At 39.3% G+C, this 121,896-nt stretch overlaps 7 protein-coding genes across 7 annotated transcripts; 3 read left to right on the forward strand and 4 right to left on the reverse strand.

The window, feature by feature from the left end:
- Positions 1-5,858: 5,858 nt before the first annotated feature.
- Positions 5,859-9,278, forward strand: LOC135467056 (uncharacterized). Its single transcript, XM_064744817.1, has one exon. It carries the CDS (start codon positions 5,859-5,861, stop codon positions 9,276-9,278), a length of 3,420 nt encoding a protein of 1,139 aa, XP_064600887.1.
- Positions 9,279-24,366: 15,088 nt separating this feature from the next.
- On the reverse strand, positions 24,367-34,710 carry LOC135468164 (DDB1- and CUL4-associated factor 10-like). Its single transcript, XM_064746253.1, is given in 9 exon segments — positions 24,367-26,373; positions 28,601-28,660; positions 29,619-29,656; positions 29,659-29,905; positions 29,907-29,946; positions 30,888-31,088; positions 31,625-31,662; positions 31,664-31,739; positions 34,346-34,710. Coding segments are annotated over 9 exon segments (1,908 nt in total). The 5' UTR covers positions 34,540-34,710; the 3' UTR covers positions 24,367-25,359.
- A 4,759-nt stretch (positions 34,711-39,469) lies between these two features.
- LOC135468363 (collagen alpha-3(VI) chain-like) lies at positions 39,470-62,544 on the reverse strand. Its single transcript, XM_064746572.1, has 16 exons — positions 62,283-62,544; positions 55,896-55,988; positions 54,419-54,982; positions 53,850-53,879; positions 52,894-53,472; positions 51,034-51,606; positions 50,660-50,674; positions 47,838-47,852; positions 46,148-46,726; positions 45,599-45,634; positions 44,857-45,257; positions 44,054-44,213; positions 42,993-43,565; positions 42,443-42,466; positions 41,223-41,786; positions 39,470-39,749 (listed from the first exon to the last, which is right to left on the reverse strand). The coding sequence occupies exons 2-16, from the start codon at positions 55,972-55,974 to the stop codon at positions 39,730-39,732; spliced, it is 4,212 nt and encodes a 1,403-aa protein (XP_064602642.1). The 5' UTR covers positions 55,975-55,988; positions 62,283-62,544; the 3' UTR covers positions 39,470-39,729.
- Positions 62,545-72,689: 10,145 nt separating this feature from the next.
- LOC135469010 (anti-sigma-I factor RsgI6-like) lies at positions 72,690-83,069 on the reverse strand. The gene is made up of 12 exons (XM_064747526.1): positions 82,868-83,069; positions 82,095-82,237; positions 81,276-81,368; positions 80,207-80,366; positions 78,481-78,526; positions 77,919-78,086; positions 77,427-77,482; positions 76,927-77,064; positions 76,521-76,692; positions 75,281-75,385; positions 74,445-74,663; positions 72,690-72,988 (listed from the first exon to the last, which is right to left on the reverse strand). Exons 1-12 carry the CDS (start codon positions 83,035-83,037, stop codon positions 72,767-72,769), a joined length of 1,692 nt encoding a protein of 563 aa, XP_064603596.1. The 5' UTR covers positions 83,038-83,069; the 3' UTR covers positions 72,690-72,766.
- An 8,936-nt stretch (positions 83,070-92,005) lies between these two features.
- On the reverse strand, positions 92,006-94,278 carry LOC135467057 (ADP-ribosylation factor 1-like). Its single transcript, XM_064744818.1, is given in 5 exon segments — positions 92,006-92,193; positions 92,721-92,855; positions 93,078-93,237; positions 93,239-93,258; positions 94,188-94,278. Coding segments are annotated over 5 exon segments (594 nt in total).
- Positions 94,279-97,557: 3,279 nt separating this feature from the next.
- LOC135467058 (uncharacterized) lies at positions 97,558-102,329 on the forward strand. Its single transcript, XM_064744819.1, has 4 exons — positions 97,558-97,648; positions 99,472-99,651; positions 100,410-100,544; positions 102,142-102,329. The coding sequence occupies exons 1-4, from the start codon at positions 97,558-97,560 to the stop codon at positions 102,327-102,329; spliced, it is 594 nt and encodes a 197-aa protein (XP_064600889.1).
- A 3,344-nt stretch (positions 102,330-105,673) lies between these two features.
- LOC135469039 (uncharacterized) lies at positions 105,674-120,140 on the forward strand. Its single transcript, XM_064747557.1, has 13 exons — positions 105,674-106,244; positions 111,010-111,077; positions 111,887-112,019; positions 112,362-112,528; positions 112,823-112,896; positions 113,200-113,288; positions 113,495-113,724; positions 114,600-114,745; positions 115,034-115,177; positions 115,799-115,866; positions 116,475-116,765; positions 117,894-118,037; positions 119,794-120,140. Exons 1-13 carry the CDS (start codon positions 105,936-105,938, stop codon positions 119,932-119,934), a joined length of 2,004 nt encoding a protein of 667 aa, XP_064603627.1. The 5' UTR covers positions 105,674-105,935; the 3' UTR covers positions 119,935-120,140.
- Positions 120,141-121,896: the final 1,756 nt, after the last annotated feature.

The following is a 121,896-nucleotide window of genomic DNA, read 5'->3' on the forward strand; positions in this document are numbered from 1 at the left end:
CCCTGGCCGGTACATTGTTCTGAAAAGTATCTGTCTTACGAGAGCGATCACCGAGAATGCAGCACTGTTGTAACGGCCCCTCTTTTGGCTATTATATACTATTTAGTCCTAACCTATACTGCCTGTACGTTGACTCTGTGGGTGAGTACAACCACACAGGCACACACTTGCATACGTGTGCCGCTGGTTTTTACCGTACCCGTCTCTGTTAAATAAGCTTTGACATGAGCTCATTCAGAAAAAACTTGGCAAGAGGCGTTTAACTTCAAATCGCGACAACCCAGTCTCAATTAATGTAAGATCAGGTTTGTCACAATGGCAATAGAAGAGAGGTGTAAATACCGGCTGAACCAATGGGGTGCCCGCCTTGTTCCTTGAACCAGGAAAACATCTACGTACGAACAAACGTAATAATTTTTTGTTTTGCTTATTCGCTAATGGCATCGTCGGATCCAGAATGATGTGAGGCGTATTTGGCATCTCACACTCGCTTACTGTCGTCACTGCAGACACACCTTTCCGACGATGAGGGATGCTTACCGATAACCTTTAGGACATATAAAAAAATCTGCAGACAGATAGCTCTTTATCTTAAGGCTCTGTTAAATATTGACCAAAGCATGCAACATGCGAACAATTTACAGATTTCGCCCATGCAGGATAAAAACGTTTTGTTCAAAAGATAGTAAATCTCTCATCACTAAAGTGGGGTATTAATATATTATTAAAGCCTTAAGTGTTGAAGCACACTTGATAAAGAACCCGTATCACTCAAATAATGCGGAACGCACTTTGAATAATTAATGAAAAGAACTAAAGGGTGCTTATTTATATCTTTAAAATCACATAAACTATATATTTAACCTTTGCATAAATAAATAAATAATGTTCAGAGGGCATTTCATTTAACGGCTAGTAATTCTTTAAACTGCACATCTTGTGTGTGTTTTTCTTTTCTTTTTCTTTTGCGTTCACTAGCATTTGTTTTATATCTACAACCGTAAAATCTGCCATTTGTATACCAGTGGGTCAATTTCCGCCAGTCGTTAAAGGTGGAGGATCGGACTTTTTTCGCTTAAAGTTTGGCTTAAATGTTTTTCAGTTTAAAAAAAGCTCCTCAACGGCTAAATATAATAAGGAATAAGAGTACCTCACATTTCATGGTACAGAACACCATGTATACGCTTATGAGGATAGCGCTTATGTACGAAATTGGTAAATAACAATTATACGTGTCAAGATTTCTCTTCTTACAACAACAGGTATTAACTATATTCCAACTGTTTAATCAAGGAATAAAATCCCCTGTGGGATATTGATTTCCACCATTAGGGTATTTGACCTTTGTCTCCGAAGTGAAAATATCTTTACCATCTCTACACCTTCAATTACACTGGAAATCCTGAACTATTTGAAGCTGGAGGTAAATTATCCATGTTTTAATAAGCGCACTATGCACACAATGCACTAATCCACACGAGGCAGCGTCACAGAAACCTTGAGGTCACATACAATGTCAAGAGAAATAATAACATATCCAACATCACACTTATCATGGTTTCCGCTGACGTCACTTAAAACGTTAGGTAGGGGTGTAAGGGAAGTTTAAAGTCAACAGAGACAGTGGCTGCATAACTGCAACAAAGAGAAAACGGCAGAACAATTGCGATAGCAAATCGGGTGTTTATAATTGTTACATTCGGTGAATAATGATCAAAAGTTCAAAAATACATACTAGTATTTTAAATAAAGTCATTTTCTTTTGGCAGATGAAATGTACATGTACTTTGAGCGATAGTGACTTCTTTTGCAATCTTCATTTGTTCTTCATTAGTTTCGTAGAATGCTTTGACTCATACTTGGTCGATCTTTCAGATTTCCAATGGGCTTCTGAGGCGGCTAATAGATTACAGTGTTTCCAACTATACAGCCTATTCCATTCCATTAGACGCCTATCCTGCTGTAAACGATATAATGGCGACAAGGTTTTATAATTTATAATATGAGAGTAAATCCTTAAAATGATGTCTGATATAAAAACAAGTCTTCAACAAAACTTAGCATTTTAAGACGAATTCACAAAAACTTTATCGCTATTTTAAACATAGTGTTAAAATCTATCTTCTCCTTGTTAATTGTACAAGGCTGATTGCATAAGGGTGACACATGTTACACGCCAGGCCACTCGAGGAATCTTTTATATTTATTCATTCATTCATCAATCAATTCCCCACCTTCCAACACCACATTTTCCTGCCACTATTGCCCTGGTTTGATTAATTCATTTATTTTTACCATATTTTGCAGACTAATGATGTTTTTATTGGGTTTAGTTACATTGAAGTTGATTAACCTGGACAAAATACATACATCCTCTTTCTATGATGATAACTGTCAAGCATCCAACTTCTTATGTAACTGTTGTATAAGACATCTCTGACTATCTAAATCACACTTCTGGCCGTCGACGAGTAAAACAATATCCGGCATGTCTAATATTCGATGAGTAAAATCGAGTACATTTTCCACAACACTTTTTGTTTAAACTTTGAAAGGCCCTAGTATAAAGCAAGAAAAGGTATAAAAATATCTGAGTTACGCTTTTATTGCAATAAAGTTCATATCTCAGCTTTACCATAATTCTGTATTCGTGTAAAGGATAACAACTGCAGAATTGAAGTTGTCTTATTTACTCTATAAAAACTTAATAAAAATGTGCACCTTCCAATACCTGTACACGTTTCTCTGTCAGTGAGTGTCTAATATAAAATGTGCAGTTGAAATGTTTTGGATTGGTTTATCTTTACGTTGTATAATGTTCGTAGGCTTGCTCTCCATCATTTTTACAACATGAATACACTGTAATGAAGAGGTAAACAACTTACAAAAGTGCAAGCCATAAAATTAAGAATATTAAATTTTAGTTGAGTCCACTTATTAAAATAAGCTTTTGAAACTGTATTACAAGTCATACTTGATAACACATACAAATCTCACAGTCATACCTGATAATGCATTTAAATACATGGTTTGTTTAACTCATAGTCAAATGTGATAACGCATGAAAAGACATGGCTGTTTACCTCATAGTTATATATTTCATTATACATGAGCGCAAATACATGAGGACTGGCCCCGCTAGCACAGTTGGTAGCGCGTCCGCTTAGGGAGCAATAGATCCAGGGTCAATCCTGGGTCGAGTCACACCTAAGACTTTAAAAGAGGAAGTTGTAACTTGGCGTTCAGAATGAAGGGGATACTCGGGTAGGCGGCTTACTTGCCTCCGATAAGCAGACTAGTTACAAGAGCGATGGAAGGAAATCCGTCCTGCACCAAGGGAGCACATTACATGCACTCTAAGGATTCTTTCGTCGTCATATGACTGGCAAATTGTTGAGTACGACGTTAAACTCCGAGCACTCACTCACTCAAATACATGATGTGCTATGCTCACAATCTTCAAAGAAACTAGTCTTTTGGAACAGCGCTTCGAATTCAAGTTGTTCCATGTGCAACAGCTTAGTCTTATGTTGTAGAAGGCGGCTGTTTGTTGGAATCTATGCGTTGAAACAGACATTCGTATGCCAGCCGTCAACCAATAAGGACGTTCCATTTCAATAATCGCAAGGCCAATTCCCAAAACGGCGTATAACACAAACCAACAAAGAAAGTACGCAAAATACCAAAATAGGACATAATCATACAAAGATAAGCAGTCAACAATTTTCACTGATGTTGAAAAGATGCAAGGTATGCTCTACGCGACTACGTGAAATCAGTATTCAATGTACCATGCTAGAATCTTATTTGAATTAGGTTACAATCGGATTGGGGCCTCCGTGGCTCAGTCGGTTAGCGCTCTAGCGCAGCGTAATGACCCAGGAGTTTCTCACCAATGCGGTCGCTGTGAGTTGAAGTCCAGCACATGCTGGCTTCCTCTCCGGCCGGACGTGGGAAGGTCTGCAGCAACCTGCGGATGGTCGTGGGTTTCCCCCGGGCTCTCCACCATAATGCTGGTCGCCGTCGTATAAGTGAAATATTCTTGAGTACGGCGTAAAACACCAATCAAATAAATAAATAAATAAATTACCATCGGATTGTCTGAAATGTATTTCTATCCAAAAGGATCTACCACGCCAACCGATGTTCAGTTAGCAGGGCATGTTGACCTGGAGGTGGAAACTGCAGCTGTACACGAACTGTACACGAACTATACAATGAGCTAAAGTTGACCATCAACTGTCTCTAAAAAGATCGTACGCCGGTCATTGATCATCAAAGTGCATGGAATCAGATGTACCTTGTCTGAGGTGTTAGTCTGAAACAGGAAGGACGTCTATTTACCTTCTCGATTCAAACTATTTAAAAGTTCTATTCTCGTTAGAACCGATGGTTTTACCGGTAGTTTTTGACGTCTTTAAAACTTCGAAGACTTAAGGATTCAGTGTATACCAAACTTGTTGGTGTTATGAAGGAAAGTGAAATTTTCTGTTAGACGACATAAACAGGTGCGCTACGCTCAACGTACTAAGTATATAGTTCGGCTAAATGGGTAAAGATTGCAATGGTTGTTATACATTTAGCTGTGTAAATTGTCACTGTAAAACTATTTTAACAATTTAACAAAAGAGTGCAATACAAAGAGCAGAGTGTAAAGTCAATCGAACATTTGAACACTTTTACGTCAGATAATGGGAGATAACTCGATCAGCCACATAGTATGTATTCAATGCTGATTGAGCTAAACGCAGTGTACCTTTATGTCCATTAATAGAACAGTAACACATACTTTTATTATTCTATAGCCATTGCAATAAGAATCTAGATTGGTAACAATGCATATAATGAGAAGTTACCAATGAATAATTACTGATGTACGAACTATGAACGAATTTTTTTGTTTTGCATTTCCTTGATGCGCATACAGCAAATTCAAACTCAGGTACAACATAATGATATGAAGTAGGATAACAAACACTGATAGTGACTGTAGTAAAGAGGATAATTGCGTTACAGATTCAGACACAGATATTTGGATTTATTCATTTATTTATTTCGTTGATACAACTGTGACAGATATGAGACTGATCGTCAGAAGTCCTGAAAGCTCTAAAATATTCTCCATGTGGCAGAAAAAGTTTCCTAAAACCTGCGTCAATTTCAAACCTTTAAACATTAATCTGATGCCATTTAATCAGTAAGTCACGTCTTTACTTCAAGGTGGTTTACTCATGCAAGAAATTTTTAGTCAAGCAGTGAAAATGTGACCATAACCATCTTTCAAACCTTGTTGGTGTACCTTTATATCATTCCCAGTTTGCCAGGATGATAGGGACCGATTTCAGTCACCCGAAGTCCGTATGAACCGGTATTATGCATGGTGAACAATATTGTCAAATACATTGACTGTAAAACTGGTCTTCTCCCTATCATACCCCCCCCCCAACTCCACCGCCACTCACACACAATCTTTCTCAAAACGACTCAATGACCTCCCCCTAGGATGTCGCAATAGCAAGTCATATGAGTTGACCTGTACGCTGAATGGTTAGTTTATCAAATTACAGTATCTCTGGGTAGGGTAGCCTAGATTCTTTTCAGACTGATAGCCACAGGTACATACATACACAGACACTTCCTGAATGGAGAGCCTGTGTATATACCAGAGCTAATAAGTAAAAGAAGCGCATTTAGCCCGGAAAGGGTGATGTTAAATCCCTGAAAGAATGGATGACCATCAAAGTTTAACGTTGACTGGCTTTGTTTTGCTGCTATGCTTATGTAAACATATATACTGCCACCACCCATGTGCTGTAAATGATCAGTGCTCGTGTGTGACAAAAGGAGACGCCACCGACATGTACTGCGAACTAACAGTGTCATTTCTTGAAATCCACGGCAACTTTACCGCCATTCAGACGCTGACTTTAACTTCAGGACCTGGCGTATTCCAAGCTGGGTCGAACTTCACATTCTTACAAGTTCGCCATCTCGTCATCACCGGTGTGTCCATTGCTGATTTGGACTGTAATATGCTAAAAGGCCTAACGGGTCTAGAATCAGTGACTATACAATATACAAAACTGTCGGCGATACCGAAATGTGCTCTGTTACAGGCCGACAACATCACTTCGCTCAGTCTAAATCATAACTCCGTCCAAAAGCTGCATAGGCGGGCTTTCTCGGATGTTCCAACTGTTAGGCACTTAAACCTGACAGGAAACTGTCTTGTCGGACTTCAGAATGACACTTTGGAAGGAATTCAAAGGCTGGAAGTCTTGGACCTCTCAGATAACTGTATTCCCGGGAAATTTAATTCCGCTGCATTTTCCACTCAACAGAACCTTAAATGGCTAAGCCTTGCAAAAAACAAGATTTCAGCGATACCTGAAGACCTATGGAGATACCTACCACAGCTAGAATTTGTAGATCTGAGCGAAAATGAACTATTTCATTTCGACAGCATGTTGTTTTATCCCCAAAGCACTTTTGTTATCAACTTGTCCAAAAATATGTTACAAAGTCTTCGTAATCTTCGAGTGGAATTCCAACGTCAACACAATGGATTTGCCAATTTGGCTTTATACGTGGATGCTTCTGGAAACAGTCTGACGCAGTTTGACGGAGTGGCTGTTGATGGACCTCAACAATGTGAACTCCATGTGGACATCAAAGCTGACGATAATGAAATTCCTGTGTTTGACTGGGACCCAGTGATTGGAACAGCCTGTGGGGACAACATACAGCTTCATCTTTCCATGGCCCGTAACAAGCTTGCTCAGTTTCCTCCTTGTCATTTGTCCCTTCTACACAGATTCCACTTCCAGCTGCTAAATATGTCCGGTAACTCCATAGAGGGAAAGGTGAACCAATTATGTGGGGCTTCTGAGGTAAAAACGCTTGACTTGTCCAACAACAAGCTTTCTGAAATTGGCAAAATTGTTTCACTAGGTGGAAAATTGGAAAATCTAATGCTGGCAGGAAATAAAATCGCACACATTGGTGAAAATGACTTTGAGGATATCAAATCAAACCTACAGGTAATCAATTTGACAAACAATTCGATCACCTCGATAACAGAGGCTATGAATCACTGTCCAAAGGCAGCCAGTATATATTTGGCACGTAATCCTTTAGACTGTGTGGTAAATAAAACTCATATTGGTGACTACAGTAATCTTTGCGATTTCATGGACACTCTTGACGATGCCAGATGCTTATATCCTCCAAATCTACGAGCTATCCAGGTTCGGTGTGCACTGGGAGAAAATTGCTCATCTGCGGATTTGGGTCGGTGTAGAAACGATTCATATGTAGAAGTTGATTTAAAAGCCCATCCAAACGATCGCGGCTTGAATCTTCATTGGAATTTAATTGGTCCTGGGCAGGAAAATGTAAGTCAATTCTTAATATCGGTGATTCGTCTCAGGGACAATGTCATTGTAACAAATGTATTTGTTCACAGACTTGAGCGGGACCATACTGTCTCAACTTTACATTCCGGTGAACAGTATAAGGTGTGTATCACAGTTTTCGTCAACATCGTGACATCAAAAAGATGTGTGGAAACGATTGGGATTACATCCCCGCCACCTCCGGAGAACATTCAGCTGTGGATAATTGTGGCTATTGTTGTGTTGGGGACAATTATCGTAATCCTTGTGGTTGTATTAAGTGTTTATGCGATGCGTCGATATCGAAATTCTCGACGGAACAGGCATCGGACTTTTCCAAAAGAACTAGACCAGTTTCCGCCAGGAAATGGAACCATGGGCAGCACAAAAAGCAACGACTCACACCACACCGAAGTTGTTTATGCCGGATACACTCAAGGACCCAGCTGCTTGGACCATACACTTCAAACCAAAAGGAAACAAACGATTGGACATAAAAACAATAGCGAGGAAAACTCAACACACCAATACCCAGCTCTTCCCGAGTCGGGCAAGGTAGATAATGAAACTTCGGTTTATGAGGTTCAGACACACGAAGACAAGTCTGCATTATGTGTCCAGCCTGCTGGTATTTGTACTGCCACAGAAGTCGGTGATGCTGCATCTGATGTGGTAAGTCCTTGCTCTGTGTCAAACGATGATATTGTGATGAATACAGTACTTTGTATGGGAAACAGACATGGCTACATTACCCCATCGTTCATACTGGCGCCCTGTACCGATCCACAACATGAACCTAAATTACCGCAACATTTATCAGAAAAGGATTGTGAAATTGACGCCGAAAATCCAAATAGCCCAACGAGTAGCCTCTTTGGGTCGTCCGATGAGACCATGTCGACATTAAAACGATCAAATGATCAACCATTTTGTGCAGACATATCTGACCCACTCCGATCACAGAATCAGGTAGAAAGCCTTCATGACAGAAAGACCCTTCTGAGTGAACAAGAAGCTGTCGCATTTTACTGTCCAGAAAATGATGTGTACGGCATATCAGGTGTTCAAAACAGGAATTCATCACAAACAGCTGGCGATACCTTCCGTTCTCTAGGAGACAATGACAATGCGATATATCTTTGCTCAATGACATTTGCGTATGAGGACATGGCTCTGCATAGTCCTCGTCTCAACAACAAGTCGGTCTACCACAACATGCCTAACTGTAATAGTACAGGCGTTCCTAGCATCCAGGAAGTAATGCCGAAAGGGAACAGAGATTTAGAATGTGTTACAGAAACACATGTGGAGGAGTCGAAAAAAATCTGTCAGGATATATCTGAGATCGGCTCTACTATAGAGCTGTCGGAAATTGACTCTAGTACGAGCTGCCATGTGGATGTGCCGAAGCACAGATGTCATGTTGCTCCTGCTTCTAACCCTAGGGTAGAGGAAACAGGAAACAACTCTGAAGACACCCCTGTTGCTTGCACAGGTTTAAAAGTGCAGAGGAGCAATCGTAGTGTTGAATCTGTTTCCAACCCTTACGTAGAGGAACCAGAAACTATTGGTAACTTTGTGGTTGTTGCCTGCCCTCGAGCAGAACCAGAGAACACTTCTATTGTTCCACCTGTTATTCTAACGAAACAAAAGACTACACTTCAGGAAGAGAAACTGGGAGCCAGCTGTAAGCGTCAGTTTGACACTGGTTGTCGAATAGAAGACCTCAATTGTGATGAATTGTCCGTTGAAAGCACCCATCAAAGCGTGTTACATACTCTTACACATGGATTAAGTTTTCAGAATGATTCATCTGGAGAGTCTTCCGGTTTCGTCAGTGACACTGGATTCATTAATCATGGGCATATACAAAGTGACGCTTAGATTGCTGTCCGGATAGGAAAACTGGTCGTACATTTAAAATTAAAACCGACATTAGAAAAGACTTTGTCGATCGCATTAGCGAGGACCTACGAGATAACAATCATTTACAGTTGGTGTGTGAGGCAGATTCATCTCAGCATTTTGCATCCTTACATATTCATACTCTTGCTCAATTCAACATTTTCATACACTCGCGCAAATCTACATATCCATACACTCGCGTACACTCACATACCCATACATTCGCACACGCCTACATATACATACACTCGCGTACACCCACATATCCATACACTCGCGCACACCCACAAATCCATACACTCGCGTACACCTACATATCCATATACTGGTGGACATCTAAAATATTAATCGCGCACACCTACATACCCATACATTCGCGCACACCCACATATTCATACACTTGCGCACACCCACATATTCATACACTCGCGCACACCCCATATCCATACACTCGCGCACACCTACACATCCATACACTCGCGCACATCTACATATTCATACACTCACGCAAATCTAGATATCCCTACACTCGTGGACGCCCACATATTCATACACTTGCTCACACCTACATACCCATACACTCGCGCACACCTACATATTCATACACTCGCGGAGATCTAAAATATCCATACACTAGCGCACACCTACATATTCATACAGCGGTACACACCTTCATACCAATACACTCGTGCACACCCACATATTCATACACACGGACATACCTACATACCCATACACTTGCGCACAACCACATTTTCATACACTCGCGCACACCTACATATAGATACACTCGCGCACACCCACATATTCATACACTCGCGCACACCCACATACCCATACACTCGCGCACACCCACATATTCATACCTACGGGACAATGGTGTACATCTTTTAAGGACATTTATTTACGAACATTCGCCTTGTAAGGGGATATAAGTGCTTAACAGAATCCTTTGTATCGCGTACACTGTTGATAAACCTATTTCTAACGTCTGAATGCTACACAACTCTGAGTTTTATTATTCATTACCTACGTAAACCGTATATGAACACGTCTTCACTCTTAACTGACTCACTCTTAACTCTTAATGCAAACTGCATTGCATTAAACACACTGGTGTATCTGTCCTTGACAATCGACCTCATTTCACCAAGACGTCTGTGACAGAGGGCAAGCCTGACTGGTCTGATATGTTGTCATAATGAGTTGTTTCATCTTCACTTTAGAGGTGTACGGGTGTGCGGCTTCCAATCGGTCTGTACACTCGATTTTAGCATTCTCTTCAGAACAAATGTTTAACAACATGACAATGGTACAGTCGTGGTTGGAGTGTTGTTTGTATGTCAAGACAAAAAAATGTATAACGGTAACCTGCTTCATGGCATTTGGTAGAGTTGGTGAAAATATATTTCTTCCTGCCAGTATTATATAGAAAGAGTTACAACATTGTCACTATATTCATTGCAATCTTAGAGTTTTATATATTAAGTGAGCAGTGAGCAGCAAAGTAGAAAACTGAATTAATTATGCTCACCTCAGAACGATCTTTTGTGTATTAAACACTACAAAATTCATCAGGAATCAGACTTGATTGATTTTGAAATGTTATATGTTTTGAACATATTACAAGGTGTACACTATTTGTGGCTGAAATTAACAGTCTTTACTGTCACTGTTTCATAAATTGCACTTTTTGACTGCATAAATGACACAAAAATTCTATGAATAATAATTAAATGTGAAGTTCCTTACAGTGATATAGGAGGCCAAGGTTAAAATCGCAATAACAGCGATAGCCGTTAATCGCTCCACAGAACATATAACTGTTAAGCTAACTTCACTTCACTCTCAAAGAACGATAAATTATTTCAAATCAGCGCGTTAAACTATTTACACATAAGTGATGTGTACGTAAGCATAGCGACATTTACCCAACGAAAAGGCTTTTGTTCATATTTATTTATTTGTTTACTTATTTGGTGTTTTACGCCGTACTCAAGAATATATCACTTCTGCGACGGCGGCCAGGAGGAAACGGGCAGAGCCCGGGGTAAACCCACGACCATCCGCAGGTTGCTGGAAGACCTTCCCATTTGCGGCCTCAGAAGAAGCGAGCATGAGCTGGACTTGAACTCACAGCGACTGCATTGACTTCTGGGTCATTGCGTCGCGCTGGAACACATAACCGCCGTAAAAATGTACAAGCGAGGTTTTAACTGAACGCACTCGTTGTATATTATTGCCAGTTGTATTATCTGTCTTTTTTGTTCACATATATGTGTTGAACTTATTCAAGCGTCTTCGTGTTTCTTTATTTGATCTTTTGTAAGGCCTATCGCTGATCCCTGAGAGTTGAGCAAGCTAGTCGTTTCGCATCTTTACTCTCCGATAGTGGTACCCTTACACACCTTATAAACTCCAACATGAATTCGGCCGAGTGTATTCACGCTACCAAGAGTATTCTATAATAAAACCAATACCTTTGTGCCAAATTTGATTTACTGTTGCATCCATCCTCGAAAATTGACTTTTTTTTACCAAAAAGTCAGTTAAATGGATGGCATGACATCGGTTGCAAGTTGTAATGGTCCTTGCTTAGTTATCATAGTACCATGTATAGTTACTCATGGGGACTTTTTAAGGGGAATTACCTGCAAATTTTACATGCTCTGAAACTGAAAATACACCGGTTCAATAATTATATATTTTCTACACACTAAAGACTTGGAAGAGAACCCATGTACCCTAGTGATACATTGTCTCTCTTCAGACCATTAGCTCTTGACAAATGATGTAATAATTTACATCATTTTTAAGGGGAATTACCTGCAAATTTTACATGCTCTGAAACTGAAAATACACCGGTTCAATAATTATATATTTTCTACACACTAAAGACTTGGAAGAGAACCCATGTACCCTAGTGATACATTGTCTCTCTTCAGACCATTAGCTCTTGACAAATGATGTAATAATTTACATCATTTTTAAGGGGAATTACCTGCAAATTTTTCATGCTCTGAAACTGAAAATACACCGGCTCAATAATTATATATTTTCTACACACTAAAGACTTGGAAGAGAACCCATGTACCCTAGTGATACATTGTCTCTCTTCAGACCATTAGCTCTTGACAAATGATGTAATAATTTACAGCACAGAGAATAAAACCAGACTAGAGACGACGGTGCGATATTTAGCAAATGGTCTCATATCTTGTCAATTTACTTCAGTTCTGCTCATGTAAATGGTTTTGAAAAAAGTGTAGTAATGATATTTGCAGTTTATTAGACGTCAGTGAGCTATAAATACTCAAAACGCTATCTTGCCATCTCATTTACCATAGAGTAACGTTAGCACAATGTCCGTGTTCGAAAACACCTTCTGCTGAATCCGTTGCGGCCTAACGTCAGGAAGTTGGTCTAGTACATGGCGAGGTGGTGTGGTTTCCTCTGATATTTGTCCGCTTTCACAGAATAATAACAACACATTGCACAGAAGTCCTATGGTCGTGGGTTTCTCCCTGGCCCGGTTTCCTCCCACCATCATGCTGGCCGCCGTCGTATAAGTTGAATATTCTGGAGTACGGCGTAAAACACCAACCGAATAAAATAAATCGTGTAACCAAGTCATTATTCACCAATCGATGCTGTTGAAGACCTAGCTATAACAGAATGACCATCCACCAGAATTAAGAGAGCATGGTTTTGGAGATCAGTGTGTTTAATATAAATCATTCATTGGCATGTTAGTACCACACAGAATGACAGGGATCATAATTAAGCATTGTTCAGCTATCCTAGTACCACACAGAATGACAGGGATCATAATTAAGCATTGTTCAGCTATCCTAGTACCACACAGAATGACAGGGATCATAATTAAGCATTGTTCAGCCATCCTAGTACCACACAGAATGACAGGGATCATAATTAAGCATTGTTCAGCCATCCTAGTACCACACTGAATGACAGGGATCATAATTAAGCATTGTTCAACTATCCTAGTACCACACTGAAGGACAGGGATCATAATTAAGCATTGTTCAGCTAGTACCACACTGAATGACAGGGATCATAATTAAGCATTGTTCAACTATCCTAGTACCACACTGAATGACAGGGATCATAATTAAGCATTGTTCAGCTATCCTAGTACCACACAGAATGACAGGGATCATAATTAAGCATTGTTCAGCCATCCTAGTACCACACTGAATGACAGGGATCATAATTAAGCATTGTTCAACTATCCTAGTACCACACTGAATGACAGGGATCATAATTAAGCATTGTTCAGCTAGTACCACACTGAATGACAGGGATCATAATTAAGCATTGTTCAACTATCCTAGTACCACACTGAATGACAGGGATCATAATTAAGCATTGTTCAGCTATCCTAGTACCACACAGAATGACAGGGATCATAATTAAGCATTGTTCAACTATCCTAGTACCACACTGAATGACAGGGATAATAATGAAGCATTGTTCATGTATTCACAATATTTTCACTCCTTCATAGTCTAACCAGCACTGACTGAAGCTGTTTCAAGACCCACTTCTCTGATTTGTTGTTGGAACGAATGGTAACAGGGAATCGCCGGAATGGCCTTTTTGGGTTAGTTACAAAATACAGCCGCTTAATAATCAGGCCCCAGGTTTACATCTGGAGGAAATGGCAATCACTTTCTCAGATTGGCTGTTAACAAATTACAATATCTTGTCCCAAAAGCAATGGCGCTATTCAGACAACACAACTGTATTGACTCTTGTTAGGAAGACTTACAAGTAGATATGTGGCGAATAGGTTATCATGAAGTCAGGTGACAAATTAGAATGGACTGTGTAAGAGGCGGTACATCCAAGTAGATACACGCATGTGGTTATTGTGAAGACAAATGACGAGGTGTACATATATATACGTACATATATATATATAGTCTCGGCCTATAATCATATACTTTACATATATCTCACAAAAGGCGTTCCGTAAACGATTGCATAAGTACCTTGGTTCTAAAAGAGGTAAACATTGACATATTCACTGCTATTTACAATATTCCCGAACAAATACATTACGACAAAAGCCTTACCCCCAGCTCTAAGAATATCAGCTTTCATGTACACATCAGTCTTTATTCATCTGTGAAGAATACCCTAGATTCTTGTGACAAATAAGCCACGGCGACTTCTCTAATAACATATAGCAGTCAGGTGGTGAAATCGCTCACACTGTTTATCAGAGCTTTGTAAGAAAGACACGCACTGACAGAATGGATAATCGGCAATGTTTAAGAGTTGCTAGCCTTGGCTTGGTTCTGTTTTTATTCAAGGACATATACTCGAAACGCCCGTGTTCTGTAAGTGATCAATGCTCGTGTGTGACAAACGGAGACGCCACAGACATGTACTGCGAACTAACAACGTCTTTTTTTGAAATCCACGGCAACTTTACCGCCATTCAGACGCTGACTTTAACTTCAGGACCTGGCGTATTCCAAGCTGGGTCGAAGTTCGCATTCTTACAAGTTCGCCATCTCGTCATCACCGGTGTGTCCATTGCTGATTTGGACTGTAATATGCTAAAAGGCCTAACGGGTCTAGAATCAGTGACTATACAATATACAAAACTGTCGGCGATACCGAAATGTACTCTGTTACAGGCCGACAACATCACTTCGCTCAGTCTAAATCATAACTCCATCCAAAAACTGCATAGCCGGGCTTTCTCGGATGTTCCAACTGTTAGGCACTTAAACCTGACAGGAAACTGTCTTGTCAGACTTCAGAATGACACTTTGAAAGGAATTCAAAAGCTGGAAGTCTTGGACCTCTCAGATAACTGTATTCCCGGGAAATTTAATTCCACTGTATTTTCCACTCAACAGAACCTTAAATGGCTAAGCCTTGCAAAAAACAAGATTTCAGCGATACCTGAAGACCTATGGAGATACCTACCACAGCTAGAATTTGTAGATCTGAGCGAAAATGAACTATTTCATTTCGACAGCATGTTATTTTATCCCCAAAGCACTTTTGTTATCAACTTATCCAAAAATATGTTACAAAGTCTTCGTAATCTTCGAGTGGAATTCCAACGTCAACACAATGGATTTGCCAATTTGGCTTTATACGTGGATGCTTCTGGAAACAGTCTGACGCAGTTTGACGGTGTGGGTGTTGATGGACCTCAACAATGTGAACTCCATGTGGACATTAAAGCTGACGATAATGAAATTCCTGTGTTTGACTGGGACCCAGTGATTGGAACAGCCTGTGGGGACAACATACAGCTTCATCTTTCCATGGCCCGTAACAAGTTTGCTCAGTTTCCTCCTTGTCATTTGTCCCTTCTACACAGATTCCATTTCCAGCTGTTAAATATGTCGGGTAACTCCATAGGGGGAAAGGTGAACCAATTATGTGGGGCTTCTGAGGTAAAAACGCTTGACTTGTCCAACAACAAGCTTTCTGAAATTGGCAAAATTGTTTCACTAGGTGGAAAATTGGAAAATCTAATGCTGGCAGGAAATAAAATCGCACACATTGGTGAAAATGACTTCACCAGTGAGGATATCAAATCAAATTTAAAGTTGATCGATTTGAGAAGAAATTTAATAACTTCCATCACCGAGACTCTGAATCACTGTCCGAAGGTAGTGACTATATACTTATCTCATAATCCTTTAGACTGTGAATTAAATGAAACTTACATTGGTGACTACAGTAATCTTTGCGATTTCATGGACACTCTTGACGATGCCAGATGCTTATATCCTCCAAATCTACGAGCTATCCAGGTTCGGTGTGCACTGGGAGAAAATTGCTCATCTGCGGATATGGGTCGGTGTTGGAATGATTCGTATGTAGAAGCTGATTTAAAAGCCCATCCAAACGATCGCGGCTTGAATCTTCATTGGAATTTAATTGGTCCTGGGCAGGAAAATGTAAGTCAATTCCTAATATCGGTGATTCGTCTCAGGGACAATGTCATTGTAACAAATGTATTTGTTCACAGACTTGAGCGGAACCATACTGTCTCAACTTTACATTCCGGTGAACAGTATAAGGTGTGTATCACAGTTTTCGTCAACATCGTGACATCAAAAAGATGTGTGGAAACGATTGGGATTACATCCCCGCCACCTCCGGAGAACATTCAGCAGTGGATAATTGTGACTATTGTTGTGTTGGGGACAATTATCGTAATCCTTGTGGTTGTACTAAGTTTTTATGCGATACACCGCTGTTTAAAATCTCGACAAATGAGTAGGAATCAAACGAATCCAAAAGAACTGGCACTGGTTGCGCCCCGAAATCAAATCACGGACAAAGACTCTGTCTATGAAGACGAACCTCAAGCCCATGTAGCATCTCGAGGATACACTGAAGGACCTAGCTGGCAGACAGTACCACCTCAGCGCTCGTCCCTGGATATTCATGAAAGAGAACAAAACAAAACGGAACAAAATGACACCCTGAAAACAGGAACGAAAACAAATTCGCCGATACCGCGCGCTGCCCACGTTAAACTTGGTGAGGATGATGATGATATTTGTAGAGACCAGTCCTCATTATGTGATCAACCTGCCAGCATTTTTAACGAAGCTGAAACACTCAGTAAAGACTATTCCAAGCGTAGCGGTGATACAGTACCTTGCACGGGAAACAGGCAAGGCTACCTTACTCCAGCTCCCCACCAGAGAACCGCTACAAAGAGCGAGAGTGGCTTAAGAACATGTGAGACCAAGTTACCACAAGGTTTACCAGAGAAGGACTGTGAAGTTAAGGCTGATAATCCAAGTAGTCCAACGAGTGGCTCTTCTGAGCCATCCAGTGAGACCAAATCAACATTAAAAGAATCGTCTAATCAGGGTTTGTATTGTGACATATCTGTCCCATATGCATGCCCAAGTCGTCCTAGGCTTTGTGGCAACAACAAACTGGTCTACCACAATGTGCCAGACTCTAATAGTACATTCGTTGCGAACATTAACGGAGATGTGAAATTTGTTAGGGACACTCCTCTGGAGGAACCGCAGAAAAGCTGTGATGGAATATCTGACAACTGCTCGCAAGAAGAGCTATCCCGAAATAATCACTGATGATATGCACTTTGGTGTTACTTCTGCTGCTGACCCTTCGGTTGATAAACTGGACAACATTTGTAATAATGATGACCAAACTTCTGTTATTGACCTTCGGGAGGAGGAATTGGATATCGGGTGTGACCTTACGACTGGTAGTGACTCTCAGATAAAAGAATCGAAGGGCATTTGTGACAGTGTGTCCGTAAAGGCCACTGATAAAATCGTGCCATGCACATTTCCTAGTAATAATGTAGATAAGCCAGATGCATCGGAAAATACGAAATTATATGCAGGTTGCTCTCAGGAGCTGGAAACAAACGATTACCAACATGCAACCACTTTCAAGCGCGATGATTTTGATCAAAACTGGAAGTTTAACATTGAGAATCCTTCATCTGACGAATCCTCCGGTTTCATCAGTGATTCAGTGGACAAATGTTGCTGTGATCAAACATATGCCTCAAGTGAAGCTTAGGTTGCCATTCGTATGGCGAGGCTGGTTGTAGAGGCAAAAGAAACATTTAAAAACATTTAATAAATAGCTACATTGTGTTAATGCCATTATATTAGAAAATGTATTTCACGAAATTTTCCCCAGTGTTTAACACTAATACGCGCAGTTAAATATTTGAGTTCAAGGGTAGACATTATACGTTTGCATCAGCGCATGACGTCCTTATATGACGTCATTTGGGCTTTATTTTCCCAGTATTGTGGCAGTGCATGCTAACAATTTAAGAAAAGTGTAGGTTTCAGGCCATTGAACTTTATGTTAATAAAATGGTTTATAGAACACGCCTTAAAACTTGAGATATTTCAGTGCAGGCATTTCCACTATAACAAATCAACAAAGAAAATTATGTTCACATCAGATTTTGTAATGTTTTATCATGATTGCATACATTTTAAATTTAAAGCTATCATGTAAAATTTGTAATTTTATTCTGCATGTAAAAATACAAACGAAAGACGCAAAAAATAGAATTCGGTTGTGTACATTGGCAGGTTCACACATCACAACATATCAGAGTACGGTAGCCCTAATATTGGACAAGAGAAACGTTCCACATCTGTCCTTGCAGAAGCTCCCATATTTTCATAACGTACAAACTTTTATTTTTAATATTTTATAACGCACTAACTCTTTACAACAAGTATACAGTGAGTCTGTATAGAATCTTGAAATCGTGAATGTGTAAAGTATGCAAAACCTGAGCACAGTAAATGCAGTACTTTTGAAATACCACCGCTAACATACAGGCCAGCTAAAAAGGCAGGCAAAAGTGCCATTCCCGACGGAAATGTTTACCAATTTTCTGACGTATAGGCCATGTATATATATTATCGTCACAGCTTTTCTTAACATATTAGAGTAGAATTTCTAATCTTCGCGGAGATCTTTGTGACTTGTTCTTCATATATATAGAAAGAGAAGTTGGGGAAAATACAACACTATTAACGATTTCATTTCTCTTGCAACAGATAGAAAATGCGATTTTCTCCAATGTCCGAGCTGCTAAATATGTTCTCCATTTTTAAGACTGAAATTTTGTCAAAATTGTTTTCGAATCAAATTCTAATAACTGTTTGTTCCGCTTGTTTGGTCATGCCGCATTCCCCAGAGGAGATGTGAAATAGATTATGCATCTTTCCCACAAAACGACCATAAGGGAGAAACGGAAGAGTCAAGCTTGTTCGCAAATGTATGTTTAGTTTATATTCAGTTTCTTATATTTAACGCACTGACACAATTTCACTTTTATATTTGTAATTCCTTTTATACACTGCATGTTATACTTTTATGCACTAATACAGCATGCAGTGTATAATCTTCCCATGCATTCCAAATGGGCTTTCTGATTGGAAAGTTTTGAATTCAATAGTATGCAATTTACACAGTCCTGTGGGTATAATATATAAATACAAATTATAGACCGTCTATAACTCCATTTGAATGAGGAAATCTGTGGAATGACGACAGGTTTCCTTCAATAATATATATGTATATTTATGTATGTGTGATAAATGTACGGGACTGAATCAGATAATTTCATACCTTATAATCCCATGATGATGTGTCTTACTTTGTAACTTTACCATGCTAAACATGCATCCCTCTAGAAGGTGAAATTGAAGTATACATCATGATCTTTTAACTAGACTGCATGCTGGCAACAATTTTTAAGACAGTGCCTCTCGCGTCAGTTTCATACTGCAATATTGCGTTCCATTTTGTACAACCTAGCTTTTTACCCACGATACATTTAATACCTGGGATATACATTGCACAGTCTTGTTTTTACCCCTTTTAATATTGTTTTCAAAATCAAATTTGGCAAAACAGCAACCCCAGTCTTCATGTGATTGCATGCATGCATGTGACTTCCCCTATTGAAGCTTTGATTGTTCCCGACTGTGCAGCAAAATAAACATATGGTGCTTGTGTTGGCCAGTTCGAATATCATGTATATATTGTGTAGTTTGGATATTTAAATAAAACATTTTCATACCTGAAATAGATTATCTCCTACGTTACTTTATCTTACTCATTATGTAAAGGAATTACTTAAAAATGCAATAAATTAATAACATTTTAGTGAAATTCGGGTGTCTTAGTAATAGAAATAAAGATTTGAGTTTTGCATTAAAATGCAGAAGATATATGCCGGAAAACGAACATACGCTCTGTTTAATGACTTGGCCAAATAAATTCATAAAATATTTAATTGAATCACTCTGTCTCTTTTGGGGACTGTATATACGAAAGTGTCTTAACTTCTTTAAGACGCACTGAGTTGCGTATTGTGCGAACCTACGCTTGAATAAATTTTAAAGTCCCTTGTATTCATGTCAATTTATCCCGCAGGCGGCGAACAGAACCCCTTTCTTTGTGCGGACTAAATACACAAATATAACAAATAATAAATATATACAAGTGTACCCAATGCCCGAAAGCCTGTACATCTTATAAAACATGGTGCATTTTAATGTAAATAACACCCTTGGTTCGCACCGAATTTGACACAGTATGCATTCAACGCAGACAGCCGACCTCCATTAACATACAGGATCTTAACTAGAACACAACTCAGTGACAGGGGTAACATGCACGGGGTGTCGGGGGGGTTTGGTGTTCTTTCCACGGTGAATTCCCTACAAAATTTTAAGGTGTTTTGAAACCCAAAGTAAACACTTTCTTTCATGGGGAATTTTGACGAACTGAAAAAAATGCGCTAAGAGACCCCCCTTTGTTACGACCAACAATGTAGTAAATACCAACAGGGGATCTTACTGTAGAAACCAACCTATATTGTCTCAATTTGAGACGGATAATATTAAAACGACAATTTTGTAACGGCCAAGTTATTCTAACCGGTTCTGCAGTAAGTTTGGACAGATAATGTCGTAACCCCGTTATTCTAACAAACGATGAGGTAAGTTTGGACCGAGTATGTAATAACGCTGCTATTCTCATCGATACTGAAGTACGTTGGACCGATTGTGTAGTAACCCTGCTAACCTAATAAATTAATCGAGTTATAAACGGGTTCCGGCAATTATATGGTTATCAGTACAAACATGGGTGCCAACAAAGACCGATTGGACCTGAGCAATGTACTATGGAATGCAAAAAGTGGCAGAAAGGACTAGTTGGTATCAAACGTGTCAAAGCCATATTTTATAGTTCCAACACGTCGACGTTGGATCCGAAGAAAAAAATTATTCCCATCTTGAGAAATAATATTACGAATTTTTTTCTAGACGATGTTAAATGATTTTTTATCCAATATATTTATGTTTCATTTTACTTTTTTCCTTAATCTATACACCATGTGACGATCAGCTGCCACGATGTTTTACTGCTACATGTCATGATGGTTGTGGGTTGTAAATATACAGGTTTAAACTCAAAGGACAATATAGCACTTGGCTGAAACATATTTCACTTCAAAGCAGGATACTCAAGCTTTCTAAAAATCATCATACTTTATTATTTCAATAAGATTTCACCGAATATCATGTACAACAAACTGACAGTACTACACAAATGGCTGGTGTGGATCGAGGCAGCTATTTTAAGAATTTTATCTCGTTAAATACTTTGCTGTCAGATTGCGCGGTCTAAGCTGTAACGTAGCCTTTACCCATTCACTACATGAAGTGACATATGATAACACAGAACTACTGCATAAGACATCATTTTGAGATCGTTTACAACGATTTATTTTCTTGTAGCTGAAGGGCCATTTCAAAAAGTGTTTTGGGGCAGAACGATATCACTTACAAACTACCACAGACATAAAATCAGATTTACACTATTACAAATTATGTCGGACCGTAGCATACCGTCTCGGCCCAAACCGAATTCAACTTTCCAAATTCATTTTTATCGTTCATTTTCGCATTAAGTCATCAGTTTCTGAATAACAAATATCACAGTCAGTGCAAAATTAGGGATGCCGAAGGGTTATGGGACTGTTGACAAGATGAAATCTCTCCAGACAATTCTTAAAATTACTTAAATGTTGAGTGCGATATAATTTTTTTCTCTGAATTTATAACTGAAGAATTTAAATTTTGCTCTTTCCTCTTTCTCGCATACAGGGGATTTTTTTCTTTCTTTTATAAAAGACAGTAAAACTATTGATACGCCGTGTTCAAGCCGAGGTGCTTTCTCTAACGTTCGCGAATACTAGGTCAGCACCGCTTTCATCTTAGAAGCCACCGCTACAAAATCGAAGCATATAATCCAGCGAAAGTGGACTGCCAAGATCAGCCTCAGTGGTGCCTAGATTTGTTTCAGAACTGAGCATGAATCTAGTTTTGTACAACAATCCTATTGCAATTTTGTACGCATTTGGGCTAATTGGGGTCAAAATCACCAACACAACCCTTCCGGAGGCTACGACCTGAACCAGGAATACCCCTGCCGTGCATGTAAGGCTATAGGCTATTGAAACGGGTCGCTGGAGTTCCTTGTTAATTGTATAGTAGGCCTACTGTATTAACAGTTCAAGCAGTGGAAGAAATATTCTCCTAGTATGTCAAATTTCAGAGAAAACTATATTTATCACTTGGGCCTTCATCGCCGAAGTCCACAACTTTTATCTGCCACAGGTTTTTCCTTAGACTGAAGGTGTGTAAAGACGAAGTTTCTCTAAACTTTTACTGGGTTGAAAAAAATCTAAAAAAAAAAATAATAATTAATGTCGGTTTAAGATACTTTGAACGGTAGTCTTTCAGTGGTCATAAACATTAGCCACTTGCTGTTTTTCATTTTAGTATTGTATATATGCCTATACTGTTGCGAGCAAGCAAACCAATTAAAGCCGGTTACCAAAGATTAACTTGTGAGTTTCCAGCTGAAATATTTTGTTTTCCTAATATTAGTCCGACTCACACTGCCCCTGACCAACCAAGAACAATACTTGACAAGACAATTTATGGAACAGTTCGACTAATTATTTGATTGATTTTTTTATTGATTGACTGACTGATTATTCGATTCCGGTGACTAAAAAAAAACCAAGATGCTGAGTCTAATTTGCTTTGATTTATTTCATACTCGCCGTACTCAAGAATATTTCACTTACACGACTGTGGCCAACATTTTAGTAGGAGACAACCGTGCAGAAACCCACAACCATGCGCTGGTTGCTGATATATCTTGAAAGTGAACGATATGGAATAATAAGGATATGATCTTTTTTTCTTCGTAACATCGATCTCATGCTATTAAGTTTCAGTTTTTCTTAATCTACACGGCAACTGAACTATAGCAACTGAATAAAGGCAATCGTGAAATGTTTAATGGCTCAACATTTCCCGCCTACACAAGCCGGTTCAAGCTGTTTATTTTTTTTTTTTTTTTTTTTTCATTGGCGCTTTACGTCGTTCTCAACGATATTTCACCAACGCCACGGCGGCCAGCATTATGGTTGGAGGAGACCGGGAAAAGGCCCATGAGGTCGAGATTTGCTTTAGGCCTATGTTCTGTTCTTACACAATGATGTAAGAACCGAACTTTGCAGGTTGCATTTCCATTTTCCCCTGACGTCTAACAGTCTTATGTCTACTCGTGCGCCTAAGCAATCTATTCCAACTTTAAGTACGGTGTTTGGAAAGAAAACATTTGTGAAATTAAGCACACCCGAAGTGGTCCAAAAAGCCCACCATGATATTCAAACATTTGATTGCATATTATTCAGTTACAGAACAAAAATTTAAAAAATAAAAAGGTCGTTTGAGTACGGCGTTCTGCAGTGGTCTATTCATTGACACGCATGCAGCTGTTTATTTTTCTTGTCCTTTCTTTCAATTTAAGGACCATAGCTCGTTTACTAGAGAAATAGTATGGCATGTCGGACAGCCATGACCTACAAACTCATTTGAACACATTCTATGTTTTCAGGATGAAGAATACAGCGGAAATTCAGTGTTATACCGATAAATAGCATTGACAAATAGAACCAATTTCTGCATTTTGAGAAACTGGAAGAATTCACAGTAGGCAAGCAACTGTGTATGAAATCTCCTCTTAATGAACGATGGAGGTGATGAAGCCATGGAAGTCTGCTACTTTTTTAACGAGCATGATCAATTTCTCTATACTGATACAGTTACCCATGACAGTATATAACACAGGGGACATTCTTCAAAAACCACCCCTTAAACAAAATTTTTATTGTTTTCAACCCTTTTCCATAATAACGAGAACAAATGCAACGTGGACTAGATAAAAAAACTGTTTGAGCATTTTACAAATAGGTATTTGTGTACATTAATCACAATTAAAAGAATCAAAATGAATAAGGCATGTATACAGTACATCAGCCCAAATCTCAACGCATGTCTTCCTTACACGTATACCCATGCTTTTTTCTCAAGCGAAATATCATTGTTATATCGAGCGCAAACGCTAGGCTGATAATGATCTGACATAATATACAATACTTAATCCGTTTTCCGGTGATTTTCAGTAACTTCGTGAAACATCACTATTGACGAATCAATATAGATCTTTTGGCCATTCGCCGCGATAATGCGATATGACTGAAATAATGCTGACGTGGTTTTAAGCCATACAATCATTCATTCTTTGGGCCAATTCTGATAGATGACAGATGTGACGTCACACATGCGCGTCACCGTAACATCACCAGGCCTCTGACTGGTTTGAGAACCATATCTCCTGTATTGATACAGATAATAACTGTTGTCAGCCGTTTACATATTCATTTACTTCATTGTTTTACGCCTCACTCTGGTATCTTTCACTTAAATACGAGGGTAGCCAGTTTCATGTGCGGAGGAAACCGAAGTGCCTTCGGAAGTGCTCAGGGGTCACGTTTGCATATGATCCGATTTCAATCGGACTAAGGTCTTATTTTCTCTTCTAGACATATTCTCTCCTGGAAATAATGCTCCTGTGAATTTCCTTTATTTTGTCAACTTTTTATTCGCCATTTTCCTTGCTATTTATATCAAAAGCTATTCACTGTTTGATTCACTGGTATTTAACGCTGTATTCAAGACTATTTCACTATACAATGGTTCACAGTTTCATGCGTGGATGGAACCGGAATGCCTACAAAATAAACCATCAGCCTTTGGCAAGTAACTGATGAGCTTTCCTAAATACGGTGTACACGTTTCTACAAACCTTGCAGGAAATGTCACACATATTAATTCTAATGATCATATATGCAACCTAATCTAAATTCTTAAGACATATGTACATTTTACGTAATGAAGAAATTCAAAATGTGTATGAAAGGAACAATCAGATAAGGGTGACTGGGGAATATGTCCAGAAGAGAAAACATTCATGCCCTGAACTACATGTACGTGCATTACAAGAGGAGTGTCCTCAACTCTGGCAAGAATTCATTATATTGTATACAGCAAAAAGAATCTTGAGCTCACAAAACTGAATCGCCACAAAACATGACCTTGCTACAAAATTAAAGGACAGGTTGGCAAAAAGATGCCTTACCATTAAGGCACCCAGATACTAAAAGACTATGGACAGGTGAGAATTTAGACGTCACCACAACATGACTGTGACACATATTTGAGGCAACCTCATACATTTTCACAGGAGCTTCAGGCACGCAGTCACACAGTTCAGCGCAGGAAGGGTTGAAGGCCAGCAATCTCACCCCCCAGCCGAAGGGGGAGCAGACCAGTCGTCCGTCAGTGCTGAAACACTGTTCCTTAATGAAACCTCTCCCGACGTTTGGTTCTTCCGCGTAGCAGATCAAACGAGGCTGATTCTCTTGTATGCGGCTTTTGTTCTTCGTTGGTGGTCCATGGTCTAGCTTCCGTTTCCGAGTGGCCTCCCTTGTCCCTCCTGTTAGCCTGAATGTCAGATACTCCAAAGCCTGGGCTGCCTCTCTCTCCAATGCTCTTGCAGCATCAGTTCTTTGACCAGAAGGGTCCGGATTGGAGGTACTCGGTCCTGACGATGTGCCGGAAGCTGGTTCACTAGAATTGCTGTCTGGCTGGACACTCCTGTTAAGAACGAGACGTTCAGGATTCTCCTCTGAAGCGGGTATCCTGATTGTGGCTAGGTCACGTTGACCATGGTCAGGGTGATCTGGGTGTCTTTGAGAGGGGCTTGCCCTGAAAAGCTCTTCAAATATCGCCATGTCAATCTGAACCCTACCAGAGTTTCCCTCTGGACTGTCCTCTACATCTTCCTCACCATCATCTTCTTCAGTTTCCTGCGTATCTGATACAGCTTCCTCACCACTAACGTTGGAAGAAGGCTCATCTGAATAGTCTGCATCCTGAACGTCCCCGCCACAAGGGGAAGAGCTAGCATTGAAGCCAACCGGTCTCAGACAGGGACTTATTGCCCATCTCTGGCCCTCGGAAGATTGTGATGATGTGCGTAACCTCTTTTTTTGAAGTCCATTATCACCAACCTCCCTCGAGGTTGGATCTAGTTTCTGAATGTCGTGGACACATGTGAACTGCAAATGAACAGGAAAATATTCAAAAGGTTGACTACTTAATACAAATATTTCACTTACACCATTACAGTTTTGACAGTGGAGGAAACCCGAGTGCCCCGTGTAAAACGTGTGGCCCTGTGACAAGATACTGATGAAAATTTACATTTGTGACCCACAGACTTGTACGAACATAAGATTGTGAAAACAGCCCTTATTCTCACCAAGACTTTTATGAACAATTAAGGACAGGGAATCTACAAAATTCCTCTCCAAAGTTTGGGGTAATATTCAAAACAGGAAAGTAATTGCATCTGATGAAGATCTTATAAAAGACATGTAATGAATACAAACCTTTAAATTGATTGATTAATTAGTGTTCAAAGCTGCCCTCAATACTTTCTAACGTATACAAATGAGGGTCAGGTGTTTGGTGGAAGATACCGGATTACACACAAGAAACCATCAACATTCGTTTTTTTAGAGGAAACCGGATTACCCAGAGTAAACCATCGACATTCGCCAGGTAAATAATAAACCTTCTGGCTTTATGCCGCCGCTGAAACAGTGACAGATAGATTTGAACATGCGACCTCATTGATCAAAGGCCTGATATTTGCAGCAAACTAGAGCTTTAAATGTTGGAGCTAGTAATAGCTTGCATGATATAAGAGCTTGTCGATAACTACACGCAACTGTCTTAAATCCAACCATTATCTGATGATCTAAAACCCACCTCTGCCAAGGGTTGTATTGACAATGAGGTGAGTATTTTGTTTTGTCAAAATTCAAATTACTTACAATTCTTTATTTCAGTGTTGTTTAACGTCATATTTTATACTTGGAAGATAGCAGAGAGTTTCATGGCTGGAGGAAATCGGAGTGCCAGGGTAAAGCACCGAGCTTTGGTATGTGTAAGTCACTGAGACGAACTTTCCCCATGTGTGACATACAGACAATATATCTTCAACGAATGTTAGACTGCGCAAGCATCATCGATCGTGCACAGTGTCACCAAGGTCTCACATGCAAGCCGTCAGAATGCCGAAACGTGCCAAGTCCTGTTACATGTTGGTTGAGAGTGACAAACTCTCAAAAAAAAAAAGTGGTTAATACTCATCCAGTTTGTTTGTTTCTTTGTTTGCTAATAAGAATAGGGTTTAAATTCGCTTTCAGTAATAATTTCGTCGTATCACGACAATGTCTCCTTGTAGCATACAGGTCCTCAATGTATGCATGTATGTATACATTCTTAGGACTTAACATTTTACTTTAACAATTTATGATGACAAGGAGTTATTGCTGAGGTATGTGTACATATACTGTGTGGCAGGGCAAGTTCACGCCCCCTAAGTGCTGCCGCCACTGAAGTGTTCATGCCAAAGTCACTAGACACAGGGCCCAATGCTGACATTTGTTTACCTAACCCTGAGCACAAAGTGAGGCCAAAGTGGGAGGAAACCAAGCACAAACTGGGGGAAACCTATAACCCTCCGCAGGTTGCTGCAGACCTTCTCACATATGGTTGGAGAGGAAGCCAGTACAAACTGGACTTGAACTCACAGTGACTACATTGGTCAGTCATTGCGCTGCGCTAGTGTGCTAACCACCTTGGCCATGGAGGCCCCCACAGAATTGTTTGTCACAGAACTGAAGAGTAAATGATCCGAACATTAGATCAACTCATCAAGTGACATCTTTCATTCATACAGTTCAAATCCAGTGATGTGTAAAAAAAATATATAGTCTCATAAAACTTCAGATATATGGTCAGAACGCACAGAAGGTTTAAACAGTTACCTCCCCTGTTTTAACAGATTACATAAAGTCTGCCCAGCAGAGAAACCTGTCTGGTATTGAATTTATTCCTGTTCATAAATATCCAATAACCTTTCTATATATTTATTAAACTGTTGTTTAACAACATATTGCAGAACTTTTCCACTTATAGTTATACAACTGCAGTCAGTTTTTGTCCTCAGTTCTTTCCCAGATGTGGGGTACAGATATGTATATAATTTTGATGGGAGACGAGTAGTCTTCAACGAACATTTAACTGCACAAACGTCACATGGGCGTTGCTGACCGCTTATTGTTGCCACCCCTTACAAAAATTGAGAGCGGGGTAATCCACAATTCCAAGTCCAAGTTCAGTTTCAACCTACAACTGATGTATCCTAGTGACTGAAAGGCAAATGCCTCTAACATAATAGAGTATATGTTAAAATGTAGGACTGCTTTATCTCACCTCAGTCTGCTCATTGCTGCTTGTACTTCTGGTTAGAATGCACCAGCCCTGCGGATGAATCTGTATGAAATGTGATTAAAAGTCAAAAGGACACTACTAAGGTTTTCGACTTTCATCAGAAATTTGGTCAAGTGAACACCAGATGATTACCGTGTCAAGATTTTTCTGTTACTCTTACAATCATTAAATCCTTAGCTTATTTGTGACATAAAGTGAAATGTGCAAGTTTTGACAATTTATAATTTCTTCAAAACCACCAATGCTTGCACAAACTATAGGGAAGATATGTGCTATTAAGAGGCTTTTGATTCTGAAATTACCAAAAGTTGAAATTTTGACACATTTGTCATAAGATAACATTTGTGAAAATCTCCATAATTTAATTTTGAGAGCCTGAAAATAGAGCACTAGTAATCTTTTTAATCGTATTTCAACTTTTGACACAGGACAGAGATGCCTTAGTGGAATCCGCCTCAAGTCTCCCATCTAGGAGAGTTTCACTTTTTAGCCTCCGTTGGTACATTCAAATTTCTTCATGAGAAACTATGGCAGGGAAAGATACAGCTTTTTAATTTCACACCAATTTAACAGCTTAATTTGGGCTAAAATAGTGTATTTCACCTAAAGTTTGGTATGTAAAATGTACCTTCTAAAGCACATAAAAGCATTACAATGACACTTTTGATGCCAAACATCTGTCTAACTGTTTCTGATGAGAAATTAATTGAACTTGGCAAAAAAGTTTTAGCTAGCCCTATAAGATGGATGAATCAATCAGAATGAAAACAAAATGTGTCAAATGAAAAGTGCCTAAATTTTAGGTGAATTACAGTAGTTTCAAAAGTTAATGAACCTGAACTCAATGCCATATATACCAAATTATACTGTCAAAATTTAATGCTTACAAATTTTCGAACAGTCAGTGTACATTAATACAATTACTTTACAATACATTTAACTTAAATTTATCAGGCTGCAGTCCTGTAAATTGGGCCTTTTTATTTAACATGGTACTTGCCTGCAGAGAAGATATCACTTCTGCGTCAACATCCTTAGAAAGTCTGAGATAAACTCTACCCTGTTACGAGATCTGTGGAAATGATGATTGTAGTGCTCTAGGTGTTCATGCGTATAGGCATCTCTGTGCTCAGCTGGATTAGTCTGTACATGTTGGGGCTTGAAGCCATGGAGATCCGTGCTCAGCGAGAACAGATCTAAGTCATGGATGATGATAATATACCCTCGTGACAATGAAATGATGAGGCGAGAATTGTCAGGTGTCAGTTTAGACCGCATCAGGCCCGCCCGTATGAAAGACATGTTTAAACGATGGTTTCCGTTTCTGAGTAACTGTAAAGAGAAACAAATTCCAAATTGGAATCAAAGGATCTTCCACAATAACTTTGGAAATCGAACTTAATAAGAACACGTTTGAGTTCCAGAATATTCATACAGCATCTAAGACCACTTTCATCTCATGCTCCACAAAGCATGGTAATTCTTCATTAACAAATGGTGGCTGAATGTGGGTCATTTGTCTAAACTGTTGTTGTCGCCTAAACAAATGAGGTTGCAGGCCCCACTCTCACTGGCTCGTCTGCAAACTTTCCGGTTGTTTGTGAGGACCTTTCAAAGTATGGTGGTTTATTTGCACAAAAACCTTAAATAGGTCATGTAAGCGAAAAAATTTTAAGTATGGTGTTAAAATCAGTGAATAAAAGGATAAATACAGCTTGGCAGCTGGTTTCCTATGCTTCACCACTTGGATACAGACTAAACACATATCAAGAGTTCAAGACACAACCGCGACTCAACTCAACTGGCTGAATGGAGCTGGTCACAGTCAATCATGCGCTCCAGGTGAGTTGTGTCGTTATTTCACAAAGATAAGTGCTTAGAACACTGTGCAACGTTCAGAGTTGAGTCAAGTTCAGTCTCAAGCTCTTGTGTATCCCAAGCTTAAAGTCACAACAGTGAATGAAATTGTTGTAATAACTTAACACCTCCAGAGTTGTCCCCCTTAGAACATCTTTCACACACTGACACATCACCCATTGATTATTGCAACGTGGTCCCACTGAAGGATCCAAAGGGCAAACCCAGACTGTACATATGTATGCATTTATCAAAGAAAAACCTAAATTGATTGTCAGTTAAAAAGAGAAAAACTTCAATTGGCATCAAAATAATTTTCATTCTCATTGAAAACTTTGAAAAGAATAGAAAACATCGTAGACCGATTTCTGTATGTTTTTTTTCTTTTCGAATCAGCTAGCTATCTGTGACTTACTTATTAATGTTCCATGTATACACACAGCCATCAAAACCAGAGGTAACAAGAAGTCCAATGTTACTGGCATATTCAATGTTCTTCACCCAGCTCAAATGTCCCGTCAGTGTTCGCACCTTATTCTTCAGGTAGCGAGCATCCCACAAGGCCACAGTGGTGTCGTCTGAACATGTTGCAAATAGTCGGCTGTCTAAAAACCTGGGAAAAACACATTTTTGTTTATTCAACAAAGAAAATCATAAATAAAATAAAACATGGCAAATGTTTACAAAACTTTTCATAACTGTGCACGAAAACCATTTTGCATGTTCACCATTTTGATCTTGGCAAAAGCATTTGCTTAAAAGGCTTGAAAAAATTTACATTTTACATTTACACAGGTTTTTGAATCTTGTTATCATTGCTGTATAGACGATAGAATTATCACAAGTCATTGCAATAATAAGGTACATCATAAAAAGTATAGAACAGAACTTAACAACTTAACATGAACTAGTACAAGGCTGTGTTATTTGATTTTACATCATGTGTTTAGCAAAAGGGTTTAAATACACCAATTCTGTTTCGTTGATATATTTTCACACCATTTACACCAACTAAAAGGTCACAATTTGTAGCATGTATACTGATGTATGCTCATCAGTTTTAACTGGCTTCACAAGTACAATGTATCACAAGCCATATGCCTATAGTTGACATTTGCATACACATATAAGCCCTCCAAATGTTCTTACCTCACACAATTAACACAGTCAGAGTGTGCTTTGTTCTTAGTGATTGATAAGACTGGCATTGAGAGGGTCAAAGAATAACACACTTCCTCCTTCACAGGCTGCGACCAGCAGTTTTCTAAGAAAAAAGAAAAGAAAATGCAATTTACAAAAAGACTTACAGATCAATTAATGTAATATTCGAGAAAACGGAATCTAAAAATCATTCATTGGAACCTCAGATTAGTGTGATTTTCCCCTCACAACCTAACCTATACAATAAGCCCAGCACACTAAGGAAAGGTCTGTTCCAAGCACATGCACTTGTTGTATACAGTATAAAGGGGAATAACTAAAACTTGCTCAGGTAGACGGCCTTTACAAAAGCTGTGCAGTACACTAAAAGATACACACATACATGTATACTGTGCTTGTTCATGTATTTCTCCACAAATTGTCAACAAGAAATAAATTTCCTGTCACCTAGGAGGTTGAAAAGAAACTTCTGACAGCTCAATCATGGCAGTTCCTCCTTTACACTTTAAAGTGGGAAAGTGCCAGCAGTGATGAATGGCCAGCATGTATATTCCTTATATTAACAAACATCTGCTGATTTCACTTCTCAGATTTTATACTAATGAGCCAGACATCATTAAACTTCTACTGGGATATATCCTTGATTAGAAGTTAAGATTTTTACATAGCTGGATCAACAGACTACATGACATTGGCCAATGGATTGTACTTGTAGCCTCAAGTACTGATTTATACATCTGAGCCAACAATAGCACTTCATGATATTTTTCACGTGCAATAAACAGGATTTTGTCAATCCTAAAGTTTTCATGACACACAAAAGAATTTAATTTCTTAAAACATCAACTATGGTAAGAGATAATTAAGCTCTTTTAACACAGGACAAATCTGGGTCTTGAAGATCCATTAATAGATATAACTCAACCAGTGGTAATATGCATAACTTGTTGAGACTAAGTGGTGTAAATCCAAATGAGCTTAGGGTAAAATGTTGTCCAAAATTATTTCAAAACTGTAGTTAATACCTTGTCTACAATACACAACATCTATCCCGTAGATCTATACTGAAGTTGATAAACAAATACACAAGATTGTTGTATGACCCAGAGCTATAAACAATCAACAAAAAATAGACAACTTCATTTGGACACACATGAATGCACATTGACAGGTATTTGCTGAATACAATATATGTACAGTGCATGTATGCACAAAGGGGAGGAACTTGTACACAACAATAATTTTTTTTCATGTGAAATGCCAAACTAGTGTCTTTCCTTGATCATATGTCTAATGTTAGCATGGATAACTGTCATGCATGACTGACCCAGTGGACACTTTATCTGCTGGATCCAAATGCATGTACACATACATCTAGCCACTAAGGACACTTATTAGATAGCAGGTTCTATGGAGAATCTGCCTTTGTAGAAAAAAAGACACTTAATTTATTTTTCATATCTTTCTTGTTTAGCAGAAAGCCAACAAAAAAAGATTTATTATAAGTGGTTTATTTATAAATCCACTGAAAAAGAAACAGCTCACATTCAATGTACCATACATGTATGTACAGGGAAACATATACTCATGATTATTTACATGTATGTACATGTATCAATGAAGTAGATGTATGACACATACACTGTGTACAGGAACACATCACAGGATATACATGTACATGACAGTACACTACGTATACACAAATCATGCATCTCAGGAGGCTTATGAACCTCACATGGAAAATACAGCAAAAACTGTATCAACAAAACTTTTTCTAGGCCTATGGTACAGTCATATCATATATTTTTTCTCCATTTACTTAGCTTTTTAAGACACATATGCGCAGGTACAGTGTACGCGCCCTATATACTGTGTTGAACATTATGAACATTTTAAAGATGTTCATGTAAATTTCTTAACACAATAAGCACGTGCAAAAGTGCTTTTGCTCCAGCTTTTAGCTTGATGCCTGCATCTCTTGTCATGTTACTCTTTTTCTTACAAGCGTTAAATTAGCAAACATTCTACACGATTACAGTAGCCTATCCTGTGAAGCTAACAGTGCTTGGTGCATAGTCCTGCAAAGGCTCCCTGTGACTAATGCCTTTGCCACATGAAACACACACCAGACCAACATACACACACAAGACGGCTATACAATACCATACCTACGCCCATTTATTTAGTTATCACAATCACAATTATCACAATCCTAGCACATATCCAGAAGTTGAACATTAACAAATCCAGTTCAAAAAGCATAAAATGTCATGATTGGAATGACTGCTAATTCAGTTTATTGCTAACATAGTTTTTATTATCAGCTGATTATCACTTACTGGTATGTGCTCTGTCATACTAACTCCACTGACCTGACTCCGTAACTAACCTACATCATTACATGTATCTGTCAAATGCCGGCAGCAGGATCCTGACATCATTTTATTGACGTCAAATGTTCCTTTCCCAGTTCATCATAATGAAATCCCATTTATGTCAGACTAGTGCCACCCTTCGGGTTTAAAAAATATGCTGCCTCCCCATTAAACAATGTTAAATGTACTACTTCCATATTTTATATTTCTGACATTCATTTCCGTCAGTTGACAAGGTAAATATCAGAATGTTAAAAAAGGAGCGAGGTCATATAGCTTGCTTCAATTACATTACAAGTACATGTATTAACTTGTTGGAAGGGATCATACTTACCCATCTGGAGAAAAGTCAAAGTTAAATATGGCTTTATGGTGGGTGTGGTCGGAGGTTTTCAGAGGGTCCCATGAGTTCACACATTTCATGTTCGAATACAAGGATGGTACCACGCCAGACGGCAAGCCATAATGAGACGAAGTGTTCACAAAACGTCGAGATTGCCACAGTTCTTCTGGCGATGAAAAAGCCATTGCCACGGTCTGAAATCATGCGCTGTATCACCCGCCAGGTTGTTGTGTGTTCCGCTCATGGTGATTCAGAGAAGTTTTCAACGCAAACACAACTTTCATATCCTAAAACAAACAAAGAGCTAGACTACATAACAGAAGTACAGTCACATCTGAACACATACAGTGGTGTTTACATCGCCTATCAATCATACCTCTTTGTTGATTACTGGAGAGGGGTACGTACAGGGGAGACAACCAGTCACCATACGACAGCTCTTTAAAATTACAAATACATTTGATTTATATATTTGATTGGTGTTTTAACGCCATACTCAAGAATATTTCCCTTATATGACGACGGCAAGTATTATGGTTGGAGGGAAACCGGGCACAGAGCAGGGAAACCCACGACAATCTGCAGTTTGCTGCAGACCTTCCCCACGAGCGGCCGTCGAGGAAGCCAGCATGAGTTGGATTTGTACTCACAGATACCGCATGCGGAGAGGCTCCTTGCCCATTGCGCCACGCTGTCACGCTAACCACCTCAGCCACGGAGGCCCGCCAAATTACAGTTACAAATACAAACCTCCCATATACTGTACAAGGAGTTAACAGCACAACATTGTCGGTGTGTTCTTAATACAAAACGTGTATGCATACTAAAACTTTAGAAAATCAAGTAGCGAAAATTAAATGAAAACTTAATGTATGCGTATTTAGAAAATTGACATCTTATTCTCGTGCACTTTCAAGCAAGGTGAAGGAATATATAACGGTTGTCGGAATATACAGCATATGTTTTACCAACCTCCAAGGGTACCTAGTTTTGAAAATCTGTACAACTTTTCCAGTTCATTTGGAAACTACAGACAAGAAGTAATTGCGCTAGTTATTTTATGCAAAGGCAAACTTTTACGTGGTATTAATGCTGAAAAACTTTAACTTTTTATTCTGAAGCAATACGCCTCACCTGGCTCAGATGTATTCTGACGACACGCATGCTTTTTGAAAATCAAGAGTGCAAACTTGTAAAGCACTTATCATTTTTTATATATATAAAAAACGTGCTGAGGCATCAGACGATTCGATATTAATAAAATAATAAGAGTCTCAAACTGGAAAAATTGTATGAAGGAAAAGCTAAAAGGTCGACAAAGAACATGCAAGGTATTAAAAATAACATGCAGTAAAAGCCAAATATTGGAAAAGGTACCGTATACTTTTGTATATATTTTCAAATCTTATTCCTCGAAACACGATGAGTATAGCTTTGAAAACCGATTTTTTTCAACAATCGAGTCCTTAGATATGCATATGTATTCCTTTTCAAGATCAAAAATTTGACAGTCTGAAAATAGGACTACCTATAACCGACTGGAAAGTCCCCAGATGGCGTTACCAGCATGCTTGGTGTCGTCGTATGAGTGAAATATTCTTGAGTACGACGTAAGACACCAATAAAATAAATAAATAAATTCTTAAATAAATAAATCCAAAAATATTCTTGATACACCAATGATATGTTATTTTTAGCTCATGGTGAATGGTTGTCAGTTCAGTGGAGTGATATTGCTATAATTAGTGTTTCTTTTCACCGGTCAGGTTGAACTTCAAATCATATAGTGCATATATATGTGTAGAATATATATATATATATATATATATATATATATAATATATATATATATATATATATATATATATATATATATATATATATATACATATATATATATATATATATATATATATATATATATATATATATATATATATATATATATATATATATATATACAATCAACTTACTTGTGTGCACCGGCTCAAAGTTGGGAGACCCCGGGATACCCTGGGTTGGGTCACACCAAAGACTTTAAAAATGGTACTTGCCGCTGCCTCGCTTGTCGCTCAACACTGAGAGATTAGAGCAAGGGAACATGACTGGTTGACCCACCCATAATGACAAATGGACATATAATGGAAGGGGGTGGGGTGGGTGTTGGGACGGGCGCTCCAGTGCGTCCTCCCCATAATGTCGAATGCCACTTATTGTGCCCTTCAATAGCCGTCCACTTTTGTTGTATGTACTGTTTTTTCTTCTCCTTTCTTTGTTGTGTACGAGGAAATGTGTCCACCGCTAGACGCCCAAGTATATCTCGGTCGGAGTTCAGTTAAAGCCGCCCACATAAACAAAGGTGTGTAGTAGTGGGCAGTAGGTTTAAGTGCCATTTCTAAGCCTATTCTCCTAACGCCTCATACTCCGCAGTCAATTCACCATTAGTTGACTAGTGAGATCCAGGGTTAGAACCCAGTTCCTGTTGGATCGGCTGAGGATTTGTGTCAGGAAGTTTTTCTTAATTCTGCAACGCTTTGACCGCTTTCCTTCACCTCACATTGTTATTCCATTGCTTATACGTAACCCTATCATATAAGAGACTAGGTTATATATACATACGCAGCCAGCTCATAAAACCAGAATTTTTGTGTCTTTTTTAAAACTCTCATCAAAATTGATTAACATTAATGATCTTGCTATTAACGCATATTTAACAGCGTGCTATTACAACATATTAAGTGCTGATGTGTGTTTATATCGTGTTACATACATGTATGTAGCCGTAATCTGTGATTTGTCCTGATACATAGAGAGTAGTTTATTATCATTACCTACACGTAGACTGACATTTGCATGTAGAGTTCGTGTATCTTACTGGTTATGGCAGATTGCCTTATGGGATGGTGGTCACCACAAAAGCCCGCGTGGGAATATATCTTGTGTCACAAATTTTGTACTTCGGGCTTTATGTGTGTCTCAGTTTACCAGATATATCTATTCCAGGCCACTACATCTATGACACCACCATCCATGCCAACGTTAGCGAAAGACGAATTGTACTTCACAAGGATATCACATGCAAGTCAATTGCATAAACTCGTTCTGCACTGAGAGCTTAGATCAAGGAAGCGGGACTGGTTGGTCCGGTGTCAGGTGCCATGTCTGGTGTCTGGTGTCTTCTGCAACACTTTGGCGGCGTGGACAATGTATATGTACACGCACCCATAATGACTCCTCGTCGTCTTATGACTGAAATATTGGTTAAGTGCGATTTAAACCACAAGCATCCATCCATCCGTCCGTCCGTCCGTCCGTCCATCCGTCCGTCCGTCCATCCATCCGTCCGTCCGTCCGTCCGTCCGTACATCCATCCATCCGATGTTATACTATTTTATATAAGCATTTGATCAATACTTCAAACTTTGGTGGTGATCCGGCCTTATCCAGGATTTTTTAAAACGATTTTTCACCATGGGGGGGGAGGGGACACAACACAAATGCTGTAGAGTATTGTCCCTATATCTGTGGAACGGTGATTTAAACATTTAACTGGGGTGGAGCTTTGCATTATCATATTGAATCCTGGTTTACTATTATTTATTATTTATTTATTTCATTGGTGTTTCACGCCGTACTCAAGAATATTTCAGCTATACGACGGCGGCCAGCATTATGGTGGAAGGAAAATGGGCACAGCCCGGGGGAAACCCACGACCATCCGCAGGTAGCTGAAAGACCTTCCCACTTAGGGCCGGAGAGGAAGCCAGCATGAGCTGGACTTGAACTCACAGCGAATGGTGAGAGGTTCCTGGGTCATTACGCTGCGCTATCGCGCTAACCGACTGAGCCGCGGAGGACCCCTGAATCCTGGTTTACACGCAAAATGAAAACTCTGCACATATTTATTGATTTATTTATTGATTTATTTATTGATTTATTTATTGATTTTGGTTTTGTTTAACGTCACAGTCAAGAATCACATAATTACACACCGTTACTTTCTTTTTGGAACTGTATTGGCAGTCTTGATCGACTTTAAGATTTCACGAAACATTTTATCAGTCTACACACGAGTATATGACCTTCAAAGTTCTAGAATATAAATTCACTAAACGTGTATATGAATATTGTGTACAACATGGAATCAGCTCGAAAGTGGGGACAATATCAGCTGTAATTGTCCACAGATCTTGCGTGTTGGTAAATATACTAACACGCTGACACATGAGGTTGTGAGTTCAAATCCGTGTCGCGCGACTTTGACCTCGAGCTTTTCCAGGCACCTGGCGAAGGGTGGTGATTTTCTCTAGGTTATAGCCCCGCTTCCCCCACCCTTAAACCGATGACTTTCATTTTAAATATATGTTTATTTATCTGTTTGATCTTCAACGCCAAACTCAAGAATTTTTCACTTATATGTTTGAGGAAGCCAGAGTGACCGGCGAAAAACACCGCCCTTTGGCAAGTTACTAGTTACACCATTTTTGCGGAAGGCAAGTCTTCTTCCACAAGCAGTGATAGCTGAGCAACATACAAATTTTCTGTCCAGTGCCGGTTCTGAACCCGCATCTCCTGCGTCTCAGCGATTGAATGGCAGGCACCTTTATAACCAGAAGGCTGTTCACTCCTCTTGTTCAATATAACATACAGGAAACCGTAATAAAGCTTTACGGAAGACCATGTAGAAATGCCAATCAAAATTGCCTTCGTAAGATCACCAAAACGAATTGAATTAAATCACAAATTTTTTTCTAGCCAATGATGTCATTACTCGTATATATGTGTTGAATGTATCACCAGTTAAGAAGTCATGGGAATGTATGCCTGCTACGGGTACATCGAAACAATGCTCAGAACCGTGGGTGGGTATCAGGTCTACCCACACTGTGTAATACGCACAACTTACGGGGCGTCATATGGTTCGAATATCACTCATAGTGCAATCATTATTTACGGGTATATATATATACACTGTTCTTACAGGTTTCTGATGAAAGTTGCTTTGATGTGCCCAAAGTTGGACATATTCGCGTAAATAGCGACGCTATCCCGTCAATCTACCATACGGGAGTTTCCAGGGAACCACTGAATGAGCAACAAAACAATTCAAGGAACTACATTTTCTGACATAAAATTTATTCATAAAGAACGGTCAAATAAAGCTTTCCAAGAATAAAAAAAATATTTTTCAATTATATGACAAATGAATACATGGTTGCCATTTGGCAAAAATGTGTGTGTTAAGGAGAAACTGTATGTAAATGGTAAAAAATATATATCTCGAACTGTGTATTAGAAAATTAGCTCATGTATTTTGATCTTCCCGTCCACTTCACAGTGTTGGTCATGGCCACGTCGCATCAGTTGTCATCAAATTAGTAACAAATATTTAGAACTGAAACAGAAGAGGACAAACATGATAATATAACTATTAATTCTTATTACGTTCAGGAACAGGCTGGGGTTATTTGTTACCACATAAAACACCGCTCCGACTGGACGATATGAGTTTCCTGGGGAGTTGTTGTTAACTACACCTTATCTTCCTTATAAACCACCGACATTTGGAAAGTTACTAGCGAACTTCGCCACGTGTGATATATGTCGGGTTGGTTGAAGGAAAGTGGTTTCCAGCGAACTTCATGTTTGATGACTCAAGAGAACATTATGACCAGCAAGGCCCAGAGAACAATAAAAGCAGGCAAATCTAGAAATTCCCAGTCCAAGACCGGGATTGAACCCATACCTATCAATTAAATAGAGCCCCCTTCCCAATGACACCATGGTCCGATGAAGCCAAAGAAAAAGTATTACGGTTTCTGCATGTTTATGGAGAGACGTAATATGCACCATGCATTAATTTATTTATATAGCTTATTCGAGTTTTATATTCGAGAATATTTCCCATATAAGACGGAATCCCGGCAACTTTGTGTTGGGACGAAACCGGACATAGCCCTGAGGAAACGCATGACAATTTGCAGGTTGGCGACAGGCCTTCACACGTACCACAGGCGAGAAAGCCAGCATGAGTTGGACTTAAACTCAGAGGGATGGCACTGGTGAGAGCCTCCTCCTATCATAGAGGCCAAAAACCATACAGATATATACAACGTCTAGTTAACAGCCTAATTGCATGTTGTAAGCCTCATTTATCATCATCCAGAAATATAGTATGTTACTTGTTTGATGATTGATACCTCCTACTGAGAGGAAGTTCTATTCAAAATGTGGAACGGTCGCCTCCCTTTCGACCAGTTTTGACACCGATTCTACACCGGTCTTGTAACATTTGTCAGATCCTACGTGTTACGAGACGATTTCAACCAACGCCACAAGTTATTACTCTAAAAACTAGTGTGCCAAGTATATTCCACTAAACGCCTTCACTTCATTGGAAGTAATTCTGTTGTAAGTAAATATGGATAAATAAAGTTTAAATAAGTTTGAATAACATGAATCAGAATGACAAGCTATGGTATTACGTAACATTTGGCAACTATAGTGAAATCACACGTGAATCCTGGTTGAGTGCTCCACTAGTTATCATTAACATTAACATGTTATGCTTAGAGGAAGTTTAAGGCTGAAAGTTACATTTGTTATATATTTTTTTAATTGACTGCTGCATAACTGCGTGCTCAAGAATTTTTCAGAAAGTTACCGGCTATGATTTTTCAATTTTGTGACCTATACTTCACTTCAGTGCATGTTTGGAGCTTTATAAGCCGCATGCTTGCCATATAACAGTAAATAACATTAAATCAACATGTCGATTGTTGAATATCTGAAACAACCTTATCTGAATGTTGCCTCGATAATGCCGATGTGGCGTTAAACCATGTATAAAGCATTCATTCGTTCTTACCTGAATCAAGCTCGTGTAACAGCTGAGCGCGTATGTTGTGAAGCTCTTCCCTGGATTCCCCGACAAACACCGAATTGCTGTATGGGCTGCTGGTGAGCATTTCCAACTGGAATTTGTCCACCTGGCGTCCTATTCCAACGGAGAATATCTTCATACCCGTGTTTATGGCTAACATGGCTTCGTATTTGGCGGCATCGATGTGCGTGAAGGCACCGGAAGTGAAGACGATGGCGATGTGTGGTACGTTCGGTCTGCCTCCCAAACAGTCCTTGAACGCCAGAGTTCTGAGGAGGCGCAAAGACTTCTCAACCCTGGACTCCCATCCTGACCTCTCGACCTGATCAATGGCCGTTAAAATATCGGCACGAGTTGAATAGCTGTCCAATGTCATTTCTAGGACAGCATCTGTGCTGTATTTGATGGCTCCGAATCTTGCCCATTTGTTTCCAACCCTGACAGATTTGACGATCTGGGAGGCAAATTCTAACCCCCAAGCAAAGTTCAGCTCCAGGACCTGATCCGAACAATCAAAGACGAACATAATATCCGCTTGTAGCTTCATTCCTGAGAGGAAAAAAGAGGAAAAAAATTTGAAACGGTTAAATGAGAGAGAGAGAGAGAGAGAGAGAGAGAGAGAGAGAGTGGGTGTGTGTGTGTGTGTGTGTGTGTGTGTGTGTGTGTGTGTGTGTTATCATGCTTTTATTCTTTTTAGACAATCAACATACTGGAAAGGTGCATTCAGCCACAAAGGGTAGAGCATAAAAAAATAAATTAACAAATAAACGATAATCTCGATGAAAATGTGTCATAGTTAACTTTACGACATCTAACCAATGACATATACTCATCAGGTACAAAACCGGCCAAAAGTAGTTTAACACCTGCTATATGATATCGGTTCGAGCGTAAATTCGATTTCTAGCTCTATATATACTGAAGGTTTATAATTATGTGATTAATAAACTTTAACGCGTCACCACCACCCCCCCTCCTCCCCTACAAGCCAAAGAACAATATCGTTAGATGACAGAGTGATAAGTTTAGATTACATGTGTAAAGTTTTGGTACAGATTTTTAATCGATCCCTAGTTAAATGGAAATTAAAGAATTTCGAATGGAAACTAACCAATATGTTTATAAAATATAATAAAATCTATATAAGCTACCAGGGTCAATTTTCTCCCCCAAAGCTTACTATAAAGTTAATCTATAATACTTACCATCGGGATGGACGGATGACGGCACTGTAATGAAATATATGCAATGAAATATATGTATTACCATTATGCCGAGTAAATATCATGTACTCTACATGTAATGTTGAACACGTCTACAGGGCCCATTTGTTCAAAAGTGTATTAGGACTAAAGCCCGGTATTAACTTTAGTTATAAAGTAAACCTTCAAACCTCAAGGGCAAAATCACTCAACGTCTAGATCACTGCATCTTTCGGTACTAATTACAACTGTGATTCTAAAAACTCCGGAGTAACTTTATGCATTCACACTCCATGTCATTAGTGTTTGACCGCAGCAGATTAATGTTTGAATCATTTAAACATTCACTAGATGGGCTGCGGCTTTTCATCAGGAGATTTCTCAGATACAACAAAAATTTTGGCAGCGGAGATTTCCTCCGTATGGTGATGGTTCCGTATACGTGGGACATTCTTAAGTAAAACACGGACTAGTTTACGCTAGTCTACAGACAATAAATTGTCGGAACATGTATGCAGCAGACAGTCTATGATTGGATATACAATGTACGTACCACCGCACGTCTTCCTCTGGAGTGTGGTCTCGATGGCAGAAAGACCCTGGAAATCTTTAACCTCAAACACGAACTGGTCAGGGGGTGAGCTTGCTATGGCGTAGAGCTCTGTCTCCGAAATTCGACTCCCGACTCCAATTGCGAACACTGTGATTCCATCCTTGTGCATTTTAATGGCTTCTTCAATTGTTTCCTCTCGATCACGTGATCTGCCATCCGTGACGATAATGGCGATGTCCGGAACGTTCGGTCTGTTTCCGTTGTCTTCCGTAAACATGACTTCCCGAACAAGTTTCAGAGCTTTATCCGTCCGAGTGTCGGCCCCTTGTCCTGATACAGCATCAACCGCTTGGAGAACCTGGTTTTTGGTGGAGAAAGAGTTCAGATGGAATTCCATGACAGCGTCGTAGTTGTAGGTTGCCATTCCGACGCGCACGTGATCAGGGCCGATTTCGAATCCAGAGAGCAAATGCTTGACGAAGTCCTTCATTTCCCTGAACTCTTCCTTGGATATACTGGTGGAAGCATCCATGATGACGACTATGTCAGCCTCTACTCCACACTGAACCGAGCCTAAACGAGACAAACACCTTATACAGTGCACTGAAACGTGTACCCGCTAATTGTGGCACGTTTGGAAACGTAAATGGAAAAATTACCCGATAAATCTATTAATCACCAGAGCGTATAAAAATAAAAAAGAGCCCAAATTTTAAAAAGTCGATGTCTTTTTAAAAACAAGATGTCAAAGGTTTCATCCCACAGACAGACAGAGTGACATATACATGTATATCTTGCTGTCGCGGGTAATATGCCTGAAAAAGTAAAATAACCTTGTCCACAAAAAAGTTCAACTTTCCGTTAAATAAAACCAACATTTTTGTTGTTGGTGGTGTTTTTTGTTTGTTTGTTTTTTTGAGGGGGGAGAGTTGTTGCTGTTTCTGCTGGGGGGAGGGGGTGGGTGAGGGTGGAAGAGAGGGGTCCTCTGTTTTGGAAGTCTTTTTCAAGTCTACACATATACAGAGTCCTCCGCCAAATGGTGTGATAAAATGCATGCTTACTATCACAGCTCTTGTCCTCTAGAAGATCTTTAATGCGATCGATGCCGTCGAAGTTCTCCACCGTGAAAGAGAAATCGTCTGAGGGAGCAGAGGAGACGGCTCGGAGGGCGTTCTTGTTGTACCCTTCAGTCCCCACGGTGATCACCTTAGCGCCGTTTTCCTGCATAAACAGTTACATACTTTGATTTTATCAAGATAAGCGTTAACCTACCTGGTTCTACCTTCAGCGCTAACGTAAGTACACGCAGTAACTCTATGTGGTCCATACGAGTATAGCAATAGTCCTACTATTGAACATCGCTCTCTCAATTTCAGAAAAATGGGGTGCGTTTTTTCGGAGTAATGTCTACTCGGGTCCAAGATGACCTAACCAACATTCTCTTGTAATTCGCGTGTACTATATGGTATCAATTTGCCTATCACGAACTATTACCACATAGGTTAAAATAAAGAATAGCTTAAACAGGTTTTGGCTGAATTACTTTAGACGGCTCGAATTACAAGGCCCCCACTGTAACTCGGCGTGAAAACACGCCGACCTATCGCATTATGTATTCATTCTATACTGCATTGTTTTTCAACCGTAAATTCCCTATTTATGTGTATGATAAGCAGGTATGAACATTGTCATTTCTACCAAAAGTAAATAAACAGCCTTAATTCCCGGTTAAGTTAAATTTAAAACGTCCAATTTGAACAGCAAAATTGTGTTTTTCACAAAAAAGACACAGCATTTCCCAACAACCAATTCCAAATTTTTTAAAAAAAGTAAGATGTAAGGTCTATAATGTTATTTCTTTCACCTTTAACTTTTCCGCCTCCAAAATGGTCAGCTCCGCATTACGTGACACGCCGTCGCTGAACAACAAGATAACGTCCTTGGCATTCGGGCGTTCCCCGGCTCTCTGTTGCAAGATCTCCGTTCGAACGGTGTGGAACGCTCGATCTGCCCAGGATCCGTACCCTGGCTGTGAGATGGCGTCAATGGCGTCCAAGACGTCATCTTTGCTGTCTCCGTCCTCAAGCGACAACAATACTTTTGGCAGGAGGTCAAAGGTCAGCAGGGCTACTCGTATTTTGTCCTCGTCTATTTCAAGTTCGTCGATTATTTCTTTAATGGCCTCCTTGACTTTGCCAATTCTGGTGGTACCGATACTTGTAGAGATGTCGACCATTATAACTAAATCTCCGAATGGACCGCATGCTGAAATTTAACACATAATAAATCAATACCCCATGGGTAGCTTAACTGTGTTTTGGTCAGACATGTTAAAATAATGACGAGCAGGTTTACATGTTTATTTTCACACTGATTAATAAAATATGTTTGACAATGACAAAATCTTTGAAATTCCCCAAAAAACTCAAGTCTCACATAAGGACTTTTGAAATAAACAAATCATAATGAACATCAACATTTCGATTCCATATTTCACATTCTAGACTGTAATGAACATGTCAATTTGCCGGGGGACCAGACTTATCATGTAAGCACAATTTAAACATCGATACCATGTAATATGAATGCTGGTGACACATACTTACCTTTAGCAAGAGGGGGGTCTATTGTTGTCTCCACAGCTACAAATAAATGACATGACACAAATAAACCAAATATATATTCTTCTATAAGAAAGCCTTCGCGAAGAAAAATAATGCTCTTTGATATAACACATAAAACTGAAGAAAAAAGGTGTGCATATATTGATCTGATTGATGTTTAAAGCTACACACGTACATTTTTCTCTTATAAGACGGTGGTCAACATTAGAGTGGGCGGAAACTTGGCAGAGCCCGGGGAAACCCACGCCTATCCACCGGTTGCTACCAGACCCTCCCACGTACACCCGCAGAGGAACTGGCGTTGAACTCAGAGGCTCCTGGGTCGGTGTGCTGCGCTAGTATGTTAGGCCCCAAAGAATGTATAAATTCCTTGTCCATGGCCAGGTTCAAACCTGTACCTTGTGATGTACATTGAGAATTCCTTCTCATCTGTAACTGATATACGTACATTTAAATTCTTTAATTTTCGTCTGCGATTTACAAATGGAATGATCCGTTTCTTTTGAAGCTAGGCTATTATACAATACATACCCTTACAGGTTACCTCTACAAGCTGAGCTAAAACTGTGGACAGAGCGTCAAAGTCTGCTGCGCGTTGCACAAATGTTTCGTCAGGATCGCTAGCAATGGCTTTCAACTCGGCCTCATCAGCGCCATTTCCAATTCCCAGAGCTAACACTGTTACGCCCATGTCTCGTAACTTTTTGGCCTCTGCGTCTGTCTTAGAAAACTGGGTGGACTTTCCGTCCGTGAGAACGATAACAATGTCTTGTACATCAGGTCGATTTCCTCGTGACTGTTGCAAAACTCCTTCTCGTGAGGCATTTAAAGCGAGATGGGTGTATGTTCCTCGAGACACTGCATGTACATTGTCCACGGCCGCCACTAACTGCTCCTTCACTTGTGGTGTGTCCAGATAGATCTCGATGTAAGCGTGACTGTTGAACACGACCAGACCTAATCTAATGTCATCAGGACCAATCTCAAAACTTCCAATCAACTGTTTGACGAATGATTTCATTTTGATGTACTCCGAGGGCCCTATGCTACTTGAAGCGTCCATGACGATGACCACGTCGGCAGGCGTGACGCACATAGAGGTCATGTTAGCTGAGAATGAAAGACATTGGTTTAAAGTTAACCAATCTACGCCTATTTGCAAGTATGCTTGTATTTACCAACATAAGTGCTACACGTGTAAATTATGAAAAGAACTTCTCATAAAAAGAACAACACTCTCTACTCCGAATTTAAGCAGACAAACTTCTCGAATGAATGATTTTGTTAATCATCTATGCATACAGACTAATGAAGCATATGCGTAGTTTTCGATATACATCTAGTACACTAAGCCTTTAATGCCTAAGCAGCTAAACAAATTGTTACGAAATATACATATTAATTAGCAGAACAACGAACATAGTTATCAATTCTACGTAATTACATTCCATATAACAGCTTGTTTGTATCCATTATTTATCACCATCTAGATGACAGCCAGTGAAGAACCCACCTACATTCACATCCGCACATGTGTTTCCTCACATCATAATGCCATCTTATAAGTAAAATATCATTGAGTATGGCGTAAAACACTAATCAAATAAAATAAATAAATAAAATGAACTAACCATCAGGTTAAACTGTTAAAAATTATATCTGAATATACCTTCACTTTTTAATGTTTTTTTTCACTTAATCACATATTCACACTTAATCAGATATTTGGTTTGTAAGGTGGCTTTTATGGACCATACTGATACACTGAATCACCCATGACGTCACACGACGTCACATGACGTCACATCGAGTTTGCTCTAGTCATAAAGCAGATATTTAATGTCATATTCACTTTCTCGTGCGCTGTCACTCATTCCATGGGTAAGAACAAGAATTTTATTCAGATATTAGATGGATAATATACTGGGTGTTTGCGTTAGAACAGGAACACAAGACTAAGGTGAACAAAGGTTAACAGTTAATGGCGCTTTTGGGAGGCACTGAGGATGATTTTACATGCTATGGCATTGCTTTGTATACGTACTGGATCGTTATCAGCTAAAAGTTTGAAATGTTGGCAGTATTTGTACTTGCGTTGGTTTTGAACACACTTGGGCATCATGTATTGCATAGTGAAATGTATTGGTTTGTCCGACTACTTTTTGTGTGTGTTTGAGGTTTATGCCTGTGACAATTTGTCGTTTCTATCGTATGTCCTTACCTTCTGGTGGAATAACTGGAAAAACAAAGAAAATACATAGCAATTAATGCACAAAGTGGCACTAGAAGAATTGACAACGTAAACTTAAAAGAAGCATGCAAACTGCACAAGATGACTATAGACAATTCTTTTATATTTGGAAGTTAATGTTGGTCACGGAAACAGGACGAAAATATAGGCTGTATGAAATCAACCTTCACAATGTCTTTTACTGTCAACCACAATATTACAATTCTATATAGCATTAAATGCTTACATTTCGGAATAAAATTAAACAATTAAACAAAAAGAAACAATTAGAAATAACCTGTATATTTTAGCCAATACACAATTAAAACGTATCCATTTATTTTTTTATTGCTTCACAAAATAAAATATTTTCCAAATATTTAAATTTTTAGGCGCTGAATCATTTTCAGTAATTGTTCAATTTCTGTTGTGATGATATATTCTCCACAATATTAGTGCAATAATGATTACCTCCTGCAGTGCGTGAGTAAAACACGGCAACAAGAAAGAAATATTTTAGTACTGAGAAGTAAAATTGATTAGATATACTCCATCTTAGATCTGGTGTGCTGCGTTTCATTGGCAAACTGAAACTCTTCCAGGAAATTGCACTTAGGTCTTAATTTCTGCATGAGACTTTGAGTCAGAAAATGCCGAAACAGAAATAAAACTTCCCTGCAAGAACTCAAGGACCGATTCCACAAAGCCATTTTTGTATTAGACTCGAATTTCAAACCTCGAATTGATTAGTTGTTTTTTTGTGCTGGTAGTGGAAATTTTAACACATTTAACCAAAAATAATACTGACGAGGTGCTAAAACATTAAATGTCTCGCTACCAGCATAATGCTCTATAATCCTTATTGTACGTTACACGGCTTTGTGGAATTGGTCCTTATTAACACGCGTCATTAGACGTTGTTCTCCATTGATGCCATTTGTAACATAAAAGTAAAACTTTATACTGGACAACTGATGAGGTTTTCAATAATCTGCAAGAAACATTTGTTATTTGGGCTTCAGCACATAGACAGACACAGGCAATATAGCAAGAATGGCATCTTGCTGTATTGGCATCTTGCTGTATTGACCTGGTGCAAGGCCTGATGCCTTCTCCACTGCCGTCATCGTCTCTTCCTTGGTTTTGTTGGAGTTTCAAGTGAAACACAATCTAGGCCTTTTTGGTAAACGCCCTGAGGCTAACTTGCACCTTGTCCGGGGCAATTTCAAAGAAACTAATGATTTCATTCTTATATAGTTCGATGCACCGATGCTTTTTGACGGGTCCATTACAATAATTATGTCGTGGGAGCTGTTGTGTTAACTGACGATGGAATATTAGAGTACAGAATACCATAACTGACTATTAGCTAATGGATTGCAACACAATGATTGAACGAAAGCATGTTTTTACATAACAGCAATTGCATGGATTAAATGCTTATCATATATTCATATTCTGTTTCAGGAGTGTGAATCGTATGAAGACAGATTCTATATGCAGTAATAAAAAAACTAATCGCAAAGTGGAGCTTTCTAGTATTGTATATGGCCAGTTACCTTTGCATATTCTGTTCAGGATGGACTACATGTGAGATCAAAGGGGATCTTTCAAGTATTGCATTACATATAGCGAGTTAAGAAAGGAATCTACTTGACAATACACCTTCTTTGACTGGTTTCTTGATAAACCCATTATATCAGCCAGAGCCGGAAATGAACACAAGACCACAGTACAAAGGGATAGTTGTAGTGCAAAATGAATAAGTTTTTGTCATTACAAAAAATACTTACAAATGTCTAACTACACACCATATCGATGCATGTTAAACTGTGCCCCAATACCCATATGGTAAATATAATCTAACGCAGCATAAATCAAAACCACATTTTGTATTACAAAGGTTTTGGATTTTCCAAATTATAACAAGTTATTTTCCAGTCTATCACTAAGGAAAACACCACCCCACTAGCTGAAGATGCCTGGGAGGTCCTGCAGTAAATTCACACTTACCTGGGGCCTTGACTGAAATGCAGAACAAAGACATATATAGCACAAATAATAAGAATTTTGACACAAATAATTTGTCTTGCAAGGTCATCCTTTATATAAGTAATATTGTAAATGAAACTTTTTGCAGCGCACGCTGCAAAAGACTAAAGGTTTCTTATCAAAAATTGGCAAGTTATACACTCAATTTAAACTCATGACTAATTTAGAAATTGAATGGTTCCATGTTATGAAGAACATGGTATGTAAAAAAAATCTTAAAGTGAAAGAAAATATAAAAATTAATTGAGCGTCAGAAGAGAGGTTAGTGAAATACCTTTCACACACTAAATTTTTATAACTGACTTAACTGCAGTAAAATATTTGCAGCTTTCTATGTGAGCTTTATGAAAACGCTGATAGAGTTTTCTGTTTTTATTTTCACCGTTGTAAAAAAAACCTTGAATCGTTCACTGTTGTAATGTGTACCCATGCATGTGAACGTGCATTTCCAGCATTTAAACCAGTGTTTGGGGCAATAAAGTTTGTGACGTCAGTGAGACCTTAATTGTTCCATGTAAGCCCACCTTACAATTTCAAACATTTCTGCACATTTATTCAGCCAAAGACAAAACCAAAGAATGCAGATACTTTTACACGGAAGTCTACGGTCAAAAATTGCCTTCGTCAATCGATAAGGTCATTATCCGATTCAAAATGTTACCAGTGAAATTAGTTTGCAGTATAGTATGTAAAAACATTTATGACGAAAGATTTTCAAAAATAACTATACAAGAAAGGCAAAAGAATGTCATTGTACTTACACTCAGGATCGGAAGCTGAAATGGAGAAATATATGTATTAAACCTTGCGAGTATATAAACTACATCAAAATATACTGAATGTATAATTCAAAATTATAGGCATTAGAGTCATCCTTTACTGCAAAAGTAACCTTCATTTCTTTCTCGTACAGTACCATTGTAACTGTACCGCCACAATATTCGGAGGTATATCTCGTCATTACGAGTAAAGTATGAGATAGATATATATACCCGCTGATATCATGAATGTACAGAGTAACTTTCCTTCGACAATCAACAAGACAAAAATCTCATTCAAAATTTCTCCAGTTATAAAGTAATTTACATTACAATGCATATCTTCATATATGTGTGTAATAAGAAACCGGTAGTACCGTTACAAGCTTTCTCGCCAAAAACACTCTCAATATCAGTCAATGCATCGAAATCGTCCACCAGAGATGTGAAAAATTCGTCCGGATCGCTGGAGATCGAGTTCAATTCGTCCACGTCGACATTTTCTCCGATGCCTATGGCGAACACAGTGTAGTTGGTCTTCCTCAGTTCCATAACCTCCCGGGCGGTGGCGCTGCGTTCGGTAGATCTACCATCGGACAAGAAAATGACGACGTCCTTGACATCTTCTCTGTTGCCATGGCCCTGAAGCATTTCTTGCCTGAGCCTCTTCAACGCCTTGTCAGTGTACGTTTTGCCTTTTGTATATCGAACATTCATAATGGCGGTGAGGATCTCCGCTTTAGATGTGTAGGTATCCAAGTAAAACTCCACGTTTGTATTCGTGGCGAAACTGAGTAATCCGACCCTTATTTCATCCGGCGATACTTTGAACTGCTTGATGATTTCGAACAGAAAGTCCTTGACCTTCTCGAAATTATGCGCCTTGATGCTTCCGGATGAATCCAGTACAATGATGATGTCGGCCTGAGGCAAGCCGCATGCTGGTTTAGCTATGTAACAAAAACACGAAACACTTTTAGAATGTTTAGAATAGTCTACTAGTCAACTGAATAGAGTGCGAACTAAACGTGGCGCTTTGTGACAAGTGGAAACAGAGAGCTCACTGATGATTATAGCCCTACTTTGCATAACCATCCAGATTACCATTTGTAACACCATGGTGAGATTTATTTATTTATTTATTTGATTGGTGTTTTACGCCGCACTCAAGAATATTTCACTTATACGATGGCGGCAAGCATTATGGTGGGAGGAAACCCCATGGTGAGAAGAGATTTACAAGAAAAGTAACGTAAAGTTTTTTTTGTGAATGTAGTCCCTTCACAATTGTGATTAGGCGTTCGTAACATTACGTTACGTGCTCGCTTTACGAAAGAGACCCCTGATCTGTGAGTAGCGAACCTTCCCAGTCTGAAGTAAATCGTAATGCGGTTATTGTTTATATATCGCCTTTGTGTTGACGTTTTGTGGACATACTGATGACGTATTTCACATGCACTAAAAGAGATCAATGCGCAGTCCTGCCTGGATTGACCATTCAGTGAATTGTGCTGGAAAACGTATCCCATAACTGATATGTCATCCGTAGTTATGTCATTTGTCTGCGACAAAGTCAGTTGTTTACAACAGCTTTTTGATGCAGTTGTATTTAAAATATTTATTCGTCATTGATCTTATTTTAACCCCCTTCTCCTCTTATAGTTTATGTTTGCTGGAGCTGAAATATAGCGCAATGAAAGATGAATTGCCAAATGCCCATATTGATAAGCATGGCAGACAGAATAAATGGTGACAAATAGCCTGAATATCCGTTGTAATAATTATGGTGACACAAAAATGTATGTTTGTTGAAGATAACAAGAACACATAAGCAGATGACTATATTGTATAGTTCACATTTCCCACCCAAAACAAAGTACGAACTAGGTTTAAACTATACGAACCTAGTTGGTTAAAAGTTTGCTTGCACAAACTGACTGAAACAAAATACCACAGGCCTATACATTACTCGGTGCACATTGATCGTATTTCCGTGCAAAACAACGAAACATAAATTTCACCGTCCTCAACTGTTTTTCCTCATCAATGATCACTGCATAAATTTTCAGTCCGTTCTAAAATAGTTTCCTTTTTTATTCTCATTAGCCGTTTCTCGGGATTTTTTTTTTCTCCCTCCGCTAATTTTCTTCCAGGCATAGATTTCCCGACTGTGCTCACTAACTTGATGAACAAACAATGACTGAGGATGAACGTTGCTTAAGGTAAGTCATACTCACTTCCCTCTTCGCAGACTTGAGATGCAAAAGCATCGACAATGGACTTGAGATCGTCAAAGGTGTCAACCTGTAAGGAGTATGTGGAGTCTGGATCACTGGAGATGGCGTTCAGCTCATCTTTGTTTACGCTGTCACTGATACCAAGAGTGAATATTGTATAATTCTCCTTCTTGATATTGGTCAACGCCTGTAAAGTAGCAGTTTCGTTTGTGGATTTACCATCTGACATCAATATGACAATATCCTGCACGTCTGGTCGGTTGCCGCTGTCGTTGAACATAACAAATGGCAAAAGTTCCAGTGCCAAATTAGTATACGTAAGCCCAGGGGTGTATTTCACCTCTTTAATACGGTTTATAAGGTCATCTTTGGAATCGAAGGCGGACAGTAAAATCTGCGACTCGGCAACAGTGGAAAATATCAACAAACCAATTCTCGTGGCGTTATCTCCAATGTCCACGGATTCGACGATTCTCGTGACAAAGCTAAGCATTTTATTAAAATCGTCCGGTGTCATGCTTCGTGAAGAGTCCAACGCAAATACGATGTCAGCCACGAAAAAACCACAGTTCTTGGCAACTAAAGAAGCAAGTTCAGGGAAAATGATAAGCATTAGAGATGGCATAGGTTAGTTTAGAGTCAGTTTCATTTATTTTACTCAATACTGGACACCGAGGACACACTTTACATGACTAATACCAAACTAGGAAGTATGAATGTTAAGTATATTCAATAAAATATTAAGTACACTATCCAAACATCATTTTAAATGACGGAATACGGTTTATAATTACAAACAGTGAGACGCAAAACACTTGTAAAATAAACATGGCAACTACTTGACAGATAACTTAATAAAGTTAAGATTGTGTTTTAATATTTTACCAATTTCGATAAGTAAATTAATTATTTAAATAACTTATACATTTTTAATATCATTTATTATCATAACTTACCTTTAGGAGGTGGAACACGGGGGTTCATTGCTGAAATTGCCATACATAGAAAACTTGTAAATGACTGTGAAAAAAAAATTCTGATGACGGTGCTCTTTCGATTATTCAGTGACTTTAGAGATTGCGGTTATTCCCCCTTTCATGGATAATAGAAATCATACAGCCATTCCATCGAAGTATTTGCATTATGTAATTAACAGCAGCATTTGTAGAAAACAACATTATATCTACCAGCGCAAATAGTTTTACATGTACACAATTATGTTGGTAATACAACGGAAGTTATTTGTGACGTAGAATATAGGGAGGGTATCGATGATTTATTTATTTGATTAGTGAAGAAAGTACTCAAGAAAATTTCATTTATACGACGGCAGCCAGCATTATAGTGAAAGGAAACCGGGCTAGGAACTTCACTGGTGAGAGATTAAAGTTTTGTTCTTCTGCACTAGCACGCTAACTACCAGGCCATTGTGGCCCGCAGATGTCACTGAGTCAGCAAATAAAAGATAAAAAGAATTTGTCTAGAATATTGTTGCTTTGTGTGTATATATACTTTGGTTACTTACATTCACAAACTGCTTCTGTAAAGGTTGAAGTCATGTTCTCAAGGACGTCGAAGTCAGCAATCTGTCGTGAAAAAAAGGAGTCCGGGTCGCTAGAAATTGCGTTTATTTCTTCCACTGTGGCTTCACCTATTCCAATGGCAAAGATGGTGTAATTTTCTCCCCTGATATTCTCCAGTGCCGCCAGTGTTTCTTCCGGTTGGCTCGATTCTCCGTCGGTAATTACAACCACGACGTCCGCAACATCGGGCCGGTTTCCACTCCCGCTGTACATTTCATCTTTTAACAACGACAAGGCTTTCTCAGTGTGGGTGGTGCCTTTCAGAAAGGGAATGCTTTTCATGTGATTCAGCACTCCGGCCAACGTCATGTGTTCCTCGAGGCGAAACACTATGTTTGCGTCATCTGAGAACGTCAGTAGACCGACGCGTACGTGATCATCGTCAACTCTCAAGGACTCGATGATGCGCCTGACAAATGTAACCATCAGGTTAAAATTATCCTGGCCGACGCTGCTGGACACATCCAGAGCAAATACCAGATCAGCTTTGAAGGTTTCGCAGTCGTCTACAAAACAACAAAGTGTTTCATTTTTTAAATACAAACCGACATTTATTTCACTTCGTGATTACAACATGGTAGAAGACATGTATCATTGCTTCGACGTCAAGATAATAATTATCACTGAATATATTTTTTCTTTCAGTAGAAATTTAGATTAGTTTACAATGAATAAATTATTATTCAATACGAATTAATTATTCTTATTATCCATGCATGATAAATCATTTTTATAAATCACAAAATAGTTACATTTCTTAGGAACCTACGAAGAACAGCATCAACAGTTATGTTGGTGTGATGGTATTTATTTATTTGGTGTTTTACTTATTCGACGACAGAAGAATTGTTACTTTTTTATTTGATTGGTGTTTTATTCCGTACTTCACTTATACGACGTCGGCCAGCATTACGATGGGAGGAAACCGGGTAGAGCCCACGACCACCCGCAGGATGCTGAACCTTCCCACATACGGCCGGAGAGGAAGCCTGAACTCACAGCGACCGCATTGGTGAGAGGCTTCCCGATCATCATGCTGCGCTAGCGCGCTCACCAACTGAGCCACGGGGGCCGCTCGGAAGAATCATGGTGGGAGGAAACCGGGCACTGCCTGGGGGATACGCACTACCATCCACAGGTTTTTAGCAGACCTTTCACATGCAACCGGAGAGAAAGCTGGAATGAACCGGATTTGAACCCATAGCTACCACACTGGTGAGAGGCACAAGTGTGTCTAGCTGAAGTGTTCACATTACCGAAGCACTGGTAAATTCTCTTTCGGACATAACGGGCTTGTCTGTCTCAGATGTGATTTCCACGTCTACATATATAGGATTACCTGTAACCATGATACCACGTTTTTTTTTACTTCTAAAACACGTTCATGCCATTAATGAAAAGATTGGCCATCGTACGTACCATCCTGCGCTGTAGTCAAACTGACCAATGTTCCTTCTAGCGATAGAAACAGCAGAAGTCCACACCAAAACTTCTTCATCGTTGATGTCTGAACTATTAGTATAAAAGAAACATGAGGTATTTATCATTAGAAGTACAATACTATTTTTTATTTATTTATTTATTATTTATTTATTTATTTATTTGATTGGTGTTTTACGCCGAGCTCAAGCTCGATACTACATTAGATGTCTACATCGATAAATTATCCCATCCATAGCTTAAACAAAGTCTCCTGTGAAAACCATGCATAAAAATACTTACATTAATTTTATCATAGATAGTTAAACGCAGAGAATCAAATGTTAGAATTCTATGGTAGACTTCTTGAATCATATGCAACTGTATTTTGGTACTCTGACGCACAAGAATTTTCCCAATCACAGCTTTTAATTTTGGAATAGCTCTTATTACTAACGATTTATTTATTTATTTGATTGGTGTTTTAAGCCGTACTCAAGAATATTTCACTTATACGATGGTGGCCAGCATTATAGTGGCAGTAATCGGGCAGAGCCCGGGGGAAATCCACGACCATCCGCAGGTTGCTGGCAGACCTTCACAAATACGGCCGGAGAGGAAGCCACGGAGTAATAGATTTTGGTGAACGTTCTCAAACATTCGCCTGAAGGTTATATGAAGAAAAAAGGGCATGCAGTGTATAAGGGCACCGTGCGATTGGCAGTGTAGTCGATAAAAGACGCCTTACAATTCGAATATTTGACTGCATTTAATTCATTTAAATTTTAAAAAGGAAAACAAAGCAGATCTAAAGTTCAGAGAGTCTGCAAGACCTTTATCTCCATGTCATGAAGTCTTCATTAAATGATCAGCACTTTACTCGAATTTGGAAATATCGTTACATCATTTGGAACTGTACTAGCCGTTTTAGTGGCTTCTGAGCATTAAAAGATGCAGACATCACACACAATGATAAGCAGATTATAAAGGCACAATAGTGTCAGACACAAATACAACCGATGACAGACGTCCCTCATGTGGGCCAAAGGCGGCAACCGTGTCTCTTTCTTATAGAACTACTCAGATACTTTTTAAACTATTATATGGTATGGTCAGATCAAATAATCTGATTTTAAGTTAACTTTACTGCCTGGATTCTGAATTTTAGACACCGAATAGGCAATAATTTGCAAGCTCTTAGAGACCGATTTGGTTTCCTTTACAAACCCAAGTGGGCAGAACAACTTCCATACAACTGTCTTGTAGTTACAGGTATGATATTTCCTGTAATGTACTGTTCGTTTATCCTCTTGTACAGGGCACTTCTTGTATCTTGACACATTACTTTTCTGTCTAATAGAGATCCGTTTGGTTTAAAATTACATGTCTAGGTTGAAAATTTTTAACATGCTCACCCATGCTTGCAAACATCCTGAATGTGTAGAAAGAATTATAAGATGTCTACAAGGGAGCATTAAAAAGGTTAAGCCTGCTAAACCTCGGTGAGATGAGGCGATATATTTGGTCATAAAACACCTGTCATTCCTCAGAAAAACATCTCGTATGTGAAGCGAAAAAAAGTATTAATAAAAGACCAAGATACAGAAAACTGTTAAACTGTACTTTTGGTCAGCTGGACATTCAGCAAAAATGGTTGACTGCGAAATCTGGGTGATTTTATGAGGAAGACAAACTCTGAGTAAAAAGGTAGTGATTCTTTCTTTCAAAGGTCGACTTTATCCTGCAGGTAATCAGGTTATTTCTTGCAGTCAGACGCGTTTATTAGAGTTTGAAGCGCCTAGTATATGTACCAGAGAGTATCAAATAACGGAAAGGAATTGAACAAGATTAAATATATCAGTTTCATTACTCTGTATTTGATGTCGGCATACGTCAGTACACGTGGACGTCTGCGACTCCCCAACTTACCAGTCGGTCTATAGCTATTGGTTGAGAAGTTTCTCGTTTTGAATATCTATTTCTGCCGATAGAAATTTAGCACAAGAAAGATTTTAAGTTTACACCGATTAACAGTGTGTTAAAAGAGAGGAATATGTCATTCTCCATCACTCTAGTATCAGCATTTAATGAACTGTATGTTTTCTCTTCTATTTTTTTCAAGTTTCGTTCAAATTAAATTAATTGTGAATTGCGTTAAATGAATTGTTTTAACTGTGACTAATCCACAATTATGGTTGAAACATGCTTAAGGTTATGCTACATGTATGCGCGACAACTTACCAAAACATTTACGAGGCAACGCCTTTATTGGCTCAAGTCTGTTCAATGATTAATTAATATTATTTTCTGTGTAAGTCTACAGGCAGCGGAGGTAGAATATTACATTCATTTATTGATTTATTTATTTGGTGTTTTACGCCGTACTCAAGAATATTTCACTTATATGACGGCGGCCAGCATTAGGGTGAGAGGAAAGCGGGTGGAGCTCGGGAGAAACCCACGACCATCCGCAGGTTGATGACAGACCTTCCCAGAATATTATATAACGCGCTGATTACGCAAAGATGAAAGACTTCTGTCATTCTACGACCTGCTTTTATCGATTAAGCCAGTTCGGTTCTACTCCGTAATTACTTTTCCACCTTATTCAACCATGGACTTTTATTAAAGGTCTTATGAATAGACTCTCGTTACTACACACTCATCTCTCCGCACATGCCGCGAGATCTCGCGTTGTAAATTTTATTCACATGAAATAGATGTCTATGTCTATATTTTCAATTGAAAGAGGTCATTGTATACGCCAGAGAGCTGGCTAACGAAACACAAGGGATGTTAGTGAGCAGAAGTATATCTCTGTGTATAACAGGCTCCAGATTCAACTCACGAAACTGGTTTTTGTTCATATTTTTTTTCGAGTACAGTTGCCATTGAGTTGTCCGATTATGTCCGAGTACATGTGCCCGCAAGCCAACCGCAGACAATGCTGGCATTTCAGTGTTGGTCTCCAGCTCAATCTACTCGAGAACGCTTGAGCTGGTCTGGTGGTCTGTTTTATTGTGATCGATCATTCAATCGTCTGCACTTTCTATACTTTCTAGGCGATGCGTAAGTTACTAATGGAGATCCTTACCATTGTTAGAAACATTTTTGGTTCATTGAAAATACGTATTCTTCTCCGAATAAGATGCGTCCAATCTGTAAAACATGTTTTCGCTCGCCCATGGAAAAATATTCCATGGCTACTCAGTTGAAAGGACAACACTTCAAAAGATCACATGGTTGAAGGGATTTTATTTAATCAACAGAATCGACGGTGCATTTCTTCCAATGCTTACCTACTTTTTTATAACATAAAACATATCATGAGCATTGTCATGCTATCACTTGTTTTTGTCACTGTACTAACTGAATTCACAGAGCGTGACAAGCAACTCTGTGTTATCTATCGATTGGAATTGAATTTACATCTTATGTACAGTTTTTATTTCAGGCGGTATTATCTATAGGTAATTCTTGTTATTTGTGATATATACATATAATATATATTTATGAATGATAATAGTAATTATCCAGCTTATGGCGTCAGTATTCTGTTGTGTCCATAAAACAAACTGTCCACTCGCTCTCCGGTGTTCAATAAACGACTGTAGTTTCATTACTCACAAACTTAGAATATGATTAGAATTTTTGTTTTGTTTTTTTGGGGGGGGGAGGGAGGTTCTGTTTTTTTTTTTTTTGTTTTTGTTTTTTTTTTTGTTTTAGGTTTTGTTTTTTTTTTACATTTGTTTGACTAGTGTTTATTGTGCTTAACGATTCTCCCACTTATATTAGGCTGGTCATTCAGGTTTATAGGTCGAGGAAATGAAACTGTCCGATGTAAACCACCACCTTTCGCAATGTACCTGATAAATCTCCTGACTTAGGGCCACAAACGAAGCAGCGACATGTGGATTCGAACACGTGGCCTGATTCGTCTTGAGAAGTTACAGTCGCAGCGAGCCAGTGATTTAACCAAGTCCGTGAGAGCCGCGGTCATGACATTTATTTATTTATTTATTTATTTATTTATCTATTTGGTGTTTTACTCTGTACTCAAGAATACCACGACGTTTAGTGCTCTATCCCACGTAGTTACAGTGTCGATGGTATTACGGCTGATTTGAACAGACTTACCTCACGCGCATTAATCACTAGTTACCAATGCTTTCGCTTTAATGCTGTTGTCATAACTTATCGATATTTCCTTCATTCTCATTTCCATCGTTCTGCATGTGTAGTTCGTTTCTATAGTTCCTATGGATTTGTCAACACGCTATGCCACATGTTCGCTATGATGGTTGTTTTACCCATCTTTGTAGTGAAGAATAGCTAACATACGCAGCTAAAACCGTATGTACTCTGCAACACCGTGAAATTTGTTACGGTAATGGATCAGGTAGAGTAGTCCTGTACATGTTTTATTTTGATTTCAGGCTTATTCTTATGCCCGCAGCAATTTACACTGTGGACATCAGTTATCTCATACTTGAATCACTTTGCAGTAATATCGAGGTTCGGGTTCAGTTTTGCCGTTGATTCCCCTATACTATCCATATAGATCTTTGTGGCAATAAGCGGTCAGTGGCCGTTCGCGCAATCACATTTCTTGAAGACGACTATTCTTCCACAAAGATGCAACACAGGTACAAATATATGGGGCAAGCGTGGTCTGAATGTCAGTGTTTACGAATTTACATTCTGGTGTCACGCAATCCTAACTGTGGATTGATAAAGACGACGGCTGTTACTGATACAAAAGACTACAGTATAAATAATAAAACCAAAGCAGCGACGAAAGGGTGATGATTGGCAAACAGTCACACGTAACAGGTGTCCATATTGATTCGTGTGAACGTTTACATTTGTATCAATCAAGCAGATTTTCAGTACATCTGCACTTGAACATTATATATTTTATGGAATTGTTGTTAGCGGCTGGTAACTGCCAATCTCCATTCATACTACCGTATATCTGCTTAACGTTACACTCGGTGAATTTTCAGGGTCTATCTATTCAGTTAATGGAGTAGTCCAATATAATTATGCCTAGCATGACGAGGGTCAAGGTCATGTTATTTTCAGATAAGTAGGTAAGCAGTGGTATTAACACACCGACGATTCCATTATGTTAACAGATGCGAAAAGCAGATCTATACGTGGGTCTGTCTGTCGGTTTGTTGGTCGGTCGGCCTGGGCGAAAGACTTTTGCGTGATGTCGCAGCTATTGCGAATTTACGCTTATTGCAATATTGCGCCAAAAAAATAATAAAGTCCACATGACAGAATTAACATGCACGTTTTTAGACTTGGCAGAACATTCAGTATATGTCCGTTCGATTTCATGATAAAAAATTGAAGTTTAGGTCAGTCTGGGTAACGTAGACTAACACTTTACCTGTATCAGTGGAGCACGTTTAATTTAAATTTCTTAATACACCGTCACGTATTTCTTAAAACTTTCGTAAAGGAAGTCTTATTTGATTATGTTGTAATTGGACATCGATGACGTCACACAGACTTTTTTTATATTTATGAAGGCTGTTAAATTTTTGCACAGTGCATATTGTAATCACTAGGCTCTAATATATACATATATATTAAGAGTTAAACTTTGACAGTAAATACATGGTATAGGACAAATGAGACAGTTGCTGAAAGCACCACTGGACCCTTCCAATATCGTTTTAATGCATTTAATTCGGCTCATGAAAGGTTTTAGAATAAATGTGCGGATATTTCATATACAGTTTTAAGTGGTGTGCTATTGAGGATCATTTCGTTTGATATTTTCTTCTCCTTTAATTATTTTTTGAACAGCTTAGTCTTAATATTCCTCTCCTCTCGACCACGCTTCCAAGTAAACTGATGATTTGATTTTCATGAAAGTGGATAATAAAAAGTGCTGACTTCTTGAAAACTAATCATTTGACTGAAACATTAGCCCGTTCTTTGCATATAGGTATACTCCACGCAGACAGCCAGGGTAGACTGTCGATTTTAACGAACACATGGAGATATAACTCATAACCCTTTAACAACCATTCTTGAAGACGCAATTAAGATAGACCAATCACTGCTGCACAGGTGAAAATTAATTATCGATTTGCCCTTTCTTTCTCTTTATATTTATATTAAGACTGATTGATAGATTTAATGATTGTTGAAATGTTCATCCACTATTTAAAGACAGTCATATTATAGCTTTAAAGCGCATTCACCTTTTTATAGTAACACGAATGTAGTACATCTTCACAGCTGACACTAATTCATTCGTAGCGAAATTCTTCCTCGATACGCTTAAAAAAACAACAGGAATAAAATATATTTTTTACCATAGTGACATCAAAATTATACATATCTTGCATAAATATATGTGGATCTTACCTGGAATTTCTGCCTGTCTGTCTTCACCTGTGGAGGACCTGAGTACACGCCTTTATTGTGAACGACTCCTCCACCGACTGGCGTTGAAGGAAAGGGGTCAAGTCGAGCTGAGGGACAGTATGTACAGGTAAGACGAATCCTTTATACACCAGATAATAGAAGGAGGCCCTGGGCTCTCCTGAGAGTATTATGTACAAATATCCTAGTAGACTGCATTCAAGAAGTGGACCGAGACCTTGAGGAGTACAAAATTTATCATTCCATGCAAGTAGAAGAAGTCTGAAATGAATTGACGGTTTAAGGTTTCAACTAGATCTTAAGATACATATATAATGTTAGTGGGCAGAGACGAACGACTCTCCAAGCCTAAATTTCGGTGAAGTGAGGTTTTCTTTTTTTACGTAGGCTGTCATAACCAAAATGCCTTCTGCATTTTTCTTTCAAAGGGCTTTTATCTATCAGCCCAACACTCTTCGAATAATATGAAGTCAGTAAACATATAAATCCAGGAGATTAAATGACAGTATGGTAGAATGCGTGTTGGAATCGTGCAGAGATGAATTGTCACATACAGACATTTCCGTAACAAGTCCCCCAGCCCCCGCTTGGGGCGTGAGCACCCCAGTCTACATTATTTGCTTTTCTTATCCCAGTCCGGTTTTTCTACCTGCCTTTTTCACAATATTAAGTTTCACTGCAGGTAAAGTACAGCTATAGGTATAACAGTCAATGTATTGTGGCATAGCTTCGCACTTTTACATTTCTAGCATTAGGTGGACTATTGAACCGGTGCGTTTATGCATGTATACGTATGTGTAAGACCATTAACGTTAAAATCCAAGACAAAAAAGAAAACAATACGTTATAAATGACTACAGCATATATGTCAAAACCAGAGCAGTGACAAATGTGGGATAATTGGAAGATGGACACGCTTACTACGAAATCCGGCCTCCTGTGAATTTATCACAGTTAGGGTTTTATTCCAACTGCCTCATTGTTCACATATATACTTAAACAGTAGCACGTACACGTCCCCATCGCCATAGCAGCGTTGTTTAAGGAGAATTAGGTAAAAGTCAGGTAATACACAATCCCATTAAAACAATGCAAGGCGAATGCTTAGTCCACCACCAGACTCCTTCTTTGTACAAGAACACTAAATGAAAAACTGCAACTAAAACCAGTTTGCTTGGGCTATAAACGGAAAGACTCTTGAAAAACTATGTAAAAACCTGCCTTTCCTTTTGTTTTTTAGGTTCTTGGGCCGAATTAAATGTCAGTAAGAGCTTAAATTTTACTGTGGGTCGTCGTGGTCGCATTGGTATGATGGGTGCCAATGATGTAAAGCCGAGTTTTTCTGCTTTGGCCTCCACATCAATGGCATTAAAAGTGTTCCCTAAAGCCTAACTTAGAATTCATCTGGCTGCGTTTTAGTCAGTTCATTCAGAACACCCACATTTAACTATAATTTTACATATAGTTTCATTGGTGTTTTTTTGACTGCCGCTAACTTCATTTCCCTATATTTTTCTGTCCACAATACATTTAAATTCTGATTTAATGCTTTCAAGCTTTTTCATAATACCATAATGTATATACAACAAAAAACACAACCAATTAAATAAGACAAAGTGCCATTAACGTATACATCAACGCCAACCTGTTTACTGTTCTCAGAAGTCGTCTTCTTTTCCGCGAATCTACGGCTTCCCCGCGTTCTCGGGATGTTTTTAATGAGATAATCTACAAGGACTATTCCACCCGGTCTTTGTCTTTCATTTTGAATTCCTATTGTACATTTTACAGTGATTGAATCAATTCTGTATCATTTGTGTTACTGTGTGACATTGTTATTGTTCATGCTAGTGGACTTCGGACTGTTGGTCTACAAAACGTGCACGAGCCCAGGTTTCGATCTCAGGCTTGGCTGAAAATTGTCACACCTTTATTAGTGGGGTGTGGTTCACGGATTATAGAAGGCAACACAGCCTTGACATTTTGCATTTATGAATGTATTGTAACCCATGCATCTGAAAATCCAAAAGTGAGCCTGACATTACCTTAGGCTTTTATTTTATTTATTTATTTGATTGGTGTTTTGCACCGTATTCAAGAATATTTCACTTATACGACGGCGGCCAGCATTATGGTGAGAGGAGACCGGGCAGAGCCCAGGCGAAACCCACGACCATCCGCAGGTTGGTGACAGACCTTCCCACGTACAGCCGTGGAGGAAGCCAGCATGAGTTGGACTTGAACTCACAGCGACCACAATACGCGGCGCTAACGTGCTAACCGACTGACCCTCCCCCCCTTAGGCTTTTAGTTTCCTTTTACCTTTAGGTGTGTTTATAGCAGACACATATTCATTTGAAGTACTCGCGTACCAATATACTATGACCTAGAATTCTAGCTTGTTTTTGTGAAAGAAAGTGAGGTTTTAGGTTAAGCTACAGCATTCAGGGAAAAAGATTTTAGATAGAAAATCAGAACTTGTATTTGAATCAGTGAATCATATTCGGCTTGATCCATTCAAAGGGGCTGGCCACTTCAAGACCTCGGCGAAGGCGTAAGTTCTTTAACCCAATAAGCCGTTTTATATAGTGAACGACCGAACACACCCAAATGCATTAATGCTTGAGGCGTATGCTGATAGCTCAATGTAAAACACAGTACACCGTGTACTGATTCAAACGCGCTGTCCGTTTACATTTACCTATTGAAAAGAGGGCTATTCAGGATCTGTAAGTATATGTAGTCCTCGCAAACAAACTAAAGCGCCTACGCAGCAGGGAAAATTTTATCTGCCTAAACTTGGCATCAAATCTCTCCTTTTTCTTGGAATTTCCTGACTTCATTTGTGTTCATTAAATATACCATTGTAGTAACGTAGCTTGTTTTATGTCGTTCACTCCTATGTAACTGATTCTACCTGTACTACTATTTTATCCGTCTGTCTGTCAAAAACCTGCGGATGGACGTGGGCTTCCCCTAGGCTCTGAACGGTTTCCTCCCACCATAATGCTGGCCACCGTCGTATAAGTGAAATATTCGAGTGTACGGCGTAAAACAGCAAACAAATAAATAACTAAATCTTAGATATATCCAATGAAATATGGCTGTTAAAAAGAAATTCACTATACCAGTTAAGTAGTATAGGCAAACCTAAGAGTTCTGGTCATGGCCTGATCATGACGAGTGAGGTCCAGTGTTCAAATCTAACTCATGCACCCGGGTTAGTCTATAATGTTACACCAATTAAATACATATACACTTCAAAAGCAAACTTGTCATATTTACCTGTTTCTGTAACTTGTACACATACATGTACTTAAATATAGCCATTACCTTGTCAGCGACATTTATATAATTAAGGCTCAACATACATAAACACGTGATGGAAAAGGCGCCATACATTGGCTAATATCATCTGTATCCCAGTTCAAACATCCGTGGTGATTTTACAAGCTGTGATTCTCATTATAATTTAAAGGGTTTTTTGACATCACAAAATGAGAAAATATTACACGATTATGGCCTTCGCGTGATTCCAGCGGTGTTGTCACAACATGCCCCAAGTATAAGCATTAAACGCCTATTGTGAACATACATGTATATGCCTAGCCCTCCGCAAAGGAACTAGACAGATACATAGAGACGAACTGGAAATATTGTGTGGAACATTCGTTGTGTATGATTTTGCCACAAGTGAAAGAAAAACTCAATGAAAAGAAATCACCTGTAAAAAGACTGTGATTTTGCAAGGTGCGCATAGCTTAAGGTAATAATTTTGTTCATTTCATTGGTGGTTTACACCGCGATATGGTAGCAGGAAACCGGGCAGAGTCCGGGGGAAACCCACGACCATCCGCAGGTTGGATCCTTTATGTTAAGATGATCTCTTTTATTATTATTATTAAAGATTATTTAAGGATTGACTATAATATTTTTAGGTTTATTGGGGTATAAACGAAAAAGCCGCTGAACAAGCTGTATGAATCCGCGTAGAAAACATTTCTCATAGTGTGGAATGAAAGTAAAACATCAGATAACATTCTTTTATTCCTAAAATTCAATTATAAGTATTGACTGTAATATTTTTAGGTTTATTGGAGTATAATTTAATTTTCCCGAATTTACGCTTGTAAAGCGCATTGCGATTGGTTAAATTTTTGCCTTTATTCTCCAATAAATCGAAAAAAATGAACACACGGCCACTTTTTCTAAGAATGGAACTGAAACAGACTGATGGCGCGTCATGTAAAATGACAAACAGAACACTATAAACATATCTGCTTTCTTATGTATTATATTCACATTTGTAAACAGGAGCATTAGTACAAATTCTACGGATAATCTAGGATGAATTAAGGTTGTTTAAACGGCAGTGTATACCTCAATATAAACTTGATCACAAATAGGCAGATACGTATGCATCGCCAGGTGTGAGTGCTCACCAAAATAAGCCAGTTTGATCAAAATCACTTACCAACTGATGTTTAAAAATACACTGTTGTTTTTGGATAAGCAGTATGTTTGAAATACTGAGGTATTATCCATATGCTACAACTACACGTGTTTTGAAATTGGCTTGACGAAGTCACCTTCCGTATATCTTTGGTGTGCAACAACAATAACAGAAGTCCGTTATGAACAGCTTAAATACCTTGTCGCCTGAAAAATGCGCCTCATGAAATAAATTCAACTCCCTCTGCATCGCCCAACTTCAAATTCTTCAAATGTTTTTAGAAAAATGTTTTCTCAATTCTTTTTGAAACGACCCACAGATGTAAACTTTGCCTTTTCATTTGGCTCGCTCTGCACGTGACGTTGCTTAGTAACGGTAAAACGTTGATCACCAATTTCATTGGTCATTCATAAAATCTGGATTCTGGAGCTTGTGGCGTTCCCTTCTTCAAAACAACAGACTAACATTTCTCACAGTTTGGAATGAAAGTAAAACATTACATAACATCCTTTTATTCTTTAAATTAAATTGACTGTAATATTTTTTGGTTTAGTGTGGTATAAACCAAAAAACCGTTGTGCAAACTTTTTTACGAACCACTACGCAGATTCCTTAGTTTGCACAGCGGTTGTTTCGTTTATACCCCAATAAATCTAATAAATATCGCCGTCAATCCTTAAAACTGTCCATTTATAAATGACTCCTGCTCTGCACATCTCCCGTTTTATAACAACGAACAGTAGAATGCGTAATCTTTTACTAGATTAACGTATGTACATGAATTTCACACGTTAGCACTTTTAACTATTTCATTATAGAACGAACATCAAAATGTGTATTCTTTACTGGTATAGAATGACTTTCACGTGGTGGCAGTTTTAACAATAAACAGGGCGAATTTACGTGTTTGTATTTCTGTCAATCCAAGGCCAACAATATATCGCTGTGTGCAGATCTAGCTACAGGTTTTGGCTCCTGTTCATTTTCAGTCCTGTCACACTCTTAAGAGTCTGAATACAAGTCCTGTTTTCGGTATTATGTCGTATTTCCACTGTTGGCAGGGTTAAACTGACACAGGCATGTATAGTGATCTATGTGCGCAAGTTTAAGTTGAATGCGCTGCCGAAAATTTGGTATTTTAAGAATAACTCACTTTTGCGATGACTGTCAGGTTTAGAGACGGAGGAAACAGACACAGCCCAGAGGGGAAACCACCGCGCCTCCCACAGCATGATAAACCCGCTGACAAAGGCCGCATTCCAGCTGGAGGACACTGGTTTTGATTTGTGTGGTCGTATAAAGAGCTTGTGTACTCTATAGAAAACTCAGCGAGGAAGTCTTACAACAGGTATTTATTTGATTCTAAATTGTACCGTACATTTCAGGAACTTTAAAAGTGGAGAAACAAAACATGGTGTAAACTTCAGATGAAAAAATGCAAAAGTTATTTGTAAATATGGTCTTCAATATTTTTAAGTCTGGAAATCAGTTTGGTATGGTGAGTATTTAGAAGCACATCTAGGTATCGTTTACAAAATAATGGTAATGTTTATTTTTTAATATTTTCCTAAATGTTATCATATTTCAGATTTAAGGCCTGTGTTTAGATATACAGGGCAAATTTACATACAAATAAATCTATCAGGCATGCATCACATCCTCATTTGGAACATTATTATGAAAAAACGATATAAACCAAGAAATGATTTAAAATACCAACATACGAAATTATTTTCAAATGTCTTTTTCACTTTCAATATTTACTCATAACTTTTCACCTTTTTATTTGAAACTTTGCATCATTTTTTTGCTTCCTTCTCTAATACATCGTTTCTTGCCGCTGATTTTTACAAATTCCGAGAACGTTTCCCTTGGTTGAAGGGCGAATTGCATGAAAACGGCAAGAAACGAGTTAAAATCAAAACAGTTAGTTTTGATTTTAAGTCAAAAAAATTGGAAGTGTGAATTATACGTATAACGCTGGAAGCAGAAATTTTATACATGAAACAAAGGTTATGCTTAAGACAAAAATGTCACAATATATGACTTCAGAAACGAAAAAAGTACTCCTTAAACAGAAGTTATAAACGTTGACTCCGATTTGTAGGATTGGCCTCAGAGATTTTTTTTCTCATTAAAAAAAACCCCGCAAGCTAATCTTGTCTGCTGTTTGGACCATTGGTACTCCAGCAGGCTTTTACAAATATCACTGTTTACAAGTATTTACAACTATCACCGAGCAAATTCCACACAATATACATGCAGGGAAACCATTGTGAGTGCTGTCATCCGTATTTATACTGTAAAATGATTCCTTCCTTTATAACTCTCAATCACTTGACATCGGGCCAAAAGTTGAAAAAAAGAAACCTGACGTAGGAACCCGTAAGTGAATTTAAGACTAATGGAAATTTAAAAGGCTATTTGATGACGGAATGAGCCTTCATTCCATGAATGTGTCACAGCATAAGCTTAACGTCCACCCAATACTTATGTACAACGATGATCGTTTATTCCTCCTCTGCCTCTTTAGCATAAGTTTGAGTGTTAACTCTGCATTCATGGGATTAATACGGTGGCGGTGGACGGTATACGACATTTTCCTTTTTTCTTAACCTTTGTAACTTTTTCCACGGTTTTCACCTAGGTGGAAAAGGTTTTCACCCAGGTGGAAACTCACGTGATGCAAGAAGCCTCGTTGTCGTTTCCGTGGGCAGAATGATGATGAAATACAACATGTAAGAACTTCAGCATGACAGAGAAAGGCGTGGAAGAGACAAGTCACATGGAATTCCACACGACCTCCCTATAGAGTGTCCCCAAAATTTTATCTGTGGTCAAAATGATTTCATCTTCCATTAATAACCCGTCCTAAAGTTCGGCTGCCCACGGAAAACTTTTTCACACACGTGAAAACCTTTTCCACCCAGGTGAAAACCTTTTCATCTGGGTGAAGACGTTTTCACCCAGGTGGAAACCTATTCACCTGGGTGAAAACAAGTGGAAACCTAAGAAGAAGGGAAAATGTCGTGGAAACCTAAGAAGAAGGGAAAATGTCGTACACGGGCCACCATAGATTAACTACAAGAAGAGTGTTCTGACTTCAATTCGACTTAAATTTCAAGGTAATGCGTAGCGTAAGGCATAATAGCGTTGAAATTGTTATGATTTTGTCGTAGCGCTTGCTAAGTGAGTCAAATTTCAACCCCTCGGGCCAACGCACAAATAGGTGTTAAAATCTTATCTGAAATTTTTATTTCAGTCAAAACTGGTATAATCTACGACTTGAGTCAAATGTCTATATCGTAAAACTGAACTAGTTTTTGCTTCCTCCGTTAACACGGCGATGTACGGTGAAATTCTATGTGAACGTCTTGATTCACCAAGGGCTACTATTTATTTATTTATTTATTTATTTATTTATTTATTTATTTATTTATTTGATTTGATTTGTTGTTTTACGTGGTGTTTGAGAATACCAAAGGTTAACTTCAGATACTTAAAGAAATCGACTTGGATATGTTTAAGGACATAACACTTGATCATTGCATGGTTAAGGACGTACACAAGAATGTTTCACTTCTCAGTTTTGTGGGTGGTGAAAGACAAACTGCACGGGAAGGGTTAACCACGATCTTTGGCAAATTGCTGACGAGCTTTCCAGCATGTAACTTATACTGACACGTGCGACCTATTGGTGGTAGACAAATGATCTTTATCAAACGTTAGACTGCGCATGCGGTCGCCGTCGGCCGCGTTTATGTCAGTACAAAGACCCCATTATAACAATGACAACACTGGACTCAACTTTAGCAGTTAGAACTAAAGAGAAAACACATGGTTTAATCTTGTTGAAAATAAACATCATATCTTTGAAGTTGTTTAACGTCAAGCAGTTGTGTTTAGCACTTGTTTTATTTATCTATTTCCGTACATGGGAAGGTCTGTCAGCAACGGTCAGTGGAAGGCCGTGGCTTTCCACCGGGCTCTGCTCGGTTTCCTGCCACCGTAATGCTGGCCGCCGTCGTAGGTTGATACAAACACACGACCATCCACAGGTTGCTGGAGACTTTCCCACGTACGGCCGGAGAGGAAGCCATGTGAGCCGGATTTGAACTCACAGGGACCACGTCGATGGGAGACTCATGGATCATTGCGTCGCGCTGGCGTGCTAACCACCTCGGCCACGGAGGCCCCTCGTTGGTTTTATAGTGAGAAGCTAAACTGTGTTATATTTATCTACATATGTACAATAACATAAATTACTATAAAACTACGTTTCAGTCTACATCGTCATAAAATTGCTATAGGTGACTACATAGGCTGTTGACTGTTTAGTATACAACGGTGGTCATTGGTTATATTATGTGTAAATCAAGTACCCACACATCCTCCTTTATTACAAGCTAATTTAATCCTGCATATCACAGCGTATTAATGTTCATGTTTGCCAACTAAACGGAACTGAAGAAAGAAGCGTGTCAGTGGTGTATAATACTGAAAGCATTGGCATCAATCATCGCACAAGAGGAAGCCCCATTAAGCTGCCATATGTATAGATTGAATGACATGGAGGGTTCACTGAGTTAGAAAATGTTCCGGGCATAAATACTCTGACAGCGCTGCTATACGTTATCTCAACTTTGAACTGAGTTGAGCGCTTTAGTTAACAAACGCCCACGGATTGCGCTGTCAGCACATGCGTTACTGAAACGGAGTCAAAGGTTATTTGAAAAGCAAGAAAGCTCTCATGACACATTCCTCCCACCAGACTTAATTCCGCTGTTGTATGGTACGCTATACGGTATCTCGCCAGACAAGTTTGCATTCGTTATCCTGTATAATAATTTCACGTTTCACTTTGTTCATTTCACGACTGTTATAATATTGTGATTAAAATCAGTGTTTTGAGACTAGTCTGATTTTGAGCCTCAGTCTTTTACTGCGTTGCTTCTGTCTATGGGCGTGTCACCAGAAGTATTCACTTCCTCCACCGCTGTGATTATGTGTTTTGTCGGGGTTGATTTGCATGTCTGTCAGGAACTTTTTTGAAAACAATTATGCGTTTTGATAGCAAGCACTAATCCATTACATGTTAATACTGATTTTGAATCAGTATTAACCTGATTTTGATCCTTAGCTTTGTGGTGTGTTGGCTTTGTCTAGGCATGAATTGGACTTGAACTCACAGAGATCGCATTGGTGAGAGACTCTTGTCATTGTGCTGCTTTTGAACGCTAACTTCTTGGCCACACAGCCTCCTCAGTATACTTGGCCTGTGAGCTTATATGCAAAGAACAAAGCCTGGGAAGTACCGAGATTGCCGATTTTCAAGTTTTCATCATGACCTGAGTAATCACGTCATATGGCTCCATCAGTAAGGGGGCCTCCGTGGCCGAGGGTGTTAGCACACCAGCACGGTGCAATGACCCAGTAGCCTCCCACCAATACGGTCGCTGTGAGTTCACGTGTAGCTCATGGTGGCTTCCTCTGCAACCGTAAGTGGGAAGATCTTCCAGCAACCTGCGGACGGTAGTGGACTTTCCCCGCGTTCTGCCCGGTTTCCTCCCACCATAATACTGGCCGCCGTCGTATAAGTGAAATATTCTTGGATACGACGTAATACATCAATGAAATAAACAAATAAATCGATTAGCAAGTTTATGGAATTCTTCATTAATGGTGTTTAACACCCGGAGTCAGCCCTTCACGTCAACAAGGTGCCGTTTCCCAAGTAATGGCGATACAGCTGTAGTACAGCTGAATTTACTATTGTTCTCTTGGGATGAATGAATTATACGTTACCACTTCGCCCACAAAATGTCACCGTAAGTGTAGGAATGAACAACACACTACACAACTTAAGGCGGAAATATTTTCCGCAGGAAAAGTTCCCAGTTGGAAAATTACATATCAGCGAACAAAACGAGAAACTGTGAGTTTCAACATTTTACTTCAGTATAATGTGTCAGTAAACCTGTACCAGAGCATGGGCTGAGAAGCAAAGTAGTTACTAGTACCCGTGGGCGGATAGGTGCAGGTTAAAATTGTAGTCCGAGTTGCCTACGCTAAAGTGCTCTGTTTGTATTACTTGTCCGTTCCTCTTGATGTACACGTCGTAATCTCCGGCGAAAGCCCGCACAGAGTAAGTACTTCCTCGGGTCAGTTGGTGCTTGTCGTACGTCTTCCAGTCCTGACTCATGAGTTTTAGGAACCTCTCTCCGGCAGCGTTAATCTGCACAAAAGGCAATAATCAATATATGGCATGTCTTTGTTGACTTTGTTTTGTGTATGATCCATGCAGCACACATTCATCACACGATCTATACCGCATACATTCATCACACGATCCATACAGCACACATTCATCACACTATCCATGCAGCATACATTCATCACAAGATCCATGCAGCACACATACATCACATGATCCATGCAGCACACATTCATCACATGATCCATGAAGCACACATTCATCACACTATCCATGCAGTAAACATTCATCACATGATCCATGCAGCACACATTCATCACACAATCCATGCAGCACACATTCATCACAAGATCCATGCCGCATACATTCATCACATGATCCATGCAGCAAACATTCATCACATGATCCATGCAGCACACATTCATCACACAATCCATGTAGCACACATTCATCGATGCAGCACGCATTAATCACAAGATCCTTGCAGCGCACATTCATCACACGGTCGATGCAGCACACATTCAATACACGCTTCATGGAGCACACATTCATCACACAATCCATGCAGCACACATACATCACTTGATTCATGCAGCACACATTCATCCCATGATCAATGCCGCACACATTCATCACACTATCAATGCCGCACATTTTATCACATGATCCATGCCGCACACATTCATCACATGATCCATGAAGCACACATTCATCACACTATCCATGCAGCACACATTCATCACATGATCCATGAAGCACAAATTCATCACACAATCCATGCAGCACACATTCATCACGCGATCGATGCAGCACGCATTAATCACAAGATCCTTGCAGCGCACATTCATCACACGGTCGATGCAGCACGCATTCAATACACGCTTCGCGGAGCACACATTCATCACTTGATCCATGCCGCACACATACATCACTTGATCCATGCAGCACACATTCATCACATGATCCATGCAGCAAACATTCATCACACTATCAATGTCGCGCATTCATCACATTAACCATGCCGCACACATTCATCACATGATCCATGAAGCACACATTCATCACACAATCCATGCAGCACACATTATACACACGATCCATGCCGCACGCTTTATCACACTATCCATGCAGCAAACATTCATCACATGATCCATGAAGCACACATTCATCACATCATCCATGTAGCTTATATTCATCACACGATCAATGCAGCGCACATTCATCACACGTACGATCCATGCACACATTCATCACACGACCCATGCCGCACACATTCATCACACTATCCATGAAGCGCAAATTCATCACACATCCATCACAAGATCCATCACATCGATGCCAACAACATACATCTAAATCATCAATAACAATACATCGATCACCACATACCACAAAAACCACGCCATATACACCTCCCTTAATGCATCTCATACATTTCCCTGTTTATTTAATCGTACATCTGTCCAAAATCACGTACCCTAAACTCTGGCCCGGATACGAGGGACGCGGCTTCTCCTGCCCAGTGATGCTGACTCCAGAAGCCCCAGAACATGATGCCATGGACACTGGGATGTGAGAACAACATGCGGAGAACGTTCTCATAGGCGTCTGCTCTCTTATGTTCGTCAGGCTCCTTGATGTCCAACTCTGTAACCCAGATGGGCAGTCCCACCTCGGACAAGATATCCAGACGTTGCTGAAAGAAGATGTATAAATGCTTTAAACATATTCAATGAATGCAGTTAAGAATTTGAACAGCCAACGCCTTTTTATTAAATAGAAATGTGCAAATTATTTCGACGGTTATTCGTATTTGAAAATTGAGCAATTACGTGCTATAAGACGATTAAACTGATGGAATAAAAGTATAGCATGTGTCCAGCGTCAGAAATAGCCGTGGCATTACGTAATAAGTCCATGTCGCCTTGGACTCAGGTCCATCACTAAGTGAATGGCCTATGCTAAAAGATTGAGTGCCACAAATTGGACTCACCAACGGATCCACCGACAGACCGGTTGCTGCCGCTCAAAAAGTCACAAAATTTATCAAGGGGGAAAACTGTCAGACCGCCTGAAACGCCCACGCGCGCAGGTGTCCCAGTCTTCTGAATCGACCAGCAGGGCTTTTATAAGATCGTTCATGCTCCGAAATTGGACATGAACGGCATACGTGTTGTTTGGGAATCCAGTTTGGTCTATTTTAAGTGGCTTGATTTTTAAAGCTCTTGCCCTATTTCCGCCTTTCATGATATGAGAACATATCTGGTGTAAAAGTAAAGGGACGAATTTAGTACAGAATGTGTATGGACTTACCTTTACGACAAGAGGGTCAGGAATTTGCCAGAAATGACATTGTGCTCCCATGCCGGCTACGTAAGTACCAGATGATTTGTAGTCTTTTCCCTGAGCGACGTATGCCTGAATGTTATCAGTAAAAATAGGATAACTAAATCGTCAAAGCATAGTCCGATGATTTGCGAAGGTAACCACGAGGAATATATTGATGGATGGTTGACTCAATTTCAAAGTTCAAAGTTCCAGTTGTTAACAGTGCAGCGGTAACCAGTCTTTGAAGGATATCCTGATGATACGAGTAAAAACTATGGCAAAAATATATTGATGGTTGAAACGAATCGAGACAATTATGTCCCAAGTTTAAGGCGTCAACTACACCGTCATAGTCCGATGATTTGAGAAAGAAACTATTTCAGAAGTGTATTGATGAATAGGTGAAAACTTTTTGGATACATTTGTATCCCATGTTTAGCGGTAAACATGGGCTGGTATTCTTCAAATATGATTTAGATTTATATGGGTTAAGCTTAATGGAACACGGTTTGGTACAAGACGCTTTCAGTCACATGTGATAAATGTACCTGTTCCATGATTTCGTGTATAGATTGCTTTCCAAGTTTCGATTACCATACTTACATTTGAACCAGAAATAATTCCATTATTCAGTGTAGTACGTACAACAACATATTTTTTCGGCACCACAGATACATTTCGACGACTATTAATTCCACTATTCAATGTAGTGTCTATAATAAAGTTTGGTTACATTGGCTTCAGTGTAGTACATACAATTAAACTATAGTTACATTTCGACCACTATTAATACCATGATTCATTGTAGGACATACATAAAGTTTTCGTTATCATAGTTATATTTCGACCACTATTAATTCCAGGATTCAGTACAGTGTCTCCAATAAATTTGTGATTATCTTAGCTTCAGTGTAGTAGGCCTACATAAGATAACGTTTCGGTTACCATGGTTACATTTCGACCACTGTTAATTGCATCAATCATTCATTGTAGGACATGCAATATAGTTTTCATTGCCATAACTACACTTCAGTCATACTATTAATACTTCACATTTGGTACCTTTGTAAAAACTATTGCGCGCCTATAATAAAAAAAATGTTGAAAATGCCACCAAATACACATTTAGCTTGTGGCATCGTTAAAATGCGACATTGTATTTTAGAAGTAACGCACGCTTTGGGTGTCGACTACAATACCCCTACTATAAGAAGCTTGAGCTCACATTTGTAGCGTCTGATCCGGCCACCACGCCGAAGTCATTCAGGAAAAGTTTCACGTGAGGGTCGTATTGATGGACTTCTCTGAACACTTTCTTAGTGAAGTCGTGGTCTCCAGTCTTCCGGATGTACCAGTTGTTGTGGAGCATTTCGTTGTTAACGTCCCAATGCTCGACACTGATAAAAATGCAGCAGTTTTTACCTATACAGTTTTGGTATTCATTATTTTGAATTTTAACAGAAGAATATTTTTAAAAGAAAAACAATCACCATATCTTATCTTCACTGTAAAAATAAATCCGCATTAATATAAACCACAGTTCTCTTAACACCGTCATCTTATAGAACAACAAATAGTTATAATCTCTTACAAGCCACAAATTATTATTTCAACAAAAGACCGAGACTTACAGTCCCTTAAATTTGGTGACCGTTTCCTTAACGTGTTTGTCCACCAACGACTTCACTTCACCAGCAGATTTAGATTTTAGCCAAGCGGGCACCCATCGTTCATCTGCCCAAATCAAATTATGAGCTCGCACTTTGAGCCTGATAAAAAAGCACATGAAAACAAAATAAATAAACAAAAGAAACCGTTGTGCGGATGGTTTGAACTCTCAATGAAAGCCACTGGACTTTTTTTTCATCGATATCTAAGCACAAGTGACAAATGTTTTTTTTAGAAAAGACTGCGCTCTTCATCACTCTTTGAATAGCTTGAAATCATTTTAGCGTTCTTCTTCTTCTTGTGGACAGCGTTCCTCATGTTCTTAATCACCACATCCATTTTTGAAATGCGCATGTGTTAGGATCTCATAGCGATCTTCAAAGGTTTAAATCAATGAGTTATAATCTGTCCCAAGCCACCTTTGGTTTTATATTAAATTAGGTAACCTTCGATTAGCACTTACCCGTGGCTTCTGAGTTTCTTCACAGCGTTTAGAGCAGTGTCATAATTTGGATGACCCTGAAGATTTAATGAAATATTCAAAAATTTAAATAAGCAGTTCCACAACAAATTTACCCAAATTTACCAATGTTTGCCACAACTATCTTTGATGCAAACATCTTCGATTTGGAAACTCTCCCGAGAATATATGTACTCTTGTTATGACTTGCTCCGGTAAAGCTGCTTTGGTACCGTCCCAAAATGGTTCTACAAATCGAACCTTATTTGCAAGATGTAAGACTTTGTCACCCCTACCGAGGGTAAGATGACAGGCTCCTCTGCCAATCTTTCAACCATATTTTGGAGACCTTGCATATGCCGTTAAAAGTCTTTTGCTTGTGTCCTATACCATTTGTGAACCTTTGCGAGAAAGTGTTAATAAGGAAAAGGCAAATATTAGATTTACAAATCTTGGAAACCAATACTTCTAGTTCATAATTATTCTGTGATATACCTCAGTTCTTTCCATCTGATCCCACTTCATTGCATTCTCCGTGACGGCCCAGTTGAAATGGTCGTAGACGAACTGGCGATATTTTTGGTCTGACCCACCATTGTTCTTGTTCATGATGTGTGCCACAACTGCCGTTCCGAAGGGGAACAGATGCTTGTTTTGTACTACCTGAAATAAGACGATGTATCGGTGTAATCTGTCCTCAATCAAACATATTTCTGTCTCAGGTCATGTAATAAATCAAATCATATCATCATAATTTAAATATTATTTTGGCTTCCTGAGTCGGATGGTTAGAACGCTAGTTCGGACCCACTATCAGCCCCTAGATCACTGATGTCGCATGCTCGAATTCAGCACTGGTTGTTTGGGCTGTGACATTAAATCAAGGTTCTAAGGTTTTAAGGTAGTTGATGACGGTCAGCAGTCTATCCCACCCATAAACTTGACCGTCCTCGTGTAAGAGAACATTTTGAGCACAAATCAATAATCGTTCAGTCAGTATTTCAATAAACATTTCATAGAAAAGAGATTGGGAGTTTAGAAATTCAGTAAAACTCACCTCAATCGTAACGCCGTTTTTGTCAAACCCAGCGTCGTTGGATACTCTAAAAAGTGAAATTAAAAAATGAATATCTACGATCAGTGGCTGATAGTCTTGACAAACCTTGTACTTAACCTAACGATGAGAGATATTTCGGCAATAAGCCGTCAACAGCGCTCAAAGGATTGTTTAGGGTGATGATACTCATAGTCTTAATGCAACTGCAACATCATTTGTCTCATTGGATAAATAACTTCGACAAAAACACGATGCCATTTGCTTGAATTCTACTGACTGATACTGCGTATAGAATAATCTATTATTTAATATATTCAAACTAAATATTTTCGATTCTACTTTATTTCTGATTTTACATACATGACATACAAGTTTCCATAGCTGTCGTTGTGTTTAAGAGCTAGTGACAGTGGTCTTAATACAAAGGGTTATCACACTGTGTCACACAGTTAAGGTGCCAGTTCATGGCTGTTGCAAAATTGTGTGAGACAGAGCCACCTGTTTTGTGCGTGGCGTGACTTTAATGAACATGGTATGTGTGATAAGATAAAATGTTTATCATACAATACTAAGGCGTTGAAAAAGAAAACCCATGTCAATGACCGCTTTAAACATGTTTTCCATTATTCATGATATGTAAATTCATACTATCTATTTCCGCACTTTCGCTCCAGTGTTCGCTCAATACATCACTGACATGACTATACCATTAGAAATAGTAAAGGATATTTCAGTTATAGTTATATTTCTCGAATATAAATGAATAACGAACACAGTTATAGTTTGTTCACGACACATCACTATTATCGTCAAAGAACACCAATACCGCGTATATGCGTTAAGTATTAGTTTCCAATTATTTGTCTGATTACAACAAATACCAACGTAATGGTTTCCTTCAGCAGATATCCGAGTGTCAATGATAAGGTATTTCTCTCATTAGAGATATTGAGTATGAATATAATAGCTCTCTTTGATATAGAATACCCCATACATTGAATGAAAAAGCTTTGGCCTGCCATATCTTCTGAAAGCTTGGCTTTGTTGAAAGTTTTCATCCATGGATTCCTAGTTCCGACAGTATGGGGTCTGGTTTGCCCATATAAATTGACTAAATTAAGCTAAGAGTTTGCTTGATTCCATAAACTGTTCATTCATTCTTTGCTCCACAGTACGGCTTAATGACTTAGCACCTCGTTGATTCCTTCAAGAGGGCATTTATTCCCTTATTTTGACATTTACGTTCTATCTGGGTCGTTTAATGCTTGATTTGACCAGTTCTTTAAATACTTGCGCCAAGGAAGTTTTTGCCGGCGTCAATACAGAAAAAGTTATGTGTGCTTCTGGTTAAATATTGTGCCCATTTTGATCTTATATCAGGCACCCAGCCCTTTTGGAGGGTGACCGGATCCAGGAAAAGGTTCTTCAACATTTCCAAATAGGAAACAAATGCATTGTTTTCTTTTGACCTATTGTGTCCCTTTGTCCCTTGTCGGAACGCTTTACACGCTCGAAGGAGGCTGTAGTTGGTGAGTTTGTTCCCGTTCTATTTCTTTATGTTCTGGTCAAATAACTGGTTGGTTTTTACCTTGTAAACAATTATTGCCACGATTTGGTAGATATAATGCCATTCATTCTAAACAATTGCCACAAAGCTAGGATTCACTGTGTACTTGATTTTGTGGCAAATCCCCTGCATAAGTTCATATGAAGAGAAGCCTCTTACTTGATATGTACGTTATGTTTACGTAAACTGTCAATCCGAGCGTTTGCGTGTGTTTTCCAGTCTCCCGACCCCTCCCCCAAGGGTGTCATTGATGCTGCGTCTGCGATGAATTCAGCGCCGGGCTCTGGCCCTTGGAAGTACACCTTGATGTTTTTCACTCCTGCGGCGGAATGTTAGAAATGAATGAATGATGTTAACGCCACACTGGCAGTATTTCAGCCTTGTCGTTTTGTGAACTTTTAAGAACCAGGAAACAGTCATAAATGGGGAATGTAACTCTTAACTCGAGCAAGACGGAGTGTTGGGAGAGTTAGCAAGTGCTTCTAATGTCGGATATACGGTAAAAAACCTTCACCTCATCTTCACAGGCGCATTAAAATTTCCCTAGCGTAAATCGATGTCAACCGAGTGGTCCCAATAATGAACTAACCTGTTCTCGTCGAACTAAAAACGATCCATGACAACCGCACAAATTCACAAGATAAATACATATATAAGATGCAGAAAATGTTCTTTACCGTCCATCCGACATATTAGAAGCAGTTTCTCTCCATAACTCTCCCAACACTTCGTGATGCTCGATTTAAGAGTTACATTCCGCAATGAGAAACAGACACGACTTTCCACAGGTGGAGGGCAACATCCAAAACAAGTGTTTAAGCTTTAAACTTTTTGCAAGCCCACTTTAAAACAAAAATCACTTTAATTTCACAAAACTTACTAGCGAGCAGATGTGAGCCTGATTGTTCTTGTTGCTGTTGGTCATGTTGGGATGTTTTGTGTTTTCTTTTCCTCATTACCTATGCGCATGCGCCTAATCTTGTGACTGGACATCGGTAATTTTTTTCTTGTTCGAGCACACAAACAATTTTACATTCATACAATGCTTAACTTGTTAATATTAATATAAGGTACCATAAAGCTGACATTCATGAAAACAAGGTAGACAATATGAAAACATTTATTTTACAACATTTGGTGTCGTTCAGTTGTCTTTATAACTGGATAAAGCAGTGCAGTTTTTCAATTAACCGCAGGGAATCTAAAAACTTTCATATAGTTAACTCACCAGGTGGAGCCAGGTAAATACCGAAAAGCTTGATCCAGCCTGAAGACGTGCGCAGTGAATTTCGACTTGAAACAGTTGTGTAACTGCTATGGCCTTTGAAATTAAAAAAAATAACATTACATAGCATACATGTTTTGATACCGTACTAACAGCGACTTAGTAGAATGTAACACATCATTCCAAATCGAGACTGCAGAGTTGCGTCCCTTGCTGATGTCTGCGTAAAATCCTACAAATTAAAATAAGGTAGTATTTACATGATGATCTAAATTATCCAGAAGCGATAAGCAATAACAGGCAACATTGAATTATAGAAATGAAATTTGATCCCCATTTGTGTGAAATGATGGAGTTTTTGTCACATTGTTATAAATTACATTTGGTCTTTTATTAGAACTCATATTTTGCGTACAACCTGTAAGATTTACCAGAGCTATATCACTCTCATCCTACTAGCCGATTTACCCCTGACCAATGAGGATGCCGGATCGCAACCAGGCCTCGCCAACGACGCTGGGGCTTTAAATCCGGATATTTTTCAGGCATGTGGGCGAGGGTTTACTCCTTTACGTCCTCCAGATAACCTTACCCCCGTCGTACAAGTGAAAGTCTGCATTATACGGTGTTATGCAATGCTTGTTTCATATGTCTAAAATCAAGTCTAGCCTTGAGTTCTTGTAATATGTATCCGTTTCCTTACCAAAATTGCGTTTCATTCCGAAAATACGTCCCTATAAGAGTAGTGTGGATCACCGAGATCCAAAGGAAAACCCGTTATCATTAAAGAAAAATGCGTGCATTGTAATTTTTGGTACTTACCGTTTGGCAAATGGTTCTCCACTTCCAAGGTCATTTTCTGACCTTTCCCATTATCTTTAGAGACTTTAGCCCAGGCTTCCACATTGTAGTGTTTCCCTGGTGAGACGTTGACAGTTTGAGAAGGACCGTCGTAAAAATGGTGCCTTTTGTAACAAAGTGTAAAAGCAAACCGTTTATGCATTTTACAACCATATGTATTAGAAATTTCGACTGGTATCAGATCATTCGCCCAAAATTACGCCCTGTAGCTTTGCAAAGGCTTAGACAGTTTGTCTTATTCGGTCTCTTGTCCAATATTTGACATGTTTCACAGTAATAAAAACTTGGGACAGTATTAAACTATTTGCCCACTAAAGGTACCTTCATCCAGTATTAGTAATTTTGTCTAATATCAGATATGTTTCCCAGTAAAAAGCCATTCGTACAGTATTAGACAATTTCTCGGCTAAATTTACTTCGTCCAATATTAGGTCTTTTGCTTAGTATTAGACATATCCCAGTAAAAACCTATTCGTACAGTATTAGACAATTTGCCAGCTAGATGTATTTTGTCCAGTATTAGGTCTTTTGCCCAGTATTACATATGTTTGCAAGTAATAAATAATTCCTCTAGTATTAAAAGATTTAAAAGTCCCTTCATCCAGCATTAGATATTTAGCCAAGTATTAGACCTTATGTATATTCTTACATTTTTGGCCCAGTATTTAATTTTCATATTCATGTTGACTGTTTACTTGATTGCCTATCAGGACCACGTCATCCCTTCTTCTCACCTGTTTGTGGCATGAATGGCGTGACTCCCGCTGTGTTTGTCTGTAGACAGGTCACAGTTTATGTTCCAGCAGTCCCAATTCGCCATACTGTCCATGCCCGGGTTTTTTAACATCTCCTGTCCGGTGACAGCTGCCACAACCAACGCGAGACAAAAGCCTAAAGGAAACATCTCGACACCCTGTAGCTCCGCAGACAAACTGAGGTGTCTCTTCCCTGTGCACTACAGATAATACTACACAGGACGACCTTGACTTGTTCCTTGTCTGATGACCAGCTGATATGACGGTGTTCTCAAAGAGCAAAAAAACTCACCATCAACTAACATACTACATAGACTATTGATAAGCTTATCAAGGAAAGCTTCCCTATAAACAGACCCAATACATAGATAAAGCCTTCATTGAACCAAATTTGCATCTCCATTGCTTCAGGCCCGCATGTTGTACATTGCGACGTAGACTTTTAAATCAGACCTTAACGTTCTATAACTCAACGGAAAAACTCAACATCGAGTTTCAAAAATCGACTTAGCATTCTGTGTCTGCAGAGTTTTAGATGTTTTCATCCATGACAGTTAACTGGGGAAGAGGTGTATGCGCAATGTGAATCTTTTCTGCTACTAGAAAAAGTACTAGAAAGTAGTAAAATATTACAATTTAATCAATTAAATCAAGCAGCTTTGATCAACAACGACACAGAAAGAAGTTTTATTTTCCATTACATACCTTTTTATCATTGTTAGATAGACCTGTGGTAGACGTGTTGGTTCTATGTGGAACTTTCCACTGTATTAAAGGCTTAGTGTCCAGATTAAGCTAATGGCCCTAAGTATAAAGACTATAACCTCTTTAACAGTATGTTACCAAGAGGGCTTCTTATGACTTCAAATCCACCAAAACAGTAATTTACTGCGCGAGACGATCTCCAGCCGAGACTTCAGGTAAACCTCGGCTGTTGACGTGATAGACGGCCAACCCAAGTCGAGCTGGCCTGTATAACATGGGTTTTCGTATCAAAACGATGTCATTTTCGAGATGGATTCTATCTACACAGAAGGAAATATACTGCCGTATCAGTTTGAACCCATAGTTTAAGTACCGATTTATGACACTGACATTTCTGGTCAGACTTCAGATTCTCAGTTTTCAGAGGCTGAAACTGAACTTTGTCCAGGCAATTCCAACCGCACCGGCAAACTTCATCCTGTGCTACACTGTTGGTCTACATTTCGTGTGTATTAAAACCATGGGGGAGGGGTTGGCTGGTGACGGGGGGAGGGGTGAATTATCACTATTAATTGCGCACCTACTCTGAGCAGTATTCAAAGAGGTGTCACTTATTTTTGCAACTTTCATGGGTAATTTTAATTAACAAATAATTCATTAATTCGTGAGTAACGCAGTAAGGTAGCATGGTAACGCAGTAAGGTAGCATGATCAGTCTTGGATTGTTTTCGGTTTTATCGTTCTCTGTAGCCTGTCAGAAACCGCTAGCATTGCCGTAGTTGTCAAACGGCCGTTGCGCTGTTGTGGATGCTTCACAATTTGTTAGAAGTTCCCTCATTGGTCCAGAGGAGAGGCACAACCAATGAGACAGCGAGTATCAGAGCGACATTAATTGGAAGCCATCAGGTGGTTGTGTCTACTTTTCTTTCGCTTTACCGGCATACGGAAGATGGATCAAACTAATGACGAATGAACTCCCACTTTGTGTTACACCCACTAAACCCTATCACCAGAGTTTATATACATATATTTTAAGCCTATTTTTCCTCCCTGCTGTTAAAATTTAGCTGCACGCTAGGATTTGGATTAAGATAGAATAAAACCCTTCCGTCTTGTGTTGTGAATCCAGGCTTTCCTGAGGGCTAAATTGTTTGGAAATTTGAAAAAACTAACTTCAGGGTTCTTCGACGACCTGTTTTTACAACGGTATGTAGAACAGCAAACCATTTCGTGGAGAAATTCCTTATACTTGTTGTCACTTGTGTGGCTTTTTTAACTCTAAACTGAATGGTGAAGCCCTGACATCTCTTCAAGGTTGAACTTGTATGACTTCATTTGGCGGAGACTACCGAGTGTTGGTGGAAAAAAAGCATAAACCCAGCCTCATTATCTATTGATTTTACGGTCATATTACTCAGATAACTGTACTTTTTTCCAATAATTTTTTACACTCAATTTAACAATATACACAGGGATAGCTAATTCTGAATAAATAACCAATCTGGACATTAATCCTTTAATCAAGTTATGCAGCTTAAAAATATAGAGAGATATTATAGCACGAGCAGCATAGTTCACTGCTGAACATGTCTGTACAATATATATACCAGTGCTACGTACGTATGCATGTATGTGCGTATGTATGTATGCGTATGTACTTCACAATTTTTAGACATATGCCGCAAAAGTCCTGCCGCCGCTGAAGTACCATGCCAACGACAACAGACATGACACCCACTCAATCACACATTCACTGACATCGGAACAACAGGTTTGTTTCTTTGCTCTAACCTCTCAGTGCCGACCACCAAGCGAGGGGTAGCAACAAGTAACATTTTAAAAGGTGGGTTATTCCCAGGTCCCCAGTGTTTACTGGTGGTAAACACAACATTGTTGTTCTGATAGCAAACAATGCATGATCAGGTGTGATAACGCAGTATTTCCTGCCAATAGGCGTGGTTACACGTTTCCCGCCAATAGATGAAATCACGCAAAAGTTCACACCAATATGCGAAATCGCACAACATTTTCCGCCAAAAAGCGTGATCCCACAACGCTTCCCAGGTGAATAATACGGCTCAAAGCTGTGTAAAATCACATCATGCTCTAGTGTTGCGCTGCGGTGCTTGTGAACAACTATACAGGAATAATGACATATTGCAGAAAACAATAAAAAGGTACGCCGCTTGGACCGACATTTTTTATGTTTCCCACTCAATCAATGGTGACGACTGTATTTCATGGTCATCTGCGGCATGTCGTTGTTGCTGTCTTCTCACTCATAATTCCTTATACGCCCATGTTCTCGCCTGGACATATAGACCTCCAACATTCAGACCGACATACAGTCTGACATATAGTCCGACATATAGGCATGCATGAAATATTGCTAACAACCGTTTGATTTCGTTCGTTGTGTCGGGACGTTACTATTTATTTTTGGATGGCGGTTTTACGCCTTACTCTAGAATATTTCACTTATGCGATGGCGATCAGCATTATGGTGGAAGGAAAATGGGCAGAATCCCGGGGAATCCCACGACCATCCGCATCACGTTGCTCCACAGACATAATGAAACCAGTGGTCGGCTTGTTGTTCACACCAGATCAGAAAAATAATCGAGGTATGTTTTGCCGAGGGGACGTGAGGCAACCAAAAAGCTATGGGAAGTTTTTGTTTGCTTTAGAATTGTGGGCAACATAGGAGTTGCTGCATACTTCAAATGAAAGGACCCCTGAAATATTGTAAGTAATTATTATTGTAAGTATTGCAGATTGTATTTGTATTTGTAGATGCCTGATTGTTCTCAAGGGACAACCACTAAATCGGTCAGTCGTACACAACTCTCTTTCTGTCATGCTGACTTCCTCTCCTGTCGAATGGAGGAAGATCTGCCAGCAGCCTGCAGATAGACGTGGGTTCCCTTGGGCTCTACCCGGTTTCCCCTGGCCATAATATTTCAAAAGTGAAATATTCTTGAGTACGGCGCAAAACACCAGGTTAATAAATGAATCCCAAACAGTCCCTAGAAAGTGTATATATAAAATGCTGATAGGCTTTGCTTTATCATGAGACAAAACAACAAACACTGAAAGTAAAATAAAAACAAACTGTATTGCACTGGTGTCATTTGTTAGGACTATTTAAGGTGTACGATAAATAACCTAGCTTATATATTAACCGTACATGAATCACACATAAATTGAACGGTACAGAAGTACACCAAACTTTAACATGTATCACAGACAAGCAAAAATATTTTCATCCTGGACAGTTAAAGATCTGGGAAAGATACGTCGGAGTAGCAATTGTTCGGCACTTATCGGTCATCCTCGCCCAGTGTTAACTGGAAATTTTGCTTGGCGTACATACAAGAGGAAAAGTTCACCCTTTCAGAATTTAAACCCGCATCAGCCAACGATGAGTCTGACATGAAATTGTTAAAAAGAGGATCCTCGTTTATAAGTGGCATGCACTCTGGGCCGCTTCCATTCACCGACATAGGGGTGTATTCACATGGATCGTGCCATTTTGTGTTGAGCTGGTAAATATTGGAACATGACCTCTTGTCTTTGTAGACGTTTGTGTTTACCGGATAGTCCATCTGATGTCCATTTTTTCGCTCGCACGTTATCACCTGTCCGTCGATGGGTCGAGAAAGCTCATTCAACAAAAACTGGATGTATTCTGTTGATTTTCTCAGGATCCCACATTTACTAAGTCGTCCTTTTCGCCAGCTGTGTGGAAGTCGCTTCCTCAACACGTCGAAGGTGGCATTTATTTGATGAACGCGAGTTCGCTCCCTTGCGTTCCTGCGCGCCATAGATTCGGGTATTGGCTGGCCATTTTTTCCGCTGAATGACAAGTGGCATTGTTCATTTGCTGACTGTAAAAGTTGGTCAATCTGGTCTTGGCTTACCATGAACATATTCTCCATTGTTGATTGTAATGATAAGTAAATACTAAAGCTTTAACAAGTGGCCTGAAGATACTGATCATTGAATTGAATCTAACGTGATCGGGGTGTTGGCAGCCGGATGGAAATGTACCTACGTTTTGTATACAATCGCCCTTTTAAAGAAAAACCAAGGTGTTTTGAACTCAACGTCCCACTTTGTCGGTGCGATTATGGATATGTGTTTGGTTGTTATCGATAATTACCTGTGGTCTGTTACCTCGTGAAGCCTGTCTATAATGATCGATGCGCTAGTCGATGTGATCTGAATGTTTACAATAACGCAGACGTAAGATAAACCCGAATTGGAATGAGAACGATCCCTTTGTCTTTGATCTCTACCGCTCTCGCTATTCTAACTGCACAGGTGTGAATAGGTTAGCGGCGGTATGAACCCACAAATTACAGGTAAACTGACCGATTAGTCAGACTGTGTGAGCATATTAACAAGTGATAATTACTCTTACCTGGCGGTGTTAAAGTCTAACTGTAAAGCGTCCCGACGATTAACCTACCGTGTCTTCGACCAGCCATTTCGTGAGAAACAGTCTATTTAAACAAACTGGTCAACTTTATTCCAACGGCACGGATAAAACCCTCAAAACAAATTCTGTATATGGTATTTGTCACTTAAAATATTCTTATTCTCTTATTTACCGTGGTCTGAAATAGGAAATCAATACAGTAATCAATATATGCTCAACTAATTAAAATATCTATCGATTACAACCTTAGTTTTAAAGCTTATGTGTTTTCATACTTATCTTGGAATATATGGGAAATATGGAACAGGTATACTGGTATTTTAAAATTGTCTTAAGCGCAATTGTTATTATTACTGAGCATCATTGGCGACTTTCCTCCAAGTTAAATTCACCATTGTTCTCTTGCCATGAATGAGTGACGTGTTATACGGGTTTGACCACAAAACGTCATAGAAAAGGCAGTAATGAATGAAAAAAAGCTACACACACGAGACCCGAACTAAATACAGGGATATAGGATGACTCAGCATTTCAACAATAAAAGTAGGTACCCGTGTACTGAAAGAATTTGGATTTAATATTTTATTTCAAACTAAACCTGAAATGGTAACAAAGTATTTAAGCATTTCAAATTTCGTCTGTTTGATGAATGCCGCGTGGTGAATGTGTTTCTATTCATTCGATGCGATAACTGACATTATCACAATCATTTACCAGAGTAATGTTAATTACGCTGTGCCATCTGCCCAACTGTTGTGATTATGAGTGGTTTGAAACAACAGTTGTTATCAATGGAATCCTGAGTGTAATATATCGAATCATATGATACAATGATAATAGAATATGAAGAGAATTTTCTTAGGAAGGTCTGAATTTATTTTACCTATATCCATATTCGAAATTATATATATCGTAGCAAAACATGAAAGATAAGAATAATTTTGCTTCTTTGTTCTTGTAAACTGATTGAAGTAATGTTTATTTGTAAAGGAAAGAAATATGACTCCAATCCTGCAGGTAATTTTGAGTTTTTTGAAAGAAAGCAACACTCATATTTTGCTGGTTGTGATAAAGCAGTCTGGACATTGTAAACTCACATTGATATAGTTTGTTTGCTCCAGACTACAGCTTTGCTACTCGCTTTACACGATTCACCTCTGACCTCTGTCTACGGCGCAAAGACTTGCCAGTCAAACTTGACTTACCGTTGTTTGATATATTCCTTGGCCTGTCTTGTTCGGCCATGGTAGACAAGCCAACTGGGGTGCTAACAGTTGGTGTTTGTGACCAGACCTCACCAGTTCTCAGTTTTGCGTTAAAGCTTGAGTTTTGTTTTGTTTTGTTTATTCACACCAAATCTACCGGATCCATATGGACCCAGTAACAGGAACGATAACAGAAGTATACTTAACAGGTACGCAACAAATATATACTGTGTACGTATAGCATGCAAATGGACCAAGACTATATTCATTATATTTTTTCTAGGAACTACCTTGAAATCGCGCCTTTAACCTACGTTAATTTGCGATAATCTCCATCTTGTCTTGCCTCTGCGTGAACTCGCGAGATACCCGAAATGCCGATTCTGCTTATACAATGTTACACACTATTAAAAGTATATAGGCATAAGTGGCATGCCCGCGATATCCCGTCCAGCACTTCAATCCATTAGAATAGCAACAGCTTTATGCCCTGATGTTTAAGCTTATCAACCTCCATAAATAGATATCAAACTCCTGTTGGAGAACATTGAAATATTTTCGTGTTCAAACGCAAACACTACATTTGCGAACATTAATGCGACTCGCCATAGGTAAAATAAATTGTTCTGTCTTGTTCTTAATACAGGCACATGGTATGAAACAACTCTTCTAATATGAAAGCTTTGGGCTATTTTGCTAAGAAAAATTCAATCACGGTATTTCCGTCTGCTCTAAGTTGGGATGTTAAAGTCCTTAGAATTCATAACACAGATTTGTCATAAGCTTTATTACATTTAAAGTATAAAAGATTTAACAAATTTACGCCGGACACTTTCAATCCGATGTAACCGTAAACTCCAGTTTGGCCCAAAGACAGAGACTTAACTGCAAAGACACCACTAAATGACGTAGAAGTTCTCCTGGTGAAGCCTAACATTTTGTTTGCTATCTTAATGGTATTCTCAATATGGTCCGTAGACATCAGGGCTCAAACGTCCTTGACCTCACTTACTTTAGAAAGCATACAATCAGCCAATCAGAGCTCGATTTGGCACAAAATATCCATAAAGTCGAAAGATTATTATGAACTCTAAAATATTTCTCAGTGAAATTTTTGTCTTTTGTATTAAGCATACTTTTCTTAATTTTCCTTACAACTATACTTTTTGTTTTATATTACATTTTCATGTTTCCTTTAACATTGCTGAAATGCCACATGACTGATCGCGGTAATACCATGTACCTAAGAACGGGGTTAGGAAATACCATTGAATTTCATAGTTACATGTCTTCTGGGCCAAAAATGCAAGAACCGCTGTTCGCTGTTGAAACTTGTCCAACAGAATATGTTTACATAGTTAAAATTGTCTTGCTTCTCATAAATGCCGTTTTCCGTTCACGTCCATGCCTTTTATGGGATGTGCTAATACCGAGATCAATATATTGCTGTGAAAATATTAAGTTATTATGATAGTTTGCGAGATGTACTCTTGCTGTTTATTAAGAATATGACAACTGTATCTAAACTCATAGCCACATCCCATGCGGGCATATACAGGTGTTTAGCATGCACAGATTTCTATTTAATGGCATAGATATAGCTTGTCCGTTTGTATCGTTGCTACTAATATATGTATGCTAGTTAAATGCAACATTTATTCCTGAAATATACATATATATACCATTAACATTTGTTGGAAATATGATATGAAGAAATTATTGGGAAAACTGCGTCTGGGTTTACAGGTGCGTTTAAACCTTATACACTGGGAGGCCAGTTTGGGTCAACTTACTAAAAATAAATTAATAAAAAAAAAGATACAATTGAGCTAATTTAACTGAGAAAACCTATTCATATGACCAGATTAGCTGAGTCATGAAAAAGATATAACTCTGGCAATTTGTTGACTTGCTTAGTCGGATAACTCACAGCAGTCTTTCATGACTCGGCTGATCTGGTCAAATGACTTTTCTGAGTTGACTTCGTTTACGTTTTGAGTCAGTTGACCTAAATTTGTTTTCAATGTATAGTCTATGGCACACGTCTTACATGATACTTTGTAATTAGGAAATCAGTGTGGCATTGATACTCTACGGTTAGCTCTAAACCTATGTAGGTTTTAGATTCGGGTGCCCATCTGGGAAATTGTCCTCCTTTTCATTTTAAGTGCCATTAACAATTACTAATTATGGTTTTTGTGTCATATCGGCATTATTACAGCCATATCGTGGAGGAATTTTTTCCAAAACGTGTATTGGGACACACTAAGTTAGCAGCCTTAGTTCTCTCCGGTGACGACGGGTCTCCTGATTGGTGGATAGAGAAAGAAATAAAAAGTATGACGTAAAAAGGTATGCGCACCTTATTGGTGGAAAATCTGTCGTCTAATACCATTGTTAGACAACACAAACGATCACACGAGCGTCGGCGACGGCTTATTGCCAATACGGCCCCTCGAAGAGTGAGAATGTTGGAATGTACAAAAATCACTGCCTAAAGCCAGACTTGAACCCATACCCAGTCACTGAAAGGCCATCACCTTACATAACCACTAGGCCACCGCCCTATCCCAAAACTATAGACGCACAGCTGTTACAATTCAATAATTGCGAAAAAGGAAATGTTCACACATATCTTAATACATTTTATTTCTATAACATTCAAAGTAAATAACAATATAGTGAACAGAAATATTTTAAAAAAAGAAAGAGAATGTTTTAGCACTCGCGGATGAAGCACTCTTCGTTTTGTCACTCCCATTCCATTCACAAGTAATTTGACCTTTTTAGCTTATGGCTGCTTTTCTTGTAATTTTTACCAAAGTCGCCATGGTCGTCATGCTTTTCCAGCAGACCTTCACCGCGAGTAGCGCATGTGCCTTGGACACACCAATACCTGTCCTTCATCTTCCCCAAATTCAACCAATCAGCTATTTCAGATGTTGAAAGTGCACCTAAAAACAAAAAAAAAAACACAAAATGTAAATTCCGTTCATTCCCTGCAACAAGGTCACAAAACAGTGACCCAAAATCTTAGTTGTCGTCTGTCTGTTAGCTAAAATGCAGAAATCCCAGAGTTAAACAAAAGACTTGGCAAGTGTCCAGCAGACCTACAACCGGAATTCGATTACAAGTTACATGTTGATGCTTTACCATGAACCTCCTGTCATCTCTTATGTATACCATCCCTCCCTCGTTCCCTCGCTCAGTCAGCTATGACATTGGCTCTTGCCACCCCGACCCAACCCAACCCCAACCTTTACTACCCCAAACCAGTCGGCCTGTGACTGATGAGCTAGTCCCAGGCTACAATCCATCTCTTGGTGTCAGTCATAGAGATTGTCAAGTACAAGGGTGTTGGTATTTTCAAGGCACTACGGTTTACTTTTTCACCTATGCACCAGACGGCCGTATAAGTGAAAAATTCTTGACTATAACTTAAAACACCGAGTATATTTTTTACTTTCTTTTTTATATTTACCTTCGACGTCTTGCTTATTCGCCATGACAATCAGTGGAATGCCTTTAAGTTCTTCGGCTTTACACATGCGCATCAGTTCCACGCGTGCGACTGGCAGACGTTCTTTATCTGAGCTGTCCACAACAAAGAGTATCCCTGAAAATGAGCAACAATGGCCTCTTGAGAAAAAACTAACATTTAAACTGCACTTGTGATTTTTTTTTTTTTTTTTTTTTGGTAGAAAAATCGCAATACCAATATAAAAGACCCGGCATGGACTAATCTTTGTTTAGACAAACTGATTAAATAACTTTATACGGTAAATTTATTTGAGGAGTATCCATATGGAACAACCGTTTGTACAGCTTATCAACACACCATGTGATCCTTTGAAGTACATGTTCCATAGCCGCCTGAGTTTCTCCTGACCGCCGACGTCCCAGACGGTAAACGTGACGTTTTTACACACCGTCACTGTCTCCACGTTAAAACCCACTGTAGGTAACGTCTGGACGTCATCCTGGTCGAGCTTGATTTTTGTATAATATCGTTGTCTTGCCTGCGAAATAAAATTAGAGTGAGTATTTAATTGCAGTCCCAACATATTGTACTGATTGTCGTAAGAATTGAATGCGTGAGTGCTTGGAGTTTAACGTCGTACTTAACACAATTTTTCAATCATACGAAAGAGTCCTTAGAGTGTGCCTCCCTCGTTGCAGGACGTATTTCCACCGCTCTTTTATCTATTCCTGCCGAAGGCGCTTAAACGGCCCCCTCCCGTGCCATTATACTGATACGGGCCACCACCCCCTTCATGCTGAACGCCAAGCGAGGAATTTACAACTCCCTCTTTTTTTAAGGTCTTAGGTGTGACCCGACCCAGGATTGACCCTGGCTCTAGCGCCTCCCGAAGAGGATGCTCTACCAACTGTGCTATCGGGGCCTTTGTTGTAGGGAACTACTGTTAAAAGATTTAATCATATTATTTAAAGCCAACCAAAACTAAAAACTGACAGCTTGTGTTATTTGCAAAAAAAAATCAGCTTAATTAGTGTCTAATAGATTAACCTTTATTTTTAAGCAATTTAGAGTAAAAAATATACTCTGCCAATTTTCATTACGAAGTATGAAAAGTTGCGGAGATTAAAACTTAAATCAAAGTTTATTTTCCTGTGTGATCATATAAAACCACCACAGCGGACACGATTGAATGTTCCAGGGTGTTCCCTTTTCTACAATACCTACGCCAATTGTCTAAACTTTTTCTCATTTAAAAAGACTGTTTTCCTGTATCCAAAACTAATTTGACATATATGAACTGTTTTGGGGTTGATCAAAATTTCATTCACAAACTATCACTCTAGCAAACGACCCATGCTCAGAAACGGTCTCACAACGTATTCAGATAAGATAATATAAGATACAGTATGAGGGAAACGTGTAAAAATGATCAAAAAATACGTATGATTATGTTTGCAAACTTCTCACCAGCAGAGTCCAATCCGACCATAAGCAGTCTAGCCGATGATAAGTGAATCTCCAAGATCTTTTCCTGAAGTTTGGACACAATCTTCCCCATTTCATAAGTCCAGCTGTTGTTATAATACAGATGTTACACATAAAGGATAGAACACGTATATAGTGAAACCTAATGGTGGCTGGTCAGTTTTATATTCTTGATCACGTGATCGGATTATCTCGCGAAAATAGAATGTGGTCTTAACCAGAAGATTTGTTTTAAAGATTTCGCCACACTGGCTCAAGCTCAAACAATCAACAGACTGACCACCCACGCGCTCGAAATTTTCAATGAGAAGTTGGTGGAGGTTGGGGGGGGGGGGGGGGGGGGTGGGGCTATGCAGCGGTCATAAGGTATAATATCCAACTCATTGCAGTTTAAATGACTCTTTCCTGGTACCTTAAACCTGATTACGTTACCAGCAAATGTGAACGCAATCAGACTGCAATTTACAGCTAATTTTCAGATTTTGTGCTAAACATTTGTGGTTAATGTTTGTAGGAATAGGTTTGGGATGAGATGACAAGACGACACTTTAGTTATGCCCTTTTCTTCCTTACTTACTATATATATATATATATATACACACAGTGGAGTTTCTTTGACGTCTGACGTCAGATATAGCCTAACTAGGAAGTGCTATATCTGACGTCAGACGTCAAAGAAACTCCACTGTATATATATATATATATATGCATCATATAAACTATTATGCATCATTAACTTACTGGGGTTTACTGTATGGTTTTGGCTCACTTCCTAGTTAGGCTATATCTGACGTCAGACGTCAAAGAAACACCACTGTGTGTATATATATATATATATATATATATACAGTGGAGTTTCTTTGACGTCTGACGTCAGATATAGCCTAACTAGGAAGTGAGCCAAAACCATACATCAAGTAAAGAAATGAACACACATATCACGTGGGTTTCTAATGGTTTCATGTCTTTATGGATGCATATATTCAAGCACCCTCCCTTGCCGACCATGTTTTCATAGTTATAACTATTCAGCAGAGAGTTGCAACAAATCCAAAGTAGTGCAACTTTTTGTTCAAAATGTACTTTAGAACGATGCAGCAAGTGTTTTAATTCATTTTATTTGAATTTTTTTCTTATATTATTGTTTTGTAGGAAGCTAGAGAGTAAGAAAGTCAAATTGCTCTGTCTCCCAAAAGATAACAAAGCAGGTGTTCAACGTGTATAATCGTGTTGTTTATCACTAGTAGAGTTTTTGTTTGTACGGCCCCTCAAATGAAGGTGTTATTTGATTTGCCACACAGCAAGACGTCAACCGCTATCATCACAGTTACCTATGGGATCAAACACCAGGCCTAATCCACCCATGTAAAAGCAGACTTGTTTATTTCTATTTACGCCTTATCTTATATAAACAAACACCATCTAAGACAACCTGTCCAGTAAGGTGAAATCAGCAATTTTCCCACGGTTTAGCGCAAAACCAAAAAATACAGCACTTCTTTTCTTATCTCACACATTTTCTATCATAAGGGTGATACATGACACCAAGGGTTTGTATTAATTCTAGTCGGATCTAAGTTTTCATCTTGTAGGATCCATAAACGTTGCAGAATAAATATTTGTCCCATACATTGAAAAACCTTAATAATTCATAAATTTATTCAACGCTACCATTTCGATAATCACAATGTGTTAAGTTATAAGAATAAGAACTTTATTGTAGCGGTACCTGTTCAGTGTGTGTATTAGAGATATTTGAGCACACTACCAAGCCTAGAGAGAACTTCAGATATTAATGTAGCAGTAATATCGGATTTTCTTTCAACTAGCTTCTTTAATTGTTTCATTCTTTGCTTCTTTCTTGTCTATATATAAAGCATTTTTTAATTTATTGTGATCCAATATTCAGCAACATTTTTGTAAGCTTGCTTTCGCAAATAATCATGTACAGACCTAATTTTAATTAAGTTCAGTAATTAAAGGGTATCCACTTCATTTTAGAAAGTGTAATCAAGATGTAATATTGATCATAGTGGATCGTTTTTCCAACTCCTGCTGGGCGAAGCCTTCTCCACTGGCGCACAAAATCTTTTTATTGAATTCTTTATTGGTCAAATAAGCGCTAGGTGCTAATCAGTAAAATCATGTGACGGTTGCACGCCAGACTGCCTGTTGATTGTCAGATTACCGTCCGTGAGGTCGGGTAAGTCTGTCTAACATGCAGGTAGGCATGTGTTAAACCCCCTATGGTAAAGCCCCACACCTTAGTCTCAGTTCTCACATCGTGGAGCGGACAACCACCACATCTTGTGTCTCTCAAGGCACAAAGTCACTCACCAACCACAAATTATCCTACTGTGAAACTGATTCTGTACTGAAATGACAATTAACGTTAACCGACTACTTAGCACCACTAGTTACCTTTTAATCCTCTTTTATCCCAATTTCGAAGTCAAACGGGCTTGGAAGTCATTAAAGACTAATTTATCTAAACGTGATTTTAATGCTGAATATCATCAATACGACAAGTAAGAAAATATTTTTTTAATTATCTTGAAAATTAGAATAGATAAAGCATCCAGAAAAGTTTATATGGTCTGGTTTGGTTCTTGATTTTATCAAAATATAAAATTCCACATGTGCACCCTTTCAGCTTTAACGTGTAAATTGTTGAGTCAGTTTACAGGATATCAGCAAAGTGTACAAGTAAAGCGTCGTAGCCATATTAATAAATAAATGAATGGGAATATAGTATTGTTAACCAAGACTTTAACATTCCGAGATGATAGGATCCCGGAGGATTACAATGTGTAGAATGTCTAGCCTATATGACTTTAGGCTTTGATGCTGCATGCTCAGTATGTTTAGAGTTTTCATCTGCTTTTTAATCTGTGTCAAAACATAATCTAAGGGATATAGATACTCCAGTGCATCGATGTTAGTATGGGTGTAACAAAGAACTATCGTGTTGAAAGAGCTATTGTCTTTCTGGGTCGAATCAGACCTGGTCATTCAAAAAAAAAACAATACTTAAATAAGGATTAGAAGTGATACACTTCATTCATAAAATACAAGTATCCCTTCTAAAAACAGTGAATATCCATGTGCTCGGGATCGAATTATCCCCTGCCCGCATTTCCCGCTGCGTTCTACTTTAATGAGTATTACTTTGTCGTCTGCCAATTTGGTCACGTGATCTCTCAATGTGATACCCGCGGAGTCTGTAGGCCTGTAGGTCTGTATATCGGCAATTGTCGAAATTAAATAGTCGAATATTGCATGTCTGTGTCTTTTATACAGAAGTAGATGCTGCGTGTAGACGTGTGATTACTTGTAAATTATTGATATCAACATGGGAAAACTTCTGTCCAAACTGCAAGATGTCTTCGGTCAGATCGAGATGGTGCCATCTAAATTGCTGATGGTTGGCCTAGAGTCTGCAGGTAAAGGATTTGTCACTGTGCACCAGTAACATTGATGTACATTATTTTGTTTAAAATCATTCTAAAAACTGATCATTTTTACAACGGCGGTCAGTTTTATGGGTGGATGAGTCCATGTTTTGTCCATGAAATTTATGTTGGGAATTGACCACAGCCAAAAAAGTCATTAAAACAATTAATCCTTTTTAAAATGAAATGGCGAAGCCAGGTGACACAGTAGATTGAGGGAAAGTAGCAAAATATCCTCTATCGCCTTCAGGCTGTATTCGGTGTTACACAGTCGCTATAGTGTATTTGAAGAAGGGTAACTACAGAAGGGAAATTTCTTTCATCGATTCCTTTATGTGGCTTCGCTGCAGTATAAGTTTGCCTTTGTTCATGCGTGTGTATGTTTAGTTATTTATCTGATCGGTGTTTTACGCCGTACTCAGGAATATTTATCTTATACAATAGCTGTCAACATCATGGTGGGCGGAAAATGGAGCCGAGTCGAGGAAACCCACGACCATCCGCAGGCTGCTGAATGACAACCCCATATATGTAATATACATGTATATTTATCATATACGGGTATCTATGGCAGTTACCGAACTGATACAGAGGCATCCTTTATTTTTCCATATTGAATTTTTCGTATATTCGTTTCGTATATTCAGAAAAACACATTTAATGGTCTTTTTTTCAGCACACAAAGAACGACAAGCCTGTTTCCTACAGCCCGAGGGCAAATTATGTAGCTTTCAATTCCAACACTGCCCAAACTTAAAATTATCTTGTTCTACACATTAAGGATAATTAACACCGTGACATCGCGGCATTTATTAGAGCTCTATGAAAATGTCATAGACCTTCTTCGTGAAAATCCTTAACTTTGTCCACTAGGCAACTTAAATATAAGGTCGCACAGATAACTATTTATATGTTGATCAATTCCATACACTCGGTGATCTGATTTCGTTTCAATCAGGGTAGAATAAATTTGTCACATGAAGCCGAAATTTAGGCCTACCGTTTTCATGAACCCGGCGTCTTTCATCCTCCCATCTTCTGAGTGTAAACAGCAAAAATAGCAAATATATTCAGCGCTCACACACTCACGATAGTCGTCATTAGTTTCATCATTAATTTCTATCAATGCGCCATAATCAATCTTCAGCCACACACGATCAGTGGCTATACAGCCGCACGAGGATAACATTTTCAATAAAAAACAGACTTTACATCTGTTGTAGAGCCAAACTTTTCAGTCCAGTCATCAGCATAGTCTAAGCTCTTGAATGTCCACAATATTGATTTAATTTAAATAATTCGCAACTGAAAGTAATAAAATAGAAATTTAAAGAACATAATAATATTGCAGCTGAAAGAATGGTGCTCATTTACAGATGAAGTACATCTTGGTGCAGGGACTCTAGTTGTAGCAAGACGGTCAACTGGCTGATGAAAACCCGTGTGCGTTTTGACCACTTATTACTCCAAAATTAAGGTATATGATAAAAAGATTATTCTAAAAGTGCGTATTCGGCGATGTTGTATCAGCTCTCATTGTCTGAGGTCGTCCAGTCGCATCAGCTTCGCTCTTCGAGCTTGACTGATGCCGTGACAGCCCGACCTCAGACAACTCTAGCTGAGACATCATCACGGATGACATACGTTATGATAATCTCTATATATTATATAGACATTTATACATGTAAACATGTGTATTTTACGCATGCATTGGCGAGAGGTAACACCGAAAATGTGGTTTCATCTTATTTACAAAATTAAAGACATCATTTCTTTTTAAGAAAAAAATCTCATTTTACTCTTTTAACGAACAGGTAAAAGTACAATTCTGTACAAAATCAAGCTCGATGAGGATGACGTCCAGACGTTACCTACAGTGGGTTTTAACGTGGAGACAGTAACGGTGTGTAAAAACGTCACGTTCACCGTCTGGGACGTCGGCGGCCAGGAGAAACTGAGAAGGTTATGGGATATGTTCTTTAAAGGATCACATGGTAGATATGTTTTGTTTTCTGAATTTGAGACACATATTTAACATATACTGTTCATAAATTTCTCCTACTGTTTGTTCAAAATTCCAGTGCCATTCGACTATTATATAATTAACAGTCGTTTTCCAGACTGAATATATAAGTTATTTACACAGGATAGGACACGTGATATACTTCTTAGTCCGGACCACTGTACATACTAAATGTATCCAGTTTACAAGCACTGACAAGTAGAATATACTGCTCTCGTAAAAGATTGAAACCAGATGTCTTTTACAAACCAGATTTAAAACACTTCCTCACGGAAATGTTAGGGATATTTGGTCCAGCGCTTACTTTCGTCTATATTTCCCAGCTAATCTCGCTTCGCCTTCGTTAATATATGGGACATAGCCTATCACAGTCTGTTATTCCATTGGTGCATGTCATGAAGCACTGAAACACGTCATTTGCACAATTCGAAAAAAATTATGAGATATTTCAGTTCGTTATTTCTAGAAAATACGATTATTTAAATGTGAATGAAAAGGGAATGCAAGTAGACTGTTTACGAAGTGTCAGGATTACATTATAACACACCAATAGCATGCAGGCTTTTTCACGACATCAAAGTGACTCTTGGAGTGAATTTCGAAATGTACATTCAGACGTGCCAGTCAACTTCCATATACACTGGTCACGTGAGTATATCAACCAGTTAAGCAGATTACAAGTCTTAACATTACAAAGTATAACGTTCGTGACAAATTCTTTTCACACAGGTATACTGTTTGTGGTGGACAGCTCTGATCGGGAACGAATGGCTTCTGCTAGAAAGGAGCTGACGGGCATGTGTGGTGAGGAAGAATTAAGAGGGATACCTTTGATCGTGATAGCCAACAAACAGGATATTACAGGTACAGCCTGTCCTTGTACGATCTGATTAAGCATATTTTCGTGTTCTGTGGACAAAGTGGGACACAGCCCGCCTTAAATTATCGTTCCACTCAGTGTTGTTTTGGCTGTTTTCTGTAGTATGTCTGTTTCTGTATAGCTGCTCAATTCGTTCCTGTTTCTGCATAGTTGCTTAGTACGTCACTGTTTCTGTATAGTTGCTCAGTACGTCACCGTTTCTGTATACTTACTCAGTACGTCACTGTTTTTGTATAGTTGCTCAGTACGTCACTGTTTCTGTATAGTTGCTCAGTTTCTGTATAGTTGCTCAGTACGTCACTGTTTCTGTATAGTTACTCAGTACGTCACTGTGTCTGTATACTTGCTCAGTATGTCACTGTTTCTGTATAGTTGCTCAGTACGTCACTGTTTCTGTATAGCTTCTCGATTCGTTACTGTTTCTGTATAGTTGCTCAATACGTTACTGTTTCTGTATAGTTGCTTAATAGGTCACTATTTCTGTATAGTTTCTCATTACGTCACTGTTTCTGTATAGTTGCTTAATACGTAACTGTTTCTGTATAGCTGCTCGATACATCACTGTTTCTGTATAGTTGCGCTCGTAAAGCGAAGGTGGAGTTCATAAGCACTGCGGCCTAACAGTAGAGAATGGCGTGTTTTTGAACTACTTGTAATAAACCCTATTGTTTAGGCGGGAAATATTCACCATTCCTGAAGGGAATTAAACACACGAAGTGTGATCATGAAGTGGCGCATTTGAAACTGATAATCTCCCAGTCACCTTTGACTGCACCACACTGCATGCTGACTGACTGTGTACAGAGTCAGTCATGCATGTACAAAGCTACGGCTCAATCTCGAGGCTCGTCGTGCCCAAGAAATAAAAAAAAAAACCATTGAAACTCCCTCGATAGCCACTTCGATTAAGTGAAACGTACATCAGGGACCAGTTTCACAAAGCGACGTACGACATTTTAATATCGTACATTTGTCGCACGATATTTTATACGTCACTATTACCGTACCATTGTTCTCTGTGTGCGATTATCGTACATTCATGAGATCTTTGTGAAACTGGTGTCGGTTTCATGAAGCATACTTAGTGTTAAGTAGCCCTTAGCCAAGTGCACTTGAAATCTCTACAACATACGTTGTCATGGTAGTTAAGGGCTTCTAATTGAGCTTCAAGAAACCGGCCCTTGGGGTCAGAACAGAACCTTGTGTCTTGCACATATGTTCCATTTAAGCAGCATGCACGACACCTAGGCAATAGCACTGACACCGGTTTTCAATTAGGAAACATCCTATTTAAAAGAGAAGTAATGTTAAAACTGAACAGTTTAACACATTTATGGATATGGATGTTATTCTGGTGAATTTCCAGAGGTATGCGTCCTGCTGCAAGTAAAGAATCGATATACTAAAGGCCTACCATGTTTTCACCGCGAACAATGAGGATCAGTTCTTTGCAGCGTGTGTGTTTTGATAGTGTTAGCCTATTTTCCTATAGTTTGTTTACAATGTCATCGAATTGTATTCGATGTATTTTTATTGCTGCTTTCTGCCTGACCAATCTTATTTGTGTTGTGCATTTTGCAGACGCCATGTCAACATCCGAAGTTGCTGATTTCCTAAATCTGGGCACCATCAAGGATAGATATTGGAGCGTCCGAGGAACTTGCGCAGCTCGAGGTGATGGACTTCTGGAAGCCATGGCAACAATGGCGGCATGCGTCAAGAATCACCAGAAGAACAACAGCAAATGGAAAAAATCGAAATACATTTAACTACTGTTGGATTTCCATTGATGGAGGTTTCTACCTCACAGAATAAGTGCTAAATATATTATGCTAAAATTGCAATGTATTGAGATAAATACTATCTTTACACAGTTTTCAATCACAAACCATAAAGTTTTTGTAAATAATGATCATGAAAATTGCACTATGTCTCATACCAAATGCTGTTAGTCTCTTTCAATAAAATATCTCGTCTTTATTGCGTGTTATTGTGTTTAATTTATTTATTTTTTGTTAATATTTTAATAATGTTATCTTGTAAAAAGAAAATTTGTAATTTTAAATTCCCGTTAACTGATGGCATTTTAACCCTATACAAACTGGCTTGATTTGCAGCGAAAACCCTTGGGCATACATGCCCGTATTGGCATTAGCGCCCTCTATCATGTTATTGCGGCTCTTCTGTACATAAATACTCTTTCAAAGGAACAAATTTAAGGTCACTGTTTTATTTGTTCGTACTTGATGATTTTTTCTAGAGCTTGAATAATTTTCACGGTGAGAGATATCAAGGCAGCTCCGGCTGTTTAACAAAGTAGTATTCTGCAGCCATGGTGTTCAAATGGAAAGAGAGCAGTGTCTAACCTCTCCCACCGAACCCGCACCTCGTGTGCCAGTTGTTGGGCACCTTCCCACCGAACCTGCACCTCGTGTGCTAGCTGTCGGGTGCCTTCTCACCGAACCCGCACCCAGTGTGCCAGTTGTTGGGCACCTTCCACCGAACCCGCACCTCTTGTGCCAGCTGTCGGGTGCCTTCTCACCGAATCCGCAACTCATGTGGCCGCTGTCGGGCACCTTCCCACTGAACCCGCACCTAGTGTGCCAGCTGACGGGCACTGTCCCTCTGAACTCGCACCTCGTGTGAAAGCTGTCGCGCACCTTTCCACTGAGTCTGCACCTCGTGTGCCAGCTGTTGGGCACCTTCCCACCGAACTCACATCTCGTGTGTTAGCTGTCGGGCACCTTTCCACCGAACCTGCACCTCGTGTGCCAGCTGTCGGGCACCTTTCCTCTGAACCCACAGCTAGTGTGTCAGCTGTCGGGCACCTTCCCACTGAACCCTCACCTCATGTGCCAGCTGTCGCGCACCTTCCCACTGCACAAATTCCCTCGCCTTCTGTAAAACTAGAAATGAGTTTACAAGATCACTTTATTATGTTTGTATACATGTAAACAGTAAAGGAAATAATGGAGAGCGCCGATAAATGAAGCCGTGCGGCTCTAGGAGTGCTTACAATATAAATGGCCTACCCCATTGGCATTTATCATTCATTTATTATATATTATACACTAGGACAGCACCCGTGAGTCTTGCGGGGTGGGGTAGGGGTGTTGTGGGGCTGTTGTGGACCTATGCAGTATGTTATGCAATTCTATCTATGTGTCATTTAAATGCAATGGTTCCACAGATAATTATATACTGGGTATACCTTATTACCCCTGGCTTTAGAAGCACTTAATTTGGTGCTAATGGCGTTCTAGTGGCACGTTATGGGAGAGCACATTTGAGTAGAATGACAGACAATGCACTCAATAGATAAGGACTTCACACCTAGCAACAGTAATCCCACTTATATGCGACAGAGTCTTCGTTGAACACAGGTGATAACACCAAAACACTCAACATCGCAAAACCAAACTTGTGTGTCATTACCTTGAATTCTGGGAATGACATTGCCTATCATTAAGAAACTGCACACAACGGTATAGATGAAAAGAAGCGTATTTAACTTGCCCTTTCCGTGAAAGAATTTCCTCTTAATTTACATCCAGTCATTCAATCAGCTGTCATTTTTTTTCTCTTTTTTTACTTGCATCAGTAGTAAGTTGTTTAGTTTTATTGTTGTAAACTGTTTTGTAGTATCTACACTTTAGATGTGAACAAAACTATATGTACACACATATGCGTTTGCATCACGAGATAAACAAATGTAGACAAAACATTACACATTTACTGTTTGAGTGTAGGCTTCTATGATTTTGCTGAAGCATAGAAAGTCAGGCGCTCGCCTAAAATTGAAACGTCAAGGCGTTGAAAAACCCTCTCATCCCCCCACCCCCACCCCCACCCCTGACATATGTTATGTAAGTTCATGTACATCACCTAACACGTCCTGTTAATAATGAGAAAATCAAAACATCCACTGTACAATTTGAACTGCACGTGCACTCGAAAGGGCAGTGCGGACATTGCATGATGGCCTTGTCTCATTTTTGGAGGTATGGTTTGTCACCGTCACTGCAAACACATAAATCATTAGCTATTAAACTTCATGACCTTAATTTTTTAACAGTTTGATTTGAGTGTAGATATTGGCTTCCTTGTGATTTATGGCTCTTGAGTCTATAGGTAATAAACTGTGTAGACCTGGCGTGTTTTTCGGGTTTACCCCACGACCCCTTGTTCAAACATGGGTTATCAAACCAGTATAAACACAAATCTCTGTCTAATAGGTATCGAACTTGTAGGCCACGTTGTATGACAGCAGTCCCGTGACGATCTGCCAACCAGACCGTTTTACGGAATCCTACTCAAGCAATATACATAGGGAAGGGACCTTCTTCAAATTATTGTCAACATGGGCTTCCTTAGGTTTCCGTATCACATTTTCTACGACCGCATTGCCCAAGTGAAGGTTGTATACTTGATTTAAGCAGTGTTGTTATACCTTCGCTCTATCGGCCATGCAGTCAGTGTATACAGATGTCTAATACGAGCTGATAAGGCTAGTGGGGTTTGTATTGAATTTAAAACGTCACTGTCGTTGAGTGATAGAAAAGGAGATATTAAATTTCGCCTTACCGAAGTCAGTGTCAATAACTTGCCTGACAAAAAAAATTCTCACTTTGCTTACATAGCTTTGTTTGACAGGCGAAAGTAATAGTGTATTTTTCTCTTTGCTCACTTAAGTGTTTTGCGCGTTGTTTTCTTCTTCTGTCAAATACTGTCAGTGATCAAAGCGAGACTGCATGCGTTCAGTGATGCGTGGAGAACAACTTTGTCTGCCGTTTAGAAAGTTGCCGTTGTGGCAGACTGGGCACATATCAAAGCTCTTGTCCCGCGTGTAAGCTGTGGCTTACCATTACTATGTATATATAGCCCGGGTAGTGGAGTTAAAGACTTATAGGTAAGCCATCTCGGAATAGCTTCTATCTTGTCTGTCCAGTGACAACCAACAAATCCAGTACACGAACAGCAGTGTGAACATATCAACAGCAATTCGCCTACAAGCAAGGATTCTCATGTATCTACGAGTTTTGTCCATGTTCCTGGATAGCCTATACTCTGGTCGCTGGATAGTTGGTCAGCTAAGCAACCGGAATATCAGGTAACCATAGACGAGAAACAAATCTTTGGCTGGCTGTTTGGCGAGACCATATGTCGCGTTATTAAGACTAACATCTACCAGTTGCAAAATTAAGGAAAGATGGAACCGAGCTTCTGTCAAAATCGACAGCTGGAAGGCAAGAGAGAAGAAGCAGAATTCGTGTCAGCATTGACGGAAACCCAACGGTAAACACGCATGAGTGAATCCAACAGTGGAATGTCGTGAATTATAGGACTATTTCTGTCGTCTGCAGCTTTGATATAAAATGGAGTTAACCATACCGGAGCTAACCAGCCTACTGCCTCAGCCAGTGAGACAACCTTCATTCTTCAAAACACGGGTGCCAACTCATATCTATGGCCCGGGAACCCAGCAGGGAAAAGTTACCTCCCCTTTGATCAAAAGACTGGAAGGTCGATTTTTGAGTGTCGAAGATGACGGACTGTCATACGAAGACTTCACGAAACAGCTAAAACTGTACGAAGAAATCTCCAAACCAGTGCCTCGGGAGAAATCCAAAGTTGAAATAATAAGTGAATGGAAAAGAGAGCGGATTAAAAGCGGTGCTGTGAAGGTAACTATTACCTCTCATGTTTCCAGACCAAAACAAAACAAAACAAAACAAAACAAAAAAAACACCCTGAAATATACACAAAATACAGGCTATACCTTTTTATATATTATACATGAATATCTGTTTGTGTTATTACGAGCCGAGTGAGCTAATTGTTCGAATCGCCATTTTATAATAAAGGTCTCAGGCTCGAATCCAGCTTCCGCCAGTATGGTTGCGCCTGTTAGTCAGTGGGTTTGTCAGATGGGGTATCCTCTCCCACAGACCTTATGAGTAAAAGTGAGTATGAAGTGAAACACCATTCATATCAGTTTTTCTCGTATTGGCAAAATAAGTATGTTATCATACTATGTCTAACCTATGATATGAATATCTCGTTTATAAATAAGAATAAAAATTTGTCATAACCAAGATTTGAACTCGAGAGCTATCCAGTGCTGACATGGATTACTCCTTTAAGCTCATGCTGACGCTAGGAAGTTGACCAGTGAAACAACATGTGTGTGTGTGGAAATCCATGCCTAAAATACATGTTTAGACATAAGTTAAATGGTTTGAAATTGCACATGTGGCGCTACTTCAAATAGTGAACTAACTTGAATATGAATATGACAAATGGTTTCGTTTCCGACAAGAATACATTAGAAAATATTTATACGGTGCTGCTTATGGAGAAACATTTTTCGTGTATGAATAATGAACAAGAGAGTCTTTCAAAAGCAACCCGATGCAATGAAACTCAATAGGCAGCTCGGTGTTGTCGAGCCAAATAGATTCCCTTCCTGTTGCTATCTTGGAGAGTCATTTAGGCATGCAAAATTCCTAACGATCTTTACAGTACTGCTATACTCAGAGTAGTTGGACTACCATAGTGGGAGATGGTAGTCCATCAAAGGATTTGCTCAAGACATGTCTCACGTCATGTCGGTTCCATTGACTGTAGCTAAATGGCTTAGGCTAAAGAGTAAAGCATACCGGCGTCGTAAACAGAGGGTTATGTCTTGCAAAACGGTAACGGAATCGCCGGTGAAAAAGCAGTCAAAAACTCTCCTTCGAAGTCAAACAGTCGGATGCATTCCCAGTGACGTTCTGTCAAGAGCAGACGATACCGCAGATCACAACCGAACGGATAAACATGGCGTCATCATTACATCAGAATCCCAAGACCAGATAGAGGACAGAAAGACTGTTCTTCATGCGTGGGAGAAGCAAAAGTCTTCAACGCCTATATACAAGAACATTTCCACTTCTACACCGCCGTCTGCAAGGCGTAAGAAACGATTTTCGAGACCCGCTATTCGAATTGACAAAGTCGGTCAAATCCCAGAGTCCAGGGAAGTGAGTGAAACCCAACGAGAGCCCAATTCCACAGGCGACGACGACGAATCCAGACAGGCGGAATATGCTGTGGACATTTCCAAACCAGGTAATACACCTGCGATCTTTTCCCGCCCAGGTTCCCGAGACAAAAAACTTCATGAATTTTTAAAAAGTAGCCACAACGTTTCAATAAACGAGGAGGAAACTCTATTTGAAGATCAAACTAAAGGGATTGACAACTATGCAGAGACAGACCACCTTCGTCGACAAGCCTGGGGAGTTTCCAGTAGCTCAGAAGGGGACAGCAATCAAAATCTAGGAAACACGACTTTTCAGTCACGAAAAGCAGGTGCTCATGGTGCCTCTCTAAAAAGCCAGCAGAATAAATCTATTTCTGACCATAAGATTTCACCAGCAGACAGCATCCATGTTTCCTCTTGTAGATCCCATGGTTCTCCCCCTAGGGACCGTCACCATTCTCCATTAAAAAGCCGTAACACTTCTCCTGTAAGAAGCCACCCATCCTCCACCACCAGATGTCCATATGCTTTCCCGACGAGAAATCATCGTACATCCCCGATCAGAAACCATCCTACATACCCAATGAGAAGTCCTCATATTTCCTCGCCGAGAAAACATGGCACATCACCGACAAAAAACCAGGGTACATCCCCAAAGAGACATCATCGTACATCCCCGATGAGAAATTCTCATGCTTCCCCAGTGAAAAACTATCGTACATCCCCAATGAGAAGTCCTCATGCTTCCCCAATGAGAAACTATCGTTCGTCCCCCCTGAAAAGTCCCCATACTTCCCCAGTGAGAGGTCATCGTACATCTACACTGAGGAGTCGCCAAAACTCCCGTCAGAGAAGCCGTAGTATTTCCCCACATAGAAGCCCTTATTTGTCTCCGATGAGTTGCCATGCCTCTCCAGTCAGCTTCGCTTTCCAACGCCAGTACAGTTGGAGAAGCAGTCGCCGTTCTTCGCCGTTGCGGAACGCCTCAAGTTCAGCATTCAGCAGTCGGCAAAGCACCCCTACACGACGATCACGGGGCTCTTCTGTCTCCAGTAAGAGAAGCAGTTCAGGCAGCCGTCATAGTACTCCTGACTCCAGGCAGATTCATCACCATACGAGTTTAGAAGTACCGTTTGAGAGAGTGTGGTCTACTAGGCAAAGGAGCCCGTCCCCCAGGTCTTGGGGCTCCGTGACAGGTTCCTATTATTCTCCTGAATCGTCCCGCACACCCAGTAGAGAACCCAGCTCAGCGGAGGACGAACCAGTCTTCTTATCACCTTCTACTTCCGATAGGAGGAGTCGCTCCATCAAGCGGCGCAGAGAATCCTTTTCTGGTTTCAAATCTCATGCTATAAAGCTACCCACAAATTACCGCGATATAGTCTATCCGAAGATCCCGGATGTAGAGCCAGGTTTTGAGGTGAGTTCATTGAATGTTAGAAAGTTTGACACAGACAAGAACACTAGCCCACATGGCAAATAATATATTCACACTTTGACTGTTACCTAAGAATCAGAGAATTCTTGTAAAACTCATCACATGAATATTTGTCGTTTTATAAGCAAGTCTACATGATTATGTAAAAGGAAACCATTGAAAAACCGGTGGAAGATTCAAAAACATACTTCGGTAGGGCCAAATTCAAATATACAAAGACCAATTTTATTAATATAATTCGCATCACAAACTCCCGAAGTACAAAATTTAAAATAAAAATTAATTTGGGAGGAACTTACCTATATCGAATCAGGTAATAGTTTTCATTGTTAAGTCAAAAACATGAAGTATGCCATATCTTGGGTCAAATCTGTCATGTACAACATTAATTGTATACAGCAAACATTGCGAACTGGATATTCCATATCATTATACTTGTCTAAAGTGTCTAAAGGGACACCTTCATGGCGACTGTTCTCGTAAGCACGGTTATAAATTCGGTACCAACTAACACAGATCCTGCTCCCGCAACCGGGGTCCTTTCTGTTAACGCACACACACCCGCCTTCCTCTTGTCCTATTGGGATTATGTAAGTAATGAAATTTAACTCATTAAGCCACTGTTTATTAGCATACTTAATAGGGAAGGCTTTCCCTGTATGTTTGATTGGGCCAATTACCAATGTTGTTGTATGCCATCAAGGCTGTGCTGTGTAGTATTATAAGCCGGTGAGTCGACCTGCCAGGCAAATCTTTTGTCTGTCGACTAAGTGCGAGGCGAATGGGCACGAAATGCAACAATGACTGAGCAGGTCATTTCACAGTCAGCTGCTAACAACAGGATTGCCAGGCTTCAGGGACAAGCCCGTTCAATGGTCAAAAGTCGCTGATCAATACCGTTATTGGTTTTCCAAACGTCAAGTTTTTCTCTTCTTTCCTTCTATGTAAACCTTACTGAAACCAAACCATGCCCGACTAAGTCAACCTCTCACCCCCCCCCCCCCCACCCTCCAACTCCGGGTGGATAAGCTGTATTCTCGTTACAAGTGTATTGACGGGTTAAATATTAACTCGGGCACATCTACTATAGGCCAACTGAACAAACTTCCTCTACTGAATCCAGCTGTTTACGCGAGGCAGAGTGGAAATTAATTTCGTTAAGCTTTTGTTAACATGCTTTCAATGCCATGGCACTCCGTGAAGTCAACATTAATATATGCTCAATATTTAGCCCCTTACGAACGCCACACAGGTTCTCGGCTGATTCCGGTAAGAATCGTGACTCGAATGACAGTCCACAACGTGCTGCAGTTCATAGGTATAGATTTATTGTATAAATGTATTATCCTCGGTATACCACATGGAAATAACTTGCTGCAAGCCTTCACGAAATCTCTGCCTGGAGACGACATATGGGTCATTCTCTTTTATTGTAGCATGGATGTTCAAACGGTGAGAGAATAGAAAAAGATGTTCAGCTGTCACTTTAGAGTGTCACAATATTGTTACCGTTGGACGACTTATGCTGATAATTTATACAGGACATCTGTTTTAGCGATGGCCACATGGAATTAAATGTTCGAATCAGATATAGAATCAGACGTAGAATACCTCATGATAGCGTTAATAGCCTGTTACACGTACACAGAATATTTATGGAGTTTTTTGTGATGTCATTCAGGTAGTTATAAGATTGCATTATTTATTATTATAAATATGGGGGGGTTTTATTGTAACATATGGCCTGGAATATGGAGGGAGAAAACCAGGCAGAGAAGGAGAAACAGGATAGTGAAGTTCGAATTTTGGTTTTAAACTTTCTAGTCGACAATGAAAGATTTTAACATTTTAACAAGATTTGCACATTAATCACCATTAATTTATTTACATATTTTGCATGTAATAGTTTTCACATATCAGAAAAAGGCTCAGCATAGGACTGTTCAACTAATTTTGTTCTCTTATTACTCTTTCTTATACATTCCAGCCCCTGGTTCGGTTCCGGCGCGCAGTGAAAAGTGTGCAGGTACTCCTCCGAGCCACAGACAGGAGCAGGTAAATATGTGATCATTACAACATTACAGCTATCTTATTTAGGATTCAATCGTGTATAATTCCGAGGCTCATCTCACAAGATACAAACTTGGAACATACACTTACGTGTTCAAAGGCATACTTCTAAAGGCTGGATTCCTAACTGTCATGCAGAGACACATTTATGATCAGAATTTGATCACTGCAGAACATATAAACAATGTATTATAATGGAATTTCGAATTTTAGGTCTATTTCTTTGATATAGTATTATGGCCGCCTTAATAGTTCGACATTGGTTGTGCAGATTGATCTGGCTGTTACAGACAGTTTGAAAAGTTGACGACAGGTGTATGCACATCTGGGTTTGCCTTCGATCCGCTGTACAAAATATATATGACGCTAACTCTTTCACCTAACTTTATACCCTGATTCTTGTAATTGCCTTATAATTAGTCATTCGCGAGCAACTATTTATTCAAAGCTCTGTACTGGTCAGGTCGAATCCAGTCCTGGCTGATCTGACCGCGACCTTAAGTCAGGATGTTTGTACCTGCCAAAGGGCGGTGGTTTACTGTGGCCATACGGGTTTTCTCCACCCATAAACCTGGCGACCATCATATATTAATAAGTTAAAAATTCTAGAGTATATGGCAGTGAATAAACCAAGCCTCTGCTCCATGCATGTGAACCTGTATACAAGTCGTGTAGTAACATGGTTTATATTGTATGACCAATCAAAGAAAGAACATACTTATCTCTGCGCTCTCGTCCTCGAAAGAAAAAAGGTTCGTTAAAAGTTTATAACTTTTAGTCAAATTTCTTTTCAGACATACTGGTCAAATAACTACCCCGTCCACTGTCTCGTGGGTCCAGATACATAATGATTTGGAAATCAACAAACGCGCGCGGGCAGAAAGGGGACTGCTTTTTGACCCCGATGACTACAGAGCAAAACGAGAGGTCAGTGAAGACTGTTTAACCTATTTGCGAGTTAACAAAATATCCACCCCTCAAAGTATGCACCATTTTTAGATACATAACAGCCACAGCAGTGACATTTACTGTGGCATATGTTCGACATTCTCTAGTTCTCACGGGTGTTTATCCCGCCTGTGATAATACGTATCATTCTCCTGTGTTGATCCACAATATTTTGGCATTCTTAAATTGCTCTGTATCAAAAACCTGAAAAGATAGGAAGGCCAAAACTAGTGAAATAAGCCAACCCCGCCCCACGTAGGAACATTTTGTGTGACTTTCGAGTTTGACTCCTAATTTTCATTTGGTAATTGTTCATAACAGCTGCAACTCAGTTCTGAAGCCAAAGCGATTTTATCGATGGAACCTTCAAAGCGGACAGCGGAACAGCTTCATGTGGCGTTGGTAGCTCTCAACCAATCAGTGGAAGCTTTCAGCGAATTCCCCATCAAAATGCAGGAGTCTCTGGTGCGAGTGGGGTTTTATGAACAGTAAGTATATATCATAATTTATCCGCAACTAATCCGCCCTCTTGTTAGCAAATTTGGATGGAAATTCTGGTGCCCGTGGAGTAGAGTTAACTTACGACTGTATAATATAGACCTACAATCAGTTTGTTTTAAATGACAATTGTGAATATATAGACTCAGATTTAATGTGCATGTATATCTAATATGTTTTTTGTCTTGCTTCTCGGTCTTTTTTGTTCACTTTCCTGATAAAGTGCGGCCAGCAATGAAAATGGAAGTATTCGGACAAATTCTAATGTATATACTTTCTCTCAGTTTCGAGGCGAACCGCGTCATCATTCGCCAAGGCCACTTTGCCGACAATTTCTACTTAATTATAACAGGTTTGGGTAAGTAACCAGCTACTTTTCATCCTTTTAGTATTTCAAATAAACCAACACAACCGTATCACTATACCACTGATTAAAGCTTGAATAGCTTTGCTTCCCGATTCATATGTACATGTATGTGTACACTATCTGAGATCAATGTCGAGAACGGTAGATGTTAAACATTTCAATCGTATATTTCCTCCATTAGTCAATTTCACCAGAGTGTTGTTTGTTGAATATTAGGATGACAACAGTTTTGCTTATGCCCAGATTACAAAAATATTACGTGCTTTATTCACTTTGTCCTTATTTGTCAACCAGCTGTTGTGACCATCCTGGAGACGGATAAACAAACAGGTGAATCAAGCGTAAGAACTGCGGCGTTTCTAAAAAAGGGCAAAAGTTTTGGGGTACGTATGCGGTGTGTGCCTTTAGCTGCACCAACATGCACTTTAACTCATATCCTCGTTTACATGTGAATTTCATTTAATTCTGTGGACATTTATATGAGCTTGAATGTGTTCATGTGACAAACCTAAATGAACAATGAGAAATGCAAAGATCAAATATCAAACATCTTCGTAAAAGTCTTTGTGTCTTTTTTTTTCTGCTTCAGGAATTGGCATTGATGCACGGAGCATTGCGAAGTGCCACGGTCACGTGTAAAGATTCTGTGGAACTATTGGCTGTTGGGCGGCAGGATTTTATTAATGTATTCATGCACGTGGAGAAGAATCGAGAGCCTGAGCACATCCAATATCTGAGATCCATAGACACCTTCTATGGATGGCCGATTGAGAAACTTCCATACGACAATCCAAAAATATGCTTATTTACTTTCTTCCGGTAAGATCATTTTCGGCATGCAGCGAAATTAAAGATACAAAATTCAAGCGAACTCGATCGGATCGTTTACGGAGGGATTTTGCAGATTACGCATGGATGGTGAAGTTTGCGAAATAGGTCGCGAATTGATACTAGAAGATTATTAACATCAGGGGGACTCTTTTGGACTATTTTCGAGATTCTGTATGCACAGCCTAATATTGTAAAATTAACTGGAGAAAACATAAAAAAAAATACGTAATGTTCAGAAGAAAGAATTTCAAAAAATAGTTCTAAATGTGGTCTTCAATACTTTTTCGACTTTTCTTTAAAGATTAAAAAACACTTGAAAATAATTATTTTATGGTACGTATTTGTAACCACTTTTGGTATAGATAGTCTTTACCTAACAATGTTATTTATGAGGATGTAGCACATGTTTAATAAATATATTGGCACTAGTATTGGGTCTTTGCAGCTATCAAATGTGTTCAAGCTGGATTTTGATCATATTAATATTTTTAATCTGTTCATAAATATTGTAATAATTCATATTATAAGCATATATTTGGATATAGACAACGAATTTACATTCAGATAAATTTATTCTACGTGCATCGCATCCTTATATAGAACATTACTATGCAAAGACAATATACGCCAAGAGGTGGTCACAAATATCCACCGCACAAAAATATTTTGAAATGTCCTTTCCTCCTGAAAGAAAAAATAAAAAAAATATTAAAGGCCATATTTCCAAATAAGTTTTCACACCTTTTCATCTGACTTTGGCATCATTTTTATGCTTTCCTCTCCTTTTACATAGATATTGATTAACCACAGTGACTGTCTTTAATGGCAAGAGAGACTGCTACGTTGTTTTTATCATTTTTCAGAAAAGGCGTTCTATTATGCAGAGATAGCATTCTCTCAGACTGGGTTTACATCATTAAGACAGGGACATGTAAAGTTCTTAAAGAACTCCGCATTCCCAAGTCGGATTTCTTCGGGAAAAGCAAATTGAACAAGACAGGATCCGCCAGTAGGTACCCAGATTTAAAATCTTTCTTGTGTTGGAACCTTTCTTCAGTATATTTATTTATAATAATACGTTGTTGTTTTGCACCGTACTAGTGTCACTTGGAAAGTCACCATTGTTGTCCAGTGCAAGTATGATCATATAAATCCATCGCAGTAGTAATAATATTAATTGGAGGACGTCTCAAAGTAGATAACAGAAACAGGGCTATCGTGTTTTTTCTGCCCAGCGAGGACTATTCCAGAGAAATATTTTTTGTACCTGCCAGTTTGCACCATCGATTTGTTCTAGACCACTCATCCAAGACTCGAACGAGCTCTGGCCAGCATGGACCATCATACCTTACTACACCAAGCAGTAGCAGCAGCAAGAGCAAGAGAACGGCTGAGGCGAAGAGAAAACTACCTTGTGTCCGAGCTAGATGTGAAACCGAGTGTGAGTGTATTTGTCTTATACCTTGTATTATTAGAGATGTCATGGACCCTAAGCTCATAGTCGAATTCCAAGTTTCTCTTTGTCATGGAATTTCAAAATCTTCCTATGGGCGTTTCTTTCTGCGAAGATTTAGCATTGGTTTAAACATTGGTTCGGCTGTTTCACGACAGCGTGTTCTGAGTCCAGGCAGGTACAGCGCCAGCATTGTTGTGTTGCCTCACTGAAATACCATGGAAAAATACCAGACATGACACTAAACCCTAACACCAAACTGGCCAGCACTTGACCTTATCACAGTACGCCAAACGCCAAACCAATAATGTACACGTACGAAGATTGCAGATTTGCAAGTTTCCCATATGAGTTTCCACTATTACACCATCCAAGTGTCGATTTTCAGCCTACATTTGATTGCGTTCTTCGCCATCATAGGGAAAGTTTGGTTTGGTCCTTTAATCATATTGTGTCACTTATTCTTTAAAGTTTAAAAATATATTAGCCACTGAGATCACTTTGCTGGTAACGTGGAGGTTTAATCAAAGCAACGGGCATACTCGACCCCGATAATCAGTCAGTGAGATCAGCTAACTAAATGAGATATGCATGTGGATTTTATTTCAGTAAAGACTTCTTCAGAAGAGCACCTACAAAAGTTGACGAAGATCTACTCGAGGGTGCACCCAGAGCCGGTAAGTGAGGTTGTGCTAACCCACAATATAAAAAGTAAATGTCAAAAGTCCACGGACAAAAGTTCTGGTACTGCATCTATAGCCGGCAAGTGATGCTGTAAGCAGTTCCCGAATCTGACAGCCCGTGATCTGATGTTGACTGACATGTGAGAAATTAGTGGTAAAAATATCTCGATGGATGATTTCTTATCAAGAAGTTCTCCAACGCAAGGGAAGTGTCAGCTAATTGGCAACCGTGACGCGGACTTTGTACCCCATTTTCAAGTGTGCATATACGTCCAATGTAATAACCACCAAAACACATCTTGCAGTTTATTTCAAATCCTACTCTGAACAACGACACTCATCAAAGATCAAAAATGGCAAGCCAAGAAAATAACTAGAACTACATTCGTCCGTGAAGTGACTATTGTGGTCTCAGTGTGGTGAGATTCAGGCTGCTCTAATTTCGCGTATGACCGGATGTCTACGCATCTTCAATGCTTCTCAACTATACATGTATATCTATACGCCACACGTGGAAAAGTTCGTCAGTCACTTGCCAAAGATCGGTGGTTTCTTGAATATCGCGCTATATGACAATTAAATCAAATCAAATCATTTTAAAGGTAGCCGATTCAGAAGAAATAAACCACACCGACAAGGAAGTGAGTGATCCAATCGAGGCAAGCACCAGTATAGATAGAAATGTCTCTGGTAATGGGAATAACAACAGTGGCGTGAGCTGTACGGACATCCTTGATCCGGAGTCTGAAGGTCCCATGCCCTACAATTCCGCCAATGCCACGAGGACAACCGATCAATCACGAATGAAGCCGAAATGCAACCCAAACTCGGCATGCCCCGAACCGAATTCTGTTTTTGTCCAAGTCGCCAGATTGGGGCCCAAAGATGTTTTCGTAAGTTAAATATTTCTTATAAATCGTGTAAATATGGCATAGTTTTCATATTAGTCCTATGACATTAGACAGTATTCTTGAGAATGACCTAAGGTACTAATCCAGTAAATCTATCAGGTAATGGTGATTGCGACACCTGTACTTATACGACGGCGGCCAGTTTCATGGATTAAGGAAACTTACTTGCCCGGATTTAAACAAGTCACATTTAGTACAGTGTAAATAGCGGAGGTGTGTTGAAGGATCATGTCGACAAGTAAGGGATGGGAATTCCATTGTGTGTTATATTCCCTTTGACAGCTGTATGCGATTCTGTTAAACTATTCATATCATGCCGTTATCACTTGTTCATGCAAACAGTAGCTTTTCAACAAAAGTGGGTTATTATTCATTTGAAGACATTTGTAAGAAATGTCATATCAGGCTCATATTGCAGGTTTGATTTCCTTGACATTTCAAGGGATTTGTGTTGTGTTAGGCACGCCTGACGTCCATTCTGGGTGTTCCAGTAAAATGACAGCATACCCGACATCATATATCACGCCGCTGAGCTCAGCCGGCCTTGACCTGGTGACCGCCATCTTGGATAGCAACTTTATTTGGAGAGGTCTAATGTATATAAGCCGGCATATGTAATATATCAATCTTGACATATCATACACATACACTAATATGTAAAGAATTCAGCGTTTGGGTGCAATACCCTAACCCGGATTTCTGACCGTAACACCGCGTCCTAGACCATCTTTATTTCTGTGTCCACAATTTTATTTGAACTAGTTGAGTTGTTCAAAATATTCTGGCGCAGCAGAGCAATAATTCTGATATTTTCCCGACTACTGCTTTATGCAGGTCAGAAGTACGTCAGTTTGATGAGGATGAGAGATTTTTTGAAAGTATTAAAACTATACCTATTTACTTTTGACATCCAACGTAACATATATATTTCCAAACCATTAAATTCTTGCAATTGTTTATTTTGACTTCCAAATCGAATGTTCATCTATTTGGAACACCAACATTGTGGTGTTTCCATATAAATGCATTCAAATACGGCTTAATCATCTGAAATGGCTGGACCTCTATCAACAGCTTACAGCCAATAAACTCAGTCAGATTTGTCCACAGGGTCTGGAGCATCCCATACTAAGCGCCCTGACTCCAGCCACCAGTATGAGTCTCGTGTCTGACGGTGCCGAGTGCATCCTCATCAACAGGAAGTTCTTCATGCAGCATCTCACAGACGTAGATCTGAAGAGGCTACGACTGTCGGTAAGTTGTTCCAAAAACCTCTGTACCCATACTGTCGAGAAATTAGGTAGTCCAGCACCTGGACCCTTGTTATCTCCCCTCTTCTAGCAACATACCCGTACGTCAATCGGGTCAACCATATTGACTAGAAATCAGGGCGGTCTCATAGTCATACCCCTTACTCAACTGCTACCATTACACTGCGTGTGAGACATGCAGAATGCATAGGTATATTGTATTATTATAACCAGAGGTTGAGAGACAATTTTATTGGTTTCTGACATCACTTCCTTTCTCACCACCGTGACCCAAAGTGTCCTCTGCGTTGTTAAAAAAAATTGCGGTCACAGTGATGTAAAACGAACGCAGAGAGCTACGCATGCGGTGTAAGAAGTATGTCTGAGAGTATTCAAACTGGCTTGCACAGAACGGTAATGACGCATTTCCACTCCTAATTATTAGGGACTTTTCCCCAATCAAAAAAGCGGTGCCTTGAGTGTTGAAAAGATATATAGATCATTTTTCATGCAGATTAGTGATAATTTTCTGCATGACTTTGACATGGGTGTGGGCTTTCCTGACGTAACAAGATTGGTTTAGATTAGTAGGGAGTTCCCCTCTTCTAGACCTTTTCAAAAAAACCGGCATACATTACACCTCGTGGATTTTGATCCTCTTTATGTCTCTAGGGTTTCATTCCTTTTGAAAATAAAAACTAAACTTGGCCTAGATATTTTCTTTCAATATTTCTTCTTAAATATTTTTAGCAAACATGGCAGTAAATGGGAATTGTGTTTTCTCACCTATATATGCACCTAGTGAAACGTGTTCTCGTGGCGCATTTAACCTAGTCATAACGTATAGAACTATAGAAATTTTATTGATAGAAATAAACGTGAATCGAAGAGTTCATATCCTTTTCAGGCTTTTGATTGAAAAAGGTGAATACATAATGAAATTACAATAAACTTCAAACATCGTCTATGTTCAAAACGATTCTGTCACCGCCTTTCCGGTGAATGTAAGGTGGGCGTACATAGACTTCGAACGGAAAACGTTCCTTAAAGGAGAAGAAAATTTAAATATCAATCAAATACCACTGAAAAGTGTTTGCATTTCCTCGCAGCTCATGCCATAAATAAAATTCTTATATGTACCTCAAGCTGATAAATTATAAATAAACTCAGCGCCAAAATCCGCTGTGGGCGACTCCATTTTGCATAAGAACTAGTCCTGAAGTCTTCTCTGTTAGGAGGAGAATTGCCGTCGGAAACCGCCGAAGTGCAGTTCGTACATTTCCGGTGGAACTCTTCTTCCCAGAAGATAGCGAACAGTACAGTTTGTTTTCCGCTTGACGATGGGGGCTGAGTTTACACGAACAAGCCGGCAGTTTTAACGACTCTCATTGGCTGAGAGACAACACACCCCAGCATAAATTACAGGGTGTTAAATATGGAGGACCCGATGGACTCAGCGATTTATGCCAGCTTTGCCGTTTTCAGGCTTCACGTGTATGGCGAGGAAAAATCGCAAAATGATGCAGCAGGCACCACCAGATAGAAAAAACATGTTCTTGTCAGCCTATAATGTCATGTTTTTAAGTTGTCTTCTCCTTTAATAACTAAATTTTGATCATAAAATGGATACACGCGTCAGCTTTTCATAGAAAGTGATTTTCTCACTATATATATTTGTCTTGCAATTTTCCATGTCGAGACAAAGCTCCAGTGATTTTTTTCCAGACAGTGCACTGAATTTACTTTTTTCTTCTTTAAAGATGCAACCCTACCCAACAGAAGAAGATCTAAAACGCAAATTACAGAATAAACAAGACTGGATTGCTTACAAGACTAGGGCTCTCAACGACCATCTGGCGTTTACTCGTCATGTCCAGGATACCCTGAGCCTGTACTACTGATATGTACGCCCATCAGTTGCAGGAGATTGGCTGAAGCAAAATAGAGTTTTGGCTCCATTCGGTACTATGTTCTCCTTCCTGCAACCAAGCAGTCAACCGGTGATAAAAACAATATTATGTTCTGTTTATCATGCACGTGATCCCGCCGACTGAAAGTGTTGTTTTGTTATTATTTATCTAGGCAGATTGTTCCATAACGTGATACTCGGAAGTGATGCTTATATGTGATAAATAACATTGGTCAGGTATTGATTCAATAAATTAACACCTAAAAAAAGTAGGTTGTCCACATTATCACTAATTTATCAGAGGCCATACCTTCGTGTATCCTTGCTGTAACTGTTGAGAGCCAAGCGAGGCAGCAGGAAGTACCGTTTTTAAAGTTTTTGGTGTGACCCGACTCGGGTTTGATCCCGCTGCTCGGTCCCGCGGTCCCGACTGCAATTTATTTTATTTATTTATTTGATTGGTGTTTTACGCTGTACTCAAGAATATTTCACTTATACGACGTCAGCCAGCATTATGGTGAGAGGAAACCGGGCAGAGTCTGGAGTAAACTGACCACCATCCGCAGGCTGCTGGAAGACCACCGCATTGGTGAGAGGCTCCTGGGTCATTGCGCCCTGCTGGCGTGCTATGTACCTCGGCCAGTCCCGACTTCGAGGCGGACTCTCTAACCTTAAGGCCACCAAAGAGATCAAGTATCCTTCGTGGAACAACAGTTTATTTACATTTGTATCATTGGTTGACTGCACTGGGTCAATCTTGGACCGGATCACATCTAAGACCTTAAAAAAGAGGAAGCGGTAACTTCCTCGCTTGGCGTTCAGCATTGAAGGGATAGTGCAACGACTGGTTGACCCGTATCAGTATAATGGCTCGGGCGGGGCGGCTGACTTGCCTTCGGTAAGTCGAAGAAAAAAAGCGGTGGAGATCCGTCCTGGTCCAAGGCGGCACATTACATACGCTCTAAGGACTCCTTCGTCCTTATATGACTGAAAAGTTGTTAAGTACGACATAAAACCTCAAGCACTCACTCACTAACTTACAAATTTGTGTCATTTTATCTCCAAATATCTTAAAAGTTTTATTCCACAAAAACCTCGTGTCTGTAAATAAACAAAATGTTATTGATACTAAAATGTGAATAATGAACTGTGGAGAAAGCAAGCTTGTTGTTCATAACAAAACTAGGAAGGCTCTTCTCGAATAAATCGCGTTATCACGCTCAGCTGTTTTTGGTATATTTCCTTATACCGTGCTTAAGCATTCTGTTTTACACAAGCTGACATTTGACATACATTTGCTAAAACTCGCGCGCAAGGACCTCGGAATTATCCAAAGGAGTTTCTCCAGACTGATAGTATTTCACCTACTTGAAAGGAAGCTATCGTAGACGATTCACAATTGGACTATTCAGATCGTTTTGGCCTTCCTTTTCCCCAAAAGACCTCAATATTATCTTACAGCCTTTAATAGATCAAGGGTCAGCTTGACTGCATGTCAGTTGTATCTGCCACGCCAATTCATTTGGTACTTTACACAGTAGGCAGTAATGTCTTTTCGTGGTTCTTCATCTTCAGAAAACCCTGTATGATTCTGTCTTTGTATAAATCCCAGTCCACCTCAGACTGAAGATTCATCTGCATAGTACTCTCCCCTGGGTAACGCTTCACATGTTCCTTCACCAGGTGGCGTGTGTTGTCGTCTGCATACTTCATGAATAGTTTCTTGGAGAGAAGGATAATTTCGGCACCACGGCTGACCTATTAACAGAGAGGATGCAACAAATCTTATCTTGGCAAAATGATTTCAGTTGTACATGTATTGTAACTGAAGTAAATCTAAAATACAAAATTAAGTGATATTCAGTTGTAGTTGTTCTTGCATGCGGGTCAAACTAATGCTCATTGAAGACAATCCGTTCTTTCCTTTGCCGCAGGTTAGCCCAAGTTTAGGCTA

This window comes from Liolophura sinensis, chromosome 6 (genome assembly GCF_032854445.1).
Source record: "Liolophura sinensis isolate JHLJ2023 chromosome 6, CUHK_Ljap_v2, whole genome shotgun sequence".
Lineage (NCBI taxonomy): Eukaryota > Metazoa > Mollusca > Polyplacophora > Chitonida > Chitonidae > Liolophura > Liolophura sinensis.

Excerpts from the sequence above, each read along its gene's own strand:
- LOC135469039 (XM_064747557.1), top strand. The coding sequence starts at position 105,936 with ATGGAGTTAACCATACCGGAGCTAACCAGCCTACTGCCTCAGCCAGTG. Across the intron at positions 111,078-111,886 it reads CGAGCCACAGACAGGAGCAG|ACATACTGGTCAAATAACTA; the intron begins GTAAATATGTGA and ends ATTTCTTTTCAG. Across the intron at positions 112,897-113,199 it reads CTTAATTATAACAGGTTTGG|CTGTTGTGACCATCCTGGAG; the intron begins GTAAGTAACCAG and ends TTTGTCAACCAG.
- LOC135469010 (XM_064747526.1), bottom strand. The coding sequence starts at position 83,037 with ATGTTTCCTTTAGGCTTTTGTCTCGCGTTGGTTGTGGCAGCTGTCACC. Across the intron at positions 80,367-81,275 it reads TATTTACCTGGCTCCACCTG|GAGTGAAAAACATCAAGGTG; the intron begins GTGAGTTAACTA and ends ATTCCGCCGCAG. Across the intron at positions 78,087-78,480 it reads AAAACGGCGTTACGATTGAG|GTAGTACAAAACAAGCATCT; the intron begins GTGAGTTTTACT and ends GTCTTATTTCAG.
- LOC135467056 (XM_064744817.1), top strand. The coding sequence starts at position 5,859 with ATGTACTGCGAACTAACAGTGTCATTTCTTGAAATCCACGGCAACTTT.
- LOC135468363 (XM_064746572.1), bottom strand. The coding sequence starts at position 55,974 with ATGAAGAAGTTTTGGTGTGGACTTCTGCTGTTTCTATCGCTAGAAGGA. Across the intron at positions 45,635-46,147 it reads TGTAGAGGTAACCTGTAAGG|CTGTGGAGACAACAATAGAC; the intron begins GTATGTATTGTA and ends ATTTATTTGTAG. Across the intron at positions 42,467-42,992 it reads CCAGAGGAAGACGTGCGGTG|TGCCGTCATCCGTCCATCCC; the intron begins GTACGTACATTG and ends ATTTCATTACAG.
- LOC135467058 (XM_064744819.1), top strand. The coding sequence starts at position 97,558 with ATGGGAAAACTTCTGTCCAAACTGCAAGATGTCTTCGGTCAGATCGAG. Across the intron at positions 97,649-99,471 it reads GGTTGGCCTAGAGTCTGCAG|GTAAAAGTACAATTCTGTAC; the intron begins GTAAAGGATTTG and ends TTTAACGAACAG. Across the intron at positions 99,652-100,409 it reads GTTCTTTAAAGGATCACATG|GTATACTGTTTGTGGTGGAC; the intron begins GTAGATATGTTT and ends CTTTTCACACAG.